The sequence below is a fragment of the Scophthalmus maximus genome, chromosome 14, assembly GCF_022379125.1.
Source record: "Scophthalmus maximus strain ysfricsl-2021 chromosome 14, ASM2237912v1, whole genome shotgun sequence".
NCBI classification, from domain to species: Eukaryota; Metazoa; Chordata; class Actinopteri; order Pleuronectiformes; family Scophthalmidae; genus Scophthalmus; species Scophthalmus maximus.
The window spans coordinates 12801130-12944762 of NC_061528.1; the positions used below are offsets into that span (position 1 = coordinate 12801130).

The 143633-nt window shown below is 42.4% G+C and overlaps 6 protein-coding genes across 9 annotated transcripts in view; 4 read left to right on the plus strand and 2 right to left on the minus strand.

Annotated features, from left to right (window-relative positions):
* The window catches only part of LOC118320359 (tubulin alpha chain-like), a 2047-nt gene extending 969 nt beyond the window's left edge, over positions 1 to 1078 (minus strand). Inside the window, exons 1-4 of the mRNA XM_035651025.2 lie at positions 1061 to 1078; positions 573 to 795; positions 248 to 396; positions 1 to 21 (exon numbers count right to left, since the gene is read on the minus strand). The exon at positions 1 to 21 is cut by the window's left edge and continues 969 nt beyond it. Coding sequence (XP_035506918.2) covers positions 1 to 21; positions 248 to 396; positions 573 to 795; positions 1061 to 1063 — 396 coding nt within the window. The 5' untranslated portion in view covers positions 1064 to 1078. The remainder of the gene's footprint in view (positions 22 to 247; positions 397 to 572; positions 796 to 1060) is intronic.
* Positions 1079 to 2325: 1247 nt separating this feature from the next.
* On the plus strand, positions 2326 to 9890 carry LOC118320357 (tubulin alpha chain). 2 transcript variants are annotated; one of them, XM_035651021.2, is made up of 4 exons: positions 2326 to 2463; positions 7483 to 7705; positions 8313 to 8461; positions 8601 to 9890. In XM_035651021.2, exons 1-4 carry the CDS (start codon positions 2374 to 2376, stop codon positions 9573 to 9575), a joined length of 1437 nt encoding a protein of 478 aa, XP_035506914.1. In that variant the 5' UTR covers positions 2326 to 2373; the 3' UTR covers positions 9576 to 9890. The 2 variants fall into 2 exon arrangements, with proteins under 2 accessions (XP_035506914.1, XP_035506915.1); XM_035651022.2 differs by lacking the exon at positions 2326 to 2463 and adding an exon at positions 4240 to 4398.
* Positions 9891 to 11578: 1688 nt separating this feature from the next.
* pofut2 (protein O-fucosyltransferase 2) lies at positions 11579 to 20764 on the plus strand. Its single transcript, XM_035604404.2, has 9 exons — positions 11579 to 12254; positions 13180 to 13433; positions 13703 to 13847; positions 14348 to 14458; positions 16071 to 16137; positions 16229 to 16354; positions 16794 to 16974; positions 18004 to 18127; positions 18985 to 20764. Exons 1-9 carry the CDS (start codon positions 12079 to 12081, stop codon positions 19136 to 19138), a joined length of 1338 nt encoding a protein of 445 aa, XP_035460297.2. The 5' UTR covers positions 11579 to 12078; the 3' UTR covers positions 19139 to 20764.
* An 853-nt stretch (positions 20765 to 21617) lies between these two features.
* Positions 21618 to 83626, plus strand: abca12 (ATP-binding cassette, sub-family A (ABC1), member 12). 2 transcript variants are annotated; one of them, XM_035604146.2, is made up of 75 exons: positions 21618 to 21911; positions 22326 to 22403; positions 22568 to 22661; positions 24439 to 24574; positions 25438 to 25568; positions 26022 to 26086; positions 27253 to 27423; positions 27553 to 27746; positions 28269 to 28387; positions 28538 to 28638; positions 28972 to 29118; positions 30098 to 30264; positions 30885 to 31018; positions 31625 to 31755; positions 32056 to 32220; positions 32608 to 32816; positions 33257 to 33390; positions 33774 to 33888; positions 34158 to 36785; positions 37365 to 37477; positions 37688 to 38237; positions 38787 to 38899; positions 39110 to 39659; positions 40207 to 40319; positions 40530 to 40597; positions 41033 to 41175; positions 41704 to 41834; positions 42105 to 42247; positions 43885 to 44052; positions 44244 to 44461; positions 45363 to 46310; positions 46496 to 46602; positions 47783 to 47889; positions 48552 to 48751; positions 48958 to 49034; positions 50141 to 50271; positions 51211 to 51381; positions 52549 to 52713; positions 52959 to 53154; positions 53603 to 53742; positions 54496 to 54615; positions 54800 to 54890; positions 55289 to 55468; positions 55861 to 56185; positions 57089 to 57203; positions 57446 to 57775; positions 58332 to 58401; positions 58498 to 58632; positions 58860 to 59021; positions 59256 to 59439; positions 60142 to 60360; positions 61120 to 61316; positions 62854 to 63011; positions 63963 to 64196; positions 64399 to 64537; positions 64859 to 65105; positions 66110 to 66199; positions 67435 to 67522; positions 68371 to 68498; positions 68994 to 69081; positions 69422 to 69530; positions 71111 to 71165; positions 72907 to 73084; positions 73384 to 73499; positions 75475 to 75637; positions 75846 to 76099; positions 76498 to 76702; positions 76911 to 77020; positions 77670 to 77820; positions 80076 to 80210; positions 80728 to 80831; positions 81140 to 81232; positions 81438 to 81543; positions 82415 to 82552; positions 83026 to 83626. In XM_035604146.2, exons 2-75 carry the CDS (start codon positions 22338 to 22340, stop codon positions 83131 to 83133), a joined length of 14784 nt encoding a protein of 4927 aa, XP_035460039.2. In that variant the 5' UTR covers positions 21618 to 21911; positions 22326 to 22337; the 3' UTR covers positions 83134 to 83626. The 2 variants fall into 2 exon arrangements, with proteins under 2 accessions (XP_035460039.2, XP_047193227.1); XM_047337271.1 differs by lacking the exons at positions 39110 to 39659; positions 40207 to 40319.
* Positions 83627 to 84332: 706 nt separating this feature from the next.
* On the plus strand, positions 84333 to 105128 carry bard1 (BRCA1 associated RING domain 1). Of its 2 annotated transcripts, XM_035604150.2 has the most exons (12): positions 84402 to 84539; positions 84701 to 84795; positions 85673 to 85729; positions 86767 to 86915; positions 87472 to 88553; positions 89184 to 89264; positions 90418 to 90590; positions 96684 to 96810; positions 96912 to 97044; positions 99002 to 99094; positions 102536 to 102633; positions 104620 to 105128. In XM_035604150.2, exons 2-12 carry the CDS (start codon positions 84773 to 84775, stop codon positions 104965 to 104967), a joined length of 2364 nt encoding a protein of 787 aa, XP_035460043.1. In that variant the 5' UTR covers positions 84402 to 84539; positions 84701 to 84772; the 3' UTR covers positions 104968 to 105128. The 2 variants fall into 2 exon arrangements, with proteins under 2 accessions (XP_035460042.1, XP_035460043.1); XM_035604149.2 differs by lacking the exon at positions 84701 to 84795 and having other exon boundaries at positions 84333 to 84539.
* Positions 105129 to 109466: 4338 nt separating this feature from the next.
* Positions 109467 to 129421, minus strand: vwc2l (von Willebrand factor C domain containing 2 like). The gene is made up of 4 exons (XM_035604158.2): positions 128613 to 129421; positions 127250 to 127988; positions 116620 to 116749; positions 109467 to 111010 (listed from the first exon to the last, which is right to left on the minus strand). Exons 2-4 carry the CDS (start codon positions 127685 to 127687, stop codon positions 110859 to 110861), a joined length of 720 nt encoding a protein of 239 aa, XP_035460051.2. The 5' UTR covers positions 127688 to 127988; positions 128613 to 129421; the 3' UTR covers positions 109467 to 110858.
* Between the last annotated feature and the right edge of the window lie 14212 nt (positions 129422 to 143633).

Here is a 143633-nt window from a genome sequence, read left to right on the forward strand (position 1 = left end):
CAGACCAGTGCATTGATCAGCCTGAGGGGAAGATTGGTGTTGATTAATCAAAAATCCCACTAAAGTTGCACGATAAATCCAAAGACATAAAATCAGTAGTGGAAAATTCACCAATCTATATTTTCCAAAATTTGTATCCCCTTTCTTTCCTTCTATGAAAACAGTTAAGGCATTCATGTTTTAAGAAAGGTCGAAAGTTTGGTAAATGCCAAACATGCCATGGAAACTAACTTCTCTAAGATCTCACCAGTTTACGAGTCCTGTCCAGAACAAGATCAATGATCTCCTTGCCGATGGTGTAGTGTCCTCGGGCATAGTTGTTGGCTGCATCCTCCTTTCCTGTAATCAGCTGCTCAGGGTGAAATAGTTGACGGTAGGTTCCCGTACGCACCTCATCTAGACAACAAAAGAACAACAGCTTTGTATTGAAACGTTTCCACAATGGCCCAGGGAATCTTTGTGGTTGTAATAACGAGATGGTGATCATCTGCATAAATGTTAATGTGTCAAAATAAAAATTACGTAAATGCATCAAATCATCCAATCTATGTAATACATCATCTGCTACTGACCAATGACGGTAGGTTCCAGGTCGACAAAGATCGCTCTGGGAACGTGCTTTCCTGCCCCCGTCTCACTGAAAAAGGTGTTGAAGGAGTCATCCCCTGCTCCAGTCATCTTGTCTGAGGGCATCTGTCCATCCGGCTGGATCCCATGTTCCAGGCAGTACAGCTCCCAGCATGCATTGCCAATCTGAGCCCCAGCTTGGCCCACATGAATTGAGATACATTCACGCTGCAGAGAGTGAGCAATACCGTTCGGTTACAAGAATTTGATGGAACATTTATGTTCCATCAAATTTTTCAAACTACTTGTTTTATCCTTCTCTGTTTGTTATGGACCAATGTAGAATTAAAAACAACAAAACAGATTCACTTTGTCTAAATATTCAATATGTTACGCTTAAAATAAATAAAAACACTTTAATTTTGTCAAATACATTACATCTCACAATAATAAAAGATGCAATACAGCTGTACTATATCAAAGAATATCTTACCATAGTTTATCTTTCTTGTCCAATGTCCAGGTATTGGTAGGAACATGTATTACTAAAGGCAGCTGTGTCGCTCACTGCTTATATACCTGCAGCTTAAGGTGAACAGTGATTTGATCTGAGCTGTAATCAGAGATCCTACTGATGAGACCAGGATAAGATCACCCACTTGACTGACATAGACACAATGCAAAAGGAGGTCACCACCCAATTCATTGTGTGAGTCAGTGAGTGTTTTTGTGCCAGTGTGTATATGTGCACCTCAAATTTCAGAAAGCAGAAGAGGAACCCCACACGAGGGGAAGGTAACCTAACGTTGTTTCACTTGGCACTTTCTGTAGTTTATGATGGGATAGCAAACTCTTATTGTTTTGAGGTTGCCTAACTATGTCCCAGTCAAAGAACTTTGAAACTGAGCTCTGATGAAAACAACACAGCTAATCCCAAATATTGACTTTTCCAATATCTGTTAGGTTGTAATTTTGACATTATCATATGACTTTCTGATATCATTTCTATATGCGAATTTGATGGTAAACGGAATATATTTAAACACATTTGCTGAATCCATCAACTTGTTGCTTCCACTTCTATATGAATCAACTGAGCAATGATCAAACATTAATCTTTAGGCAGATTCATTATTGTTGTGGTTAAAATGTATATATGTTTATTTATACACACAGACACACACACACACACATATATATATATGTGTGTGTGTGTGTGTATGGTGGCATCTTTACCAAGCCAAAACATACTGTTTTATTAAAATACACGACAAGTTTGTCAAGCCTACCACTTTCCCACACTCTTTCTCTAAGTTGAATTATCAGTCCCAACCTCTTGGGAAATGAGAGAAACTCAATACATGCAAACCACCTCATAAGGCGTCAGCTGAGGAAATGGAGCAAAGATCAACAGCCTGTTGGAATGGTTTCACCAAATGAATGCAACAGTCAATCACAGAAACAGTGCTAAAAATATTATAGTTATGTAAGTCCACTCTCAATGTCCTTGTCATTCTATTGAGATTTCTACAACCAGAAATTATTTCAATAGGTTTACAGTTATATTCAAAGAGCAAAAAGTTAGCTGCTCTTACAGTTGGCAGGAACTACCTAAACTGTTGACACAATGACATGGCTCATGGGCAGAACGCTCAGCTCAAACAAGTCAAACCACTTTGACGAAAAGCAGGCATCCGCTTTAACATTTGAGTACAAACCATTCATGTTCATACTGATTCAATGAAATGAGTGAACCATTTGGGGTAAAACATCGAGACAATCCATGGCTTCACACACAAATGGCACATGAATTCCTCCCTGCTATCGACATCTTCATCTACAACAGCATGCCTTTTCTTTTCACCCATCCAAAAAAGCAGCAGACGTCATCCAAGAGTAAGTATTAAGATAAACTCTCTCCTACTCTTAAACTAAAAAAATATGCTTGTGGTAGCCAGGAGGCTTAGCGTGATACCACAGTGTCAGCTGCAGAGCTATTCATTATGAGGTTTGTTTCTCTCCGGAGGCTGTGAGCAAATATGCTTATTGGTGTTAGTTAGTATTCTTAACACGGAGCTCACAAAGCAATGTAGTTTCGATGCTATGCAATGCTTTGTCTAGTTATCTAATTTGCTTTATATTGGTGCTTTTACATCTGTACTTACAATATATTTTACGGCAAAGACAGAGTGATTATAATACAAGCAACCATGAATTCATTTTATAAACTGCACAGGACAAAATATAAATAATGTGAGCACTTAGTTTGGTACATGCTCTGTAAGCTACATTGTCGATGGCAAAGAAAATGCCTAGCTGTTGTTTTCTCCTTTGCACCTTATAGGTGTAGCCTGAGTCACAGAAAGCTCTGACCCACTACCATTGTGTAACAGTTTATGCAGGTCCCCAGTGCCCAATTATGAAGTCTTTTCATAAATGGTTCATAATAATGCCTTTGCTGAGAAAAGAAAGAATGAAAGAAAGAAAGAGTACATCTGAGGTTCCAAGAGACAGAATAAGTTGCAAAACTAAATAAATGTCAGCAAAGTCTTTGCAGTTTTATCAACAAGCCACCAGATATGATTAGTATTATTAGGCATTTAAAAGCTTCAAATCCCAAGCAGGATATTGCTGAAGGTTGATATATAAACAAAAACACTTCTGAGGACCAACTGCAGTGGTGGAAAAAAGTTGACCTCCGCTCTAACATGTCACATGACAGTCACTCACAGTCTTATTCACCCAGGAACTGTGCTAAAGCAACCACGACCTCTAGCTTTAAAATAGTGACAGTGACAGCATACGCAGTGAAATGGTAGTCTGAGTGCGGATTGGTTTGTTGGCTGTCTGTTCCACCCATGGACCCACCCACCCTCAGGAAAATGGACTTCAGATTGGGCGTGACCATGACCATACTGAAACAGTGCTCTGGGACAGGGCACGAATCAAAAAAGAATGTGAACAAAATGGGTGAAATGGGCAGGAAGTGATTTCCCTGGCAGCAAAAGTGAAGGGGTGGTTTAGAAATTAAAACAGGACAATTAAAGTGTGGGACTGATACAAACAGCGAGGATGCATATAGGCTGCTTTCATGAAAGATTAATATAAAAACAAAAAACAAAAATGGATTCAGTATTTCCCTCTTTTGGCCTAGTGACAGTGGAGAAGACTTTAAACAGCAAACCTTTAGTATCATGTTAGGAAACTGTGAGATATACATAGACTTTATGCTGCATGCGTATGAAAAACAATACAATGCTTGGGTATATAATGCAATCGATTAATTTATATTAAATTGGTCTTCAGTGGGGTAGGGCAGGGTGGCTGAAGGCTCAAGCTTTGTATCATCAGTGCAAACATAAACTTGTGAACGGGAGACGGTGTGTGTGTGTGTGTGTGTATCGAATAATCATAGGCCTGTGAGTCAGCCATTTTTCTAACAAGGAGGATAGCAAAGCTGCTCGCTGTGTACGCAGTCTGACATTCTGTGCTTTAAATTAAACGGAACTTCCTCTGCTGTACATTTGGCACCAAACGACAGATGATTTAAAGAGTGGGCTCCCGCACATACTTGCTGTGTGCGCACTGGATGACGACACAGCCGTCCTGCAGCAGGGTGGCCCGCGCGCACGCGGGGCCGCGCGTCCCCGTCACCCGGGACAGGTGGGAGGAGTTAACCAGTCGGATATAGCGTGACAGCTCGTCGCCCACCTGGCATCACGGACTCACTCGGCCCACATTGACGGCAGCTGTGAGACACGAAGCGCTCGGAGCCGAACCTCAAGCAGCTTTTTCCTCTGCTCAAAGAGTCTCAACCAAGAAGACGACATGGTATGTGTAATAATGTGCACGCGTTCGGTTGTAGTTGCTGCGCAGATGGAAAAGAAAGTTCCGTTGGGGTTAGTTTCCCCGCAGCGGCGGGTTTTATGTTTGGTGCGTCAGAGATAGATTCGTCCCTCGGTGACTGTCGGCCCCCTTGCGAAGTCGACACTTTCAACGCGTCGGCAGAGAGGAGCTCGACGACTGCACTGTCAACACTGATCCACACTCGCTTATTGAATGCGTGTCATTGTCGGGTGATGGGCTTGCGGCGCCGCGGACCTACAGGCCACACCGGGGTTAGAGGTGTGTGTGTGTGTGTGTGTGTATAGGAATTTAGGCGTGTCCCGTGATAACTCAACTAGTCCGCTCGGATTGAGGAAGCGGGCCATATAGGTTTTTTTTTTCCCTCCAAATTCAAACGGACAGGATGTGGTTATAAGAGTGACGAGAGTTTTTCAAAATAAATCAAGGTGCTTTTCCCCCTACCATTGAATTGGGGGGGGGGGGCGCCCCGCCCCTCCAACGGGAGCCCCGCCCCCCCCGAAAAGTCAAATTAATTTTAATCTTTTTTTAAAAAAAAAAAAATGTATTTTACATATAATGCAAAGCAGAAGGCATTTAGGGTCACTTTCCTTTTTAAACAACTTTTTTGACAAACAAAATGGTGAGACACACACACACACACACACACACACACACCTTTGTGTTCCGTGTGCACAGTGTAGTGTAAACACAGCCTGTTATCATTATGAGTACTGCTCATGAAAGCAGCATGATGTCATTGTGTACCGAGCACACGACCACAGTATCGCTGCCTTTGTCAAATAGTCTTGGTGCATCAAATCTTCTCTCTATATAGTTGGTCAGTGTTTTTTGTTTTTAGTTTTTTTAGCCTTCGCACTTGATAATTCAATTATTATGAAACAAAAGCAAAGGGTTAAAATAATAATTTAGTGCACCATGGGTCATGCGTGAATTCACATGGTTGTCCCACGTCGTGTGGAAGATTATCATCCTTGTTTTTAAATAATTGACATTTAGTGCTTGTACAGTATAATGGCGTGAAAATCAAGTTTGACTTGAGCATGATACAGGCACTTAATTTCAAAGAGAGGCTCACTGTATACTGTGTGCAACTGTTGTGCTAGTATTACCAACCAATCTACGTGCCCTGACCTGTAGAGAATCACCCAAGGTCACTTCAAGAAATCTGACATTTCAGTTTTGGATTTTCAATGAATTTGCTTCATCTGTCATTGTGGGCTATTAAGTGTAGAATTATTGGCAAGAATGGCAATTTAATACATCTACGACACAAAGTGTGCCAAAAGGTGACTCTCTGACGCAACTGTATAATTATAAACTAGATCTGAGGCAGTTTGCGTCCCGACAAGATTCCATTTAATTATCTTTCCCCACCTTGTCTTTATGGCACATTGTGTCTATTTGCAGAGGCTGAATTATGATGGGCCATTAAGGGATCTCTGTCCCTGTGTTCACGGACCTGGAGAAAAAAAAAGAAGCTTTTGGAAAATTGATAATACCCTTTCTCTACCTAGTTAAGCTTTTGTTCTCTCTTGCTCCATCTCCAACTGGATGTAGAGTATTTATTTGGTAACCGTTTTAGTCACTGGCAAAACTGGAATCTCAAGTCTACGAGATGGAGTCTCGGGCGCACCCTGGCTCTCGTCATACGCTGACGCACCCTGGCAGGTTTCAGCCCTGCATTTACTGTTACAGATTCTTGTAGTGACTTCAAAAAATTAAACATCTCAGCGTTCAAGTGGCAAAATGTTTTTTAACATGAAATATCTGTTGCCTTTTCACTTTTCTTTTTTTTTATTGAATACATTCCACATGAGCGAGCACTTTCAAAGGGGAAAAAATGTGTCCTGGCGGTGACCACTATTTTGGTGGCCTGCCTGTCGGTGTTTACTCCAACAACCTTTACTGCAGTGCCAGGTGTCAGGTTAGCGTGCGCAACCTAAAATAGCTGTGGCAATGGTGCTCCGCTAACCCAGGTCAGTCTTGTTTTAGGGGAGGGGCAAAAGTTGTTCAAAGAAAAGATGAGCTTTTCTTTTAAATGCTGATTAAATCTCAATCTCCTTGTTGAATAGGGGGGATTTAGTGAGATTCAACGTCCTCTAAACCTTTTCCCTCCACTGCTCCCCTGTCCCTCACCCACCGGCGCCTTCCCTCGTCTGTCTGGTCACTGAGAGGGGTAAAAGTAGGGGGAAGAATAAAAATAGCAGCCTGACATGAACCAAGGTGGGACTCTACCACATGATGAAAGGTTGTCACTTTCCACATGGGGTGGGATAAAATGTCAGGGGATTGGGACTGTGGTTGCTCATTTAAACTCCTGATCCAAAACAGAGTTATTGATGAATTTTTAGCCCCTTAATAATTTTAACTAGTTGCCTTTTACGCGCTGGTTTGTAACGCACACAACTTTTTAACATCTGACAATATGGATAAAGTCTTCTAAAGTTTGATTGAATCAGACTAATGGGATAGAAATGTCAGACCGCCAGAGTTATTACTGGGTAAATAAACACCTGTCTGTTTTGTCCAGCAATATCCAAGTAAGAGGAAAATTAATTTACTTTGACTGTATATTTTTTCCCCTCCAATTTAGTTAAGACTAAGAAAGACTATGATACTAGCATTTTAGTAGGTCTTCATTGAGCCACTGGTTTGAGCAAAGCCTGGTGTCTTTCTAGTTAGATCATCTCCATAGCATAAATGTTAAATTCTCAGTTGTTGTCTGAGCTCGAACTCCAGTGACCTCTAGTGACAGCTGCAGCAAATCGGATGATTCCCCCATATGTCTTTACTTCCACCTGGTGGCAGAGTTTTAAGATGTCTCTCTGGATTCCCACAACTGCAGCCTTCATGGGAAAAATCTTATTTATATCTCAAAGGAATTAGTTTTTGGTTTTTTTGTTGCATTTTGCCATTCATAAAAGTCTGCAAAGCAAAAGTAAAAGTATTGGAAAAGAACAACAGGCAGTCGTTTACAATGCTTTCCCCTTCTCTCTCCTATATTTTTCTCCTATTTCCCATTCAACCTCGCCTCTGCTTCTCTTTTAGCGCGAATGCATCTCTATCCACGTGGGTCAAGCCGGTGTCCAGATGGGGAACACCTGCTGGGAGCTCTACTGTCTGGAGCACGGCATCCAGCCGGACGGACAGATGCCCAGCCAGAAGCCGATAGGCGGCCACGACGACTCCTTCACCACCTTCTTCAGTGAGACCGGGGCGAGGAAGTACGTCCCCAGAGCGATCTTTGTCGACCTGGAGCCCACTGTCATCGGTCAGTACTGTCACCAAGTGATGCTTGTTTAAGGAATTAGAAACTTCATAAGATAAGTATCTATTAGGTGCCTGCATTGTATCACCGTTGCAATATGATGATTTTGAGTGGAAGTGGGGAGAAAAAGCCTTCATAATGAAGAGGGGACAATGTTACTTTAACTATTTTTAAAATTTAGTGTTTAAAGACTATATAGTTAAGGCTTTCCTGAACTGTTCTGCCTATATAAACTTAAAATACAATTCCAAGCTGATAATTAGAGAAAAAAAGCATTTATATATTATAGAAGTATTTGTGCTTATACTTATATATGGAAAAAATGTATACAGCAACAGTGAATGTTATCAATTAGGAAAGCAGATGCCACAATCTAAGTGTCAAGTATGTGTTTTTGGAGATGCTGCAGTTAACAGTACTCGTCACCCTAATGCAAACTTAACTGATGGATGATGGTCTATTACCAAACCACACTAGCAGGTCTGTATGGTATAATAATTCTGAGATGGGGTGTCTTAGCAGCCTAGTGAAATGCTTTCTCCACCTATGGCACTTAGCAGTTGAATAATTTTTCCCAACTTTTGCCTTTGTCTTTTTGTCAATTTTCCAGATGAGGTGCGCACAGGGACGTACCGCCAGCTCTTCCACCCTGAGCAGCTGATCTCCGGAAAGGAGGACGCAGCCAATAACTATGCTCGTGGACACTACACCATCGGGAAGGAGATCATTGACTCTGTCCTGGACAGGATTCGCAAACTGGTAAAGGAACAAAAAAAAAGCATATGGAGCCAAAGTGTTTAACACTCAATTATTGAAAGAGCTTGAACATTTACAGAAATTGTGTAAAGCTTTTTACATAAATTTTTTTCTGGTAAATCCTTTGTATGTGTGTCTGTAGGCTGATCAGTGCACCGGTCTCCAAGGCTTCCTGGTCTTCCATTCATTCGGTGGAGGCACTGGCTCAGGTTTCACCTCCCTGCTCATGGAGAGACTCTCTGTTGACTTCGGCAAAAAGTCTAAGCTCGAGTTCGCCATCTACCCAGCCCCCCAGGTCTCCACAGCGGTGGTGGAGCCTTACAACTCCATCCTGACCACCCACACCACCCTGGAGCACTCCGACTGTGCCTTCATGGTGGACAACGAGGCCATCTATGACATCTGCCGCAGGAACCTCGATATTGAACGCCCGTCCTACACCAACCTCAACCGCCTCATCAGCCAGATTGTGTCTTCAATCACAGCCTCACTTCGCTTTGACGGAGCCCTGAATGTTGACCTGACAGAGTTCCAGACCAACTTGGTGCCCTACCCACGTATCCACTTCCCTCTGGCCACCTACGCCCCGGTCATCTCTGCGGAGAAAGCCTACCATGAGCAGCTGTCAGTCTCCGAGATCACCAACGCCTGCTTTGAGCCAGCCAATCAGATGGTGAAGTGCGATCCCCGTCATGGTAAATACATGGCCTGCTGTCTGCTGTATCGTGGTGATGTGGTGCCCAAAGATGTAAACTCTGCCATCGCAGCCATCAAGACCAAACGCACCATCCAGTTTGTGGACTGGTGCCCCACAGGCTTCAAGGTTGGCATCAACTATCAGCCTCCAACTGTGGTTCCTGGTGGAGACCTGGCCAAGGTGCAGAGGGCCGTGTGCATGCTGAGCAACACCACAGCCATCGCTGAGGCCTGGGCCCGTCTTGACCACAAGTTTGACCTCATGTATGCCAAGAGGGCCTTTGTCCACTGGTATGTTGGGGAGGGCATGGAGGAGGGAGAGTTCTCAGAGGCCAGAGAAGACATGGCCGCCCTGGAGAAGGATTATGAAGAGGTGGGCATCGACTCTTTTGAGGAGGATGAGGAAGGAGAGGAATATTAGACGAGCTTAGCTGTCATTTGCCAATTACATTTATGGACATATTTGTTATTTATTAAATAGCAAAAACAACATCATTTTTATGTTTGTTTCAAATTCAGATTCAAATTTTTGGTTGATTATTTACTTTTTTTTTTAATTTAATCATCTACCTTCAGCCTGATTTGATTTGTCATGAAAATTCTTACTTTTGACAGCTTTTGTGTAAATTTGTTCAATTATTTCTTTTATCAAAATGTAGGGGGAAAAATGTTATGCAATAACACAATTTGAAGTTTGAAATGTGTTTTTGCTCAATAAATCTTCCCAACTAAAATATATTGCCTCCTGTTGTTTTTTCTAATCCAAGCATTAAGAATCGGATTTAAAATCGTTTAATTTTGCACTTTGATTCACTTTTACCTTGATTTTGCCTTTATATACCACATTAGGTACTGTGTTTACCATGCCATTATGTGGTATCTGTTTAGTTTTTCAGCACAGCATTGTCTATATGAACAGAGTTAATTTCTCATTTTTCACTTGTTGACAAGGTATAGAAACATATTGGAGACATAAAATGCAATGAAGATAATTGTTTTATTTTTACTTAAAAATAATTCAAACAAAGCATTTTCAAATACAGATTGCAACGGTGAAGATACAAATGTGTATATATGAAAAAAACTTGGGAATAATAATAGGCATTTTTTACTGATTGCCAAGCATTTGAAAAGAGTCATGTTTAAAATAGTTAGATTTTTACTGCTGTCCGGTTAAAAACACTGAGATGATTTGTCACTTAAATTTTCCAACATATTTATCTACCAAAACAGTTGAGTTAAAATAAGATTTAAAAAATTAACCTTAGATAATGTATTAAGATTATAGTATTAAAAAAAATCACAGCAAGGTAAAATATAGAAATGATATTTTCAAATATGAAAAAAGTACATCACGTCACAGCACAACATCCAACCAGTGAAGATTCAGACCATCTGTTCCTTGTCACCATTGGCTCGACTGTGGGTCTCTGGTGGACACAGAGAGGGTCGAGTGACAAGCTCAGCAGCAAGGACCTGGATCTCATCACTGTATGTCCCTTAAAATACAAGATTAAAATAGATTAAAAATGGTTAAAATTAACATTTTCAAGTCTTAAAAAGAACATCATAGCACAACATCAAATCACGTTTCACTGCATGGCCCTTAAAATTAGATAAGAGGAAAATAGATTTTGAAAATACATTTTAAGTAAGGAACGCACGTCACATAACATCACACCAAAAAAAAACAACCCTATAATATCCGACTAAGTATGTCACAAGGCTCTCCTGGGGGGGTAACTTGCTGGCCTTCGAGCGGCTCGATTGGCACAGAAATGAGCACGCTGCCTGTTTCTCTCTCTAAAGGCCCCGCAACTTCTTAATCCACCTTTGCTCAGGGATGGTTATAAACTGATGTGATTTGGTGCGCGCCTGAAAACTTTTGGGGGGCAGGTTGGGTAAACGCTATAATTTTAAAGGAAATGGCTGGTAAAGTTGGTGAAAAGGAATAATTGAAGGAGTGGATGCTGATTCAGGGAGACGGAAACCGTGGATGTCTTAAGCAGAAGTATTTATTATAAGAGCTCAATATTAAAAAAGTCTGTTCCATTATTTGAAGGAGACAGGACTTAGTCAAAGAATTTAATTATTTTATTCATTCATTCAATAATCACATTTTTATTTTTATTTTTTTTTGTTTTGTTTTGTTTTGTTTGTTTTTGGTTCTTTTTTGGTTAGAAAACTCTGGCTCACACTCCAACATAGTAGGTGGCGGTAATGCACCATAACGCTGGTTGCCACCCGCAAAAAAAAAGGAAAAAGAAGAAGAAGAGCTCAATATATAGCAAGGAGATTTCTGGTTCGTTTACACAGATCAACAAGGTGGTCAGTGTATGGCGCCCCCAGACAATCTGCCTGCTTCCGGTCTCTGTAGTGTATTTAGTTCAGGGTAATGTCGTCATCTCCCTGCGACTAAGACACCTCGAGAGAGACTTCAGCTGCACGATGATTGTTGTGGTTTGCCACAGACAGGTTGACCTTGCTTGGTGCCTGAGAAGACTCGTCTTAACAGTTTCTCAGGGGAGGACAGACAAAATTCCACGACAGTTGGAAAACGGGATTTTACTGAAGTTCTCGAACATTCACTTGTTTTCAGTGATATGGAGCTGTAGTAACACAAAGAGGCCGCACGATGGCGCTGTTGGGCAGATAGGTCGTGTTACCTGTGGGCATTGTCGTGTATCCTCCACTCCATGAGCATGCTTTTATTTTGTAACTGTTGTGTTTTTCTCGATAGAGCCCAACTGAAATCATATACATAATACATTTTATGAGATTATATGGCAAATGTTTCTGTTTTAGATATTAAAATCATATTGACGCAATTGGGTAAATTAAAATCGCCCACATAGAATTTCGGTTGCTGGGCAACAGGACAGACGCCTTTGCCGTCCCGGAAGTGCGTGGCTCTGAGGAAAATAATGGCGCAGCGAGCGGTGCGTGAACCAGCGGTGTTCATCGTCTCGACCGCGTCTTTCGCCGCCTTCTGTGTGTCCGCTCTCGTGGCCTTTGCAGCGCTGGAGACGGTGAACGCGGACGATGTGTTCGGTGCGAGCCACACGGCCACTCTGCCCGTCGCTGCCGCAAGGGATCTGCGGTGAGTTGACACACTCACGTTACTGTTAGCTAGTCGTGCTAATGTAATGTTAGTAACGAGTCATTGTTGGTCAACTGTAAACCTTATTTTCACTATAAAAATAGGTTTCCAGTTACCACGTTGTTCCTTCACGACTGTGTTTCTGTCACGTTTGTCATATTTACCCGCTTGTGTTTAGCCCTGCAGCCGCGATGAGACCGAAACGTCGACCTGACTCAATTCAAAAAACTTGCGATTTAATACATTCCTGCACATAAGAACCCATTTCTCTCTGTAGACCGATGCCCAGGCAGGATTTTCTAAACACTATTGAGTTGTACTCAAGTTCGGCGTACAGATGGTTCATTAAGCAGCACATTATAATATCACAGTCTCTTATTACTTAATGCCTCCACCTACTGCGCGGATGTAGCTTCAACGTTATCATTATCTTTACAACTGCAACGGATTTCAAAGCGTAATGGTGCAGATTTTTGTGAAGGGGGGTTTTTAATCTTTTACACCAAATATGGAAGTGATCGTGCAGAAATCACGTTTGACCACAGTGCGTGCATCAAATAATAACATTTTAAGGTCTCTTGACATAATTGTGATTATTTAGTGAGGAGTTTTGATAGTTATGCCTATTTATGGGCGCATATAGGTTCATTGGTAATGCCTCTCCAGTAGTGAGGTCATCAAGCATTTTTTTCCATTGTAGCTTACATCTGGAACAACGGTGCAGCAGCAACTTCTCTGCCTTTGTAATAAAAATAATACTTTAAAATTCACATTTTAAATGGCATCAACGTTTCCTCTCTGCTGAATATAGCAGCTTTGGCGACTATCCTTCATTCCAGTGTTCTTTCACCAAAGAGCTTGCTGCCATTTCACCTTTTTTTGTGTGCATCTATAGCTACTCTAAATCATGTCATGTCATCTTTAGGTACTTGCTGTATGACGTGAACCCGCCAGAGGGTTTCAACCTGCGGAGAGATGTGTACATCCGCATAGCCTCCCTCGTGAAGACCCTGAGGAAGGAGGGGGACGACTGGGTGTTGGTGCTTCCTCCGTGGGGTCGCCTCTACCACTGGCAGAGCCCCAACATCCACCAGGTCCTCATCCCCTGGGCAGAGTTCTTCAGCCTCACCAGCCTGCAGGCCAACGTGCCTGTCATTGAGTACGAGGAGTTTATCGCCGGTGAGCTTTTATATTTGTTCCCCAGACCGGGGTTACATTGGCTGAAAAGATTTGTCTGGCGTGTGAACCTATTGAAGCTTCATTATCTGAATATGATTCTTAAATAAGATGAACTTACTTTTGTTCTTTTTGTTCCTTAATAACAGTGGTTCCATTTCACAATACACAGACACCACTTTTTAATCAGCCTCTTCAAAGACTAAGTTTATCAGGATTGTCATACCCACACGCCCAGCCAATGTGTTTCATTCCTCTCTATCCTGCCCTAGAGAATGGCGGCCCATTCATAGACCGGGTTTTAGTACTGCAAAACTACGCCGAGGGATGGACTGATGGGAAATGGGAGGAAAAAGTTGATGAGCGGCCGTGCATTGAGAAGTTGATGTACTCCAAAGACAAACAGGGCTACTACAGGTAAGTCAGTGCAATGCACAAAACTTACATTATTTAAACAAATACAAAATAAGTCTAAATAGTCAAACCAAGGCTTTGGAGGTCAGTATGATGCATGTTTATATTGTTGGTTCAAATCCAGAGACATGGTTTTCCATCCTGTTTTCGTTTTTGGCCTCTAGTTTTGAAATTCTTCCACCTCCGTTGCCATAGCGCTGATGTTTTCTGAACCCTTTTTTCTGGTTCTCTAATTGTTTTCTTTTGTTTGGAAACACTCACAAAAATACAGTGGATTGTTTTTACATACATACAAAAGATTCATTACATTTTAGTGCCAAAACGTCGAGTTGTTATTATAGTAGAATAACTGAATTGGTTTTTGTCAGACTTTGATGGATCACATTCGCAGTTATTCTGTATTAATGATATCTACCTCCACCATCCTTCTTGCGCAACTCTCTCCTCTCTATTCACCATCAACTCTGTCATTCATCTTGTCTGTATGTGTGTGTGTTTCTAAGGGGCTGGTTTTGGGGCTACGAGGAAACACGTGCCCGGAATGTGACATGCGTGTCAGCCCAAGGTCATGCCTCCATTATGGCTCCAGTTCTTCAGACAAACATCACAGCGACGTGAGTTTACAGAGCAGCATCCTGATATAAAATGAGTATACACATATATACACACATACATAGTGTCTTGATAACACCGAGTAATAGACCGAACTGTTAATCATTTAAAAAGACTTGGCATTCATCAAAAATCATCGTTCATCTCTATCATCTCTTTTCAGCGAGGAAACTTTAAAGATATCAAGAATTCCAAACAGACACTTGGCATGCTTGTTGCAGTTTCAGCAATTTAGGTTTGAAAAGCAAGGGATGATGAGGAATAAACCCCATTTGGCCACTTCAGTGAGTGAGACAACACAGTCAGAGGTCTGATCAAGTGACCGATGTGCTTTTCTGTACATGAAAACTGCCTCACCACTTAGTTTTGGAGAACACCGGAATGAATTACACCTGTGGCTGCCAAGGCCGGTGTTGCTGAGCAAAATCTTCTGATCTTTATTCAAGACCTTGCTCTTTAATTCTAAGAGCAGTATCCACATTTACATTTGCATTTAATCATTTAGCAACTTACAACTGAGGGACAACACCAAGCTTCAGTACAGTGGGACACTGTGAAGTAAGTTCCAAGCGCCAAATCTGTTCAAGAGGACAACGTGTTGGAGATCAGGTAAAGAAAGGGCACTATTAGGTGTTAGTAAGGGTGTTAGGTTTTAGGAGAGGAGGTGCTCTTGGAAGTCTTCAAGAGGATCTTGTATATAGAGAGGGACCGACCCTGTTCCGATAGCATTTAGCATCTAGCCGTTGAAATGTGCAGCTCAGATTCTGTAATGTTTTCCCTCAAAACCCTGCCTTCACCCTCTGAAATCGCCCTGCTCACATGGAGAATTGCTCTGCTCAGACTCAAAACATTTTGTCTGCCCTCAGACATACTGTAGCTGCAATAATGGCCTGTACTTCAGTTTGAGTCCTTCCTCTCACACTCATATTGCTTCTTTACGCTTGTGAAACCTCTGCCCTCTTCTCTCGCTCTCTGATTTTTTTGTGCGAAATGACCCTGACAAAATTGCCCAACCAATCGGAATGCCCGGTATGACATTGACCAATTGAAATGGTCACTGTTCATTGTGTCATTGTGGGCATGTTTGTGTTACTTCTTTCAGCGGAGGGTTATTGTTTAATGAGGCTCAGTGGACCGCTCAGCAGCATTAATGGTGCCATTAATTTCTTCATAATTAATTGGATAAGTCAATGGGAATCCATCCATGATTTGATGCGTGGCTCTCAGCTGGTTAATTACACTTAATTATGGAAACACTGTTGCTGGGCAACAAAACAACTAAATGGATGTGAACTTGTTTCTATGTTGTCTACAAAATAATAGTTTTTATGGGGGACTAGAGGTACATTTATCAGTCTTATGAAAGTGAATGACCTGAAGTTCCTCTCAAAATTCAAAATTGATCATATGTGTCCAACATAATCAGTCTTAAATTAAAGCAGCCTGAGCAGTGAGCAAAAAAATCCTCCACAAAACAGAAATGTCTTTGATCCTACTGTTTATGAGAAGCTGAAAGATCATATGACCTCACTGTAACGGAAGTGTAGTGTTACTGTGTTTGTTGTCTCAGATCTTGGTGACATTGACATGGTTGTGTTGCCCTTGTTTTTGCAGATCGGTAATGCTTGACCGAGCTGAGACACTCCTTCATGATCACTATGCTGGGAAAGATTACTGGGATGTAAGTCAGGCAACCAGCTGCTGTCAAACAGAAATATTGGCAGCATTGCTGCGCTCTCACAGAAAATTTGACTTGTCTGTGTTTGACTCAGACCCGCCGCAGCATGGTTTTTGCCAAGCACCTCAGAGTCATCGGAGACGACTTCAGAGCAAAGTACCTGAACTCTACAGACGACAGAGACCGCACCGTTTACAGTGAGGATTGGACTCGCATGAGAGTAAGTGTGTGTGCGTGTGTGTGCGTGCGTGCGTGTGTGTGTGCGTGTGCGTGATCCATTTGCATTTACTATGTCAATTACTACGTGTTCAACCTATGGATACTCTATAGCGAATAGAATATTCCAGCCAATGCCATTTGCTGAAATTGCAATTTTAAGCTAATCACTTCAATATATCATAATCAGTAAAGTCCTTGAAATAAGCTATTTTGGTTTACAGCGTGTTTGCAGCAAATCTTCAAAAAAGCCCCACAATCGTTTTGAAGTACTGTGAGAAAACTGCAGTAAAACTCCTTGAGTCTGAGTCTGAGTCTGCATTTGTTGAATTTCCAGTTTCAGAGACATTGTGATGACTTTTATTCTGAAAACAACTTGGTGTCAGGTTTTAAGTTTTTAGGAATAATTGAAAATAGTTTTGCCCTTTTCTCGATTTTTTCAGGCCAAGCCTGGTTCAGCTAATGGTGGTCCATATCTGGGGGTTCACCTGCGCAGGAAGGACTTCATCTGGGGTCACAGAGAGGATGTCCCGAGCCTCAAGGGGGCCGTCAAAAAAATGCGCAGCTTGATGAAGAAGCACAAACTTGAAAAAGTGTTTGTCGCGACTGACGCAGATGAAGAAGGTAACAACATTACAGCACAAATCTCACTGGAAAAAGAGGCTTTCAGATCTAAAAACATTTCAAATGCAACTGGCACAATAGAGATAATACGACCTGGTATTAATAATGATATCAGTAAGTAGTAGTTGCGTATTCATAAACTCTGTCACTAAAAATGCTGCTTTCTTTTTAACTTTCTTTATTTATTCCACACGTAATATGACACACATGGAGATGTAAACACAATCATACCTGCTTCAGTTCATAGTTCACTCACATCATGTCACATTACAACTTGTCATCATTCCTATCATATAGATACAGACAACAATCATCAAAATTCACATCCCTCACATTACCAATTATGTAAAAACACTGACTCCATTGTCTTACTGAGCATGCTTCATGACTTACAGTATCCTTGAATAGTCCGGTAGAACAAATAGGTTAATATAAAAGAAAATAAAAACACTAAAATCAAAAAGAAACAAAAGAGAGGTGCTGAGAGCCCTGACATAGCTTCGGCTGTGGTCTCTGTAGTTTTCTCCATAATAAATACCTTTTTTTTTTTTAAATGTTGTGGGGTCTGTAATCAATCATTCCCCTTGCTATTAAGAGCAGGATTTAAGAGCAGTAAGTAGCTCAAATCTCCGTCTATCTGATCCTCAGGGAGTGCTGTGGACCAAAGTCTACAAAGATGCAAAGTGCTTGGTCTAAATTTAAATTGATACCCAAAACCGTTTAGATCTCTTTTTGAACACATTCCAGAAATCCAAGATTTGTGGTCAATCCCAAAGTATATGAGTGAAGTGTCCCACCATCCCAACACTCAGATGCATAACTGTATTTTGAGGGAATAGATGGGGTGTTTAAATACCACAGCTTCACCTTCCCGTCGAACTCCCTTCATGTTGCGCAGTTTGTGTCCTGTTTTGAACGTGGGATTTCTCCCCACTCAACATCTCTCATGATAGTATTTGTCTCCAACTCCCACTTTTCTTTGACATCCATATAAATGCTCTTCCGACCCTGTGCTATGCAATCTTGTAGAATTGAAGGAGTTGAAAAAGTTGTTGCCTGACATGGTGCGGTTTGAGCCACCCACAGCAGACCTGGAGCTCCTCAAAGATGGAGGAGTGGCCATCATTGACCAGTGGATATGTGCTCATGCGAGGTAAGTAAGTTTTCACGGTTTTGTTGTACGTGATTAGCATAGCCATTTATTAGTCAGCTTATTGGTATCAGACAAATGCATGCTTGTGACTAATGTGTTGATTTACAAATATGGGCCTGTGTGTTTTTATTTATTTAATCTCCTGCTCTTTCCGTTTGAACAATTGGGTTGTTTCCTGTGTGGAGAGGAGCTTCTCGTTCTCGTGGCCATCTTTCTTTCTCGGACTTTTGTATAAAGCACCATCATCATTGAAATTTTGAGGGTTTAGTGCTGCTTAGTGCTGATTAAAAAAAAAAGACAACTCAAGACGTTGAAGCCTCTTGGATGAGAGGTGAAACGTCTTCAAGAATCTACAACCACGTCCAGTTGACCCTGATCCAATACCTTTTCGGACACCTCACAAAATATACTAAAGTATGAAGTAGCGCTCAGCCATCATGAACATACTACACAGTACACAGCTTTATTCGGTTTTGATTAAAGGTGCCCTTTGTGTAGACTGATTTACTTCCATTACTTTCATTAAATATAGATGTCACTGTGAAATAGTTTCATTTGTGGGTAGATTTTATCATTTGCACCATTTTTCGCAATTGTCGGAGGACTGATACCATCGATAATTTTGTTTGTCCCTTGACCAACAAGGAAATATAGATTTTCAATTTTGAAAGATTAAGCAGCCTTGTCAGTATCTCATATGGAAAATATTTCAACTTGAAAAACTAGTCAGGGTGGCTGTACGAGCTATTGTCACCGTGTCACATGCTAACATAGCCTTTCAAGGTCCACATGTTTTGAATCAGTCACCTGTAGGTTTGTGTTATTTTGTTCACCTATTCTTTAATTTCTATTTTCAGATTCTTCGTAGGAACATCCGTGTCCACCTTCTCCTTCAGGATCCACGAAGAGAGGGAGATCCTGGGCTTTGACCCCAAAACTACATACAATCGTTTCTGCGGGGACACTGAGAAAGAATGTGAACAGCCCACACACTGGAAAATTGTTTATTAATGTCACCTCTGACTTTACTGACACACAAGTGCCAAAAAGCAGTATTAAACCTGACGTTTTATTTCTATTGATTAGGAGGATATTTTTTGTTTTGTTTTTATGGTTTCAGAGTTGTGCAATCAGGTCTGTAGTGACCACTAAGACTGAACCTAATGCTCAAATGGCCAAGACTGGTCTGCCAAGCATGCATTACTGTGATGTCCAACAATTAAATCCTCATATATTTTTCAGGCTGTATGTGGCCTCTTCATCACACCCTGGTGTTTCACATAACGTCTAGTATTTATTACCAACAGCAGCCCAAAGGTGGAAGCCATACAAATGCATTTTTTTGCCTTTGCACCAGCTCAAAACAAAAAAGGGGATTCTGCTCAAACGAACAATGCCACATAGCACCGCTAGTGGTCGAGAACTCCACAGGGTACCTTTAAAACAGGAGAGCAGACTGAAACTAATGATTGTCAGCTCAGGATTTGTTGAAAGGAATTGCATTTGCCATCCACTGTCACTGTATTTCGGTGTTAGTGTGGGATAACTCTCCTCCCTGATTTCATGTTTTAATGCAGCACCAGTGTTAACATTTGTCACATGTGATTTCATTACAATATTAACTGAAGTTGAAAAAGAAGGAAATGTGACTGAAAAAAACATGTATTTGAATATTTGTGATGCTTAATTCTCTCCACCATACTCTTAACTACAGCCTGTACTGTATATCTGGCATGTTAATATAGTGCCATGTTAATGATGCTGCCAGTAATACAAGTTGAAATGTGTGTCCTTTCAACACTAGCCAGAAATGAAGCTATTATCTTACAACACACCCTTTCTTTTTCCATTCCTGAGGAGGCATCTGATTTGATCAGGAACCATCTGGTCTGAGTATCATATAACTTGGGCTCCATGGGCAAAAGTTGAAATTTGTCTCAGTGCTGGTGATTGCAACACTGAGACATATTTCTCTCTCTCACGTTTGTACCAGGATGGAAAACCGGTGTGACTGCCTTGATGATGGAATTTATTATTTGCTGTTAAACACTATAATTGTGTTGCATGTCACCAATGCCTTTTGTGTGAACCAATCCAGAGGTATGCTACTCTACAGTGATTTTCCTTTGTGTCTGGTAATGGAAAAAATCTTACATGTAATACCCATGGCTCATGCTCAGACAGGAAGTTCATGCTTCACAAGGAAAACTGTCACGTCATTCAGCGTTGTCTTCCTCAGCAGTTATATTAGTGTGTGTGTGTTTATAAGAGTGAGGGGAAATTTGGGTGATTGGTTTCTGTCTGAAATCTTGACCTCTCGCCAAACTTCAAATTATACATTTTTTTTTGTTGTGTTATCATTTTTCTGTATGTACAACTCTGATTTAATTTACCGTTGCCCTCCCAACGCGCTGCAGTCATAAGATCTGTGGCGTCTTTAGAATTCTTAGCATTGTTGTGACCTTTCACTCTGGAAGCCTTACATGATGTAGGTGTGACTCATCCCTGTGTGGAGGCCGGTACCTCGCGAACAACACTTTGCCAACTTGTGTGTTTAAGTGTGTGTTTTGGTGTTACCTCGTCACCTCTAATTCTACGTTCTCCCCTGAAGAACAGTAATGAAAAGATTTCTTTGAACCTTGCAGCCTGCTTTCTTACTTACAGAGTTATCTCCGTGTTACCCTGAATTAGACATTTGAAAATGAATAATAATGATAAAATAATAATACTGCATTCTATTTATTTATCTTTTTTCAAGCTTAAGCACATGCTTTCCAAGTGAAAAAGAGCAGAAATGAAAAACACAATCTTGTAGGATATGCACATTTTGAAACGTGACAGAATATATTACTTATACATTGAAAAGGGATGTACAAGTATAATGTTGTAATAAATAGATAAAATGAAATGAAACAAAAGTGTAGTTATCACGGAAGCAAATGGGATAAAAATGCGTCTATAAGAGAGATGTGAAATTTCAATAAAAGTATTGGCACAATGCAGTTATACAAGATAATCTCATATTTCTATTCTATTTCTATTGAATTATATAAAAGCTAATGTATACGTAAATGGTAAGAGAACAAGTACTTTTTTGGTTTACAAGTAAAATAGAATAGATATGTGAAGGCCCTAGTAAAAACGTAATAATAGTTATATATATTAAGATATGAGACATTTTCAGGTTTAGGCCATTTAGGCCAGTCTTAATATTTCATAAATAAAATCACACATCTCTTCAGGACAACTTTAAAACGCACTGGGTGACCTTGAAAAAACCCCCATTTTGGTTACATCATGAGAATATATTAGAGCGACTGGATTAAAGTGGTTGGATAATTCATGGGAATGATTCGGCACTTTTCACTTCACGCATTAGAATCAAACGCTCTCACGCGCGAGGGGTCACGCGCTCCTCCTCCTTTGGACACGCCCCTCTCAACACACCTGCCCTGTCTCTCTCTCTCTCTCTCTCCCACACACTCAGACAGACACTCAGACAGACAGGTGGAGCTGGATCCGCAGGAGCAGAAAGCGAGTTGTGGCAGACAGGTGAAAGCTATTGATACAGTCAGCTTTTTGCGATCTGAGGGAATATTTTTCAATATTTTTTTTGTATAATATTCCTTCCAATTCCCAAGTTCGACCGTGCGGACTCCCCCCCCCCACAGTTTTTCACTCCAGTTACCGACTGATGGAGAGGACATCCTGCTAGGCATCCACCTGGCGACATGTCCTCCGTCAGAAGCCTGCGCGCTACAGTCAGATAACCAATCGCCTTCAGGTGAGTCCAGGGGCTCTCAGCTACTCGTACATCTTCAGGGTGTAAGTCATCCCTCTGTCATTCACACACAACTTTCTTTCAGTGTGGTTAACTGCAATTGTTAAAAGTGTCAATTTGATTTAAAAAAGAAGAAGAAGAAAAAAAGGTTCTTCATCGTTATATGTCAGATTACACATTCATCATCAGGTGGAGTCAAAGAAGAGTGGACGTTTCTACATCTCTGTTCCTCTTCCTCGCACGTTGGCTTCACAATAATGCACTTCTCATGCGTTGCATCGTGTATGATGGAACCGTGCTCACACATACTGGACCTCAAACTAATCCCCCCCCCCCCCTGTTATAAAAGACAAAGAAATTGAAATTGTCATGAGACTAATTTTTCTATTTTTTTTCCATAATGTGTCTTCTCTCCAGCCTCCTCTACAGATGGCCTTCCTCCAACAGCTGCGACTTCTTCTCTGGAAGAATGGGCTGAGGGTCATCAGACAGCCGGTGAGGGACAGTGGGAGCCGTTATTTCATTTTTTTGACACGAGCACACATATTCTAATGTAATGTCAGCTTCACCAGCTAAGATTGAGGGGGATCTGCTTTAGACAACAGCACCTCTGACAGCCTGAACAGTCCAATTTGTTTTATGATATTTTGTGTTCGTAGGTATGGTCCCTGACTCTCATCGGCTGGCCTCTGGTCATCTTCATCATCGTCGCTGTGACCCGCAACCAGTTTCCCGCGATTGTAAAAGATACATGTAAGTGTAAAAACAGCGGAGGCGCCTCAAAGCACGTCCACGTCTGGTTAAGGATTTGTGTTTCAATGGACATGCATCACATCACAATGGGGACTTGACGTCGGGAGTGCAGTGTTTCTGTTTGTGGAACCAACCGTTTGGAGACTTTCCAATTTCACAATCAAAGTAAATATGAGGAACGCAGTACAAACACGACCAGTCCTTCAGATTTGAGCCTTTCCCTGCTCTGTTGACTCTGGTGTTTGCCCGTCCTTTGTGTTGTTAAACCTTATTAACGTATAGCGCATGTTTATTCATCTGCAATAAAGAGGATAAAGGTGCTCAAGGAGACAGTGTTAGGTAGAGGGAGGTAGGCTTCACATCCAGCACTTTTGTAAGAACATTCCCCAGGTCTGATTTTCCAGTTTCCAGTAATTCTGGTTCTTTGACGGATAAGTTGCATTACTCACAAAACCACAGATTCAAGAGAGCGTCGTCCTCCTATTTCCTTGTCTCTATGTTGGGTATTTCTTTTTGCATTATACACAGCATGAGTAAAATTAATTTACCCAAATTCTGGTTTTAACTGCAACCAGTTAACCCCTCCCCCCTTTAGCCTGTCCAGTCTTTTTTGCTGGGTCAGAGTCGGCGGATGCCTTGATTCACATGTAATTTGACAACCTCAGGGTGCACTAATTTAGAAACTGTCCAGGGAATCTGAACAATAGCACCTTCCCTCCCCATTTGGGTGCTTTGTCATGGGTTTCTTTGTCTCATTTCAAGTCGGCGGTACAGTATTTGGCCACACCTTAGGCAGGCCACAAAACCATCTGTCCTTTCTGAACAGCACTGGCCTTGAATCATGTTGCATTGAGTTGCAAAATACTTTTACAGATTTACTATTTTCCTTAAGATGACTCCTGTTGTATTTGGAGGCATGTGCCAAAGTGTTCATACTTCTTTTTTGTTCTATTTGCCACTGTTGGACAGCAGTAATGCTCTTGAATACAGAATTATATAATTTTAACTGCCACATTTTCGATGTGAATGTGTGGTCACAAAGCATAACAGACCAATTTGTTCCCTTTGTTGAATGACTTTGTTTTAAATACTTTTTCATTCTTCCTGTTAAACCCCTCATGAGTCAATATTTAACATTCTTACCCCCTCAATTCGGTCTGGGAAGGTGTAGAGGTTAACAGCCAGGTGTGATGTAACTCAGGTCCTCAAAGGGAGTTTACGCAATCTGGGATTCAAAATGGCCAAGCCTGCCATAACTCAGCTCAGTCAATTGCTGTTTGCTAGGCCACTATTCTCCTATGTACAATCTGTTGTGCCAAGATGTATGATAATATTAATGATAAATGAATACCACAGTCACCGTCAGTCCGCTCACAGCGGCTTGACTATAACCTGATTCTGCTTTCTTAACTTTCTCTTGTTTCAAAATATTAGAAATGGCTGAGATTGATTTCCGACAGAAGATGGTATGAGTTACTCTCATTGTTGACACAGAGATAAGCTCAGGCCCCCGATGCCGAGTAGCCTGGCGTAGCCAGACCAATTTATGAGGTGTTAATGATATTTGTGTATTACCTGCATTTACTCACTGACATGACTTTTACTTGAGTGTATTTGGACTCAACCATAGCTCATTTAAAGTGGCTCCGCTGAAAGCATTTGACATGCAACATAATAGAGGACATGTTCTCCTGGGATTTTGAAACAATTCTTCATGGAAGTGGTGTTTTCCAGGCGTCCTCACTTGAGTCACGACTTTGTCACGTCTCCTCTCCAGGTTACGTCGGACCCCGCAACCTACCCAGCACAGGCTTCTTCCCTTTCCTGCAGACCCTCATGTGCAACACGGACAGCAATTGCCATAACAAATCGCTTGGATCAAAGTACACTGAGAAAACTCCAGGCAGGGCAAGGTAAACCCATTCATCAGTGCGTATCATATATTATCGTTTATCTGTATACCAAGTACACTGTCATTCAAATTTGAGTCAGAATCATTCATCACGTCTTCATTTTAAACGTGCTGTACATAAAAGGTGTGCGGGCGACCCTTGAGTCACAAAGGAGGGAGACACCTCAGCATAGCAACACCACATGAGATGATTAATCAGTGTGTTCATGGGAATAAACCAACAGCAGGCAACCCCCCTCTGGGCGAAGGGAAGTCTACAAACCTCTTTCCTAATCATCAGCCACCGCCAGTCAGTTAGGAGATATGGTGTAGAATTCCCTTTTCTTTTTTTCCCCTTTGATTAGTTAAGCTGTTGTTCTGTCAGTGAAATCTAAATTCCAGAAGAAGGATAGACAAACCTGTTTTCTCTAACCTTCAACCCACTGATGAAGGATGTTTTGCATGATTCTTTTGCGCAGCTAAGTTTAGTCTTTAGCTTTTGTTTGGTGTTGAAGGGCCAAATACCTGCCTCATACTTTCGAGGGGCCTTTGCTCCGCTTGATTTTGTAACTCAACAGTTACAGTTTGAGTTTTAAGGTGTTTTTTGTGTGAAAAACACTTTTTGGAGTTGTCTGTCTTTATTCCAAGCTAAATACGTAAATATAATTGTAGTATTTTTTCATTTTAACCAAGAAAAACAAACAAAAATAGCATTTATCAGACATAAGTTTTAGCCACTACACATGGTCAAAGCCTCATGGGAGCAAATGCTAACATAAATAATTGCTCCTATAGATATTTTACTATTCAGTTCATCACATTTATATTTAACATAGCCTTCATTTGGTAAAGGTCTTTACTACATCGTCTGACTCTGTATGACAGGTCTTCCCTCCTGTCGGAGGGTTCCCCGCTGGTGAGCCTGATTCAAGGGACAGGTTCTTTCAAGCTCACTTTCCCCAATGACTCCAGCGGTAATCCAGCCGCACTGATCGAGGTCCTCAGCAAGATCCTGGGTATGTCGTCCCTCTTCACAGACCCTTCCTGCTGTGTACAAAGACAAAAACATATCTGCATCTTTTTCCAGCAAAGTTTCACTCCCCTCACTTGCAAATATGGACACCTCACAGAAATCCTTTAAAGCGAGAGTTTGACATTTTTTTTGTTTGCCCTTTCCACCTGTTACCCGTCTTCATGCCGAGCTGAGCTGGCGTCCTCCATATTTAGAGAGGGGTCGTGATGTTTTCATCTAACATCTTGACAAGAAAGCAAATAAACGTGAAATCTTTCCTCAAATGTTAAACTATTACTTTAAGAAACACACTTTAAGGACTCTTTTGACTGTTTGGTCCAAAATAATTGGACTTTGTCCTTCTCATGTTTGCAATATTAGGTGAATATGATATTGGCTGTTGCTGTAACCCTTACAGTTAGGTCATTTTTCAACAATGTATTCTTCTTTTTTTTAGGTCCAATATCCCAAGGAAGCCCGAATAATGTCTCTCTCATCAACACCACTCTTCCGGGAGATCAGGTGGGTGGATATGATGGAAGGCACAAAAGAGCAGAGCATAAGGAAGAGTCTGTTCCCTAGTTGTCGCAGTATTGAAACCTTGTTCTGCCTTGCACAGGTTATTGTTCACAGCAGACTTGGATAAAAGCTTGTAAGGAAGACCTAGAAGTGTCAGGGTTTGCTGACAACAGCGCAGATCAGGAAGACCCAAAATGCAGGCCGATGTAGTGAAGTGGCTTTTAATAAAAGATATGGGGCTTACAGGCAGACCAGTGAGCAAACAGGCATGTACAAACAATAGATTTCCAAAGCGCAGGTTGCGGATAAGCAGGACAAAAACGCGAAGCACTTTTCTGTACACTCAATTGAAAACGTCATGAAGTTAAGGAAATATGTGACGTGGGAATTCATGAAGGCATATAAATGACATTTATTTATGTAGTTATTTGTTATGATGATGATATTATCTACATATTCAATTTCAACATACATAACTTGATAGAAGATATATATTATTATGGATTCGGAGCTCAGTCAAGATAGGTGCTCTGTTGATTCTACCCTGGTAAAAACTACAATGCTGCTTCATTTTAAATGTGGGACGGCATTATCTCCTCTCTCCTTTTGTAAAGGATGATCAAATCGCAGCAAGTATAGCTTAGTGGGTTACACCGCTGACTTTGGTACAAAAGGTTGGTGTTGGATTTCCGGTCAGGCCCTTGAGGCTACCTACCCTACCTCCGATATAAGTCGGAAAATCAATGATTTTTGGCCAAAAGCGTCGGCAAAATAAATGTAATGTAATGTAACAAGTACAGGTCAAGTCTCAAGTCCTGATTCTGGTGGCTTCACGATAGCACATATTAAAATCTCAAGCCTAAGGCACAGCAAGAAATGCGTTTATGTCAAAATTGTAATAAAAACATTCCCTATAACTATTCATTGGCCTAATAATTAAAAATTTGACATTTGTATAATGATCGATGATGAAATAACATCACATATGGGGGTTATGCACATGTGTAGAACTGCTTGGTCCTTGTATACCATTGATAACTGAACTGTACTTTGTGTTCAGAAAATCAAATAATATTTAATGAATTAAATATGTTTTGAATGTACACCTCCACTTGATTGGCTCCTTTAGCTGTAATCACATGAGCTGATATGAATCCTGTCCTTTGCAGGAGAGCATGAACAAAATGCTGGAGTCGGTGAGCCTTGTGAAGAGGGCCATCTGCACCTTGATATTACCGTTGGTGAACACGAGCTCGCCCGGCCCCCTCGTCTACTCTGTGGTCACTTTCTGCAAGAGCAACAACACTGTGTTAGAGGTGTCACTCTACACACTCAACCAGGTACGAGTCCGTGTCTCTCTGTGGCTGCATGAGTCAGCTAAATGTCACCAGCACAGCGCCATGATGCACTCGTCGCACACAACCTCTTCTTTGATTTCACGTTTTTTTTCTCTGGCCTCTGGTTGTCAGATACTAACAGAGCTGATGCAGAAAAAAACGGATGAGATGGTGACGGTGTTCGGGATGGCGGTGATGATGATCGACCAGATGCAAAATCAGACCTCACTGTGGGAAAGTCTCCTGGCTCTTCCTCGGCTTTTCACCCAAGGATCTGTTGACCAAGTGCTGGGCAGCGCAGACGTTCTGCTCGTCAACATACAGGGGTACGTCCACGACGGAGCAGTGCAGAGTGAACGGGCTGCAGCTGCGTGACCTTAGGAAAAGGCAAAATCAGGTGGCGCTCAGCTCCGCAAAACAGTCTTTATATTCTATGTTGAAATTTTGTTTACAATGAATCCAATTAATTCCTTATTTAAATGCCCAATTTAGTGTTTTCCTGATGATGAGTTTCATTGAATAGGTGAGGGGAAACCCCCTGCTTTCAGGTGATGCACGGCCAGCAAAGAAGAGGGATGTTATCCTGTAGCTTAAAATATATTTTGACCTTTCAAAAATGTCTGGGGGATAATTGACTGGTTTGGCGTAAGAGTGGTGCAGTTTGCTGAGCTGAGGTCAAATAAAAACGGACCCCTGGTGACTTAACTATCTACGACTCACTGAAGGACGTAGAGCAGCAGGAGGGCAAAATGTGTGCGTTGGTCTCGTCATTAGTTCTGTCAGGTGTTTGCTGCCTGTCCTGTCTTGTTTTGAGCATTACATGTTTTTTTCCCTCGTGGTTTCTCCAGTGCTATGCGTGTCATCGAGAAAAACTTCCCTGAAGCCGGTGCCTCACTTTCCCCCGTGCATCCACTGCTCGTTGGAGGCATCAACGTGATTCGCTATATTCAAAACTGGCCTGGCAAAGGTAACACCATCAGCTGTAGCACTGCGCATATTCTAAATGTCACCCATGAAGACCGTTTCATTTTGATAGTGCTTTTGAGTAAATGGAATTAATGTATATTAGGCTCACTTTTGTCGAAATCATCTGACCATGTGGTTTGATCCCTCTCAGATGTGTCCATTTCCCTCGGAGAGGTCGTCACCTTGCAGAATGACTCACTTAGTGACATGGTGAAATACGTCCTACGAGAGGTCCAGATACCACTGGACAAGGTACATGTTGCTCAAAGTCGTTATACTATATCCCCATGTAGTACACAGGAGGAAGAGACATCACACAACACACATTGAAATAGAGTTCGTAGCACCCATCTGAATTAGATGCATTTCCAGTGGAAATTTGTGCAATTTCGCATTGGATATTATAAATTTCAAGATTAAAAAACTAGCACAGAAGTCTCTAGTGCCACTTTTGAGTTAGGAAACCAGATCTGCAACAGAAGTGGATTTGAAATGTTTTAATAGCTGTGGTAATACTTATTTCCTGAATGAATTCCTTAAGAGTCTGTTCCAGGATAAATACTCTGACCATCCTCTCTGTCTTAGGCCATCGGCCTGACGATGGACAGGGGCATGGTGCGCTCCTACCTGTGTGACAACAGCACAAACCCGATTTGGCTGAAGGCTGCGTGCAGCACAGGCACTGTGGACATGCTTCTGCGCTGGATCAGCCCTGACAAAGTGGCGAAGCAGGTGGGCTAAACTGATGTGGACGTTATTATCATCATCAGCAGAGAGGATCATAGACAAAAGAGATGCTATTTGATATGTGTGGACGGCCACTGTCCCGTGTATATTTCTGTAGTTCTTTTGCTCCTTTTCTCAGTATCTCACTCTTACTGTCTCTCATGCTGCCTGCTTGTGTTCTACTGCCTTGGCTCTTGATTTGCATCCTCAAGTGCCACCTCCACACGCAACTAGTTTCAGACTGCACCCAATAATTAGTCTGCCGCCTCAAGAAAGCTGCTGGCCATAGCAACAAGCAACTGCAACTCGCAGGTCGCACCAGGGGAACAGAGACCGCAAGGATACCCAATTAGCACTGCCACTATGGTACACATGTTTTGATGAGCTGATTCCCAATCAGAAGATGTTAGCTCACACCGTCATTACTCTGTGTACTCAGTCGGACATCATTTCGTGACATGATGCTGACATGTAACAATGATGTACATGTGTCACTTTATTTAAACACATCACATACAGATTCAGTGTCATGGTGCTGATGTTTAAGTGACGTCCAGTGTTGCGCAAATGATGGCCACTTTATTTAATCACAGCTTTCTGCTTTTTGTACCTAGTGAGCAAATATCCACAGGATAATCTTATGTAAGTCATAACTATAAAAACTTTTACCATGAGAATTTGATGTACACTACGTAGCACAAAATACTACTTAATTAGAAAGTGTACAATGTTTCCTATATATTATTTATAACAACCAGGACAGTGTAGTTCTAAAGTCCTTTTGGCTTTTTGGTAAAAAAAAGAAGACGTGATGGCACTTATTGTGTAGATACTGACAGAAAGAGACAACAGTAGAGCAGGAAAAAACCTCTTGGACTTCTTATGCGTAATTCATAAGCCTGATTGATTTCAATTATGCAGCTCTAATTTTTGGAATCTCTTTTTTCTTTATTTTACCTGCTTATGTTGACCCTGTCATTCCCAGGCTCTCCTGAAATGGAGTAAGCACGTTGCTCCGCATGACGTGTCCTTCGCCAAAGGGCTGCTGCACAGTCTGATTGGAGGTTTATCCCCAGGAGGTCAGGGAGGCTCCAACACCACGAGGACCCGCCGTAGCGTGGATGCACAACCACAAAATATCGAGGAGGAGCTGTAAGTACAGCATCGTCTGTGAACTGCCAGTCCGCTGGAAGTCAAACCCAAAACCCCAGATTAAAGCAAATGAATGTGCTTCCTAAATGTCACACAAAGATTGAATGTGGAAGTTTTTAAAAAATATATCTAAGTGGGTAAACTTATGTTTTTGCACTGTATTAGTAAAAGATGACCAAACAAAATACAAAATCCAATTTCTTATTGTTCCTATGTTGTTTTAGCATGTGAACAACTTTCCATACAATTCTACCACAGCGGACATTTATACACTACACAGGGGAAATCTTGGCTTTAAAATGGCTTAGAAATAACATCCCCAAACGATTCCGAACTAATTCAACTTGATCTTTTTCTTTATTTGGATCAATTTATTCAATGCCCTATTCTTTGTAAGCTTTGACTGGAAACCATCTTGTGATGTGTTTTACCCTTTTGTCTTCCTCCCCCTCTCCTTCCTTCACCTTGAAGTTGACACAACCTAAATAAAAATTTCAAATTAGGTCAAATATAAGACATCTGTATATAAATGGATAGAACAGATCTCCCTTAAGTCTCGTGTCCTTTCTACTGTCAACAGTTTGTGCTTTGTCTTGAGTTTGGCCTTATGTTTACAACAGGTTTTTGAGCGTCGGCCAAGTGGTGATGGAGGTTATAAAACTTGTTCCTGAAGTGGATATGGTTGTCCAGAGCCTCCTCAGAAGTGGCTATCAGTCCATGATGTCAGCAACCACGGCCCTAGACACTGTGGAAGGTGAGACTGCATAACATCCCGCTTACAGCGAGGCCCCTCCTGTGGGAGTAATCACATGATGTATAAAAAGAGCTTCTTATACTCACAAGCATAGAACACATTATTTTCAGGATGCAATTGATTTCGATAGAAAATCTGAGCTAAGACATACTAAGTAAAATACAGGCTCTTAATATCGGCCTTTACAATCACAAAGCAAGAGCAGAGAGACTAAGTCTACAAGTTTTCACATTCACATATATGTCGGTGTAAGCAGCATGGCTTACTTTTCCCCCCACACACTGCCACTGTCATTATTGTGAGCTTTACATAGCGTGCGCGCTGTAGTCTGTGTAACCTCGAGGTTAATGGAACTAGTTCACACCCTTTCTTTGGGGACTGAAAGAGAAGATGGAACACTAGAGAACTAAAGAGCTGCCTCTTGGGATGTATTGTACAACAGAAGTGTTAGTCATGTGGGTGACTTTACAATTGTGTTGAAAGTGGCCTTAAGGTTTTTTGAGCCTAAACCAAATCTTCCAATTTATCTTTATATAGGACACCAATCAGATGAACTGGTTGTTTCTCTGCTGTACATTTGTCGTCAACACTCTTATTGGTTTGCAGAAATGATGACCAATATCTGGAAAGATGCCAATCAACTTAAATCGACTTATACAACGCTGATGACAAACCAGTCTGAGGCAAGCGTTTGGATTGGTCGTGTCCTGGACAGTGTGATGGGACTTGTTATGAAGGTATGTTAGTCTTAATCCGTAGGGGAAAATTATGTTAATTTTATAACCTTGGTCTTATGTAGATTCAGGGAATTTAATTTCAGAGATTGCTGTTTAAATTGATAACAATGAAAATGGGGTGTGGGGTTTTAGATATTTTCACAAGGACATGTTGAGTAAAGCTTCATTTTGAATTAATAAGGTATGATTTATTAAAATGAATTGAGACAATGACATGCTTGAGGATGCTTTGATGATGTTATGAAAAATAATGAAACGGTAGCAAATTCATAAACTGGTGGGGTTTTTTTTTTAAACTAGACTCTGGCATCTGAGAATTTAACTTGTGAGGCTGTCCTGGGTCCCTTCGAGTGGCTCTTGACCTCTGAGAGCATAAAGATTGACGCGTGGAGGTCAGTGATCTGCCAAAACAGCTCTTCTCAGCAGCAAGCTCTACTGAAGGACTGGCTGCCATTGATTCAGAAGGTAAAAGTTATTTAACTCCTTCTCAAGAGTTTCATTGCAAAGTGATTTTTAACCAATTTGTATCAGAGAGTACTGCCTGAAATCCCCTTACTGTGTGAAGAATACATAAATGATGTTATGAATGCTTCTCCAACTCCAGCTAGACTACTCACATCAGACCAGAATCAAACAGTCCTGATGTGATGAAGAAAGGTCGTTCAGTTTTTAGTGATAAAGTCTTGATGATAATAATACAAATATGTTTTTATTTACTTAGATTTTTCACTTTCTTTATTGGACTTGTAAATACAGAAGATATGAATTCAAGTCGTTCGCCGACTTTGTTTCAACAAAGGTGACTTTGGTGTCAGGGTGTCTTTAATCTCATTTCCTATGTTATTGTCACAGTCACAAGAGGTGTACGCCGCAATCACAAGCCAAACGGACGACAACGCAACACTTCCCATGATTCTCTCTGAGTGGCACCAGTTGAACAACAAGAGCATGCGATTTGGAGAGTTTCTGAACAGACTGGCAACAGAGCTGGGTGGAGCATACTGGATGAACTGGATGCCAGACAACAGCACTCATGATGTCACGCAAGCTCTTCAACAAAGGTCTTGGAAAAAAATTGTTGATTAGGATAAGATAAGATAAGATAAAATATTCCTTTATTCATCCCACAATGGGGAAATTTGGTTGTTACAGCAGTGGACAGAATAAAAAAAATTATAAATGTGCAGAGTTCATTCCAAGTGGTTGTTTGCTCTAAGTGCTTTTGATGTGACCAAATGATTGATTACAGGTTGTTATACCCTCTTAGAATCTTAAAATAAAATTTCTCAACCTTAGAGGTTTTAAGGTTCACGCCTATCAACATTTCCCCCAGAAAAAAACTTTAAGTTGAATTTTACACAGCTATGCTGCAAATCTCCCATTTCTGTGCGTTTTGTGAAATGAAAAAAAAAAAAATAGGTGAAAAGGACATGATTTCATGCTGTTGGTTATCAGTTCACTGTCTCAACAGTGTTGTTCTTTTGCTTTGCTTTGCTTTTAGTGTTTTCTTGTTCATGGTGAAACTTGGAGGAATGATTGAGAGAAGTCAACTGTGGCCCGATGTAAAGAACTACTTCCACATGGTTTACTGGGTTTTGAACTACAGGCCTGGTGTCGTAACTCAGCCAGCCAACTGTGAGTCCTCTTCTCTTCTCTTCCCTTCTCTCGTCTCAAATTCTCCTCAAGAGATTTGTTTGTTAGTTAAAAATGCAAATCATGAAAATCAATACATATTCAGTAAACGCTAGCTTACGAAAAAATGTTCTTTGTAAGGTTTTGTGTACAATAATTAATAGGCAATGCCACTGGGCTGTTATAATGAAGGTCTATGAAGAGTGTGCAGGGGGAATATGTGGATGAAATATCAATTAATATCATCCCAAAATGACGCAACATTTATTCACCAAGTATTTAAATGAGTTTACCCAAAACTAAGGAATGATTTATCCAGCCTAGGAAATGCAATACAATGCAAAACAATTAATGCATGTGTGTAATGTGTTTACCGTCCCCTTTAGGCTCCGTCAACAGCTTCACCTTAGCCCTTGAATGTGATACTGGTTTGAACTGGCCACAATTTGTGCAGGCCATGACTCAGGCTCTGCTCTCACCAAGTCAAGACGTCCTGGTGAAGTAAGTGACAAAGCTTGTATAGTTTTAATGAATAACGACAAAAAAACAATCTTAGTTCCCAAAATGTCAAACTACTGTTTGGGTTAAATGATTAACTTGAACTGCTATTGTTAGTTTTTCTGTGAACAGAGCAACTCTGCACAAATGCAGAATTCAGCATAATAGTGATTGAGGAGAAAAAACACCAGAAGTTGTATTATTGTTTTTTCCTGTTTGATACACATGATACTTGTATAAGATTATTTTCCACTCTTCTCTTTTCTCTATAGTGGTCTCAAAGGGACTTTGAATCTTTTGCAGCATTTGTATGGTGACATCTCTAAACATCTGGTAGCATCGTTTTTGAAACAAGAAATCAAGGGAGGAGATGCACTCTCTGCCTACCTGGTTAACCTGATGCACAACCTGGACACGTTTTTGCGTGTTGTCACCACCCTTCCCGACAGCAGCATCTCTAACCCTGATGTCATACTTCCTCAAATAACTGCCCTGTTACAGTCCACAGGTCTGGCACCAATGCTGCCTCTGCTCCTTGGTGACAGCCCCCTGAATGTCTCCACGGTGCTTGATATTGCCTCAAAGCTTGGCAGGCGCAACCAGCACATTTTTACCTTCAACGAGACCGACCCAACAATGCCTGAGTTTGAGAGGCTGATAATGCAGTTCCTTTCCTTGGAGGGTAACCTCACTCTTGCTCTCCCCCACATCATGGGGCACAGTCTGCTTACCTATTCTGACTACTTTCACCCAGATGTTGTGGCCCAGCTCAGAAAAGCAATGCAGCCTTTCACCAACCAAACTTCCTCAGGTATTGTGGAGACCATCCTCAGTACCATTGAGCTACTGAAGACAGTGACCGATTCCCCAAATGGTGACCCTACAAAAATCATTCTTGGGTACATTCGCCAGCTTCAAGAATTGGTGATGTCCATGTACAGACTACGAAGAATCGAACATCTCCTGTTACCAAGTGGGCAGCTGAGCGCAGCACAAGTCACTGATCTCCACCTGCTTTCCAAGGACTTTCTCAATCTCCTCACCCCTGAGAGTCTTCAGAACCTGACACAGGCTGGACCAGATGCTGCCCAGAGCATTGTTTTCCAGAAATTTGTGGCATTCCTACCACAGGAGTACCAACAAGGAGCTGCTCGCTTTCTCCAGGATTTCAAAGCTCTGCAGTATCAGTTGACCAAATGTGCAGCCGGCCAAGACTGTGTTGCTGGAATCTCTGAAATCTTCACCTTCATGCACCAGATATTAGACCTGATATCCTCAGCCAATGGCACAGTCACCATCAAAGTAGCTGCAACCAACTTGGTTCTAGTAGGACGGGAATATGAGGAAATTGCATCCCATTTCTTCACACTCCTTCTTGGCCCAAATGATTCTGCCACTGTGGAGACATTCAAACAGACTCTCAATTTAATCAGATCGCTCTTGGCTACGCCGAATATTTCTGTGTCTGATGTCCAGAATGCTCTAGGACAGTCAAACCTAACCCATGCGGAGCTGAATAACCTGGCTGCACTACTTGGAGCTGCTAACATAAACGACCTGCTGGTTAGCATAATGAAGATTGTCAATACTAGCCAGTGTTTTGAACCTCAGCATGACCTCATGGTGACAGCCCAGTGTGTCATGGGGTTGATAAATGGTGTCAGCGGTTTCCTGCAACACGTACCTGATCTCCGTAATCAGACAGCCATCCTCTCCCTTATCCCGCTGATCGTCAATGCAACTTTGAGAGATGTCATTCAAGCCAACTTCAGCTCCAATCCAAACATGGTTCTTGCACACGCCTTGAACAGCACCATGGCCAATATAAAGACGAGCCTCCAGATGAACCAGCTGAACACTCCAGAGATCATGAAAGAAATCAGAGTGGTGGAGAATCTGATACAACTAATTACCAACATGGAACCATTTAACAATCTTAACTCTCCCTTGATGATGGACCCACTGTACACCCAGAAAGTATATTTGGGGATTGTGGAATGGTACCTGAAAAAGTTGGAAAATATCACCAGAAACAGCTCGATCTCAGAACTTCTCCATCCATTTTTCTACATTGCACAAATGCAAGTGACATTACAGCTGGTACAGACAGATTTATCTTTGTTAGTTACTAACCAGGTTGAATTCCTGATGAACAGCCTCCAGTACCCAATAGATGGTGTAGGGCTTAGTAAAATTGGCCTGGCAACTGTTAAGATTCTGGAGGGCGAATTGAACTTCATAAAGTTGAACCTAGAGTTTCAACAAAACATTGCAGGTTCAGTGATGTTGTTCAATACTACCATGTTAAATGCTATTGAGACTCAGATTGAGCTATACCTCGACCTCATCAAACGGTGGATGAAACAACCCAATGTCCAGTTGATTCTCACCAGTATGCTCCAATGGGGAAACTCCTCCATAAACATGTCCACCCCAGCGACAGACATTCATCAGCTGCTGCAGTCTATGGCTATATTTCTCGATAATGATCAAAGGGCCTATCTCTCTGTAATTGGCAATGTGACCCACTCCCTGAACAAAGCCCTAATGGTGGCAGAGCAACCAGGTGGCCTACAGAGTGACCACTTCTTAGCTGCCATCTTGGAAGCAGTCCAAAGTGCAATGCAGCTCCTGACCGCAGCCACAGGCCCCCTGCCGCCCTCTGTACAGCAGAACATCCTGGAGATTGTGCAGGATTCATTAAAGCTCACTGTCCAGCCAGACATGGGCTTTGCCTCGTCACTCAACATCTCCCTCCGTATCCTCAAGAGAACGGAGAGTGTTGTCCAACAGACAATACCAGACATGTTTGCCATGTACCTGCTTTCTGGAATAAAACTAGCAACCACATATTTTGAGAGCATCTCCACAGCGTCTGGACCAGACACCTTCAATGAGATGTGAGTGGATTTAATCATATTCTTCAAATTACAGAATTGCCCTAATGTTATGTTTGTTATGTTGAAGAAAAGCAATTGAAATAAGCACCCACAGCTAATGTGTATAAATAATTAACTGTGATATAAAATCATATATTCTTATTATTAATAACACATTGTTTTAAAGTGATGAACTAATTTAATTGTTGATGCTGAATAAATATCTGTAACTGGGAGTAGACAACTGAAGGGTAGGGCAGCCTAGGGCAGCTATAATCAATATTCTATCATGACTGGTTGCATATATATATATATATATATATATATATATATATATATATATATATATATATATATATATAGATGTTTATACAATTGTATTCATCACAAATATCAGGAAAGTGGTCCTATTTAGTAAGTGACTATGATTAAAAACTTTACGCATTTCAGTGATCATAATTTTAATTTTAGAGCTAACAGAAACTTTGATTGCATGCTGTTGCACTGTATGCAATCCTTCAAAAATGTTATTAGACATACTTTTTTAATGTTAATGAGACATGTTCAGATGTGAAATATTTATTTGCTTTGTTTCTTAAGAATTTTGAACGAGATGAAGACAGTCGAGAGCCTTCTGCCACCAAACAGCACAGCTCGGGCCTACATTTCTGCGGTCATTAACATCACTCAGTCCATCCTGGAGTCAGGCCAAGGCAAGTTAGCTCCTCGGTGTCACTGAAGGTGGACACGTTGAATCCTGATGAACTCTGATGAAGCGCACTTTATTATTCAAGCTTTGATTCCAGACAGCCTAAGAGATGCCTATCAAATATTTCACAGTGCTGCAACAGGATGATTATGTTTGTGTGTTTGACCCTGAACTTGAAGTTCCAATTCATGAATGGTATTTCTTGTGATTTCAGGCAATATGAGTCTTTGGGCCAATGTCCAGGTGATTTTCACCAGTATAATCCAATGGGGAAACCCCTCCATAAACATGTCCACCACAGCGACAGACATTCATCAGCTGCTGCAGTCTATGGCTATATTTCTCGATAATGATCAAAGGGCCTATCTCTCTGTAATTGGCAATGTGACCCACTCCCTGAACAAAGCCCTAATGGTGGCAGAGCAACCAGGTGGCCTACAGAGTGACCACTTCTTAGCTGCCATCTTGGAAGCAGTCCAAAGTGCAATGCAGCTCCTGACCGCAGCCACAGGCCCCCTGCCGCCCTCTGTACAGCAGAACATCCTGGAGATTGTGCAGGATTCATTAAAGCTCACTGTCCAGCCAGACATGGGCTTTGCCTCGTCACTCAACATCTCCCTCCGTATCCTCAAGAGAACGGAGAGTGTTGTCCAACAGACAATACCAGACATGTTTGCCATGTACCTGCTTTCTGGAATAAAACTAGCAACCACATATTTTGAGAGCATCTCCACAGCGTCTGGACCAGACACCTTCAATGAGATGTGAGTGGATTTAATCATATTCTTCAAATTACAGAATTGCCCTAATGTTATGTTTGTTATGTTGAAGAAAAGCAATTGAAATAAGCACCCTCAGCTAATGTGTATAAATAATTAACTCTGATATAAAATGATATATTCTTATTATTAATAACACATTGTTTTAAAGTGATGAACTAATTTAATTGTTGATGCAGAATAAATATCTGTAACTGGGTGTAGACAACTGAAGAGTAGGGCAGCCTAGGGCAGCTATAATCAATATTCTATCATGACTGGTTGCATATATATATATATATATATATATATATATAGATGTTTATACAATTGTATTCATCACAAATATCAGGAAAGTGGTCATATTTAGTAAGTGACTATGATTAAAAACTTTACGCATTTCAGTGATCATAATTTTAATTTTAGAGCTAACAGAAACTTTGATTGCATGCTGTTGCACTGTATGCAATCCTTCAAAAATGTTATTAGACATACTTTTTTAATGTTAATGAGACATGTTCAGATGTGAAATATTTATTTGCTTTGTTTCTTCAGAATTTTGAACGAGATGAAGACAGTCGAGAGCCTTCTGCCACCAAACAGCACAGCTCGGGCCTACATTTCTGCGGTCATTAACATCACTCAGTCCATCCTGGAGTCAGGCCAAGGCAAGTTAGCTCCTCGGTGTCACTGAAGGTGGACACGTTGAATCCTGATGAACTCTGATGAAGCGCACTTTATTATTCAAGCTTTGATTCCAGACAGCCTAAGAGATGCCTATCAAATATTTCACAGTGCTCCAACAGGATGATTATGTTTGAGTGTTTGACCCTGAACTTGAAGTTCCAATTCATGAATGGTATTTCTTGTGATTTCAGGCAATATGAGTCTTTGGGCCAATGTCCAGATGATTTTCACCAGTATGCTCCAATGGGGAAACTCCTCTATAAACATGTCCACCCCAGCGACAGACATTCATCAGCTGCTGCAGACTATGGCTATATTTCTTGATAATGATCAAAGGGCCTATCTCTCTGTAATTGGCAATGTGACCCACTCCCTGAACAAAGCCCTAATGGTGGCAGAGCAACCAGGTGGCCTACAGAGTGACCACTTCTTAGCTGCCATCTTGGAAGCAGTCCAAAGTGCAATGCAGCTCCTGACCGCAGCCACAGGCCCCCTGCCGCCCTCTGTACAGCAGAACATCCTGGAGATTGTGCAGGATTCATTAAAGCTCACTGTCCAGCCAGACATGGGCTTTGCCTCGTCACTCAACATCTCCCTCCGTATCCTCAAGAGAACGGAGAGTGTTGTCCAACAGACAATACCAGACATGTTTGCCATGTACCTGCTTTCTGGAATAAAACTAGCAACCACATATTTTGAGAGCATCTCCACAGCGTCTGGACCAGACACCTTCAATGAGATGTGAGTGGATTTAATCATATTCTTCAAATTACAGAATTGCCCTAATGTTATGTTTGTTATGTTGAAGAAAAGCAATTGAAATAAGCACCCTCAGCTAATGTGTATAAATAATTAACTCTGATATAAAATGATATATTCTTATTATTAATAACACATTGTTTTAAAGTGATGAACTAATTTAATTGTTGATGCAGAATAAATATCTGTAACTGGGTGTAGACAACTGAAGAGTAGGGCAGCCTAGGGCAGCTATAATCAATATTCTATCATGACTGGTTGCATATATATATATATATATATATATATATAGATGTTTATACAATTGTATTCATCACAAATATCAGGAAAGTGGTCCTATTTAGTAAGTGACTATGATTAAAAACTTTACGCATTCCAGAGATCATAATTTTAATTTTAGAGCTAACAGAAACTTTGATTGCATGCTGTTGCACTGTATGCAATCCTTCAAAAATGTTATTAGACATACTTTTTTAATGTTAATGAGACATGTTCAGATGTGAAATATTTATTTGCTTTGTTTCTTAAGAATTTTGAACGAGATGAAGACAGTCGAGAGCCTTCTGCCACCAAACAGCACAGCTCGGGCCTACATTTCTGCGGTCATTAACATCACTCAGTTCATCCTGGAGTCAGGCCAAGGCAAGTTAGCTCCTCGGTGTCACTGAAGGTGGACAAGTTGAATCCTGATGAACTCTGATGAAGCGCACTTTATTATTCAAGCTTTGACTCCAGACAGCCTAAGAGATGCCTATCAAATATTTCACAGTGCTCCAACAGGATGATTATGTTTGTGTGTTTGACCCTGAACTTGAAGTTCCAATTCATGAATGGTATTTCTTGTGATTTCAGGCAATATGAGTCTTTGGGCAAGTTTTGAGAGTGCATCACTTGAAAATGTGCCCATGATACTGAGCCAGGTAAGGCTTAAAACGTGTGTATGAAAAGTATATCATTTTTGTTTTGTTGGTTTGAGCTCTCTTTCAGTACGTTTAGTATTGGTTTATATGTGGAAAATAAGACTTTTGATGGCTTAGCAAGTCAAACATTACGTTACATTGCCAAAATGCTGATAAAACATCTCAACGATATCTCTGTTGGTACTGGAATTCTTGGCCACCACCCAGTCACAAACCACGCCTTGTATTATAGTTATGGGGGTATTGAAATGGAGGCTTTATAGTCATCACAGACGGAAAAACAAAACAAAAAACTTGCTCTTCATGCTTCTGTCAAAGTTGTGTGTCCTTTGGTCAGTATTGTTATCATATTTGATGGATCAAAGATCACGTGCAACATGTTCCACTAAATCACAAGAAAATCTTTTACAAAATCTAACGTTCTTTCTGTGTCAGGTGGGCAAACTTGTGAGCATGCTTTTCATGGGGAGTACAGGCTTACAGGACACAATTGCTTCATCTCTGGGCGGCTTTGCTCAACTTTCTCCGTTCCTGAGGCAGTTGATGACTGCAGAGACGGTCCAAGACATGTGGGATGCGTAAGTTAAATTGTGCTTAACGCAGACATATTATGCTTTTTCAGTTTTCCCTTTTACTCCAGTGAGTTATAGAAAGGGTTTCTTTGTGGATGTCAAAGATGTGCAAAGTTTAAAAGCCCATCTTGCGGTAGTGCATCTAGCGTGCCTTGCGGCTAGGCACGCCCACAACAAAGCCAGGTAAAGCGAGAGCAAGATAACTTCCTACATGCACTGGAGTTCGGTTGAACAATCACGAAAGAGTGGACCAGCTGGCTAAAAGAAGGAGCTGCAGGAGCAGGCAGTCTGAGGAAACTAAAGTGTTTACAAAACATGAGAGCATCATCTTTCGTAATAACCCAAATTAAAATCATGAACCTGAGTATTAGCATAATATGTCTCCTTTAATTACTTTGTGCTGGTTAATTTGCACGCTTTTCATGTGTGCGTGAGAGAATTGTCAATTTGAATTCTGTATTTATTTATTTCACAATTGAACAGTACTGTTCCATTGCCCCTGTGATTGCCCTAATGCCCTGTATTTGATCACAGGCTTGAAAAGATGCTTGGAGCTCTACTGTCATCCATCGAGGGAACAGAACTATGGCACAATGTCTCATCTGTTGTCCCAGTGTTTGAAAAAATCATTGGGTGTATGGGGAAAAACATGCAAGCAGAGAATGGTAAGAGCACTACCAGACAACAAGCCAACATAAGGATAGACTGTTCAGTGGCTGAAAATGGACAAGACTCCTACTGTGTTTATAGAACATGTCAAAACATAATAACAGCAGTAGAACCGGTCTGGTTTCAAAGCACACCGTTTGCACCTTGAAATATCCGAGACAATTTCCCATTATTTACTTGGATTAAGTTACTGTTTTCCAAACTTATGTAATTTTTTAGTAAAGCCATTCACATTGATCAAACCCTCTGTCTTCTCCTCCTCATAGTGATGATACTAAGCCTTCAGATGCCCGTGGTGACCTTGATGAAAGAAGTTGCTCGCTCTGTGAATTCCAGTCATTTTAACTTGTCGGAGGTCATGGAAAGACTTCAGTTTGCCATTGAGCGCACGGTGCAGCCGGCTGAGCAGGTTAGACTGCAACTGTTTTCTCTGGGATAGCATTTGTACATATTGTACATTTTGCTTTTGTGGACGTGTTTGCGTGTGTATGTCTGTGACAGAGATCTACTGCAGGTGACGCATTAATCCGGATGCATTATTGCATGCAAACAAAACATATCTTTCATCTTGGCGTCACAATTATTTTGTAGATAGAACATGATCGAGAGAAAATTATGAAAGAATGCTGTTCTTTGTAGGTGTGGAATCTCTCTGTTCCACTGGTCGTCATAGGCACGTTCATGCAGATTTACCCCTGAAAAGACATTTGACAGACAACATTCTCGTACCAGGACACACAGATAACATGTGGGCTGGTGAAGCACTTTGAATGACTCACGATGACTCAGCTCAAGATACAGCTGTTGACTAGATGTTGGATGGGATTTGTCAAAAACATTTTTTTAAATGTTCCTTAGTCAGTTCTAAGTGTTGCTTTTTGGCGACACAGATACTGTAGGAGGCTATTTTACGTACATTATAGAGGAAAAATCTAACCGGAGCCATACATTGGCAGGCTGTGATCTGTATCATGGAGTTTTCACAGATATACTGTATCAGTATCAATGTGTATGTTGGTATGCAAAATAGAATAACAAAGAAAAAGGCATAGGTAATACAGAAAAGTATGTGAAGAGGTGCTTCTAATACTTTGTCCACCAATTGTTTCACGGAAGACTTCTTACTGAGGTGCAATTAAATGTATCACCACCTTTAAATATTGCATCACAATTAGGTGGTGTAAATACAGATAATGACTTGGCTGTTGTATTGAATAGCATTTGATTGTGCAATTGAATCTACTAAAGTGGTAACTTTGGAATGTTTTGTCCTTTATTTAAAACAACAGTTTGACATGTTGCTTTCTTGCCAAGTAGGAAGGTAATAAAATTAGCAAAACTTTGTACGAAACAGTTCGAACAGTACAAAAGCTGAAGGGTAAAAACAACAAACTGTGTTGGTCAGCTGACCGTAGCCTATTTACTCTATAGACACTGAGCTTCTTATTTCTTGGCCAGAAAGCTGCTCAAATGTCAAAATATTAAATGAAATTTTACAGTCACTGTCATGTTTATTGTATGTTATTTTTCATATTATCTGGCCTCATTGAATATTTTTTAATGCACTTATGTCATTATCAGCCAGACAAAGCCAGTTTAGATTGGCTGTTTAGTGTAGCAGAACGCTATTTAAGTGTTAGTCTGTATCTGTTTGTATGCCTTAGAGGGAGATTCCTGACTTGGAAATTAACTCTGTGATTAGCCCAATGTATGTGCATGCATACACATTGTGTGCGCATGTACAGTAAAGTCTGTGTGGGTGTGTATCTGGTGTCTGTGAGAAGCAATGATACCTGTGTGAGACTTCTGCCCTTTTCTTTGTTTTGTGTAAACTGCCTGAACTGAGAGATTATGATAGTTCCCTTGTGCCTCTGCCTTTTGTTCCCCATACACTTTGTTCTGTGTCAATCTCTCTCTCTCTTTCTCTCTCTCTCTCTCTCTCTCTCTCTCTCTCTCTCTTGCTTCCGAACTGGTTTTCTCTGAACAATGGATGTGAAACACAATGAGACCCTTTGACGTTTTGTTGTCATTTTCCCCCTCGCTAAGGCTAATGGCACCCTGGATTGCAGTGAAGTTCTCAAAGCATGGGAGCCAGTGGGCGAGGCAGCAGGGTTAAGCCCTGCCACCATGGCGATGTGGTGCAACATCAGCCTGCAGCCTGTTTTGGAGGCCCATGCTGCAGCCCAGACCGTTTACTCCCACACGAACATGACTGTGAGTAGATGCCTGCTAGATCAATTAAGAAATTGCCAAAAACGAATTTGGCAATAGACATTATATTTTGTCAGACTGGACTGAAATTTAGTTACTTCAAGAGCAGTTGACAGTTTCCCCACCTGGTGGCAGTGTTGACACACAGAGAAAGCTGCGCGTTGCTCACGGTTCATTTCTTGTCGCCTGTACAGCACATGGGTGTGGGACCAATGACTGTGAATGCCACAGCTGCCAAGATTGTCACGGCCATGCAGACTCTGTACCACGTCGGTGTCAACCGAACGCTGGTGACGGAGCAGCTCGTCGAGGCTTTCTCCTACCAGATCTCGACGCTGGCGGGCCAGCCTCTGAGCCTCCAGGCACAGCACAACTGGTTCAAGCAGCTCCAGGACGCGCAGTTACAAAACAGGTGACAGCTATCTACCGCTGCAGTCAGATAATGTCATTCCTGGCATGACGTTCAAAAGCTGCAGTGGAAACGCAATCAGAGCATACTTCTGTCCCCGTTTTTCTTTGTTCACCGACAGACGCCTTAGTAGATCAGACAGCACAGGCTACCCTGCAGCCATACAATATGAGGACAGTGTGAGGCAGTCATATGAACATGCCGTGCGGCCGCCAAACAAGACCCACTGAACATCACAGGCTCATCATATTCAACAATGTTTTTAATTAATAGTGGAAATATACAGTTCCATGGAAAGAGTCTGCTGCATGTCTACGCGGAAACCATGGACACAGACTCATCCTTCCATGAACTCGCGCCCTTCATTTGATGTCACAACATCATCCACAACGCACCAGTCAAGCCCATTTGATTCACTTCAAGTGGAGTGACCACATTTGCATTCTGCTTGATTAATTTAACACGAGTCTGGCTGAAAAAAAAAACAGAGAAGCCTGCGCAGATAGTGGCTTAACAATGATTCAGCTAAGTGCAATATCCTTTTAAAATTGATTTCCCTTTATACGCCAGCAGCAATAATGAGCCGGGCATGGTGATAATGATCACATTCTGTGTATCGCAGGGAATCAATCAGGTCTGACCACATGAGTTATAGATCATTTATCACAGTGGAAAGACTACACAATATAGTATTGGGGATGAAAAAGGGAAAAGTAAGTTAAGAGATAAAAAGCTTGAGGATGAAGAAACTTCTGGTCAAATATGAGAAGTTAGAGTAAAGTGGAATCATTGTATTAAGAAACAGTCTCAGTTCATTGTCTGTTAATTGATATTTGATAGTTGATAGTTTTTTCACGAGACAATATCTGAACCTGACGTTCGCTGAATTTCTCCCCTTCTACAGCCTGTCTTCCATCAAAATGCTCTCAGATGAGCTGCTTAATGTGGCCCCATTCCTCCAGCCTTACGTAGAAGCTATGGAAAAAGCAATGCGCCACATCATCCACAACTCCCATCTTCTTCAAAACAGCAGCTCCTCCCAGGACCTCGTCAAACAGGTAGCGATGATCTTCCTGGCCTCTGCGAACATCACCTCGGACGACGTCCTCTCCATGGTGCGGGGGGACTTTTCTGGAGTCAACGAGGCGTCTATTATTAACGCGATGAGAGAAGCTGTCAAACTGATGACGGACCTGAAGATATTCGGTGATGAGCCTATGGTTTACCAAGCCTTGGAGCAATTTCTGGCATCCAATGACACAACTTTGATATTGGAGAAGGTGGCTGAGATGACGGCGTGGTTGGCCTCCACTCAAGCATCTGGACTAGAACTGCTGATGCAGGCGCTGCCCAAAGTGGTCGACATCCTAAGGTCCATCTTGTCTCTCCTGACCAATATGAGCGCGGACATGCCGGCAAACACCGAGCTGTTTGAAGGCCTAGCTGAGAACATAATAGCAATGCTTAGGCAGTTGTTGAGCACCAGTGGTCTTCTGCCTCCCATGAGTCAACATCGGGGAATGTATCTGACCACAATGACTGGCAGTAACCATACGACGAGGAGCCGACACAGACGCGAGGCCCCGTTTATGCCCACAAGGGACCCCATGGATGACTTCATAGACCTGTTCTACATCGATTACCCTGCCATGTTCAAAGCCATCGCTGTCCCGCCTACCACAGGAGAAATTCTGGAGACGGTCCACATGTTCCTTGCCAATCCTGATCTGAGTGTTGTGTTGAAGGGAGCTACCGGTGACATGCCGTGGGGTTTGAATGCCTCTCGGGAGGAGACCATTAACTCTGCCCTTGGGATGCTCTCGCTTCTCACATTGCCCGATGCATTTCAGATGTAAGTACTATTAGCACTGGGCAAGGGATTCAGGGGAAAAAAATGTAATACTTATTGCCTGTTTTGTTTTGTGTAAACTTATTATGTAGCTTGAGGTCTACAGTTCCCCTAGGATCTGTAAATTAGTGCTTTTAATCTTGCCCTTTTCCCTAATTTTTCTCCATTATGTTGTTTAATCTCCCCAGGTCACCACTGGATATCCTGAAGAATGCTGTTGATATGCTTCCCAATGGCCTTCCATTCTCCTCTGTGTTTAAAAATATCACCAGAGCTCTGGCCAGTGATTCTCAAGGTAACGCTACAGTTCTGATCTACTGTCTCTCGGACTCTGGCCGGACATTTAGAGGCCTCCTGGACCAAGGGCAGCTTAGACAAATGTGCACACATTAGTCAGACGGAGGATTCCCCTGCGAATGTTGCTTTTATCCTTTCAGTTTCTCCAAATTAACTTTACCTCTTGAGTCTGTATTGAATTCGATTCCCATTCATGCTTGGTCTAATTGTTGCTGCACTGTAGAGTGCACACTGATGCTGCAGCTTGGGTTTACATACCTGCTGTGACAGTGTGCATGTCTGCATGAGCACACGCTGCCAGTGTGTGCCGTTAAACAGTCACACGGCTTGGAAGAGTGCCACCTCCTTCTACTGACCATCATAGCCACTGTGAGACCATGGGAAGACCATAAAACGTTTTGTTAATGCCGTTGTTATTGTAAACATGATTATAGTGCGGCATAATTCATTCTGGAGATATGAGGAATAAGACTTCACACCAGCTTAGCTTGAGCTCCCAAGGAGCCCAAGGCCGTATGGCCCTGCTCCAGCAGAAAGCCACTCAGCACCTTTTTAAATCTCATTAGCAAAGTAGAATTCAATCACTTACGCCGTCCGCAGTCGCTAAACGTCTCCCCTCGCACTCACACAAGTGGACATCTACGGCCCCCTTTTAATCGGCGCCTGTGTTTGTGTGATAATGTTTTCAGCGCGTGGAAACACTTTGTAAGCAGCAGCAGCTTCGCGTCTTCACAAAGTCGCTCATACACACACACACGCACTCACACACACACACACACACATAGTGAACTGTAACCGCACAGGCCTCCAGGTGTTGAGCCCCCCCGAGATTAAGCATCAACATTGTCTCATTTTGGCCTAATTAAATATTCTGTCATCACATCACGCTACCTTTCTTAGGGCTTGTCAGATGTGTTTTAATGCACAACATCATCTTGTATTGCTGCCCCTTCTGGCCCCATCAATCCCGCACTGGGCTAGAAGATCATTTGCTGTTTGCCTCCTGAAGATGCTTTCCCTTAATGGTGCAAGTCGTAATGAGGCCCAGTGGGACGTCACATCATTCTGTCACCTTACAGACCTTATTGACCTCTTTTTCCCTTTTTTTCGTGCCGTCTTTCTGTCTAACTCTAATAACCTCTCTGACCCTAATTTCCTTTTTGCCCCTCCCTTCACAGAGTCTCTGATCCTCTGGCAGCAGATCTTCCAAAGTGCCGCTGAGCTCTTCCAAATGAACATGACAAGCCAGCAATTCACAGCGCATCTTGCCCTCCTGAGATCCCAGGTCTCTGCATTAACTTTGACACATTTATAATTCATCCAAATGAGGAAGACAAATAGTACTTCGGAATGACTGAAAACACCGACAAGATTAAACCTTTTAATAAGCACATTTTTAATTATAAAAACTTGTAATTTAAATCATTTTTAAAATAGCAGAAGCCCTAATTACATTAGTGTTATGTTGAAGCTCTAAGACCCTCTCATATGCACCAATATGATAAACATGTCAACTGTGTTATTAGGATGTTATCATGCGTGCCTGACCCAAAGTCTTATAGTCATTAGGCAGTCAAATTCTAGCAAAATATGGCTGGGATATGGACATAAAAAATAACACCAACACTGGTTCCTTTTGGTCAGTTGTAACTAAATGTATTTTTTAGTCTGACAGTGATGCTGATGCATTTAAGTATTCGACGTTTTGCTCAGACCTGAATGGTAAGTCATTGACAGTTAAACTTTACAGAAAAAAAAGAGCTTAATCAAATTCTTCAGTTGCAGTAGATTTATTTCAGTCTTTAAAGTCCTAAAATAAACTATCAAGTTAGATATTCCCACACCACAGTGGCATGCAATTTACGACCGACCAACCAATCTTTGTCACATATGTCTGATGAGACTCCAGAAACTCCTTATGGCGCTCACATGACTGGTCTGTTGTAGGTGTGCGCCCTGGAGAATACAGAGTCTGGACGTCTGCTGCAGTGGTACCTCTCCATAGAGCGCGGTCAGCTCTGTCGCACTATTCTGCCCAGCCTGCAGATCCTGATTGAGAGTGTGATGGTTAATACCACCTCACTGACTGATGCCATCTTCCAGACCATCATCGGCAACCCAAGAACCTACGATGTCCAGGCAAACTGGTATTGGCATTGGCTTCATCCTACCTAAAAGTTTTTTACAGCAGTTTGTTCCCAGAAAGCTGCCCTCACCTTTGTGAGGCAAAGTTTCCTTGTGTTTGCTTAACTCTTGAAGGACAGTTTTTAATATTTCTTGTTGAAACTGCATTTAACTGTGTCTGTTTCAATTCTGTGTGTGTGTGTGTGTGTGTGTGTTTGTGTGATTACAGGACCTCCGTGTTGGGTCAAGGTTTTGACTTTAACACCAGCAGCCTGAGCTCTCTCAACATTAACGTCACCTCCCCAGGTGAGAGACATTTGTCTGCGTCATAACAATTTCTGTATTTAACATTATGATATCACGGATGTAACAGTTAACCACCAGCTAGTCACGACAGTATATGCAAACTGATCCAGTGCAGGATCAGAAAAATCAGCGAACATCTAAAAAATAAAAAAAATAAAAACTTACTGTCAATGTGTTGTAACATGGCCTGTCCAAGTCCCATTCTGCTGCAGCCAGCTCAATGCCTTCTGCGACATAATTCCCATGTGGGATTTAAACAGAGGGCGTGGTTGCAAGATGTAGTGATCCATCTCCCATTTCTCCCAGCGAGGGCGCTCTCTTGTAAAATGCAGTTAGCCTCTTTTCAGCTGTCCATAAAATGTCTAATTTCTCTGTTTAGAGATTCGGTATGACCTTTTCAATTACAGAAAAGGGCTGTATGTTGGTTGCAGAGACATTGACAGTTGCTTTAGTTATGTCTTTAGATCGCACACTGGACTGTGGAGGAGTGGCAGTATTTCTGCAGTTGTTGTTTTTTTCTGCGACATAGTATTAATGTGCAAAAGGTTTGTGTCCTAAATTATATCCACATTATTTACTATACTGTTTTTTTTTGTATTAAAAGTGTGCTGCCTTATTTGTAAGGAGCAGAGGGAAAAAAAGCAGGTCACAAACCTTGTTTCCATAACAACCGACTGCCCATTTCATCTAACCTGTTGCGCGCATGTGTCTTTTGTTACCACTTTGCTTGTTTCTTGTTATTATCCAGCAGACTATTACAGCAGCCCATTTTTCCACTGTCACTTTGCCCACGATCGTTGCTCTAGTAAGCGTGTTTGAAGATCTACCTCCGCCAGCCTCCATTGTTGTGACTGGCTGGCTGTCTTCTTTTTTTTTAAAGAGCGGTTTCTGTATAAAAACAGTTTTGGTACCAATTTGCAATAAAAACTAAATAAAAGCTGTTCGGGAACACACTTCAGGCAGCTGGAGCGTCCAATCTGTGGTCGGCAATGCAATTGGGGAACTGTACTGCATTATAAATTATGAGATTCTATGTAACGGGGTTTAGGTTATATATAAGAATAAAACTTCTTTTTGGCTCACACTTATATCACTTTTCTTCCCAGGAGTGGTGACGGTCGGGGAGTTGCTGAGAAATAAAACTGCCTTTGTGCTGGATGTTCAGCGACACATGGATTTCGATCCAGCAGCTCTGTATCTGCTGATGGGAACCGTTGTACCAAACAACAATTTAGAGGTGAGCCCACTGCATCCTCATCCTTTATCCACATAATAACAGCAGATTGCGTAAGTGTGCCAGCAAACATGAAGTCCCTGCCTCAGTGAACCTGAAGACACACTATATTGCCGTCATTCCCTATTTGAATTAGCATGTTTTAGTGTTAGTATTGCATCAGAGTATTGTTTTTTCATGAGGCTTATGTAGCCTGTGCACTTTGCTGCAGTCTGGTGCTACATGGTGCATTTTACATCAAATGTAACTTCACTTTCATTCAAGATAACCCTGCAACCTTCAGCTAATGGCACCGAAGGTGCATTTTGTATCACAAGCTTGTTTTTACTACACTATCAATCAGGCTATAAAAATAAATAAAAATAAATAAAAATAAACGTTCGATGTTATAGTACAATGGATACGGAATTACTGGCTTAATCAAAATCACTCCATGGACCATTTCTCTAGAGCAGACAAGACTTAGTGGAATAAAAGGCTGTCGTCTGAAATGTCTTTGCCAGTTCGCCGTCGTGAAAACTACATGGGGTTATAGCGGACCTGTGTGACTCATGAACGTCCTATCAATCGGAATAAACACATTTCAACTATTGCCGGCAAGATTAGCAATTGGATATGGTTGACACTTGACACCTGTTAGATTACCCACCATTCTAGTGTTCTGAGAGGTCAAATTGACCAGTCCCCCATTTTAAATTTTTTTTCACTTAATGGAGGAGAACTTAGATTCCCCAGATTCCAAAATTTCAGATTAGTACAGAGACCTGGAAAGCCTGTTTACCATGTAAAGACAACCATGAAAGAAGGAGCCTTGTATCAGTGCTATGAACGCTCTATTAGAGTATATACCTGTCTGTAGCTAAGCACATGATCCACCATCTCCTGTGCTCCTGTTGCCAGTATTACCTGATTTCCATAACTGTCTTGATGCTTTTGGAACAGATCCTGTTCTGGCTGGTGAACCTGCATGACTGCAACGCCACAGCAGCCATGAACATGAAGGCGTCAGATGTGGTCATCTTCAAGACCTTCTGCTCCATGTCTGTTGAACAGTGGTACAGCTTTTCACTGCTGATGGCCCGCCACCTCAACATGGAAAAACTCATCTACAGAGTAAGGCTCGGTCTTTTGTCAACCCCCCCCCCAAAAAAACATGGTTTATTTTCCTCAGTGGTGGACTGTCCTCACTTTGTAGAGAAGGTGTGGATTTGATGATTGCAAATATTGTTCTATAGCAGCCGAATAGACAAAGAAATTGTCTCTGTGGCTCATGTTTGATGGTGCAGTCTGTTTGTTGGAGGAAAAGATGAGAGAGAGAGAAATGCTTTTATGCAACAAAATGTTTGCTCACCAGACAAAGCTCTCTGTCACACAATAAAAACATGTATTTCATACTGTGACAAACTTCGTAGACCATCCATGTTTGAATGTGAACCTTATCAAGGTGTAGAACATTTCTACAGTAGTTACCTAGATGCAGTAATTAAAATGCGTCAAAGGTTGTCAAAGGGGTTTCTTTGTTGGGTCTCTTCTCTACTTGAAGTGCAACATTTTCTCTGTTAAAACCATAAGAATGATTTCCCCCCCCCCCCCCCTCATTTTTAGTTTTGACCTACATTTTCATTCCAATCAAGATTCCATCACTTATGCAACATTACTCTACGTAGCTGGGGACACTGTTGAGTGTAATTTTAATGGTGACATGTTGCCCTGAAAAAAATCGGTATGAAATGAGCTCAAAAGTTGCACCGCACGTACCAAAACCCCCTGCATGTTTGCAGTGTCCTTTTAACACAGTTACAGTCATGCTGCAATCGGAACTTAAAAAGCTCTATCCATTTATTCTTTACTTTTAAATTTAACTCACCTTTCAGTCCTGATTGGTTGATTCTCAGTTGAATTTTATTTATATATTTTATTTAGAAACCAGAAAAGTAAAGACGAGGTCAGAGAGGAAAGAGTGACAAATGCAAATGACATAGTATGACTTAGTGGTGGTATGACACTTGTGAGATATGTTCTTAGTAGAGAATTTTTCATTTTGAAGATAGGCCTTCACTATTTAATCACGTCCATTCAAATGACTTTTAGTTTGAGAGCTCTCTGCTGCTGTCCTCCATGACATGCAACCTATCAAGCTTTACAGAAGCATCTGCAAGATGAAGTGTAATACATGACAAACGAAACATGAGAAATGACACTGTATCGATGAGTGTAAAGGCAGCAGAGGGAAAAGACAAGAGAAGTAGAAATGTTTGAATGTGGATCCTTTTCTTTCAGGTGGTGTTGTCCGAAGAAATGCAGACCCTGGTGGTCATTATGCTCAAGATGGCGGAGGCCTTAACAGACATGATGGACACGATTCTTCCAACCATAAAAACACTGCAAAGCTACCTGCTCTCCATCAGAGACCTCAACCTGGTGGCCAACAACGAATTCAATCAGGTATGTACTCTTTACTTCTTTGTAGGACTTTACACAGACCGTATTCACGTCCGTGTTTATGTTTGTGTGATCACCCAACTTACACCGACAAAAAAACAGGGGATCCGAATATCCCTGTGACGGCAGCAGTGTTTCCGGCAACACCTAATCGGTTTGCTGAGGCCGAGCTTTGAAGTGGTATTATCCTTTACATGACAAACAAGGAAATCCGTATGTATTTAAAGTCTTTTATTTCCCCCCCTCAGATGACCAGAGGACAGAAATCCCCCATCTCTAGCCGTGCTACGTTCGTCACCCTCTCTCGAGCGTTGTGCAGTAATGGTATCCTGGCTCTGTTTGGACTCTCCAATCTGCCCGCCGCATCGGAGTCAAAACCCTCCTTCCCAAGTGGACAGCAGCGGGAGGAGATGATTGACAGGTTCAAGATTCCACGGAATGCCAGTATGTAGGGAGAGAAAGGCAGATTTTGGGGCTTTTGGAAACGTTTTTTTTTTTTTTTATCGTCACTGCAGTCAATACTCTTAACACGTGTATATGTGGTCTTTGCATTCAATGTTTCATTTAAGGGATTCCTTTGCTATCAGAAGCATTCGGGATTAATCTATTAATAATATGTTTTTAAAATAGTAAAAGTAGCAATCAGATATGCACAGTTAAAAAGAAATAACACGCCGTATGCAAACCAAAGGAATGTTTTCACATATTTGTGAGGTAGTGCTTCTCTTTCCTAGTCTAAGTAACAAAGTTGGCCATAATATAGTAGAGTACTATAATATGTGTGGACACTTCTCTATCCACAGGGAGCGGGAATTCAAATCTCGTATTAGACAGTATAAAAATGTTAACAAAAAAAACAGATTCTTCCCTCTTCTCGCCTGGTGTACTGTAGCTCCCTTCTGTATGAACATGTACCTGGACATGGTCAACACCACAGGAGGAGCCATCGCCTGGGCTTTCCTCAAACCAATGCTGATGGGGCAAATCCTGTACACGCCTGACACACCGGTCACAAGGGGCATCATGGAGAAGGTATGCAGCACATCCGGTACAAATTCACACATACAGTACGCAAGTGACCTCATCTGTCCTTTAATGCAACCACACGCCAGTTGATATTCCATCTGACAGCCACAATATGTTTGATATAGAAACAAATTTCTGCTTTTTTTTGGTTTTTACATATTATGGACACTAACTATATTACAAAGTTTTGCTGCCCCCCCAAAACAAATGATTTATTAACCAGTCTGCAGTTTATGGAAATGATTGCGATCACTCTATCGTCAGAGCATCTCCACTTTCTTTTCTTTTTCGTCACGTATCCTACATGCCTGATCGGATTGGGAATCTGGGGAGTTGGAGGCTGGCTCAAAGTTTTGGCCTCTTGGTCTTCTTCTACCAGCTATTACTGAGCAGTGTTCGCTGTGTGGCGGCACATTGTCCTGCTGGGTGCGGTTGCTGCCGGCGGGGAGCGCCATGGGGGGGGGTCTGCTTGGCATCTGGTCTGCAGCAATGTTGAGGTGGGGCGAGTTTTGTGAAAGAAACACCCAGATGAACACTAGAACCCAAGGTTTGCCCACAGAACATTGCGTTATCGGCTGATCGATGTATACCTAGGTTTTATTTCGTCCTAGCTTTTTTAGTATACTGCTGCATTCACAGATTCAAACAGCCACACACACACACACACACACACACACACACACACACACACCGGGTCATGGTTTCTTGCCAATCCGCCGCTGTCTCACGTTCTCTTGTCCTTGTGCTAACCTTTCGCAGGCCAATGCCACCTTGCAGGAGTTTGCAAATCTGAGGAAGCACTCAGAAGACTGGATGGGATCCTCCAACTACATCCTTCAGTCTGCTGAACTACTTGGCCACACTTTGCCAATGCTGCAGGTACAAAAAAAACTCAGAGGTGTCTTCTGCATATCTGATTATTGTAGCCGACTCGCTGCCGTCGGAAAGTCTACTGATAAAGTCGGCAGCGGCCCCTCAACATGTTTCAGCATCTGAATCTTGACGTTGTGCATCATCTCTTCCCCCCTCTCTCTCTCTCTCTCTCTCTCCTTCCTCCCGTCAGAATTCCCTCAGCAATTCCTTTGTTAAGAATTTCATTGAGATGCAGACAGACATCGATGTCGGCAGAATGAAAGAGACACTCAGCAACTTCTGTGAGTCAAAGTCTTACTTTTGTAAGCTGCAGATGCCAGGCTTACCTTTACATTCCTCCCTCATCCATTGTCTGTTAAAATATCCACACTGTCAGAAAATAGGTTTATAGGGAGCATTACACTTGTTTCAACATGGTTTTTCTTAAGGCGTCTCTCCTTGATATGATTATACATGTCAGTCATTTATTTTTTTCTCCACGAGGTCTGGCTTTGACATACAGGCACTTTATTAGATTACCTTGTATTGTCAGACTGTATTCCTATCCTAGTAGAGATGTATATCAACAGGACCGGGCACAGCAAACATCATTATTTTAATTTGGATTGAAAGCAATCAAAGATCAACATTTTTTACTTTGAACTCTTTTGTTAAATGCCTACTTTGTTTTTTTCTTAAGCAAACATGACAGTGATGCTGGAGAAGAACAAGCACTTACTGACCCAGATCACCACCTTGTCCACGCTGATGGTGGACCTGTCCTCCTGCATCAAGTTTGACCGTTACCGTGGCTACGACTCTGCCGAGCAGCTCAACACTGAAGCTCAGGAACTTGCGAAAAAACGCAATCTCTACGCAAGTGAGTACATATTGTGAACAACGGACAATAAAACACACACCCTAATGGGGATGTCCACGTTGATACAGGACTAGAGCCCAGTTGAACATTTAGCCAGGTTGTTTGTTTGCTTTTCACTGTGCAGTACTTTACTACATTTTCTTGACTGTGTGTTATATGTGGTTGAAATAAGACCAGGGTTGTACCTGTAATGTGTACCCATTTACATTGTCTATGACACTTCGTCTACATGGGTCTTCTCTCTTGGTAATGAAAGTGAGTTGAGGACATTTTTTGGGAGATCTGACTCAGGACAACAGTAACAAGGACAAGACACTAAGAAGGAGTTTGATATTCAGTGTTTTCCTAGAGCATAAGTTGTATGCACTGAGATGGTGCGATCTGTCTTTAAGGTGTCGTCTTCAAGCTTCCCAAAGATGAAGACCCGTCGAGGAAGCGCCAGGCCAGGTCGTCCTCCACATCTTCCCTGCCTCCCAAAGTCAGCTACACGATCCGCATGCATATGGACAACGTCATGCGTACTGACCGAGTGCGGGACCCCTTCTTTGTGAAGGACACGCACATCTTGGCCAGGCAGACGATGCGCTACAACCGGGGATTTATCTACCTCCAGGAAAACATCGACCGGGCCATCATTGAAACCCAGACCGGGAAGAGAGTCACAGAGCCGGCCGTCCAGCTGCAGCCCTTCCCCTATCCGTGCCATCTCCGTGATGAGTGAGTCCCCTTAATCCGTGGAATACACACACATAAATGTACATACAAACAAGCACAGGTAGATAAAGTGTGCGCATACTCCCATATGAATGCAGGCGTAGAAACGTAATGAAACAAATGATACGCAGTGTTCTTCAGCGGACGTACAGGCAATGATGTGGAATAATGCATGTCCTCTCATTATTCATTTACCACTTGGTTCATTCACAAAGACATTTCACTCGATAATTGGCTCCCCTCCATGGGAAAGAATATTCACTATTGTTGTGCATTCACCATACATGTGTACTGTACCCTCAGACAGGCCTTATCTAATGTCCCCTCATAAAGAACACCACTCATCTCTGCGGTACAATATATATATATATTTCCTGTCCGAATTAACTTGTGCATCGATACACAACATTGTGTCCAATAAATCACGCTTGCTTTTAACGCGTGTGTTTGTGCTTGCCCTCGAGTTTGACTTAAGACACTGCTGATATCTCATCTAAGGAGCACGAGCAGGCCACTTTCTTTGGCTGGCTGCCTTCTGTACAACTGTAAGATATGATGATGTTTGCCTCTCTGTCATTCTGATTTATGGCTCAGCTCAGTTTCTAACACGGTTCCCCCTGAAATATGGGTGTGTAGTATTAAAAAGTCCAAGCGCGAAATTCCCATGAATTGGGTCCCAAGAATCTAAAGTAGAGAGGCATTTTATTTTGCGTAGATAACACAAGGATCCGAAACGTGGCTGTCAAAGAATCCTCAGAACCCTTCGTCAGTGTTGCGCCTGCATCTCTCTGTCTCTGTCAAACCAGTGACTGAATGATAGACCGTTTTATCTCCCGTTGTTGACATCGATTGGATGTTTAGTTTTCCAGAAATCTGACGAACACTTGGCATCTCTGTATTCCCCAGGTACCTGGAGGCCATCTCTTTTGTCTTCCCACTCATGCTGATGTTAGCCTGGTTGCTGTTCGTGGCTGATTTTGTGAAGAAGCTCGTGCACGAGAGAGAACTGCGGCTGCATGAGGTGAGGCCAAAGATGTTGGAAACCCGCCGCTGTATTTTTTGGCACTGAGCACAGACTTGTTGGGTTTCCATGACTTCCTGTTGTAATGATAATAACTCATTTCTGGTGAACAGTTGATAGTGTGAAATGCAAGACAAGCACAGCTGCAAATGTTAAATTAGAAGTTCCCCTCCTTCTACTTCACTGCAGGAAAATTGTCAATGTTTTCACAACCATTTTTTTTCTTCTTCCTTGACGCACAGTACATGAAGATGATGGGAGTCAACCCACTCAGCCACTTCTTTGCCTGGTTCCTGGAGTGCGCCTCCTACCTGGTGTTGACCATCTTCATCCTCACTCTGGTGCTGAAGTTCGGCAGAATCCTTCCCAACAGCGACGGCTTCCTCCTGTTCTTGTACCTCTGCGACTATGGCCTGAGCATTCTCGCCTTCAGCTACCTGGTCAGCTCCTTCTTTGACAAGACCTACATCGCCGGCCTGAGTGGCAGCCTCCTTTACATCCTCTGCTTCTTACCTTTCATCGTGGTCAAGGCCCTGGAGGCGAATCTCACCTTTTCCCAGAAGAGCGCTCTGGTGAGGAACCTGTGAACCCTCTTCATCATCAGTCATTTACATAATAAACTACTGCGATATGTGTATGAGACTTGAAACACCAAATTATGTAATTTGCTCTAGAAGACAGTGAGAATTGAATAAAGCAATATTGGCTGTATAAGCAGATGTAATACCATTTCACTTCATTTCAAAATGTTATTTAGTCCATCCGTCTCTTGACTAATATCATGATTGAAAGTTTTACAAGCACAGCCTCAAAAATGCAAGTACTGCTGTGAGAAATTCTAGACAAACAGTGGCTTCTTTCTTCAGTTAGTTCTAATTGTGAGGTTTCATTGTTATTTTTCATTCAACTTATGATCATAGCACACATCTGAAGTATTGTTTGCCTTGGACAAAATGTCTTGTGTGTTGAGAAATGCTTTTGAAGCAGCTCACTTCATACTACTTCATAGAGTTGTCAGGAGGAAAGATGAGTGGAATTACAGAAAGGCATTGTGGGATAAAGATGTGTTTTTGGTAATTCTTTTATTTTACTTCTTCTCTTTCTGCTTTTTCTCTCATTTTCCTACAGAGCCTGTTTTCCCCAACCTGCTTCAGTTACGCCAGTCAATATGTGTCTCGCTATGAGACCCAGGGAGAAGGTATGAACATACTGTATATGCCTCTGACCGCCATCAAACAAACCAATTGAGTCAGCGGAGGGCTACTTAAACCTCTTCTACTATTCACTTCTCCAGGAATTCAATGGAGCAACTCGTACACATCACCCATGGCTGGCGACACAACCTCGTTCGGCTGGCTGTGCTGGCTGATGCTCATCGACTCCATCCTCTACTTCGTCATTGGGGCTTACATCCGCATGGTCTTACCAGGTAAACTAACAGCGCCAAAAATCATATAAACCTTTACTAATAAAATCCAGGAGTTATGATGCTAAAATGACTGAATATCAATGATAATATTAACATGTCAAGTGTATATTGCTCAACCTCTGGTAGAAGTAAATGCAGCAGTTAAACAAACTGCTTCGTAAACTTCTTTCGTGTTCATGTTTCATGCATTGATTTCATGCATTGATTAATTTGTTTTTATCCTTCAGGAAAATATGGCATCCCAGCTCCGTGGTACTTCCCCTTCAAAGCCTCCTTCTGGGCTGAACTGTGCTGCTGCATGAAGTCCAAGATTAAGGCGGGCAAAGGACTCCTCTTCAGCAACATCATGGAGAAAAACCAGCCTGTCTTCTCCGACGACAAGGGAAAAGGTACGGGGGGGGGAAATGACACTGTACGCTCCTGCGGCAGATAAAAAATAAGTTGTGCTGTCTCCTCCGGTGTAGCGTTTTGAAGCAAGAACATGATGTCTTCCTTTTCATGGCCTGTCATTTTTTTCCCAACCCTGATTCCTTGTTTGTGTTTCTCCCCGCACTCTCCATTTAATACCTGTCCCCTGTTAGTTTGATTTACAGGCTGTCTCTGTCTCTATTTGTTTCTCTCAGGCCCGAGCACGCTTTCGTTCCAGGCCGGCGAGGATTTCTCAGAGCTCCCTGTGGGAGTTGCCCTCCATGGTCTCAGCAAGATGTATGGCGACCGTGTAGCCATCCAAAACCTTAATGTTTCCTTCTACGAGGGCCACGTAACCGCGTTGCTTGGCCACAACGGAGCTGGCAAGACCACCACCATGTACGTGTGGCACAATTCTTTCAGCGTGTCCTTACATGAATACGAATCCGCTTTGACCATTTATATAATGCATGCAGTGTCTTTTAAATTTGATTTGTGCATCCCTTTAATCATCTCAAGTGCCTGCTGCTGACGGGGAGATTGCTTTGTCCAAATCTGGCACATCAAATGAACTATGATAGAGCTTTGCCTGACGTGTCTTTATCAACCGGAGCACTTACATTTACATTTTGATTGTGACTCGCTTTGCTTACGCACGGAGCAACACACAAGTGCAGTAGCAGTGTAAGATTCAACGGTGTTGAAAACAAGGGAAACCTGGAGGGGATTTCATGTCCTCTCATATTCTTGGGACGCGCAAATCATCACATAAGAGGAAAAAGGCTGGTGAGAAAGTACTAAAAATGATGACTAAAAAAACTAAAAATTTGACAATTAAACAAAAAGAAAGGGCATTTTCAACCCTTTGTGTCCCAGGTTGCAAATTTGAGCAAAGATTATTTACAAAAAAAGGCTCAATATCCAGCAAATTGGATTTATATTTTAACTAACTTAAAATACTCCCCAAACACCCCTGCTCAGACATGATCATATATAATTCCTCATAGAATGTTACAGCAGACTCAACCCTGGTGATATTTCCTTTAAATCTGTCAATCCGCTATTGTGCCTCTCATAATAAATCATCACACTTATGCTTAGGTCTCTCCTGACTGGCCTGTTCGCCCCATCGTCCGGCGCAATAGACGTGTACGGCAGAGACATGCAGACCAACATCGACGACATCCGCAAAGAGCTGGGCGTCTGCATGCAATACGATGTCCTCTTCGACCACATGACGGCCAAGGAGCACCTGCTGCTCTACGGCCAGATCAAGGCCCCGCACTGGTCCCGCGGGGAACTGCGCGAGCAAGTCCGAACGTAAGCGGTCAATCGTCTCGGGCAGAGAGAGCGTTCTCAACATATCAAAGTCGCTGTGTCTTTAAGATGATATCAGGGTTTGTGTATGATGCAGCCGTGCCGTTTTATCTGTCATGCCGACTTGGTTTACACCCTGACATCAAATAAACGGTGTCCTTAGGCCGGTCGATGGCATGTTCCTCTCGTAAAAAGGAAATATGGACAGAGGCCACAAGAGTTTAACAGTGGACATTAGCCAGTGCTCAACACCAGTAACCGGTTACACGAGGGAAATTTAAAAAAATGTTCAAGTAATGTTCAGATATGGTCAACGTCAGATTTTATGGCCATACTTGCCGTAATTTACAGGTGCCTCAAGGCCTTGGTGCCAGAATTCTAATCCGTGGTAAGAGCACAGTAATTGTTCACTTAAGCATCCCAAGAGCTGCGAAATGATTCAAGCTCAAAATTTCCCACAAGAATATTGTAATATTTTATGTCTTTATATTGCTTTGCATCATTTTTCAGGTAAATTTATGGGAGCAAAAATCTTTTTTCTTTCTGTGGCAACATTAAGCGGCAGTTGCATCATGAGACTATTTCTGGAGGGTTTGTGCGCAACAAGGGGTAATAAGCAATAATAAGCCTGGACTTAAAGACAAGGAGCTGTACCTCTCCTCCGGTCCCTGCAGTTCAGAGAAGCCTGATGGAATGGATGGAGCTATAGCTCAGAAACTGGGTTTCAATGCATAGAAACAAATCTATGTGCTCCCCCACCAGGATCTTGGAGGAGACGGGCATGTACGCTCACAGACACAAGCGGGTGGGCACCCTGTCGGGCGGCATGAAGCGCAAGCTGTCAATCTCCATCGCCTTCATTGGAGGCTCTCGCTTGGTGGTTCTGGATGAACCCACTACAGGAGTCGATCCTTGCTCAAGGCGCAACATCTGGGACATTGTTATCCAGCACAAGAAACGTGAGTGTCACACACACACACACACACACACAATGGACACTTGTATCCTGTTGATTTGAGATCACAAACTCTCCATTGAATCCCAAGCTGCAGCTGCTTGGCTGCAATTGTTGCCATTAACTCTTACTGATCTTTACCGATCCCATTAAACATTATGACAGTAACAGTGAGAAGAAGAACAGGATGAAATAATAGCAGAAGAAAAAATAGAACAGAACAAAATAAGAAAAGTAATCTCTCCTTTTATGTAGTCCTTTTGTCCCGCAAGGCTCCATACTTTGGCCTGATTTTATTCACTTTGTATCTTGCTACCCCTTGGCCATATTATTTGCCACTTCAACACATTCTTTCATTGTTTCCCTGAGGAGTCCCAGTCGCACGTCTTGTTTATTCCTAAAATTTTTAACAGTCTGCATTCTCTGCACTGTACCCTCTCCGACATCAAAGAGCAGATGCCTCTAATGTCTCACTACTGAATACTGATAAATGGATGTTCCAGTAATTGGAGCTTATTGTATTTCTAAGAGTGGCACCCCCTATATCGGACCACTGACGGCTGACTTAAAGCACCAAGTGAGAAATATAGAAATACTCGAATAAATCTGAGATATTGCTGCTGCACGAAAACATAGTTGAGCAACTTATTCACACCCTCATTTCCTTGTGTCTTGAAAACAATCTTTTACTTGCCTCAACGATGCAGCAGTGCTGACAAAAAGTCGACATAGAGGACGGACCTTACCAGTCCTGGCTGAATCACATTGGCTGAATTGTAAAGCTTCTAAAGTTCCATCTGTACTGGCTGGAATTTTACAATATTATTATGTTGTTCTTTTTTTGTGTTTTTTAATTCGAAAAATATAGTTTACCTGCCTACTTAGAGTCTTCATAAACAGTCAGTAGGTAAGATGAAAATATATAATTAATTCTTTAGTTATTGTCAGCCTATTCCAAAAAGCCTAATCAAATGCATGTTGCTGCACACACTCACATGACAGAGATGATAAGAATTCTTTTTACCCTGAATCCACTGAATCGACCCTGTGGGGCAGCCCCCTGCTCGGGCTTCCTACTTCCCCGTCCAGCATATCATTAATCTCACATCAATCCAGAAGGACGTTTTCTGTAGGTTCTCTCAGGGGAGCAGCAGCGGACTGATGAGTGCCTGCAACATGTCATACGCTGTAAATTGTAGATGTGAGAAAATATCCTGTTTAATTGGCCCTGTTTCTTATGTTAGTGAGAGTTTGGTGCCAGGGGAATCGACTTCAAAACTTTGTGCATCACTTGTTGTTTGTGCGCTGTTACTCTGATGTTGTGTGTGTGTGTCTGTGTGCTTTGTGTGTGTGTGTGTGTGTGTGTGTGTGATGCAGCTTGCTGTTGCTAGCTGGGTCTTTGTAATGCCTGGTTTCTGGTTTGCTTATTTGGATGTGTGCTGCATGCGCATGTTTGTGTGTCGGCAGCCACATTTTCCAAATTCCAAATGTACTCACTAGGAGAGGGAAATGAGGGTAAAACACTTTCTGTGTCTTCTCAGAGCGCACCATCATCATGTCCACCCACCACCTGGACGAGGCTGAAGTGCTCAGCGACCGCATCGCCTTCCTGGAGAGAGGGGGCCTAAAATGCTGCGGGACCCCCTTCCACCTGAAAGACAAGCTGGGACAAGGCTACAAACTCACCCTCACCAAGAAGGTATCCGTCCTCAAAAAGGCATCTAAGTGCTGTAGACTAGTTTTACACTTTACAAGGAACGAGTTGTTATATATTCTCTTAAATGGGAGAATGCAATTGCACATCTCTGATTCATTTTCATCCAGATGTAAGAAGGACACATTATGGACAATGCACATCCAGCATAAACCTTTCACAGTGTGTTGTAATGGCAGAGCTTACTTACTCATATGTAAATAAATTCTAGTTTTTTTTTCTCCCCAACATATTGCAACAGAATTGTATCACGTACATACCTAAGAAATGCTAGATGGACTAAATCCCCAAACAATGAAGCTGTGCTGACTGCTGCAGACTTTCTCATACTTTTGGGTCAGCTGTTTTTTTTAATTTTAGTCTGCCTGTTGGATGGCTTCTTTGTTCATCTTGATGAATATATGTAGAGTTAGATGTGCGCAGTGTCCGAGAGGCAGCAAGATGCATCCGGGATCCCCCTAATAATTATGTCGGCCATATGTTTTGGTCAAACCCTGAGTTTCTTTTAGAATCTTGTAACTGATACTGTGCCTTACATCTGCTTCAGGCACGTTGTGCTCAGTGTACATCTGCTTCAGGTATCAACAGTATTTTAGTGCTCAGTCATTTGAGCAAGCTCATGAAAAGTATCAAACAAAATGCCAGTGTCCTAAGTCGGTTTCATCCTTGAAACCTAAGTCAGATGACTGACGTGGACAAGGCATCAATGAAATTAATTCCAAAATGGATAAGCCTTATTGTGAACTTCTGTAACTAATGTACACCACAAGAGTCAGTACTGGATGATGTTTTCTGGGGGATAAAGGTGAACGGTAGAGCATACACATCCCAAAACAAACAGAAACACAAAATGTGAAAATGAAGAATAAAAATAAAACCACTGGCATCTGATCGTGACTTGCTTGTCATTATCTGTTGCACCTTCTCTACTTGCAGTTGCAGAACCTAGAATCTGAAGGAATTGACGACTCCGAGCTGAAGGGGTTCATCCAAGCCCATGTACCCGAAGCACGATTGAAGGAGACCCAAGGGGGCGACGTGATCTACTCACTACCCCCCTTCACCTCATCCAACGCCGCCTCATACCGCTCCCTCCTGACCGCGCTGGACTCCAACCTGGACGCCCTGCAGCTTGGGTGCTATGGCATCTCTGACACCACCCTAGAGGAGGTACGCTCATACGCACCCTCACACGAAAACAGTGGTTTAAAGTGCAGTCAAACTGAGCGGCACATGTTTATTTTTTATTTCTAAATGTACAGCGCCCCTGAACTTCACTATACAGAAATGTGAACATGTCAGAAGCCAGGAAATTCTATCAGTCTACATCTGTAACAAACACAAATTCACATTTAGTTTTTTATCTCTGTAGGTGTTCCTCCAGTTGACTCGTGGAAGCACAGAGGCTGGGGATGAGAGCGTCCCCCTGTCGATCTCAGAGACCATTTCTGAATCGGGATCTATGGACAGTTTCTCTTCAGTATCCAGTGAAAACGTTGGTGACACGATGAGTGAGTTTTCTCCTTTCCTCCTCCCCTTTGCCCCGTCCATCCCTCCTTTTCTACTTTCTGTCAACTCTCTTCGCTTTTTTTCGTTGCTCAGTATTTAAGTTTTTTTCAATTTTCAGACTTCTACAGCTTCTACAATTGCGACACCCATCTTGATGGATTGGGCTGCCGTCTTTTGTGATAATATCTCTCTATTAGCCTTTAGCTCAGTGGGCCTTAGAGGGGGAAAAAACAGGCACCATGACGCCAGTAAGACAGGAAAAAAAAGTGAATCCATTTGAACCAAAATGATAAACTCCATTTTCCTCCTCCCATGTGTTTTAGAGCTAACCAGCTCATCCATAGAGGGCGGCATGGCTCTGGCCTGGCAGCAAATATCAGCCATGCTGGTCAAGAGGTTCCACCACAGCCGCCGAGACTGGAAGGGCCTGATCGCCCAGATCCTGCTTCCTGTTCTGTTTGTGGTGTTTGCCATGGGCCTGGGCGCCATAAAGAAGGATCTGCAGCACTATCGCGAGCTGGAGCTGAGCCCTGCGCTCTACAACATCGGACCAAGCTACTCCTTCTTCAGGTCGGTTCCCATGGCAGGAGAAATACAGGGGAGCAATGGCAGGGGAGAACATACAGTTAGGCTACTCAGTTTTGTTTTTTTTGATCATTTGAGAAGCCCGGAGGAATACCCTAGGTGATATCTCATACATACCTGATCATCTGAAGCTGCACTGAGTTGAAGGGCAGGTTGACCTTAAGGACAGGGAGATGTGAGAGAGAACGTGAGCCAGAGAAGTGATTGTGATGGAGACGGCTGAGACGCAAGATTAAAGTGTGAGAGATTAAGGAGGAAGCTTGAGAGATGTCTTCATTCTTGAAACGGTCGGTTGTTTGATCAAGGGAATGTGTAGCAAGAGAGAAAAGGCCGAGGTGCCCATCCTTATCAAAGACTGTATCGATGCTGGGCCCAGTTCTTTTCAGCCCGATGTACAAAAGAGATTGAATTGTGATATTATTTATTTATTTTGGATGAGATCAGTGTTGGAGCTGAGGGGATGGCGCTGACCAATAAGGTTATAGGTAGTCGAGGGTTGAATATGCTTCAGTCTTTGCGATGCTAGAGTCTGTTTTGATGCTTGCCCACGTGAACAATGGAAAGGAAATGATCTGTCTCTTTATTTATGAGTCTCGTTTCCGGTGGAGAATGCAAATGAAAGAAATCCACTTAAATGTAAATCTGCGAATCAAATGTCCCGACTCTCCTTTTGTCCGTCCAGCTCCTCGCAGTGAAGATGTTGTAGCATAATCACTAACAGCCTCGCCACGGTCGTGTTATTGACAATGTTGTGAGCTAGTAATTTGCCCCCTAAGCCAGATCTCTACAGAGAAAACCCTGCTAAATTCTGACTTTCAACTCTAATTCTTGATAAAACCCCAGCTCCCAAGACTGATTTGAATAAAATCACTAATATCTAAAACAAAATCTATCTCTCTGCGGATGCTGTCAGAGCCTTGTGAAGCAATATTTTCCTTTTTATACCCAATAATTAACCAATGCTAACATGTTGTGTTCTGGCTCCACAGAAACCAAAATCCCAGCTCCGGGGAGCTGGTGGACGCCATGATGTCATTCCCTGGGATCGATAACGCCTGTCTTGACAAGCCTGAAAACCCGTACGTAATCACTTCTCAAATGCCATCTGGGTTGGGTTTTGTTTTTCTTTTTTATTTCTTCACCTAGTGAGAGATTTTTCAGGTGCCTGTGCTCAGTTTCTCTTTGTCACCAGCCTTTTCCACACATGCAGTGTTTTCATATCTCACTCATTGTCATTCTCTTCGTGCCTCCTCACTCACCTTGTTTCATTTTACTAGTCTGTCTCCCTCCTATTCCTGCTGCCCTCTCTCTGTCTCTCTCTCGGCTCTCTCTCATGTCACTCCCCTCTCTATTTTTCTGCCGCTCGGCTCGGTGCACGTATGTGGCTAAAAAGCCTGCAGCAGGACGATGTGAGAGCATCATTTGTATTCCATAAACACCCAGTGTTTATAGGGCAGATTTTCCCTTTACAGGCACTGAAATCAATGTTGGCACTCAAACCAAACCTCAGAGGCATTTTAAAATCATCTGCCTCCCCCCACAAAAAAGAAAACAAGTCATGCGGTGCAAAAGAGCCTGCATGTTTTGATCATGATGTCCTAGAATCGCAGCATGACAGTGACTGACGGTGTTTACTGGAATATACTTTATTGTCTCCCTGACTTTCCTCCATGAGTCTTCCTGCTGATTAATTTATATCTTAGGTAAGAAGATGTGCGTTGCTGCAAGTTCTTTGAGTGTCTCATTTTAACAAAGTGTCACTGAAAACATTTGGCAAAAAAACATGATGTGGGGGAGTTGAGCATCAGACCACACAAACACAAATTCCACATGTAAAACCACTTTGTTTGTGAAAATATGTTTGAAGTGAAATCAGAGAAATATTTGTCCTCATTTCATAAAAATCATGCAAGTATGCTCTTTGAAAGGATGGGGCAATGCAATGCAATTTCTGTCATGAGCAGCAATTTTATTCCCATAAATGAGAGTTGAAAAGCCATAATTAACTGTCCTATTCCTCTGCTTTCATTTGTCTTTAGACAAGAAATGAAGAGAGATTTGACATTTACTATGATAATTATCGTTATCGACTGACATTTTTATCCTGATAACATTTTTGGCTGTAGTTGCTTGCAGATTTGACCCGTTCCTTTCTTTTTGCTGCGGTGTGCACACTGGGTTTTAGACTTGGTCCAGGCCATCATCAACTCAGTTTCAAGATGTGTTCTTGGGTGTTGTCTGGGGAAAAGGCCTGTGGCATTATCACGCTCTGTAAAATCCCACCATTTCACTCTGTGAATGTTTCTTCTTGAAGGGTCTGCACAAGGAACACAAACAACTGGGGTTCCAGGGGGAACGGCTCAAAAGGATTTAGTATCTGTAAATGCACCCGTCAGGAACAGGTGAGCCTGGGTCACTGAGAAAACTAGACATGTGTGTGTGTGTGTGTGTGTGTGTGTGTGTGTGTGTGTGTGTGTGTGTGTGTGTGTGTGTAAGTGTGTCTGTGTGTGCGTGTGTGTTGGAGCCCGCAGCAAGATGTCAGATTGATTTAGAGCACATTTTGCTCAAAATATAACAAATAAAATATGATGTATTAGTAATAAATAAACTATCAAACATTGTCTAAGGATTATAAAAGCTCCACCTTGAACAGATGTTAGTACAATAGGCTACATTGCGCTGATAATAGCCAACCCCTCTAATTTTTTTTTACTTTGAAGGAAATAATTGAATGCAGGCCTTTTTCTTTGACTGCAACCTGCCCCTGCATTGATCTCAACCTGAAACTATGAATTTTGAAACAATTCAGAATGAATTTATGAACAGACCAATAACAGTCATGTTGGTATTAGTTAATACACCATCAAGTGTTGTCAGCTTCGACTTAACTGAAGTCTAAACACACTTTTGAACATTTACTTTCTCTCTGCCTTGAAATTTGTAACCTAGAGCATGATGTCCATGGATATACTCATTCATACAGGTCATAGTTATCCAACGGCATCGAAATCAGGAGCAACTGGACCAAGAGGCTTCTTCAGTTCAGCTCATTAAAACTGTGTGTCATTACCCATCCCTAATGCCCCCCTGGCATTTTTCGCCCTTGGCAACCGCCTAAGTGCCCTATGCCATTGGCCGCCCCCGTGTGTGTGTGTGTGTGTGTATGTGACAAAGTGAGTGAGTGACTTCTTGCGCGTACTTTTTTGAAAAAGGACAAGTGTGATGCTTTTGTCTTTTCCATATACTGCAGATTTGCGATGGGGACAACTACCAGCCGCCACATAAGAAGATCCCTTCATCTCAGATTGTTTATAACCTCAGTGGCATCAATGTGGAGAACTACCTTGTGGCCACAGCCAATGACTTCATCAGGAACAGGTGAATGTAAATCTGTGTTTCCAACTTAAAGTATAAATTTATGTCCTGGGTGGTCATAGGCATACTTAATTCTGATGAAATGAACTAAACTAATCTCAGATCATTTGAAAATAACATTTCTGGGCTCATTATTTGTTTTAGTCGAGCATTGACCCAAATTAAAAATGTAAAACTTTTTTTACATTGGTCTTTTTATTGCATACATAAAAGCATACAATTTGCAATGTTATATTTATAAGAAAGCACTGACGTGCAGAAATCGATTGGCCTAAAATTGTTGAGTCCTAAAATCTGAGTCTCTCTGGATTTGAATCAGCTTGATTTGAATGACATCTGTTAACTTATTGGTCATGTTAGTCATACTTTCAATGTGAGGATCAGATGATTTTACCCCAAAGAGCTCATCTGAAGGTTGCACATTTTCTTTTATTAAAAGCGAAAAAAACACAGCGTGGCGCCCTTTGCTTTGACCGATCTATCCAATTTGTTTTTCAGGTACGGCGGCTTTGATTTTGGCATGCAGCTTCCTCCTGACTTACAGATGGACCTTCGAGTGGTGCCCAAAAACCGCACTCTGTCTAAGGTAACTTTCTCTCCTGCTTCCCCGCTGCCTGTCTCATTATCACTTTAATTGCTGCGCTGATGAGCTGTTGAGAGTTGAAACCTGACATCCTATTTAAAATGATTTGGCTCCAACATCAAGGCTCCCAGGCGGAGCTGCATTGTTACACCATCAGTGGCGTCATAAATATGCTTTACTGCAGCAATGTTGCCTCTGCTTTACTGTGTAAATTTCCACCGACGATGACGCCTACTTTTTGTAGAGACAAAGTCGACCTTCATACACTGATCTTTAGCAACGTGAGTGATGGTTTTTATGCTTGTTTGTGTGTGTGTGTGTGTTTGTGCGTGCATGGATGTAGGTCTGGTTCAACCCTGAGGGTCACCACACAATGCCAGCGTACTTGAACAGCCTCAGCAACTTCATCCTACGCTCCAATCTTCCAGCAGACAAGGATCCACGTCAATATGGTGAGCTGAAATCAGGAAAGAAATCTAAACATTTGAAGGCAATTGTGTGTTGCTGATTGCCGATTGTTTTCGGGGCATGCAATTTTTGGCGGGATCATATTGTGTTCATGCAGACACTCCCTGGTAATTGTTAAACGGTTTAAAAAGACATGGCTGGGACTGTGCAAAAGGGAAACACATTAGTATTGGGAAGGTGCTACTGATTTTACATCCAGTGCATTTCGTACCTTAATTGTAAGGAGAGAGGTAAACAGTGTGTTTACTCATGGTTCATTTCACTGGATTAAAGCCAGGGGGTGCTGTGTATCCTTAGACTCACATCACTCCACATGGTGAATACTGATGAGCTGCTCACTGGGGAGCTATGCTAAAGAGAACGAGGCTGGCCCACGTTTCCAGAACTCTTTCAGCTCTGAGCATCGCCCTGACCATCTGCCTGCGGGCAGTAGTACACACCCACGCACACAAACACACACATAAAGAAAGGCTCATTAAAACACTGTGTGCATGCACAGAGCTATACGTGCACGGACACATTTCTTTCCCAATGGACGACAAAAGTGCTCGAGGGTAGAGTGTAATCATTTAAATGTTACCCGCAAACTCCCAGCTGTGTCAGGCGGTGTCAGGGGTGGAGATTCAGGGAGATTACTTTTCAAGGTGATCATTTCTCTGTCATGTGGAGCCCTGGCCCTCACATTGTGCTCTGTAGTATCAGCTCTGGGTTTGGCCCTCAATAGAGGCTCTGTAACAAATGCACCTGGCGCAGGGTTGAAGAAAAACTAACAACTGACTTTACTTCTATTAAAAATAAAGAAAATGAAAAACAGCCTCAGTCTGATGCAGTGGGAAATAAAAAGCTCTGAAAATGCTATGACCCATTTTTTTCTCATTTAGTAAATTAATTGAATCAATAGAAACAAATCTTAATGTTCGATTCATTCCTGAGCGAAAAGTTTTTCCTTGCCCTCTATGATAGCATAAATAATAACATTGGGTTTTTGACTGTAGACCAGAAAAAATTAACAATTTAGATCCATCATTTGGGGCTCTGAGTAACAGTGTTTTTTTCTTTCTTTTTGAAACTCGTTTTTTTTATTTTTGATTCATCAAGAATTCTGTATATAGTGACCGTAACTGTTAGTTGTAGCTGTGGCTGTTTCCCACTGAACATGATACAAAGCAGATTAGGGATCATTTAACTTCTGATGAGTCGACAGAGCTCATCAGTTCCACCTAAAGTGCAGAGCACTGAACCTGCAATCTGCCCAGCGGCTGCTGTACTCTTGGTGAACTCATGCTCTCTTATATCCGGAAATGTACGCAGAGACATGTAGGGGGGCAGTTCGTGTCTGTAAGCATCTACTGTAGAAGACCCTGAAAAAAAAGGAAAAAGAAAATTCAATTTCCTTTGTGTGCACTGGCAAATTAAATCATCTCGCACTATATTTTTCAACTGACTGTGTCCCAGGCTAAGAGAATATCATTGCTCGTTTGGTTCCTGTGCTGAAAAATGGCCCATATGCTGTTGTTTTCTATTACTATAATAATTTTCAATTTTTTTCCCCTTTCTATTATAGCCATTTCAGTTTCCAGTCACCCATATTTTGGTCGGACAGATGATGAAGACGCAATGTAAGGACTCTGCTTAAGATTCTTTTTTCTGCTGAACTAACTGTCCATATGCGACATTATCAATCACTGCTCTTGCTGAAAAAATATCCAAATTAGTATTTGTATTGGTTCAAATATTCCAAAAGGAGTCACATAATCATGAATATTATTGACTGCTTTTTGCTGAGCTTGAGATAAACACATTTTTTTCAGGACATTAAAGTGGGGGTGGACTCGGGGCAGGGGAAACACGTGGCAGCAGTATTTACCCATATTTGATTTTCTAACTGGATTTCTCTGAGCTTGCACTATTGATTAGAGCCCCAATATAATGAGCGTTTACCCTGAAGGTGGCACAGACGGGGATTGATTCCAACCCCCTTCCCAAAATAGGCTTTTTTTTAAATACTCCACATTCGGCTTTAGAGAATCCAGACGGAGTGTTTGTCTGTGTTGTGGGCGCATGTATGTATGCGTAATTTGATCCACGTCGTGCTTCTGTGGATCAAATTAAATAAATCATTGCAAAAAAAGTGGCTGTAGCAACGAGAAGGTCCTGCCTCTCCAGAGTCCTATTAGAATTAACAATCTCACCGGCCATTTCGCTGTTTAATCCTCCCCTTTCTCCACATATACCCTATTTATTTCTGCGCATGGCTTTTTTCTTTTTCTTTCTTTATTTTTTCTTTTTCCAGCTGTTAGGCGCTACACTACTGCCGCGGCTGCAAGTGCACAATTACCCCTCCATCCCGGGTGATTCTGCTTCCTCGCTGGATGTATTGATTTGACTTGAGCGGTGTTAAAGATACAGCGGGCTTATTACTCCAAATGTCTTGATTCTCACAGTGCGGTTGCTGTGCTCACGGGGAAAATTCTACGGCTATCTCGGCCATACTGATAACAAGACTGCTCAGTAGCTGCTGCTGCTGGCTATCCGCTGTAGTTAGTGCTGCCCTAAAACGCCCATGTCCCAGTCTACTATTCTCTCTCCTTCCCACTCGGTCACTCTGCCAGCTTCATCTTCATCCTCTTTTCTTTCTTTTTTTTTTGCCTCATGCAGCTTATTTTGCTTGGTTGGTGGCGTTGTGCGCCGGTCAAAAGAGAGAGGTGAAAGTACTAGGCAGGGAAGGCAAGAGAGCCTGGGAGACCGACAGGTAGATGCATGAAGACAGTTTGAATGAGCGCACTGGGTTTAAGGGGAACTGAAGGATCAAAGCCTCAGCCTGCTCTCTGGGGTCTAGTCTGGAGAAAATGCTCTGCAGCCTCGCAGCAGTGCCACTGTGCATACTGACGATACAGCAGCGTGGAGTTGTTCTCGACTCAGAGCCATCTGTTTGTTTTGCAGCCATTGTCTTGTCAGGGGTGAAGCACGGGCATCTCTTTTTAACAGAGCCGCTTGTTATTAATGGCATTCGGTTCATTGTGAGCCACTTAAATAGTTCAAATGAGTCAGGTCCCAGCAGGCAACGATATGATAGTTTGCAGGAGGACTTTTAAAATGGGGCCATTGTTCTCTGAGAAGAATTACACCAGGTTGCCTCATTCAAAGTGAATCAAAGCAAACCAGAGCATATTGATTTGCTCACTTCTCCTTGGATCTAAACCTGTAGCTGCTGAACCACTGTAGCAAAACAGAAGTTTGAGTTAAAGAAGCACGACGCAATGTATTATAAGGATAAAGATAATACGCTAATGGCGGACTCCTGACAATTAATAACATGCTCTCATAGTCATTTGTATGATCATACGTTGTTCTTCGCAGTATTCAGGGAGTACTCCAGATCTTTGTGGCCATGTGTGTGCTGACGGGCTACTCAATCACAACAGCCAGCTTCGCCATCTACGAAGTCGGCGAGCATCACAGTGGCTCCAAGAGGCTCCAGCACATTGCCGGCATCAGCGAGCCCTTATACTGGGCTGTGAACTTCTTCTATGACATGGTAACATCTTCTTATCGCCTAACGGCAAACAAACCTAACAAACACCTCACTAGCTTGATTAAATGTAGTCAAACCCTTTAGCCTCAAATCCATGCCCTGCACAGTATAAAATTAATTTAGATTGTAAAAACATTGCATACTCAAAATATCTTTTCATAAAAAAAGGTGTTATTACAAATGTATTTATTATCTGTGATGTACAGAGTTTTTAATATATTTTTAACAGATTGATTATTTTTTCCCTCCAATTAAACGTGAAGCCTTTGTGTTCATACATCATGTGTCATGTTTCCTGACAGGTCGTGTATCTGATCCCGGTGACTTTGACTGTTGGTGTGATCGCAGCCTTTCAGGTCCCAGCGTTCACAGATCGGCAGAATCTGGCTGCCGTCACCCTCCTCCTGGTTCTCTTTGGGTCAGTAAAATTGGGAGTTTGATGATTTACTAATTATTCCTTTCAATTTATTTTTGGCTTGTCCTTTCCCCTGAGCTGTTTGTGACATTGTTGACCAACTTTATTGGTTTGATTAAATGATCAAGTCAGGCCTTCATGAGGCTGAAACATATTTTACATTTCTATTGGGAAACTACATTTTAAACTGGATTGTATTACAACGTAGTGGCTTAGTTATGATAACATTGTAGTCGCTGAAGTATTTGCTAAGATCTCAGAGCATGGCAGCGTTGCCAAAAAATCAGTCCAAAGGGAATGGCAAACTCAACGGTGACACAATCATCATGAAAACAAACAGCTTGGTGGTGGGAACACTGAAACACAATTGTGACGAGGACAGTGCAGCAGGTCAATATTGAACCAATATTGCTGTTGCTGATGTGGAACGGACAGTTTGTGTATTAATTTTACTTAATTTGCCTTTTGCTCTTCTAATTACGTTTATGAGACTAGCCTGGGGGTTATATATGATGTATATGTGGAGAATATAGTTTTGGTATGATTGGCCGCCACTTGGACTAGTGTTCGATGGAAAAGTGGTTGCTGAGGGCAACAGCCAGATGAATGCAAAGTTGCAAACCAAGCGGAGGCTTCTATACTGCTCAGATTCAAGCAAACTCATTGAAAGGCGATTAATTCTGTCCTCCTCTCGATGCGCCCAAAGCATCTGATGAATTTTAATAGAAGAACAATGAAATGCTCTGGCCAGGTTGAGTCAATCATCTGACCTCAGTGGGACTAACCATGTGTCTCTTGCAAAGGATTCATCCAAATCATTTGATCAAACAAAGGTTTCAACATTTTCAAAACTGCAAGTGGTAGTTTGTGTACCACCAGGTTGGATTTTCAGCGGGGGGGCATGACGACGCCGCTGTTTTTCTTGCAAAGACAGATGGTGGTAGGATTGAAAGATGGCTCGGCAATTCACTGCCAATATGGTAATGCCACTGAAGCCAAAGACACAAAGGAGAGGGAGGAGGGATCGGGAAGCAACAGGACTTGAGGCAAAAGTTGTGTGACTTGATGTAAGGTAGAGTCGAACTATCATCAAGGTTTTTATCGATCAAGCTGATCGAGAGATGTGGACTTTGGAAAGGTGTAAAACCGATGATGTGCCATGATTCCCACATCTGGCTCAGCGGGATGATTTACATCATTCCCCAGCTGGAGCAGAGGTTTAGGCTCCTGCGTTTGCCGTTGCTGTCGCAGGCCGCGTCTCAAGGCCGAGATCTCAGGGCTCCAAGTCAACACTCTGCTCCTCATTTATCAGACAGATGTCTCCCTCCCAAGCAATGAGTAATCACAGCGCTCCATCTGTCAGGTCGCACCCACCTGGTCTGGTCTGCAGCCTTCTCGCTTCTGTTCCCTGTCATGGCTTGGCACCCGCAGTCTGCCTACCAAGCACCTTTTTTCAGGGGGGGGGGGAAGCATGGCACGCAGATGCTTTGTCTCTGTCTGGCTCTATCTGCTTGTGCCTGTCGCTTTCTTTTTCCGACCCCCTTATTGGGATTTTTTCCACTCTTCCTCTCTGTCTCGCTGACCCAGACACCCCAATCAAAAGAACAAGCAGATTATGTGAGAGAAAAGAGAAAGTGGATGATCTGCGAGCAGGGGAATAAGGAAAGAGGTCATTTATCTTCCTCTCCTTTTGCATCATGACTGAATGTTTACCCTTGTCATGGTGTCATATTTTTCCTCCTTCTCCCTTCTACTATTCTTTGGTGCCAATTTTAAAGGCCTGCACCACTTCAGTTAAACAGTGTAAGGTCCTTTCATTGTAGAACGGTTATTTATGAGAATACATTTGCACGTATAAACTGTTCATATCCACTTTGTGTTTGTCTTTCTCTGTATTCTGCATTTGAAACCAGTAGCATTACATTACATTTCTTCTTGATGTTGTGTTTCAAATGTCCTCTCTTTGCTAATTCCTCAGGTTCGCTACCTTCCCCTGGATGTATCTGTTATCGGGAGTTTTCAAGGATGCAGAAATGGCCTTCATCGCCTATGTGTGCCTCAACCTTTTCATCAGTGTGAACACAATCATGTCCACCTCCATCCTTTACTCTCTGGGACAAATTTCAATGCGCGACACTGAGGTCAGCATAAACCACCACCAGATACAGTTTGTTAGAAACTAAATAGCTCTGAATTTAAATCTGTGACTGTTCATTAACTTCTGGATTAAACCTTGATAGTCTCTGTAGCTGTGGTGATATTGAGTTGCAGTGGAGTGTAAAGGGCAAACACGCCTCGTATTACCACACAATTTCTCACTGCCGCCTCACCTTTCCTTTCCTCCTGCAGTTCGTCCAGGACATCTACGAAAGGATGAGCCATGCCTTCCTAATCTTCCCCCAGTTTAGCTTTGGGAATGGGCTGACGGAGCTGGCCAGGATGAACATAAAGGTCCAGATCCTCAGTGGCTATGACATTGACGCCTATCAGAACCCATTCTCCACAGATGCCTTGGGCTGGATGTTCATGTCCTCCATCATCCAAGGCCTGGTCTTTTTCACCCTGCGCCTCTTGCTCAACAAGTCCCTTATGCGAAAAGTCAGGTAAGGCCAAGACTTCATGATTTTCAAACCCTAACAATTTTTTCTTTACAAGTTGCAAAATTTGCGAGTGGAAAATCAGGCTAAACATCGTGCAGTCAGAACGAGGCTTAAGGAAAACTGAAGCCAAAGACTGAAGCCGTAAACGATCATGAATTTTAAAAGGTTAGATGTGCATCAGAGCCACTGTAATAGCGATAAGAACTTAAAACTTTACAATGAACGAAAAATAAATCGTCTTTCTTTGAAAAAAAGCAACACATTTTGAGTCCCAAAGATATCCTGAAAGCCTGTACTACTTATATTTACAAAAATAAAACATGTTTCAGTTAAAGACAGGTCACAGGAGGGGTTTTCTGTGTCCCTGCCATTTAACCCACATTACTTCTCCACCTTCCCAGGCATTTGATTTGTGGCAGAAAGACAGTGCCATGGGAGGCTTGTGAGGACGAGGATGAGGATGTGGTAGCTGAGCACCTACGGGTGTCCAGTGGAGCGGCCAGCTCAGACATACTGCAGGTCAACCAGCTCACGAAGATCTATCAACACCTTAAGAAGAAGGTCCATGCTGTCAAGAGGCTCTCTGTGGGCATCCCTGCAGGAGAGGTGAGCAACAGGATTGTGAACTGCTAATAAGGCAGTAGGATAACGAAAGGGAAATTGTATAATTAATGACCAGTCATCCTGTTGTAACAATCATCCAGCCATAATATCAGTGGTATATTGACATGAACGTCTCTCCAATAATTGTGTCATTGTGCTGAATAGAGATCGAATGCTTCAGGGTAACTAAGAAGTGAGTAATTGTTTACAGTGCTTCGGTCTGCTGGGAGTGAACGGAGCAGGAAAAACTACCACCTTCAAGATGCTGACTGGAGATGTGAGCCCCACAGACGGCACAGCACAGACCAGGGACAGGGACGGGTAAGCTGTGCATCCGTGTGTCAGTTCACAAAACCTGCAAATGTGACGCAAAGCCTGTTTTTTCAGTTGATCTTTGTTTACTGCTTTCAAAAATAAATGTGTAGGGATACTGGTGTTATGCGCTTAGATTCAAATAGATCGTATCTGCACACTGGAGACGTGGCGGTGTCGGGTTAATGTAAAAATATTACATTACTTTAAAAAATACTGACACTTCAGGCTAATTCCTTCAAAGTAAAGGCGAGCTATGAAAATCTCTGTAGCGAACCCCACTTTGCTTAGATTTAATCTTTACAGGTGCCCATGCAGCTCTGCTTAATGAATTTGAACTTGATTTAATTTGCGTAACACAAATATCCACAAATGGGGGATGTTAATGGTTTGCATTAGCCAAAATTTGAACATAATGGTTAGGGGATTTATCAAAACGTAGCTGTATCTTACCCCATGCATCTGAAGCGCTCCTATAAAAGTATAAAGCGCCAACATACTCATGAGCCTTGCACCTGATTCCCGCTCTGTTGTTAAATGGTGGACATTCCACTAGAGACCACAGGTTCTCTCAAACACCCGATGTGTCCATCTATCCTGCAGAAAGTGGTGGATGTAAGAAAATATGTCTTTACTTTGTTTTTTTGTTTTTTCTCAGGCACTTAGTAGACATCATGGAGTGCCGCAACAAGGGGATTAACATTGGCTACTGCCCCCAGGAGGACGCACTGGACGATCTGCTCACCGGCGAAGAGCACTTGTACTTCTATGCTCGCATTCGAGGCGTCCCGAAGAGGGAGATAAAAGGGGTAAGGAGACGCTACCTGCTGTCAGGTAGTGACAGCAGCATGCACAGAATGACACAGGATCAGATATAAATTCAAAGATGCACTCCCACAGCAGGACCGGCAACTGTTGATGCTTCCGTGCACACTCAGTCCAAGCTGAAACCTGTACTTTCTGGGGCAAAATGGAGGATCTTTTGTTGCCAGCTCGTGCAATCCAAACTGATGCTGTACACTTCAGTGCAGACAAATTTACATTTAAATGATACTTTGATGATGAGAGGATCTCATTTGACATGTCACTTTGCGGCATTCTTCCCATTTATCTTCCTCAGAGCTAATCAATCTTGTTCCTGTGGTGATTACTGAATGTGCTTTCGCTGCTGCTGCTGACATGAGGGGAAATATGCACGGGCGACCAATCATAGGATGATGCGATATCAGATTTTCTGTCTTGATATTTTGTTGTACAAAAGACAAAAAGAGAAAGAAAGAAACGGCTCTGAGGTGGAGGGAGATTTGTAGGAAACACAACAAATCTAAATTGTAGGCGGAGAAGAATTTATCTACCGTCGGTTTCTCTCTGTATTTAATTTTTACAATTCTGGATGCAGAAGCATACAAAATATTGATTGTCTCTGACAGGCATGGTCATGTTACAAACAACAAAGAACTGTGCACACACTTTAGCACACATACTGTATGCACGCACGTACTTACATAGACAGTGAGGCACCAAAATGGCTCGGCCGGGTTCTAATCATCATCGTTGCTATTGTTACAGCTCCTCCTCGCTGGTCAGGGAAATGACAACAATGGTTATAATGGTCAAAGCATCGGTGTGGGGCTAATTCACAAAGATGAGGCTACATATAGAGTGCCTCTTATGTTGTCTCCCACTGACAGTCCCCTAGCTGTGGATAATGAGACAAGGCTTAATGGGGTCATTTGGTATTGACACGGTTTTGTCGAGCTTAATGAGCTGTTACATCAAAGGTGATAGAAAGGGGCTTTTATGAGGGACCATTTTGATGTGAACCAGTCGGGACTTTGCCATGTTTCACGTGCCGTATTTGCTGTTTTCGTTCAAAGCATCGAAAATCCTACACAGTGTCTCGATAACCTGGATTAATGAACTTAGAATCATATAAAACAAAAAATCAACGCTTAAGGCAAATCCTCCTCGAGTGGGAAAGCAAAGAATTAAAGTGAACTAAGCCATCTATTGCATTGGCTTGCTTCATTGATCTGGACTCCAAACTTGCCAGCTGACAGGGGGGGGGGGGGGGGGGGCTAAAGCTTACCGATGGGAAATCACCTCAAGCGGTTGGAAAATGAACTGGTGTCTGCAGCACACTCTTTTCGTTTGATTAATCGGCAAGTTAAAGTGACTGAAATGGTTATGGGCCATTAAGGGCTTTTCATTCTCACTTTAAATGTGGTTTAACACAAAGGATAAACTGAGAGGCACCAAATGATGCCGTGTCAGTCCCTGTTCTCTGAAGTCGCAGCCTCAGGACAGGATGGAGTTTGGACAAAGTTGCCCAGTAAACTCATCATTATTGAACAAGCAACATTAAAATTAGCATGGGAGTGAGACAGATAGAAGTTATTTTCTGCGCCGCTGTACAGGACAGAATAGGAAGAGGCAGTCACAGCAATCAACTTGGATATCAAATTGCCAATAAGGAGTAGGGCCACCATCAAAAAGAACAAAAGCTCTCTGTACTGTATATCCACCTTTTCCTGCCGTGATCAGTGTCTGGACTGTGTGTGTATTGGCATACGGGCCTTGTCCTCCAGAGAGAGGCGTACCACTTGATGGATTAAAGTTGATGGAGTATCAACTCAATGTGAAGGTCCAGTGTTGTTCGGAGCTGCTGGAGCCACAGATGGGCGATTGACTCCATCCTCGTGTTCATGAAACCAGGGAACGGCTCACAGCCATGCAGAGCGATCATTAAACCTATTGATGCGCTGTCGATGACAGCTAATCCATCACACATCTACATTGATTATCAGTTTTTGCTGCAGAATCAAGGTGGTGGTGTTTACTTTTGGCTTTCACCAGAAATATACCTGTTTGGAACAAGAAAAATTTGACGTTATTCCCTTCACTATCCTATTGTATTATGTGTTTTGATAATCCGTTTTATATCAGATCATGGGTCTTTGCATATTAGCCTTGTGTACAAGTGGTTTTAACATAGCAGATGGTGTTTTCTTTGTTTTCCATTTTGTTTATTTCCTGTATAATCCGTTCAACGTCTTCCTTGAAGGTGGTGAACTACCTACTGAGGAGGCTGGAGCTCAACTACCACAGAGACATCGTTACTGATGGTTACAGTTGCGGCACCCGCAGGAAGCTCTCTACAGCGCTGGCTCTCATTGGACACCCACAAATCCTGCTCCTGGTGAGGACACGTCTGCTCATGCTGCTGTAGCTGCCCATTTAATTGCCTAACTGGCCACCAGACAACAAACACTAAACAAACTGTACACAACTGTTCCTCCCTTGACGTAACAGACTAGACCTGACAGATAATGATGTTGTTGTAGTTAATGAGTCTGCTTGCTCATGCTTACACAGGGCTAGTCTTCCACGTAGCTTTCCACTTTGTTGTCTACCCTATATGTCTATAAAATTCTCCCCTGTTGTCTTTGTATTTTTCTTTCTTCCCTTGGCGTTATGTCTGTAACTCCAGGCTCCCCATCTCCCGTCCTATTTTGCAATTACGCATTCGTGCTTTGGTCTTTCTTGTTCACTCTCTGTCCTTGGTTTTCCCTTTTCTTAATTTATGTGCTGCACGCCGTCTTCAACACAGCCCCTTCCTCCTCACCCCCTAATCTCTTAAACTCGATTTCAACCTGCTTCTCCTCCTTTCTCGCACACACCCTGCCATCCTCTTATCATTCCTGCTCTCTCCACAGGATGAGCCGAGCTCTGGCATGGACCCACGCACGAAGCGTCACCTGTGGAAAATCATCTCCGAAGAAGTGAAAGGAAAATGCGCTGTGGTCCTCACCTCTCACAGGTCAGACGGGTGTAACATGCATACACCTGCCTAAGTGTATCTTGAAACATTTGATATATTACTAAATACAGTTTTACACAAACTGCTTGGGACAGAGCTATAATTGGGTAAAAAGTAAGGTGACATTCAGCATTCAAGATGTATGTTTTTTGCAGTCCCCCCCCCCACAGTATAATGTAGATAATAATAATTAGGGTGGCAACTAAATGTATATTTATTCATGTGTGAAAGCAAGCATCACTAATTACTGTATGCTCAAAGGGTCCTGGTATGACCTTTATCTTTCTGTCCTTGCCGCTGTCTCTCAGCATGGAGGAGTGTGAGGCACTGTGCAGCCGTCTTGCCATCATGGTGAAAGGTCAGTTCCGATGCCTGGGCTCTCTGCAGCACATCAAGAACAGGTTAGTGACCCTTGCTCATCCTCCCATTCAGCTATAACTGCTCTCCCGAGTCTGCCTTCAATGCCCCCCACCCACCGTGGTCCTTTGTGATACTAAATGCTCAGTTTTACTTGTAAGAATACCCCCCTGCCTCTTCACCGCTTCAACCCCACCCCTCAGACATGTTATAATACTGTTCTTTGTTCGAAAAATGTCCTTTGTGCAGGTTTGGCAGCGGGTTCACTGTGAAGATGTACTTGGCCAATGCCTCCTGTGATGCAGAGGCAATCACTTACTTCATGCAGCGCAGATTCCCCAGCACTTACCTCAAGGTGAGTTTTGTCAGCTCTCGAAGTAGCCAAAAGTATTTGGTATAGAAGCCTGAAAAGATGACGAAGTTGCAATACATTTAGTAAGATTTGTTGAGCATGAATGTGTAAATATTTCTAGCCAAAGGGTCTAGGACGCATTCGTTTGTGATATTTTATAGCAAAAATGATTCTAAAATAAGCTTTTGGTTGCCTTTAATAACAATGGGCTTGACTGATTTGTGTAAAAAAATCAACAGTCCTAGGTGTACTGTCAAATCCCACCAATGTGCCCTTACATGAGCTGGCTTTAAAGAAGCAATAAGAGTTGTTTTGGCTACTTAGGGGCAATGAAACAAGCTGTAAATTATTATTATCATCTTGTTAAATTTGTACGGTCAACTTGTTAGCAAACAGTTGCTTATTTACACATTCAGCAGACAATGATGAACGTGATCATTAATTTGCAGGCATTTCTGTCCATCTGACAAATGGAAGTCCAATTTTCTCTCTTCCATTTGCTCTGTTTTTTTCTACATCAGCCCCTGAGAGAAATATCTGTCTCTGAAAAGCTGCAAAATGCTCCACTGTGTTTAAAACCAAGTCACTAACTGTTTTTATCAGTTTGGCTTTGTTTAGCAGGGTGTGTGCCGTGGGTTTATTGGCGGTTTGTTTGCTGAAAGCAGCTTCCTGCTGCAGCTGAAAATGCTTTGATCCATTGTTAATATGACAATTCTGTGTAGGGCAGCTTTAAATCCATTCGAACTATGTGTAACAGGTTCTATCTTAGCCAACCCAGAAAGTATAAATCTAAATATGTACAGCTTTTCACTGTATTTTTGCAGTATTTCATGTTTTTAAGAATATTTAACCGTCTTTCTATCCCAACAAATAGGACCAGCATTCCACTATGGTGGAGTACCATGTAGCAGTTGCTCCAGGTGGGGTGGCTGACATCTTTGACCAGCTGGAGTCAAACAAGACTGCTCTGCAGATCAAACACTTCTCTGTGAGCCAGACCACACTGGATGAGGTGAGGAAAGAGAGAGACAGGACACAAACAGAGAGAGAAGGAGAACCAGGCGGAGTTTTTGTAGTGGTGGGTAGATGGTAGCGAGGGAAAGAAAAAAGGGACAGGAGATGAGAGGAGACGAGTGAGGCTGGGAGTGGAGGCAGGGACAGAATAAAGCTGAGTGAGGGTGAAAGACTGAGTAGAGAAAGTTTAAAAGAGGCAGAGGGAAACTGACGGAGGGTATGCCTGGGGGAAAATAAATGGAATATGAGTTAGGGAGAGAATCCGTGAGCTTTATATGCAGCCAGTGCTGGTATTCTTCAACAACTCTGCCCTTTTGGGGCTATGGGACTGGAAGATACCATGGGCAGGAGAAAGAGAGGGGTGGTTGTGGAGGAAACGCTCCAGGAGATTAGCTCAAATTCATGGCACTCAGACAGAATGAATGTCTGTGACACTGGCATGGGTCTCACACAATCACTGTATCTCCACAGGTCTTCATCAACTTTGCCATGGAAAAGATCGGCATGGAAACCATACCACTTCACAGTGAAGAGGAAGCGTGTGATGATCTGGGCTTCAATAAGGCTGTGCAAACATAGAACTGAGTGCTGACTGCTATAGCTTGAGAGAAATGATATGATAAAATAATAAAGAGAAGTTATATTATTAGATATTTTTCTTGGGAGTCTCCTGACTAATGATGTGAAGGATAACCTAACCAACGTGACTGAATCTATATACATGCACACATGGAAAAGGTTGATAAATGAAGTTTCTTTTTTTCTATCTTGCAGGTCACATGATATCACTAGTTTGTTAACCTTTTTTGAGGGATAAAACTAATCACGTAAACTATTAATTTCTCTCTGTGCTTTATGTACTGTTTACTATATAATATGCCATAGCAAATCAATGCATTATGCCTTGTATGTACTTTTAGGTACTTTTACCCTACTCATCAACGCTTCCTTTAAGGGCATTCCTAACTTTTGGAATTGATCAACTGAATATTTGATGTACTCTTTCCTAGTTATTAAATGCATCACTCCTATTTCTTTTTATCATTCTAATAAAGATATTTTTCCAATGCAACAGCTGCTCATTTGCCTTATTGCATGCTTTGCTTATCGAGCATACGTATCTTTGATTTTGCTGTTACGACAGACCAAGACCACTAAGATTAAAGTTGATTTCAGTCTTATTACACAATCATTGTTTAAGTGTTGGACTTTTGAGAGCTTAACGGATGATAGACATGGGTTAAGATAAAACAGAAATTGTGCAAAAACAAACGGTTGAACGCTAATATGCTCAGAAAGTTTTTTTTTTAAAGTATTGCCAGGGCACATATGGTACCCGGATGACTCAAGCAATGTTAATATTGTTTAGATAGGATAAAAAATAGCCTGCTATTTAATCTGAGAGCTGGTTTAGTTTTTTGCACACTTTTCAATTAAAGCTCATCTGTTTGCACATGTGCATCTTCAATTGTTTACAGTGGCATTTGATCAATGCATGAATGCATCTTTACAATGCCCACTTTGGACTGATAAGTTGTTGTAGAAGCAGAAACACACAACACTGGTGATTGTACACACGTCAGATGTTAAATTCCAATGACCCATAATACGTAGAAGAAATAGATGCTAAATAAACAAATGGTATCAATGGACACATTTTGTGTTCCATAAATAAATCAGTAAACGTATGATTATAGGCATTTTGATATTGGGTTTGACGGAAACGCACGCGCTGGAGTTTGAGGGGGCAGGGCCGGAACTTACGTCATCACCGTGGCCCAGGAAGCCGTTTCGGCGGGAGATGCAACAGCAACAAGGAAGTGAGTCCGGCTCGTTTGGTAATCTGACGTTCGTGAACAAAGTCACTGCCGACGGACACAACCTGTCCTCGGCATGGACGGCGACGTCCCCGCGCGGACAGACGACTGGAGGAACACTAAGGAGGCGGTCGACAACTTTCGCCGCCTGCTGCTTTGCTCCAAATGGTGAGTAGTTGACAGTGGCACTGGCTCTGTGGTGGCGGGGGAGCGGCCGTTGCTGTGCACGACTACTGCCAGTTACATGTCGGTCAAACGGAACCGGGCTTGTGCAGCAACTTGTTTTTCAAACAACGTGCTTGTTGATAACCTGGTTGTGACGACGACAGGCGAGTCGGTTCTCCGGCGTCAGGGTGCAGAGACGTGATCGAGCACCTGGACAATCACATGGCTGATTACTGATGAACTCGTTCATTCATTCGAGGTGGGTTGAACATGTACAGAATCACCGTGCAACGATAACACAGTGCACATTAAAAAAGTGAAGTACAGTAGTCTGTCATAAAAACATAACCGTGAATGCATCCTAGATGAATAATCAGTGTGTTTTGGGGAACATCAGAACTCTGCAGCAGAGGACAGTGCACAGCTGGATATGCCTGGGGAATAAACACGCTGATGTGATTGTGTGGTAAAAGAGAAACTGCAGTTAAAAATCTGAACGTGGATGTAAACGTAATCCTATGCAGACTTGAGGTATTGGGAGCTGCATAATGGGCCCTGTGTCTTAGGTGCAGTCCAGATGTGGCTGCTCTGCGCCGCTTGCACACGATGGCGTGATTGTGTATGTGTTGATTTGTTTAAGTTGAGAGTTTTGGAACTGGCAAGATGTGGAGGTACCGTACTGCACCGATGAAGAGGCTGTTACACAATCTGCCAAGGGGCGGGTGAAGAGTCTGCATGACGTGTAGGAAGGGGGCCTTCACAGTGTTAAAGGATTCGGATGCAGAGGTTATGGTAAATGTACTCCACGCGGGGTCTGAGATCCCACCAATGATGATCGCCGTCCACCGTCCGATGCGGACCAGACTGCAACGCAGCTGCTCGGCATGTCCTCTTCCAGCAGGTTGTGTGGAGAGGTTTACTCTGCTCCCTCTCTCTCTCTCTTCCGGCTCTGCAGTGACTGCTGATGCTACCGGGCTCTTTGTTTTGTAGGTCATTAATGTTTCAGATGAGGGCTTCTCTTCTCCCAGCAATGTGCGCTCTGATGAAACTGCAGCTCCTCCCAACTAGTCCTTCAGATGGACCTTGCCGACCAATTTCTGATGTTTTGTCTGTTGTTGTTTTTGATTTTTTTCCAGTTCAAATTTGATGAAGGAACCTGTGTGTCTAGGAACGTGTGAGCATATGGTGTGCAGGTAAAGTAGCTTCAGTCAAACATATTTCACTCTGACATTAACAACACACACTACTGCCAGGGTTCTGGCATTGTGCTGGTTCACTGGCGCACCTCAAAGGGGCAGTGAGCGATTCTAAAGCGATACACGGTTTCTAAAAATCAGCGAATATTTCCTCACTGTCCGTTAGGTGTCGCTTTTGTGTGTGCTCAGCCCAGGCTCTGTAAAAGAAAAACAAATAATTCCCATACCGGAGATCGCATGTTCGCTGCCTGGCCGGAGCAGTAAAATCACAACATCAACAAAGAGAGAGACAAGCTTTCTCCAAAATCACTTACTGTCCCTTTAATGAAATGGCGCCATTATAATATTAAGAATTATTATTATTAATATCTGTTGTTTTAAACACTCAGCATGTTTTTCCTGCTATGACAAATCAAAATAACCACAACGCGAAGGGTCCTTTGGTGAATTTTACTCTACATTACTTTTTTTTTTACATTACTTTATTTAAAAAAAATTGATTAATCAAGTGAATATATAATTAAAAGTATATGAGATTGACAGATTCATATTCTGTTAGATCACTCAGTCAGTCCGTTATTATAAGCAATCATTTATTGCTCTTAGCATTTATGTTACGTATTTATCATGAGTAACAACTTAAGCAGCATCACTATAATAGTAGGTTTTTCATAAAGTACGACAGACATGGAAAATTAAAACAATTTTATGGCAGACTTTGTATAAATGATTATACATCAGGAACATTTTTTTTTGTCGATTGTAATTTTTATTTTATGGGGCATCTTTTATTGTGAGAGTGAAATACTGCACAACCATGGCAATTGCATGGTTTCCTTGCAATACACAGTTAACTGTGCTAAAAGTGTCCACAAAGTCGGGGGTAATTAATGTGTCTATGGGCATAAACTGCAGCGTTAATATATGCCGTCTCTTCTTGACTGAATGGTCTTAAAAAGTAAATCAATACCATATATATTTCTTCTTTTTTTTCCTAACTGTGACTTCTAATCCAGAGAGTGTTTATTGCTCAGGTCCTGTGCTGGCCCCCAGGCAGGAGATGGCTGCGTGGTGTGTCACAGCCCTGCATGGGTGAAGGACATCCAGATCAACAGGCAGCTGAGCAGCATTATACAGCTCTTCTGTGGCTTGGACTCCCTGATCAATCCCATGGACCCACCAGGTAGGTGGTGGCTGTTAATAAAGCAAGTTGAAGGCATAAATAAGAATTTTATTCTCAAATCCCAACTTGTCTTACTCATTATCTTTCCCCCCGCGGTCATGTGGCCACACCTACTTCTGTTGGTTTCCACCCATCTAATCCCTGAACGGCAGCATAAGTGTGTTGTTCCCGTGGGTTATTTTCTTTATTGCCCATCCAGTCTCCTGGTAATGACAGTAATTGCAATGCAGGTAACCATGGTAGTGTTTACTTTGCAAGTAGATTGCAGCTTTGACAAAGAATTGAAAGGGAACTTTCTATGCCCTGTTGTTAAAATGTGAACGGATCTGCAGGTTGTTGTGTCTAAATTTGCACAGTAATAACTAAGGGCTCGGTAGTTGATCGGATGCTTCTCTACCTCTGTCAGATGTCAATGTTATTGGCTGGCATAATTTAAAGTTTGGTGTTATCCTTTTGTCAATCAGTAGTGGAAGGTTATTATCATTCACAATGGATACATTACAGGACGTGGGGAGGTTGTTTTGTGAAATGTGTTTTTTACATTGATGCATCGCAGACTCCTCTGTTCCGGAGATTCAGACACAGCCTGCGAGCCCTGTCTCAAAACACAAGAAGAACTTCAAGATCTGGTTCAGCCCCCGCAGCCGCAAGGTACGGTGCACAGTGGAGAGGCCCTCAGAGGTCACCGCGCCGGACAACAGGTCCACTGGAGAAACAGCTGCAGCACAGCCAGACACGATTACTGCTCAACACCAGGACTTGTCAGTTTTCAATTTCACCTCGTCCTCCCAAGACTCCGGCTCCTCTTCTCAAAGACGCAACACCGAAAACGTTAACAGGAAGAAGAGGTCAACCAAGACAAATGCCGCCAGCAGGAAGGCATTGGCACGGGGAGCCACCAGGACCACACGAAAGCATACCGGGCAGAAAATGAAGAAGACGAGACTGGAGGCCATCAATAAACAATGGGGGGTCACCGAGGAGGTAGATACCCCAGAGGAAAAGGAGGAGCACTGTGCTGAAGGGACAAGGAGATCCAGTAAAAGGGTTTCCTTCCTAAGCCCTGCGGTCATCTCTGACGAGCCTCAGCCTGAAGTGCCACAGGGGAGTTCTGCTGACCTCAGCCCTGGAAAGAGCAACGCGAGGGAGAGACACTCAGGAGGCAGCACCACTGAAATGATTTACCATGCCTCGGCTGATCAAAACACGTCTGACAGTGTTATCCAGCAAAACACACCGTCCTCCATTGACCTCGAGCCAAATGATGATCCTGAAAAACAGGTGAACGTTTCTACTCCAAAGAATTCCTCAAAAAGAACCAGATTGGTGGAGAAAATTGGCCCATTGGAGACCACGCCAAAAAGGCCCAGGGTCTCACCAGGCCGGAGGAGAAAATCGCCGGGTCAGATATCGCCAGTCGTCCTCATCCGTCCATTTTTGACTAGCCCCAGGAATGAAAAGAGCAACAACAACATCTGCAGAGAAGAGCGAGGACAGAGCCCGTCTGATTTAGCTGCTGTGGGCCGAAAATCTCCCGGTACTCCAGGTGCAGCTCTTGGGCGGCCGAGCTCAGGAAGCCCTGCAGTCATGAAGAGGAACCACAAAGGGGAGACCCTGCTACATCTCGCTGCTATCAAGGTAGGGAGGTTTTTTTTGACACGCGTTCAATGATTTAACTTATTTGTTTCACTCCATTTTCTGTAGCATTCAGCAAGTGTGGTCTGCAGCGTTTTATGCACTACATCCTAAATGAATCAGGCATTTGAATAATAAACAAAATTATATATATATATATATATATATATATATATATATATATATATATATATTTTCGTTGAATTTAAATTAAATTAGATTTTGCTGTCCCTCAAAATTATTATTGGTCAAAATTTAAAATGATGAGATTGTAAAGTTGACCTTTCACGTTCCATAATTTTCTTATAGTTTCTTTCAAATGGCATTTAGCACAGATCTGCTGGTTTAAATATCCCCTCTTTACTGAGCCTCCCCAGTGGAACGTGTTTGTCTTCAGATGATCAGACAGCCATATTCCGGTCCGCTGAGAATAAACCATTTTACTGTAATCCGTGTAAACACAGCTGTAATCCCCCTCTGGATCCCAGACAAGGTAATCAATGGGCCACTGTGGAGTGTGATTGATAAACACTGGGGCTCCGGAACACTGGGATCAGCGGCCGCGTTTGAAGGGTTACGTTTACAAGTTTGCAATTCTGACCTCAGGTTTGTTGTTCTCTCCGGGCGCTTCAGGGAGATGTAGAAGCTGTCAAGGAGCTGCTGGACCAGGGGGCCGACCCTAACCTGAAGGATAACGCTGGGTGGACACCCCTGGTAAGACTAATAAGACCAGTCATACATCTGAGAGATTTATTTGTTGTGCGGACAGAATGTTTCATCAACAAAAACAACAATATTTAGATTAAAACAGTTTTTCTACACTGTCAGGGTTTTTCTCTTTGGTTTCCTTTTATAAAAGAGAACTGTGGTGTTTCTTATTGATAACCTGAGGTATTGTCGTTTTGTTACACACAATTAATCTATGTTTTTTTTATTCCTCTGGCCTACTCTTGCATCATTTGCATCTTGCTATTTACTGTTCTTGGCTTCTAAACCAACATGCACAGCCGGTGTGTGTTATGTTGCTGTTGTGAGTATTCATGCAAGTTTAGTTTTCTCGTCTTATAAGCTGTTGCTGTTGCATTTTTCTGCAAATTTACACCGATTTCTGCTGTGTGAGAGGTGGTTTGTGCTGTCTTCAACTGCCACCAAAAAACATGTTTATGTCAGTCTGTTGAATCATTAAAAGAAAAAATTGTGAAATATACTATCTCTACTTTTAACGTAATTCTAAAACATGCCCACAAGACAGAAATGAATCCTGAGTGAGTCAATTACTGCAGGTACAGCCATTTTTATGAATCCTGTCCCACCCCACAACACAGTCTGAGCTGTTTGAATAGTGTAGCTCAAAGTCTCCATATGACGCACTGTAACATCTTAAAATGCTGCCTGAACAACCTTTTCACTTGCCCAGTTTAATCTCGCGTCTTAATCTCATTCCCAAATTAACATATTGGATTTGTGAAGATGTGAGGAAAACATTCACTTTTATCAAACCACAAACTCGGTATGAATTATTCTCTACATAACTAACGGAATGTGATTAAGCAGTAAAATCTGTTTGTCAGTTACCAAGTTGACTACCTTTATGTATTATACACAAGGAGAAAATGCATGTTGGATCTATACCTACAGAAAATCAAAATCGCTTTGAAGCATCATCCCCCACTGACAGCTTCATGTGGAAAAAAATATGTATTTTACAGTGATTGAATATAGATGTGCGTTTAGAATCCAAAGTAAGAATACGGAGTTGTTGTTGTTGTTGTTGTTTTTTTAGTTTTTCTTTTTAGTGAGCGTGAGAGAGAAAAAACAGATCAAAGCAGATCAGGATAACTTCTGAACGTTGTGCTTTTCGCTCCAGCACGAAGCATGTAACCTGGGTCACGTGGAAGTTGTGGAGGCGCTGATCTCGAGGGGAGCTCTACTGAACACACCTGGCTATGAAAACGATTCTCCACTGCATGACGCCGTGAGGAACGGGCATCCAGCCATTGTCAAACTGCTGCTGCAGCATGGAGCCTCACAGAACGTACTGTAAGTTGTATAAGTTTTTTATTTATTTTTATAATTGCTGTATCTTGGTTTTCCAGGTGATATGCACAAAGTCAACCACCACAAGAGTGGTTGAGCTGCACATGAGGTTGTACAAGAGCTGTACATGATGTGGGTCATTCTGTGAAAAAGGTCTGGCGCAGAACAAGTGATTAACTGCGTCGAGGGGGTGTTTGGCCTTCTGTGAGAATCCTCTAGAAGCTCTGACCTGAAAACAAGATTTTCTAATAGCTGTGGTCCAAAGACAATCTTTTCACCTTGTACTAAAAAACAATTATGGTCCCTGCCACTCGAGATCATATTGAACTAAATGAATTTGAAAAACATTACCCATGGCTAAAATTACTACTGTATCATTTTGATTCAGCCTGGAAAGCAAACCAATAATTTAGCTCAGGTTTATTTGATCTCCCAGATTGGTCTTGGCTCCCTCCCATTCAGACAGATGTCCATCTGTCCGGAGATGGATGACCTTTTATTTAATATATTTATATATCTGAATCCACTAAAGTGACAGTATTTAACAAACTGCAGGGTCTATTTTCTCTGAAAGAGGAACAACCCCCTCACTTACACTCTCTGTTGATACAGTAAGTCACACGTCTTGTTGTTTTAATTGGTTGAAGGTCTATCAAAATGCCTCCAGAGACATTGTGGTCAAAAATGAACTGCGGTATTCCAGGCAATGCAAGGTTACGTTTGAAAAAAATGCAGCATCCACCAGTCAGAGTATAACACAAGAGATTATTTTTTAAAGTCTGCTGCATATTTCTCCTATATTTAAAAAAATATTTCTTCTGTGTAATCTTGGAAAAAAAAAATAGATTTCATTATAAATTTGTTTTCCGTGATATTCTTTGCCCCAGTTATCAAAGCAAGAAAAATTTGATTCTGGCACATTCCTATGCTTATTACACCTAGTAAAAACAACATCCCTGAATCCAGAATGGGTTATTTCCACTCTTCAGTGTAGAAGAGGTTGACAAAATGCTTCCCAAATGCCTTTCAACCGCAACGCAACATTTTTGCTAAGTTATTGTGTATAACGCAGTTACCTTGTATTAAATCGTAGAGGGGCTTCTGCTATTGTGCTCTGGTGCTTATTTTCCAGTTATTTGATTAATCGTTGAGTTCCTGTTTTCCAGTCATTGCACCAGGCATCCAGCCCTTGATAATTAAGGACAGGGCGTGTGTTAGTGTACTGCGTAGGTGCACCAATGTAAGGAGATCGATTGATGCTGATTATTTGTTGGGCAATCAGTTGATGCTGTATCAGCGTTTCTGGCCTGCGGAGGCAGGATAGCTCTGTAGCACGACGTCCATAATGAGGGAGAGAATGCTGGTCTATCAGTGGGATCAATAGAGTGGTTGATCAGGGTCAGCGTGTTGGTCAGTAAATGCTCTCTCTGCGACCGTTTATCCTTCATTTCATTAAAGATAAACGATCACAAAGAGTTGCAAATGTTCATTTCCATCCTTTGTCTTCATTTGATTTTATTTGCCGCTTTGCTTTGATGAATCCTGATTTCAGAGTCTTACTTTTTCCTTCTCTTTACCTTTATTACGTGTCTGCTAGGCAAAAAAGTTTCCAGCGATTGGGCCACTCTGTCAGGACTCTGCAAGATAAATGCAATCCTTGCCCCAGGCTCCTTTCTCACACACTTGCAGATCTTCATTGCTCCTCTGTGTTTTTGTGTGTGCACGTGTGTGGCAAATTCTAAAGTGAATACGAATATGTTTTAAACAGTGGGCCAGCTGAACCTCATGCAGAATTTGTTGCCGCCATAGAACTTCTCAGACCAGACACAGAAAATTGGTTCCAAAGTGTAAGTTTGTGCTGATTTGGCATTGAAGAATGAACACTGATGCAAAATGCAAGAACATTTCTCTCTTGCCTAAGATTAAAAAATACAGCCAAAACAAGCCTTTCTTTTTTTGTTATCCCTTTTCATGTGGAATCAGCTGATCTGCCTGATAAACTACAACACAAAACCATTGAGCTGCAAACCAACAAGCTCCAAGCTCGGTTCATCAACCTCCCTCGGCCCGAGCTCTATAAATTGCATTTACGAATTCTTGATTCTAGAAATTGTATCTACCTGATTTTTCCATTTCGGGGAGACTTGCATTTAAGTCATTTCTTCGGAGAACTTATTGCTGTGAGCAGTTTTTTTTTATTCCTCACAAAGACTCCGTTCCACTTGTGACTGACTTATATAAACCGGAAAAACCAGCTGTGAGTATCATCATCATGACTATCAACTATTATAGAGGTGCAGTTCCACCCATCACATTAGAGATGTGTTCAATAATTTAGTATGACCCTTCAAAGGATGTTACAACAATTGAAATGGCCCTTGAAAGGAATAATGTTCCCCATCCATATCATTAGGGCTCTTAGATGTCACCTCTTATGTTCATGTCAGTGCACTTTGAAAATGGATCTGTATTTATGAGATGTGGGGAAACAAGATGCCCAATGCATTTCAATTGGCTGGTGGTTCACTGCTGATGAACACCTTAAACCTGAAGCACTGGATCCATACAGATGTTATTTATCATCACCTGCCTCACATACACAGTATCCAGACAGAGCCATAATACAAAAAGAAATGACAATCACCAAATGTTAGCAGCTGGTTATTACGTCCAACACTGACTACAGTACTTTATTTAGTAATACAAATACTGTCCCCAACTAACATCAGCAAATGCATAGATTCAACATTTGATCCTGACATTGCGTTAGATATTTTATAGAACAAAGTTTTGTTTGAGTGGGTGCCAACTCCCGATTTGGTTTGTTACCGCGCAATTGACATGATAAACATTTATTAGCAATTTTTGACACTATCACAATGATCTACAATAAGTGGCAAAATACTGAAAAACACAGCAATGTGCCAACAAAGGCAGTGAAGAAAAGGTGAGCAAATAAGATGGGCGAAAACGGTTTATGTTTGAGTGCAAACAAAGTCGGGTTTGCAAATGTTTTATGAGGAAAGAAACTCAAGTTTTTTTAGACCTCAATGATACACACAGTGTGTTTTTTTTAAAGAGAATCTGTGATTTTTTTGGAGGGGGTTTAGCAGAAAACTCCACCGGGAGCCTTTAAGACAAAATGGATATGACAATACTTTCACCTTCCAGAGAGTGGATGTCATTTTCTCTTTTCTTCCTGTCTTGGAGATATACTCCGTGAACTGTCTAATGTTAGTGTTAAAAGTTTCATCATCACGTTGAAACATAGCGCACAGCTCTGATGATATTTGACTCTTGTTCACTATTTTCTTTGTTCATTCATGACATTTGTAATATTATTATTTGCCTCGAAATTGGCTATTTTTAGGAGCATCAAGCAAAGTTATTAATTGTGATGATATAAACAGTTTGCCGTCAAGAGAAGGGGACCTGCATAACAATTACAGTGCAATACAAAATACTTCTATAGAGTTTAATGGGGGCGTTGGCTGGGTAACGTGCTCTATCATCAATCGAAGCTGTATCACCCACACGATCCAACCATCGGGACAAATTCAGAGTGGATTGTTTTAGAGGGAAATTAACTAATGAACCTTTTGATTAAAAATGCATCCAGGCCCTCGCCCGATGCCTCATCACTTGCTTCTATCATTAGACTCCTGTTCAGACTTACTGCTGAGCTGACATAGTTTAAAAGCTCCATTACATGTTCAGTGATCTTAAGCTCAGTTCGAATTGTGATCGACTTCCCAATATGTTTGCGTTTGGTTTTACAGCAGAGATCTAATTACTTATAGATTTAAATTTTCTTCTAATGCATTCAGTTTTACATAACAGGTAAGCTAGTGGTTCTTTGTCAGTATTAAGGCCAGATTTTGAGGATAAATATTCCAAGAATAAAGTCATAATTTTAGGCTACATGTCATTTCAGATCATTTAAAATGAGGAACGTGGAGCATCTTGTTAAGTTTTACATATAACAAAATACTTAATTCTCCAGCATCAGATTATCATATGTGTCAGGACTTTGAAAACATTGCACAAGGTTCTGTACATATTCTTTGAATATTGCGAATATAGTCGCAATTGCGACTTTATTCTTATTATGTTACAACCGTCTTAGTACTGTGTGTGGTTTATTGATGAAAAAGGGATGTTGTGTAGAAAGCCAATAGATGGTGTTAGGGGTGATCTGATTGTGCCATGCAACACTTCTCTGTATTTGTTTGGACCTTGAAATTAATATTTGAATCTCCTCCCCCTGGTCAGAGTAAGAGTCACGGTGGCAGTGGGTACCCACTCGAACCACCACTGCCGTCCTCCCACTCGTGTGCTGAAGCAGAGGCTTGTGGGAGAGTGTTTGTGACTTTACCTCCCGCACATTCTTCCACGCGTTATTATTTTTCTCGAGCTAGTCTTCTCACGTGCGACTGCATAAACCAGCTTGTGTGTGTCTGCATATGTATAAGTGTCAGGGACACTTATGTTTGTTTGTATTTGCTTGGCTGTATGTGGCTCCGGGTATGAATCCAAATGAATTATTTTATGGACCAGTGGACCTATTAATTGTCCCCCAGGTGTTATCTTTGCTGACGCCTAATCTTTCAGAGACGACCTGCCGGGGCTTGGTTCCCTCTCTCCGTCTCGTCTCCTCCTCCTCCTTCTGTGCTTTCCTTAATATTTTCTCCTCTCCCTCTTTTCTCAAGGTGACCACAGTCTTTTTTGTCTTTTAACTCTCTCAAACTTAAGGACACATAGTTTGAAGCTGTCTCTTCAGTGTCCAGAATGGTAGCTTGGGGGTGGTTGCAGTTTCATCTCTGTGAGTCTATATGCATAATGCATCTTTTGAGATTATGCTGAGTCTCCTTTGCACATACTGTGTTCTAAGGGGGTGTAGTGTATCACAGTTAAATTGTAAAAAATAAATGTATGTTATTGAGAGAAAAAAGTTAGTTTTTGTCAGTGAAGCTATGCAACCCTTTGATATCTGATGTAGGTTTTGCATTAGTGAGTCTGGTGGGCTGTATAAGGACATGATGACCTATGAATGAAGTAGAGTATATATTTCAACTCAACCTCATCAAACAATTATGCTCCAACAAGTGAATGACACACATGCGTGACCAGTTTCACAGAACAAGCGGGGTGTGATATTGTCAAATAGGTTTTTTTTCTCTGAGCTCTGGACTGGCAAATGTTGATTTTTAATGTCCTGCTTGGCCAGACATAAAACAACAACCAAAATTTGCTGAGAATGATGAACTGATATGACAGATTGACTACCTTGTCGAAGACTTCACTTTGGATTTATGAGCTGCCTTATCTTTTTAAAGCTTTTTCAGATGCGCAGTTGGTCAGGACATAAACAAGGACATTTGGTTACAAAATGTAGTTTAATTAACTCATTAGATTTAAAGGTTTTATAAGTCTCGCTAGTCGCAGCAGACAAGAACGAGAGTGTACGATTGCTCATGGGCCAGAAGAGTATAGGTTATCAGATCACTGTGCTTTACTTCAAATCATGTTCCTTAAAACCACAGCGCTTAGAGGCTTTGCAGTCAGGGCCCCAAGACTCTGGAAAGATCAAGGAAATAAGCATTGCAGAGTCAAGATGATCTTTAAAATCTCCTCATACTATATGCTTTGCTCACCCTGAATCTTACTTGAGTTTTTAATCTGATATGAAGACTTTTGGTTTGGCGTTTGGAAACATTTAATCAGTTTGTCACCTTATTTGCAGCAATTTGTATTATTCTTGTTGTTGTCATTCTGTACACACAATGCCCAAGTTGAACTAGTATAAGGTAAATTAAAATTGTTTTCATATTTTAACATTATTACACAACTTAATACTAGCTCATAGATGCTGTGGATAATTACTGTCACACAATATACTGTATATACAACTACAGAACTCAAAATTTTGTTGCATGTTTTAACCTAAGGACATTTAGATTGAGTTGATGTTTTTATTTTTTTGTATCCGTGACCAAATGTACATAATAACCTCTGTTGTTTTTGTCCTTGTGCTCAGAGATGCCGCGAATGTATTTTGAGACTGACACACTTTATCTTTTTGAATGTTCTCCACAGAAATCTGTATGGAAAACGTCCTGCAGATTATGCGGTGAGTCTGGAGATGCGGGAGATTTTCCAGGAAGCCTCCGAAGGAACCCAGTGTGCTAATCCGTCTGTTAGCCCCTCAGCCAGCCTCTCTGTGGTGCGTCTGCATGTGCCTTGGAATTGTTGAGGCCAGAGTACTCATATTCTTGCATTTTAGCCAGAGACATTTCTGAACTTTGTGCCTCTGTCTTTTCTCAGACGAGTAACTGTGCGAGGAGGGATGAAATGGTGATGTTTGTGGCCAGCAAGCTGTGTCATCCGGCCCAGCTTCAACTGGCCAACCTGGGACAGCTACTGGGAGGGAGGATGGCTGACACCTTTTCTGGCTCAGGTAATGTTGGTACGATTAAGACACAACTTCCTCAGTGGGCTTAAAACCACCTCAGTGTTCCAAGCGAAGCCCCTTAGATTATGTTTGCATATGATTGCTTTTTAATGTTCTTATTTGTGACACATGGGCTCACAGCAACACTGCAAATTAACAGCAGCCAACAGCCAATTACCGGTATATTGGGACCATGGCTAGTAAACTTGTTTACTGCCAAACACTCTGAAAGGTAATCAACCATCATTTGAATGTCCCGTTCAACTGAGAGATGTATTAAATAGGCACATTTCAGGCTCAATCGCCCAACAGGTTCTGCGGTCGTGGAATTCTCTCGCCCTGATCGTTATGTTTGTTATGACGATTATTTACTGTGCAGTTAGACCACCACCTAAGAGATATTTTTTTTTTATCTGAATGGTCCTTTACAATACCTGCAGAGCCCAGCTTTTATAGGCTTTACCATCTAACACAGACCCACTTGTATTGTAAAAGTCAACAGTAGGTGCTTGAGCATTATCACTCCTGAAAGTTCAACAGTAACTAACAAGTGCTTTTAGAGCTGTATACATCATTGTGATACAGGAGCTCCTTCACTGTTGCATAGTAATGGCTGGGAGAATACCAGAGAGCTAAAGTAATTGAAATCATTCCTCATAAAATGTTTGGGGGTGCTGTCAGGGTGATGAATAAGCCCTCGTGAAAAACAGAAGTGTTTTTCATGACTCCCCTTCCTCTGACCGCAGGGCCGAAAGTTGATGCTTTCAGAGAACGTTTTTTACATTTTGAATTCAAAGCAACAAATTTCACACAAATCCACCATTAGTGCACAATGTAAGACGGGTTTTGCCCCCGAGATATAATTATGTTCATTTTGCGCTTGTCATCTGTGCTCACTTGTTGAATGAAGAGGCAGTCAGCCCGTATTTAATTTTTAATGAACTTATAATTATGTGTCTTTGTCTGACGCATTTTATTAAATCAGCTGTTGCTCGACCTTTTGATGTGTTGCAATTAACTGTTTGGCGGGTTTACAGAAAGCTAACTTATTTACCCCAGTGAAGTAGTGGACATCAGTAAATTATTAACAGTGAGGAAATGCACTACATTAACGGAATAAAATATATAAGAATATAATATATAATATGAAATAATATATAAATATTGATAAATCGAAGATTTTGGGAATACTGTTGTAATATAAGAAAAAAAATGTAAATTAGAAGATCATAATAATGATAAATCCGTTTCATCAATCGATATCTACTTAAAGTAGAACTATGTTGTGTTATTTTGTTGCATAAATCGAATATCTTAATTCAATACGAATGAGCTATTGAAGCTTATTATTATTTATGTATAGTACACTGAATGAGACAAACATTCCTGTTCCTTAAGGATCAGTTGTAATATTTATTATTTTCACATCAAAATTTGCCACTGGCTTTTAACCACTACCAACAAAACTACACTTGGATACAATGAGCAAATGTAATCATGCTGAAAAATTAAACTAAAATGATGACACGGTGACATTACACCTGCTAAACAGCAGCATGTTAGCAATGTAACATTACCATTTACCTACGAGCAATCTTATGAATACTTAATCTTGTTTTATGAAGTTTTAATATTTTTTCAATCTTGATAATAAGGTTCCCCATATCACCCAGTGAATCCTCTCAATTGGTGAATGATTCAATTGTTTAGTTAAAATACAGCTTGTGGAATAAAGAGTTTTAAGTTATATTGTGATGTCATATTTTATCCTGCACTTGAGAGCATCTTTTACATCACATTACATTACATTCGGTCCTGGTGCGCACCACTAACACCGTGTAGCTGCAGAATGTGACAGACATGCGAGGGGACAGCTGCAGCTACCCATGCATGTGTCGCACAGCTCATTTGTGCCTCTTCAATTTGACTTTGATGCATGTGTGTGTCTGTCTTCACCCTCCAGTAAGCCACGTCGTGGTGCCAGAAGGACACATGCCCACCACTTTCTCTACCCTCCTGGGTCTTCTCGCTGGCTGCTGGGTTGTCAGATTCAGCTGTAAGTATGGAGTGAACCGTCGGCTGTAGCAGTCGTCTGCGGATGCTATTTTTGATGTCGCATTAGGCAGTGTTGCTGTTGGAATGGAGGGAAACTTCGGACTCAACTGACACCGAAGCAGATTATATCCAAAATATCCTGAAGTTCACCAAGACAATGAATGACATGAGTTATGTTTGGAAGTTGTGGTGTTTTGTGCTTCGATCATTTCACTCCTGATAGTCATCAAATCAGTGTGGATTCCTTAAATACTCGCTTCCATCACTGCACCTCTGGATAACATGAGCCATATTTGTGAATTAATATATTTGTAGACTCAATGTCGTCTGTGGATGTAAATGTTTCCCACAGTAACCATTTTAACCACATGCTAGATATGATCTTATAGTTTGACCAGATACACAGATGTTTGATTTTCATTAGACAAAGGAGCACAAGGGACTGTTATTGATTTATCTTCCATAGTCTCTCCAGACTACTAAATCAGAATCAGAATTGACTTTATTATCATTGTAAGTACATACAACAAAATTCAAAATGCTACTCTATGGTGCTCACATAAAAACACACACTGACTAAAAACATAGAGCAGAGAACGTGAAGATGGTAAAAACTTGAATAAATAGGAAAATAATTTATCTGAATAACATTGCTTTAATAAGGTGCATGTTTGCAGCAGCACCCATCCTATAAAATCAGGCTGTATTCCCGCTTATGTTTAACCTTAAAGGAACTCTTCAAACTTTTGAGTACTTTGTATATTTGGTTTCTTCTGGATTGTTAGATGAGAACATCAATTATACCCCCATCAGCTGGTTAGCTTAGCTCCTCATAGACTCCAACATTACATTTGAACTTGGTAAATTCAATTCATCATGGATACTAGCTACTAAAACAAATACCTTTGGTGAACATTTTCAAAACCAAGTGATAGAGAACTTGTGCATAAGTAACGATTTGCAGCATGGTTTTTAAAGGGATATGCATCTTTCTTTCAGGGTTAAGGTATTGTTCATCTGCTACCCCTACATGACATATTGGACTCTTGGAACCACAGTGCAGAACAGATGCTGCACAAACTATTTTGGTATAACTTCATGGATTTTATGTCCTTCCCAAATCCCAGATAATGTTAAACTCGCTCACCACCTCCGTCTCAGAAAAAGCTACCACAAAGTTATCTGCAGATCATTACTTCAACATCCAACCTTTATTAAAAACACGACAACACTTTTATTGAATGAGTGTTACCAGGCTGCAATGTGGGATATGGAAAATGCCTCTTTGATGTGGATTAAAGGCCTTGTGAGGCTTTGGTGTTAATTCCTCTTTAATACCAAATTCATTTAAATTCATTTGAAATGCAGTTTTTCAGATGAAATCAGCTGCTACGTCTGGAAAAACAAACATACACATTATTTGTTATTTTCCTCACCACATGGAATATCTTCAAAAAAACATTTTGCAACAGCTAATTTTCAGGTAATTTGTTCGTTCCTGCTGCCGCTGTGTGCGCACACACCCGTTTACATGTCTGACTGCCAAATGGAGCAGGTGGGTGACCAGGGGAGGGAATCTGGGAATCTATGTGCGGCAAGGCTTCAATATGAAGAGCGATGAAAAGATGGCTAGCTCTTATTTCCCCGTTTGATTTAGAAGATAAAAATGTAATAAAACATCTCCCTTGCAATGTTGAAAGCAAGTCAACAGGGACATATTGGGAGAAAGTCGGCTGCAGGGGAAGTAAAACGAGACGTGTTGTCAAAGAGATTTTTGGTACCTGGGTTAGGGTGCCCTGCACACTTGTCTCATCAACTTTGAATTTGTGTGTCCTCTTCTTTTTCTTTTTTTTTCTTTCACCACCCAGTTTGTTGAGCTGTGTTTCCCTGCCCGTCGGTGCTTTTCATAGCCACTACCACTGTTCTGCAACCAAGTGCAACCTCTTCCTCGCTGTTTTTCCAGCTCTCAGCGGAAAGCCACAGGGACGTTCAGGGCCCTGCGGCAGAAGCTACTACTTGAGACTGAACCCAGGTCTCCACTGTGGCCGGTGTTTTTGCCGCTGAGCATCCCTCGACGCTTGTTCTCGTTTTTCTCGTGTAGCATGGCGGTGGTTTACAGGACACCGACTATCAAGAAAGAATGAGCAATTTCCCCCTGCCTCGGTTGAGGGGGGTCAGCGTTGGCCTCCAGAATTTCATATCGGTCAAACCCTAGTCTCCGGTGGCTGCCTTCATAATCAAATCACAGTTCCAGTTCTCCTGGTTAGTCAAGGAAGCGGTTGCACCGGGCTGTTCGCTTATTCACTGACTTAGAAAGGAAAGGATTAAAGATGTGTTCTGCTTTCAGCCTATATGATTGTAATTAGCAAACATGCTAATGACTCCTAAGCACCGTCGTCCGGAGCGATTAACCCCAATATCGCCCGTCTTCTCTGCCCGAGTCTGTAGTCCCTGTAAATGAAGGCTGTAATTAAGGGGGATGAAGAAATGTAATTGCACTCCACCCCTCCCTTCCTAAGACTGTATATATGTGTGTAATTTGCTATTTCACGACAGGAGCTGCATGGTGACAGCGTGCGTGTACGCACACACTTACCCTAATTTGTTCATGTCACCATATCTTGCCGCTGGAAGCAACAGTGTTGAACACTAAACTGCAACTGAAAGTGTAATGAATTACAAGGTTGTGTGAGTGTGGTAAAATGTAGATATGTAGATACCTTGCAGACGAGTATTAGGCCCGTGGATATGTTTGTTTCCGTCACGGTCGGAAACGTTGCGAGAAGTCTGCACTGCAAGTCTCCTTTCAAGCCAGGCGTCTACTCGACATCCTTTACACATTTATTTTGTTCCCAAACCAAATCTAATCCTACTTTTAAAATGTTTAGATTTGCACCTTTCAATACACCCCCAGCATATGATACTTAGTAATAGAACTCTTACTGAATGAAAAATAATCTTTGTCATGTTCAGAAGCATTTTTTTTTTTAATCTGTAAGGGTGACAAGGTGACTAAAATGTGTGATCCACCCCTCCACATCTCTCAAAAGAACTTTTCTCTTTAGAGATGCTTTCCTTTAGAATTTAGAACAAACGGTTCTTTCTAACTCTGGAGAAAGCCAGGATGCTGACTGTCACACAGTTCCAGTGTGACTCTTTAAAACCTCCAGAGACAAAAAGAGATGATGCTTGAATTCTGCTTAAGTGCAAGCTACTTAAAACGAGGGTTGCATCATTAACTCCATCTTGCTGTGGGCATCTTTCGCTGTCAACAACTGCAGCTTTACCAATACTTGAAATCCTCCAACTCGTTGTGATAAAAGCAGACAGAAGCTTTGTCATCCTCCATTCACAATTACCTTGTCACACTCTTTCAAATCAACATAATTAGCTGTGGCTTTACTCTCTCTGTCTCTCTGTCTCTCTCTCTCTCGGATGCCAGGGGTGGAGGCATGTCTGCAGGCAGGCAAGTGGATGCCCGAAACTGAGCATGAGGCAGGAGAAGGCCCCCAGCGCAGTCGCATCAACAGATGTAGCCTGGTAAATGACACACAAACAAACACATTTAGCATATGAAAATGATATGTATTGATTTTCTAGAGCATCAATCCCCGAAAACCATTGTTTTTCCGAGCAGTGGTGCATGGTCGTTATTCAACAGCACATCTGCCGTTAATTGTACCAGCTTGGACTCTTTAAATGTACGAACTTGGACTGTCTTGATTTAGCTTTGCTATGTTACAGATATATCTTTGTGCCGTCAACCTTTATACATAGATGGAAACAAACAGATGCAGAATGACAGACGGAAAAGTACCAGTAAGGGAAGGCGGGGATGTTTGACCATATAAAATATAAAAAAGGCCACGCTTGTTGTTATCCAAACAACATACATCAGCAGAAACGCCCCATCGTCACCTTGAAGCCGGGCAGTATGATGTTGTGGCGATGTAAGGAGGAAAACCTGCTGCAGACGGCAGCAGAACTGTGATTTCAGACGACTTATTTTCCAGAAAGACTACAACTCCAAATGAAACCAAAACTACACACGCTTCAACAACAACCTCAATTCCCTGCAGTTGCCAAGTCAGAGTCTCGACTTCAATCTAAACAATAAGTTGTGGCAGATTTAGAAAATTGCTCACTCATCAGTAGCCGTGACTCTTGACAGAGCTTGTTTTCCTTTTTTTTACAAAGAAGAATTGGGACACTGCTTTGTCTAGATGGAAGAGCTGATACAGACACACACTGGAGGCTCTGCTTGCTGCTAACGGTGCCTCTGCTAAATATTGATGAGAAGGGGCGAATACTTATGCTGTTGGTATTTTTATACATCGTTTGGATAAAATTGTATAAATAAAAAAAAGTATTTTTCTGCTGATTTGTGCCAGAATAATCTGATTAAATCCACCTATTCGATGTGGTTAAAACAAGTCCAACAGTAGCCTATATGTTAGACTCATTCTACTGTATTTATACATAATAATGCGAATTACTGTTTGATGCCTGAGGAGGTGAATGACCTTGAGAGGCTTAAGAAGCAGAGTATAATACAGAGTTATAGTTTTAATTCTGGCCAGTCAGACATGATTATTACCACTCTTTCTTTTGGTAAGCGGTTTCCACACATGCACTGCAACCCTGAACTTCTCTAGACACTACCCGGAGGAGCTGTATGTGAGAACTCTTAATGTCTGCATCAGTTGGACCGGACATTGAAGTGAGCTGCTCTGCCACCTCCCAGCGACAACGTCTGTGTAATGTACGATTGAGCCCGTGTGTGAACAGAGTAGGTCAATGTCCAGTGATTTCACTGAATGTTGATGACATTTAATTCCAGCATGCTATGTGCTGTAAACAAAATGCTGAGAATTCTGCAAAGTGCAGTGGGCTCCAAAAGGTCTGACACCAGGTTTGTACCCCTCTGTACATTTATCTATAATTTATAAATTTAAGCCACTGTTTAAACCCACTGCTGGTTTCTTCCTTATTCATCTGAATCAAATATTGAAGAAAAACAACAAATCACATCAATCTTAATCACAAAAAAAGAGAAAACAAAAAAAAGTGTGGAAACCATAGAGAGCCAGTTTAAAGCCCAAAAATTGGGAGTTCATTGATGCTGTGAATGAAGACGAAAAGCAGCAATTCTTTAGTGGTTCTGAGAACGGCACGATAAAAAATGTCTTTGTCTCTGCAGTTAAGAAGTAAATACAAAGCTTCCAAACTGACTCTTGGTAATATGAGAGCTTAGATTCAGTGACATTGAAAATGATTCAGTGTTGGACTTCATCATACACAAAAGGGGAGACTTTAATCCTTCTGCCTCTGTTCTCACAAAGACTGAGGTTTAATCTTTTTGTATTACGATTTAATGGAAGACGATAATAGAGACCGGTCTTTTCTCCTCTCAGCCATGTTTTCGATTCACAAGGAAGTAATAGTTTCGACGAAGGTATGGGGGGAAAAAACAACATTTTTCCACGAATACTTGAATTTCCTCTTTCTAAACATCATCTTTTATAGCTGCCACCACTCTTCGATGGCTGCTTCTTCTTCCTGCTGGGCTCCTTCAAGGCGCCGGCCAAAGACAAGCTCACCAAGCTGCTGCGGGAGGGAGGAGGTCAACTCCTAAGCCGACAGCCCAAGCCCGATAGCGATGTGACACAAACCCTGAGCGCCGCCGCCTACCACGCCCTGCCCGGCTCTGACCAGGCCCTCTGCACCCAGTACATCATCTTCGACCCCCTGGGCCCTCACAAGCCCACAGTGGTCAGACGAGGCAAGGTATGGTCAGCTCCCTCCACCTGGATCATCGACTGCATCGCAGCCTTCCGGCTCCTCCCTGTGTCAGAACCTCAGGCATTGCTCTAGACACATTTTCTTTTGTACATATTAAATAATGTTTTTTCACGGTCACTTATCATTTAGCATGGTAATAATGTGTGTTTATCCTTTTTTAAATACAAAGTGATCAAGTTGACGTAAATCACGAAAACAAGACATTAAAACTTTTATGAAGATGCTGAAATACATACTTTGAGTTGGGGTTTTTTTTTGTTTTTTTTTTGAGCTAAGAGTGTGATACTGTCAATATAAACCAGTTGTTCCTACCTAGGGATCCGGAGTCTCCCATGGGTCTGATTTTGTTATAAGTTGTGACAAGGAGTCTGACCAAAACTGAATCAAGCAAAACAACAAAACAATATATAAACCAAACCTATTACTCTGTAAAAAAGAGGCTTTGATTATAGTTGATGCATCTCATTGCTTGATACTGTTGAGCAATAGTGAAAGTTTCCTCCCTTCATTGCAGGTTAAAGAACACCAGTTACAAAATGTCTCTGATGCTAATGAGAATCCTCAAACCACCTTAGTTGACGCCGTTTAATGTGAAGGAACAGCAATCTGCTCCAGACTTCTCGCCCCGTCCGTCTCTGAGGGTGAGCCCAGCCTAACCCGTGACCCAGGTAATGGTTAGAAATTAGATTGACTGGAAAACCGCTCCCTCTTCACCGTAGCAACATCCACGTCACTGCCGATGCAGCGACAATCCGTCTGTCCGTCATTTACACATGTAAAACACTTTGCTCTTTTCGGTTGCACGAAATATCAAGTTAATTCAGCTTTTCGTCGGTGTCGAACTCGAATCAATTTCTTGTCCGCTGCAATATTTAAAAAGGGCCTTCGGAGTATTCCATAATCAGCATGGGTTTAACCTGGAAGAGATACTTAGCTTATTATCTAATTGAAAAGGCCGGTTTGATACAAACGGAGGGAGTATGCCCCCCCCCCCTAAAAAAAGATCAATGGGCATTCGATATAAAGTGTAGAGTGGGGAAAACAAAGAAATTAAATCTTCTGTCACAGCTCTGGCACTCGCTGTGAATAAAAAGGAAAACTTTGTGTGCGTTTACATTCCCCACAGCCAACGCTGGTCCGCAGGTACAGTGTGTGTGTGCGCACTGAGAGGTCTTCTGCTGGCCATCTCCCAAGATGAAATTCAATGGGATGAGTCAGGGATGCACCTAATTGCTATTGATTGCTATGTGCTGCATAAAATTGCTTCCCTTTTCTTGTGCACGGCGGGAGGTGGGAGAAGGCAATTAGCAGCGTGGATGAGATAGGAAGCCCAGACTGACTTGTAATGAAATAGAATGGAGGGAATAGATCTGTGAGTGATGCCCTTGAACTCGCTGAGCATTACAAAAAAACACATTAACCGCTGGTATGTTCTCTCAGAAGTGTGAGCCAGGAAAACGCTGTAACCCTTTTTCTTTATTCAGAAATGTTCTGTTTATGGTAAAGATTACCTGGAGTTTGTTGTGGCCCAGGTCAGCTGTAAGGTTTGCCGTTTCTTGTGGTGGGTTTGATGAATGTGGTTGCATGGAAAGGGATTTGCTCAGCAGAAATCCTCTAAGTTTCAAATGATTTTCACCTCACGCTGGCCCTGTCGTACATTTAGGCGCCATTAGTTCACAGTAAAGAATTGCACATTTTGTTTTTAAGCAGTCGCAAACTGTGTTTTCAGGCAGTCTGTGCTGATCCAGAAGCATCAGCATAATCCCGAGTGAGCCAAAAAATGATGGAACATAAATAAGAAACTCACACTCACTGTTGCCGAATCACACTTCTTTTTAGGTCTATTTAACAAAATAGTTTTTGTATCGATGAATAATCACATTTCTTTTATCTTATGTCTTTTTTTTCTCTTTTTTCTTTTTTTTACTCCACGTCAGATGTCATAATACACATTATACGTTTGAAGATATTTACATATGAACAATATGGGGAACACCAGGGGTCGTTTACTTTTTGAAAATTGCACCCTTTGTGTCTGGTACAGTTTAGGGAGAACCTGTTTGAGCATGGATTCATACAATCAAAGGATGCTTTTTGATTTTAAACATGAATTTCAAATTTGTTGTAGAAATGATACTGTAAGACATTTCAGTGCCACATGAACGAACCCCTGGGGCCCCACAAATGAATACAATTGATTGTATAATAACAGTGTTTCTCTCTTCCTATACCAGATAGTACTCTGTGTTGTTCAGGCACACTTTTATGTAACAGTTCTGTTGCTGAAAAAAAAAAAGAAATCATAAAGGAGGAAAAAAAAACAATCTTTCATAGTTTCCAGCTACAGTAAGTCGGTGTCTCGTGGAAATGGTGAATGGTTCATCTTTACAAAATGCCCATGTACAAGCCTGCAGTTGCAACGATGAGAGGACACGTGGGGTCATCTGAATAGATATTCCCAGACAAACAAATACTCGGGTTTCTTGGCAGAAAAAATGAACAAAGACAAGAGTACCGCTCATTTGTCCATAAAACAGTGCAGCGTCACGTATTCGCAAGGAGAAACTTGATTTCCCCTGGTTTGCCCTAGGAGATGCCCTCTGTGAAATGCATGTAGTGCGTGCGTGCGTGCGTGAGCACCTCTTTTTTTTTTTTTTTTTTAAATGCAGCAGCTCCTCTCAAGCGACACATCCTGGCATCTACTCTACATTAATCTACATCCAGACTGATCTTCTCAAGTTCTCAGTGGCAGCATCAAAGTCATTTTCATTACAACTGTGTAAAGAATGCACCAGTGTAGTCCCGCTGCATGCCTGTCTCTCATTCGCTTGACTGAAAAGAAAGAATCTTCAGGGTTTTGTTTGACTGAACTACCCGCTCTGACTGTACGATTTGATCTTTTGTCCTCTCGCTACATAGCAGCTGGAATCACAACTCAGCTCTTGTTGAGCATGATCTTGGTCTGGTTGTTTTGAACCACTAACTCACCATGTACACTTCCTGCCTTCCTACATCCAGTTGATGAAAGCAGCTGACAAAATTGAGGAGGCGAGCAGCAGCAATGGCTCTGCAAAGTTAGCTGTACCTCAGACGCCTGGCGGGAAGCCGTGTCCGAACAATTACACAGCATGATCTCACAAGGATCAAGTAGCCTGTTTACCTGTATCTGTCATCTTTGCTGTTTCTTCATTTTACTTTTATCGAAACACCGTCTTGATAAAGCTTTGTCCCTACTCAGGGGCCGTCTCTTTATGAGGTCGCAAAGGCTGAAATTGAAATGAGAAGGTGTGGTCTACGGCGGATTTCCTATTCGCAGTCACTAGCCTGTTCTGCCCTTACCGCTGTCGCTTTGCAACGGAGCTGCAGTTGCCCACGGTACGACAAAGTTCGTCAACAGCGCGCAATGTATCCTTGGATAGGTTGGGCTTGGAAGGATCCTCCCTTTGGATCCTCCGTTACTCAGGGATGGAAGGGTACATTCGTTGAGTTGCGCCACTGCGACCCAAGTGGTCTTCAAATGTTGCGTCCGAAGGAGGCGACCCCTGAATTGGGACACAGCTTGTGTCTCTTTCGAGCCATCTGTAAATTGGACTCCATATTCTTAGCCGTGATTGAACCGATTGTGTCCTTACAGTTATCCACACTGCTGGCTGTTACTGCAATGTCAAATAAAGTAAAGACTAGTTTTAGCACAAACATTACAGTAAACAATTGCACAGAGGAGTGCAATCAAAGTAGCAATTCCAGAAGTCTGGGCTGCCCATGAAGCCAAAGGCCATGCTTTGTGATGTTTATCTGCAACAGCAGTAATAAGACATCGGTGGTGGCAGCGATGCCTCTGAGCCTCGTCAACCGGCGCGCTCATTTCGGTTTCCCTCTGCTGCTGACCAGTAAAGCAATTCCAATATATATTTTTGGGGAGGGGCCAATGTATAGGCTGAATAATTATGTGACATTTAAAGTAATTAAGATTAACGAAACACCTTGATTAATCCTAAAATGTCCGGAGTGGTGAGGCTGTGATTGATAAACCGCCGGTGTCAGTTCTGTTTGTATGAGTCTGCAGACCTCAAGTCAGATAGATGAGGTCTGTCTTTTCCCCCTCAAAGACACTAAATCACTGTCGCCTAATGATGACAACGACTCCGGCTCCACTGTTGCACCTAAGATTGGACTCCGCCCACACGCTTTCAACTCTAATCCCCCCTCCGCCGTGCGCTGCAGTTTAAGACCGCGCAGTGGACTTTGCGGGCTTTGAGATTCTTCCAAAATTAGTTTTTAGTACCTTTTAGGGTAATGTAGCTCTTTAGTCATCGCCCTTTCTCCTATGTTCATTTCTGTCTCATTACAGAGTGCTGGGAGCCGCTATTAAGCAGCCCATCCATCACTGCCCAGAAAGAGGGTCTAAAAGGTTAACGGGAACGGATTTTCTGGAAATGGAACAAACTCCTTTGATGAATGGAACGGGCCTTGTGGATTCCACCTTTGAATTAACGACTCGTATTTATCATCTCAAAAACAAAGAAATTTGGCCATTGGTTGGGTGCTTTTCTTTTTTGGGACAGGGGGATGAAATCAAAACGACATATTAACTAAGCCCTGGCCGTGGCCGCACCACACTGGAGGAGCTGGTCTATTTTATATATCGGGGAGGAACTGAAAATTGATTAGGTGATCTACAGCAGTGGGATAATGTAACTGCGTTGTATCTTAACAAGCCTTATAGGTTTAAGTGCTTCACTGGGTGCAGATCAACATACTGTGCCTGTGTGAAGGTGGATGAATTGGGTGCCTGTGTGCGCCCGCACAGACAATGCGAACGCTACTTAAAAGCGTTTAGACAAATTCAGATTCCCCCCTTTTGTCTGGCTGCTGCACGTCGAGAGTTACCCAGCCTGCGAGGCTGCGGCAGCGCCAGGCACCCAGCTGGATGATTTATCGCAGAATACTCCTTGATTAAGGGAAATTGAAGCGGGCCGCTCTCGGCTCGCTAATTGCTTTGATAACAAGTTCAAGCAGTTAGTTAGTGGGAATATTTTGGAGAATATGGGCCTCTGAGAGAAAACAATAACCACAATTAAGCTGGAAGGGGGCTGCCCAGAGTTGATGTATCGATTCAGCGTTGCAGGATTTTGCATCTGCCCCTCTTCAGTATTTTCAGAACTGCTTTTCATCCTCGCCGGCTGCCCTCTCCCCACGTCCTTCAGCTGACTCTACAGTGCCAACTCACTTCGCCTGCGCTGCTGCTATAGAGAGACAGGACTCAAAGCCGCGGTGTGACGATCAATAAAATCACTGGTGGTTTTATAAGTCGTATATAAAAATGAGAGTACCATCAACTTAACTGAGTCTCTAAGGTGACTTACTGCCATAGTGATAAAACGTCATGACGACGAACATTAGTGTGACGTGCATTTTGTAAACAAGCTCTTAAGAGTGAAATTGTGGACTCAAACACGTGGTTGTAGTGCTTTCCCCGATGTCGAACCTCATCACGAAAATAGAAAGAAAGAAAAGAAAGCGCAGTTAAGTGTGCTTACGGTTGGTTTTTCCAGCTGTTGGAATTTTACAACACCTGCATGATTGTGACAGACAGACAGACAGACAGACAGACAGACAAGCAGATGACGTACACACCGGAATCAGCATGAGCAATTCAACATTGCCACTGGTTAGGAAAGAGTTCCAAGAACAATTTCTTGTGTGAGAGCAGCAAGTCAAGCGAGTCAACTTCTGAAAATATATAGGACGATTAAAACTGGAGGGTGGAGGGGCCACGAGACGAGTTCCAAGTCTTTTTTTTCCCCCCTCAGTGGCCGATTTTGTTATTTGTGTGAAGCCTGTGATAGAATGCTGTCTCAGGTGACTGGGGAATTGTGCTCCTGCCCTGTCAATCATACAAAACGGTGCAGTAGTAGGCAGGGCCTTGCCTGAGCTTTTCCACCGTCCCCGGTGGGGTCTCTCTATGACAACGACTGGCCGTTGAGGCACTCCCGCCTCAAGCACTGCGCCGGCTTCCACCAGTCCCCGTTGTGGCAGCGGCAGATGGTGCACTCGTCCACCTTCACTTCAATTCCGGCTGGGATGATCGTAGTTCCAGCAAAGCAATTTGGACCTGCCGCGTGGGAAGGGAGAGAAAGACAGGAGAGAAGGACTGAGAAAGACAAGAAATGGACGTGGCTCTCCTGAGAGCGTGTCTTTTTTTTTTTTTTTCAGGAGGGGGCTGGTGGAGTGATGCAGGGAGCTGCGGGGAGTTTGGGGAGTCAGAGCAGACGTACAGATCCTTTCACGGGCATGCACCGATGGGCTTGTTTTTGCAACACTAAAGCGCTTTTGTTAGTCTCCCCTTCTCCCTCGACATGGAGCGCTTTGCATCCTAATGCACCACGAGCAGAGAAGCCTGCCAGGCGCTGGCTTGGCAGTACAGAGAGGCTGGAGTACAGAGGAAGAGAGAGAAAGCTGCTTTGAGAGGCAGTGGGGAGGACGGTGTTAATCACTTCAGTCTGTATGAAAGGGCCACAGAACTCCTTAGTGCAACCCCACCCCCCTTCTCTCACACACACACACACACACACACACATAGAACTGACTTCCAAGACAACGACCAATGATAAATTTTGATCTGATTTATCTTTAAAACATTGTAGGTTTTACTTCCACGGATGGATTACTTCCCTTTTCTCGATAAGATTCCTTTAATTCAAAAAAGGTATTGCTTGTGTACCGCTGGAACACCTCATACCCATGCATCTGGATATGATAGAGACACAGCAGATAGAGACACATTAGCCTGGGTACATTCGAGGATCTGTACTCGAAGGAAGCCGAAAAAGGCTGTTACCTTTGAGAGAGAGAGAGAGAGACAGATATGGGCTTGTGTATCTTTTCCTCTGCCTCCTCAGAGTGAAGAGCCAGGAGGTGCCAGGAATTCGCCCCAGTTTTAATCATTTAAATGAAGCAATCAGCGCCTCAATTGGTGTGACGGTGACTTTGGATTGCTCTCAGTATAGTCGCCTCTGAAAGCCCTGCCAGATTCGAGACTCCTCTACGAGTAGTCATAAAAAACTCATATGTCTCATAACTCTTGGAGACACAGAAGCTTTCACGGCTAATATTCATCGACATCTTAGTGGCCCAGTGAATTTGATTTAGTGGGAGCCAGCTTTATGCTAGCAATGTAAATGTGAAGTACGGTGGTTAGTCGACCCGAGGAGCCCAGGATTGCGGGGCAGACGTGGGCCAGCTGACTGCAAATCTGCTCGACTGCTCTACATGGACACAGTACATGCCTTTTTCACTGAGCACTTTTTGACACAGCGGGGAGAGCAAAGCAGCAATTAATGAAATGAAATAGATGATGGCCGGATTCCAATTTAGCGGTTTCAAGGTACAGGTTTTGTGCAAACTCTCTCAATATAATGGCTTGCAGAGACGCTTGAATAGTACAGGGCCATTATCAATGTTTCCTTTTCCTGCTAAGTCATCAAATTGTCTGCTGTGAAATAGGTTCGCTAATGGCTTTTTATGGGAATGTTTAGGCAACTCAAAGCGCTTGATTAAGGTTAAGTGAGCATATTGGTCTTGGTTAAATATTGGAAAAAGTCACACTGTCTCCAGCTTTGACAATATTTAACCAAAACCATGACTTTTATGTGACCTAACCAAGTGTTTTAAAAGCTTGAATATTGGCCAGCAGCGTTGGCAATAACTCCCAATATTGCCAGAGTGAAAATGAGGCGAAGGGGGCTATAAACATCTTTGCGATACTGACAAAGGAAGCTGCTGCCTCCCTAGTAACCCCCCATTCCTCTACCCCAGCTTAGCTGAGCCCCATTCTTTATTCGGACCTGATAAAGGCCCTTTGACCCGAGCGTAGAGGAGAGATTCAGAGTGATGCAAAGACTGAACTCTTCATTGATCGGCCTCTGGACAGCTGGCACAGGTTGCAGGACAATCTCAGTAGAGGTTGATGAGGGTGGATGGGGACTGGTGCTGCTACCAAGCGTGATTGCTTATGGCCGAGATAGATTTGGAGCCACAAGGACACACTTTCATCTGCATGTCACCACTCGAAGGTTACACGTTGATGCTGTGTGAGCAGGTGATCGATTCATGGCCAATAGAAGTTAGTGAAGACAAGAAATCTTTTGTCTTGCGTCAAAAATGTCTCAATAGATATATGTCTATATATAGATATACAGCCCTGAGATTACTCTGAGTTAATACATATTCGGACTAATTGCAGACTATTTTGACTCAAATATGAGGGTAAGAAATCTTTTCATACAAATGCACCTGCTAAAAACCTGCAGCTTGTCCACAGAATATATGTCAATCTGAATATGTTACCCAATCGATGGGACGTGGCAAATGGTTTCATCCGATTGTTCTGTGAAGACACTGTCCATATTCAGACTACTACTTATCATTTCCATCATGAAATTGTACAGTTGTACATGTATCCCCTGATGCATTTACAGTATAAAATTCAGGAAACGATCAGAGCTGAATCAGTTGGACTCATTGGACATGAAGCTCAGACATACTGGCCAACTATTTCTTTGTTCTGCCTTCTGTTCTTTGTTGCTGTTGTTTTCAGGGAGAAATGCCAAGAAGCAGAACAAATAAAAATTGGAAGCCATTTTGGCAATTAATACACAGAGATTATGAGCAGGCTACATTTACTTTACAAAGTACTAAAAAAAAATATTTGTTGAAATGATCTTGAAGGACCTCACCTACCTGCCTGACATATAAAGCACATTTTACCTACAAGAGCTAATTACTCAAAACTTTCCTGAGTAAGATTTCACCCTTTAGCAATTAAGCTTGAAAATTCTGATTGGTTTTGAAATGTGAACAACCCACAAGCTGTTCTTTAACTATCTCACAACGAGTGGGTTCCGTCAGACCTTTCACCTGGGCTGGAACAGTGAACAACACAGTGTGGAGATATTGTGGCTGAACTTCCCACGCTGTCGAGTTTGTCAGCGAATGCAACAGCTGTGTAACCCAGCAGACGTACACTAATTCATACAGAATATGTTTCTTCGCCTCTGAAATTAGACCGTCATACATAACTTTTGGAAATTGGCATCTCGGGAAACACTCATTTTGGATTTTTAACTCATGTCCCTCCACCCTAAGAGGATGATGTAACAACAAAGCAATAAACTATGAATAAAACATTAATCTTAAAACTTGCTAATGCTAATTGTTAGTCATGAGCTATCTGTTAGCTGTTGACTATTTTAACCTACATTTGTCCAATAGTTTGGTTCTTGACCTATGTATTGACAACACATGCGCAGCATTTAGAAATAGCGCTGCAAATAGACCGCAATGAAACAGAAGTGTTTCCAGAGGACACTTAAAAGTGATGCACATGTCAGGACACTCTTGTTGCTGCAGATTTTTTTTAATCAAATCAAAATCACTTACTTTAATCTAATTTTCCAACAACACTGACGGAAAGAAAAACCTTGATAGCGCTGTGAGTCAAAATCCGCTGCAACATCAAGCATGTCCAGACGTGCATCACTTTTAAGTGTCCTCTGGAAACAACTTATGTTTTGGCGTGGCCTAAATGCAGCGCTGTTTCTCAGTGTGTTGTGTTGCGCTGTTTGCAGCGCAGTTTCTAAATGCTGCGCGTGTGTTGTCAAATTGATGATGTTTTCTTAATTTGCAGTGCTGTGAGCTCTCAGGGCCACCGTAGACTACAGGTATAACTTTATTTTTGTTTCTAAGTAGTCTTACAAAAGGAAACATCTCCCACAAAAAATAATCATAAAAGTAAAATAAGCACGGACAGATCGACATCCTTCCAGTGCTACAAATACCATTTCAACACCAAGTGACATATTCTTTCTGCCTCTTTCTCTGTCTGTATCTTGTCCGCTCCCTTTCTGTTCTATGCCCTTGCATACACCTATGCAAATAGCCTCAAATGATGGCAAAGTAATTCTCCCAAACGCCAAAGCGGCATAATTCTTGCAAAAATATCTCTTTGTTGAACTTTCCCTTTTTTTTAAATGCCAGTTGGATCAAACGTGCTTTTCTCAGATGCAGCATGTTTGGTTTGTGCCGACTGAAGATGTTGCAGAGGGTGCCCCCGAAAATCAGTCCGTGTTTCAGGGCAGTAAGCGCGGTTGACATGGCGGTGAGAGGCCCAGAGAAGCGCTGCAGGATGGCGGCGGGGGTCCACTTATCCCTGCTCTGCCGTGGATAAGTGGACAACAGCCAAACAACAGTCTCATGTATGTCAGCCAATATCCTTTATTGTTTTTGCGGTTTTTCTATAGATATACATAGAGATTACACAGAGGGGCCAAAAAGTACAACTGAGGGAGCTACGGCCCCTTAAGACCCCTTCTGGTGCTGGCCTGTGTCGGTACCATGTCAAATGAGAAATCCCGGCCCCTTCTGTCATGAGTGAAATGACTCGTTGCTTGCAGCAGGTTACCTAAAAGACAATCGCCTTCCACTGATTGCACATCTAACTGGAGCACATAAGTAAATGTCTTCCTCTCACGGTCCTCTGTCCCTCGGCCAAAAATGAGAACTAAAGAGCATTCCTTCATCGTCCTCTCCTCATAGTCCTCAGCCATCCACCCCCATAGAGACTTATCTGGCTGCCAGAGCCTGACCAGGCGCCCTTGGGGAGCCTAGGAACGGCAGGCATACCCCGAAATGCCAAGGGTGTCACTGTGTCCTGTCAGCCTGGATTAGCGCTCTCCTAGCAGCTTATGCAGCAGCCTTGTTAGTGTGGGTGTTTGTATGTGTGCGTGTATTGAAATAAAATAAAGAAAGCAAGGGGGATGAAAAGGAAATGAGGGGGGAAAAGAACACGGTGGTAAATTGTGGTGAAATAGCTGCTGTAATATTTGTCTCGAAATTCCTAGATTTTGCTCTTCACATTTATAGGTCAACCGTTGCTGGAAGAAAAGAAACATATTCCGCAACATTTCATGAATTATATTTCTTCATACTGTAAATAGTTGCGAAGACTGAGCGCCATAAGCAAGGCGTATAATCTTGAGGGTACATCTTGTTGTTTATCAGGTTCTCATTTGAGTTCAAGAAAACTTTCTTTCATTTTTTGGGGCTCTTCCAGCTCTCAAACTATCTGATGCTTAGATGTGAGTTTTACAAAATGACAAATTCCAAATCTTTCACCAAACAATGCAACGTTCTGATTGGCCTGTGTTGACATCACCAACACGTTTTGCTCTCCGTCGTCCCTTCCGGGTTCACACTGCAGATGATCGGCTACTGTACTTTTGTCGTAAAGCTGCATATGTCCCTTAGGATTGGTGCTGGCAAAGGGAAATCTCCCACCTCGCCTTGTAAATAGCCAATGAACCCATCGGAATCCTATAATTCTAATTTAGTGATTGGCTGTGTGTGACAAGGGCACCGGGGCACTGGGAGATAAAAAGGCTCTCTGAAGGCCCATTAGTCCCTCCTACCATGCCTTTAATCAATGGGCTAATGTTTGCTCTGCTCAGTGTGTCATTTATAATTAAAACTAGTACTGCTCATTATAGTACAACGGGCCCAGGGTAATAATTTTAATTCATAAAACATCCATTACATCCTCATCCCTGCAAAGGTGCGGCCATCAAGTGGCGATTGTGCAGATAAACTTGCCATCGTTTGGTTTCAATGAAAATTGAATGACTTCGTAGGAATGTGCGTTGGATTCCAGTGCAGATGAGTGTTTACCGTTTTTACAGATGGGGCAGCATTGCTCCGGCTCGTACACGGGGTTGACGCACTCTGGGACGGCGCAGTCGGACACCACACAGTGCACCTCGTTATTTGGTTCGCAGCGGCACCATTCGCAGGGTGACGGCTGTGGGCAGAGGGGTCAAGAAAAAACAACCATTCTAGGTTAGAGGATTCAGTAGATTTCACCCTTATGTGTATGTGTGCGCGCACCACACACGACTTATGCCTACTTCTGGTCAGCTGCAGAAACTGTCTGCTACTTTATGCATATATTTGCTAGATATCGTCCAATTAAAAATATTAAAAATACTTATTTGCACCTCATACTGTCCTGACAAGCAGAGATACAAGTCAATAAATAATTCACAAAGCCAACAAATAGAGCCTGTAGCTGACTTTGCATAAAGTCGCTAGAAAACACTATTAGCAAGTCTATAAAGCAGTGCTCGTGATATTTAGAGTTTTGCTCTGTTCTGCTGCAGCCCGCCTCAGGAAACGGTTCAGAGGCTTATCCTACCACCTCTGCATCATGTAAATCAGTGCTGTGAGGCTTCCTTCGCTGCTGCCTCTTTCTCTGCTCTGTTGTCGCAAAGTCTTTTGGCCGGAAAATGAACCGTACTGCAAGTACATGGAGTGGAAAAATACGAACTGTTTCCAAATCGCCAAAGGTCACCTGAAACAGATTTCCTCTCTGCTCATCACTGTAAACAGTCTTGTGAGGGCCTCTTTGCACTGGGTCTCCTCACTCAGCGACCAGGTGATCCACCAACCTCAAATGTTCCATGATAAAATATTGACTTTTTATTTATTTTTCATTTCTGGGTTAGATTTTGGTCAATTAATGTTAAGAGCACCAACTGCAACCAACTAAAAATGTTTAAAAAGTGTGGGCGAGTTATCAATTTCAATGGCCGCAGCAGTTCATATTTAATGCATATCAACTTTTTTGGGGACATTTTTGAGAATTACTTGAATGTCATCAAAGTGACTAATAATGTGGTTCACTTTCAGCCACAGTTTATAGTTTTGACATTAATTGTATACATTTTTTCAAAGGAATAGTTGGCATTTTGTGAAATACACTTAAAATTTCACTTTCTTGCAGAGAATTCAGTGAGAAGATTAACTCTCCCGCATGTACGCTCAATATGTAGCTGTAGTTTTTCACACTTTGTTTTTCGAATGCTTATAACGAACAAGATTCCGTATGATATGTTTATAACAGAGCTGTAGATGTGCCGGTGGGTGGATTTTGTTACTAAGGAGCCGGGCTAGCTGTCTCCTTGTGTTTCATCTTGTCTTGTCTTGGCTGCTGGCTACAGCTACACATCTACCATATAAGTATGAAAGCAGTATTAATCTCCTCATATAACTCCTAGCCACTAAGCCTCGTTTTTCCCCATTATGCCATCAACAATCCAAAATGCATTGTTTTGAGGAAGTTCGCTATATTTCCATCTATTAGTGACAAACTGAGTTATTGTAATGACAAGAACATCAACACGTTTACTGTCCATAATCCAGTTGTTTTTCCGAGACGAGGGAAATAACTGTGGTATTACTGGACGCTTCAATGCTACTGTTATCAACTACTTTTGCCAGAATGCATTAAGTGGCACAAAATGGCAAGAGTCAGTCTTTTATTTTTTATTAGAATTAATGTCAGTCTGGATGCACTGCAGCCACAAAATTGGATGAGAGCAATGTTTAGACTCGGAGATGGGTAAACAGTACAAAGGAAAATGAGTAGATGAGCTGTTTTCTGATTGTGGCCACACTTACTAAAAAACAGTTTCCTGTACACGTAGAATGAATCTCTAGAAGGATCAGATCAGAAAAAATTCAGACGTGAACCTAATATCCTTAATCTGATATGTCAGACAACTGTCCAGTCAGGTTTTTTGTAAAGGTCAACAAAAAGTTATCTGTCTTCTTTTTCTTTAAGGGCAGGCCCCTTACAAGGAAATGATTAAGTGCAGGAACAGCGACTGCATTTGTGTACGGAAACGTCTTGGCCTTGTTTCTGCGTAGATTTAAAAAGCAGTGTTGTGTGTCTCTGCCTTAAAAGATTCACACTCTCAGTGATGCTAATGCAGATAGATTTCTTCTCGTTATTCACTGTGTCTAGTGCATATTTTTAGAGTTACCAGTTTTTGAAGTTGAAGTGGCGCTTACAGGCTTCGGAGAAAATACCCGTGTATATACGGTGGAGGATAACGTCTGAACTTCTATGACTTCACCGTCCTCTCATCAGAAATTCCTCTCATATCTTACCCACACAAGCAGTTGACAGCAGGCTGCTGCACATAAACAAACAGCAGCAATGCATCTCTACCGCAGAGTCAAACACCCCACGCACCTGTCCACCCTCCTGTCAATTTGAGGGCTCCTGCGGAAAATGTACCAATTAAACAGAAAAATGGGGTCTCGTACATAAAGAAGATGGACTACATTTTGTCAACCTGACGGGCTTAACCTGTAGGGGCGGGCAGGTTGGGATTCAGTGTTGGCATAGTGCAGCATATAAGGCTCCATCTGACACATATGATCTGGTTTCATGATGCTGTCACTGCATTTCAGGTTTATGACTGTGCAAGTACATCCAACAGGGATGTTTGGCTTGGTCTTATAGGATCAGAACCTCTGTATGTAAAGCCGAGTTCTGTCGTCCGCGAGCTTTCAGGGTGAAGAATGAGGCCTTGGGCAACATATTGCACTGTACCGCTGACTTTGCTTTGGCATCACCAGCAGCAGAAACCCAGGTTCAGTCAATTATGTTTGGTCTCAATATGTCTCATCCATAGACTGTATTTAAAAAATGGACGTCGTCCACGGGTCAGGAGGATGAAGCCAATTTGGAAGTGCCTGTATTCCCTGGAATCACCAGCAGAGGGCGACTCGGGGGGGGGTCAGTTTCTGTAGAAGTCTATTTGAAAATGAATCTGATTCATACTTGATTTATTACATCAGTAAACTTTTCCGGAGGAGTTTATGGTCTCAATCTCTACTTTTAAGTCTTCTCTGATACAGCATGGTGTTCATTTGGTAAATGATGGTCTCATTTAGAGTCAAATAGATGATAAAGCACAGAATACATTGGAGCGTGGATACAGCTAGTGCTGTCCAATCAGTGCATGGTTGCAGGTGTAGGTGGGCGCCCAGTGGACGGGTGACGTCATGGTGGGTTGCCACTCGGACTCATCAGGGAACTGAGGCGACATTAGTTTACAGCAATGAGATGCATACCGTGTGTTTAATACAGTGTTTAAATATAGTTTTAAAACTCAAGGTTAATGGGGAGAATCTCAAATGTGGGTATGGCCATTCAAACATAATATCCTGGTCTCAAAACCCAAAAATAAGCACCTGTTGTTTTTTTTTTCAAAATTAGAATAGTAGCTGGAGTACTGAAATAGAAGCAGCGATATGAGGACACCTTGTCCACCCTCCTGATCATAGTACACCAAACGTGAAATTGTATCGTCAACTCTCGTTTGTTTAAAGTTGTTATTCAGTGAAACCAAAAATTTCCGATGATGTGCTCAATTGAAAATAGAAGTCTAGCGAGAAAGTCTGAACGAGGAGGATGAATTGCGTGGTTTGTCCTTCATTACTGCTGATAAGATGGAGAAACTGAAACCAGAATGCGGTAGAGTCCCGGCAGCCAGAAATAAAAGAGCGAGCTCACTCAGAAATGAGCGCGGCTGCGTGTGGAGGAGTTCCACAGACCTGCACTGACGCAGACGATCAGAAAGCAACCAGCATATTGTTTGAATACAAGGTAAGAACAACCTTGGTTCTCTGTGTAGATGTTATATCCACTGTATAGTCAAAACAAGATGAGACTTAAAACCAAAAAACTATATGAAAATGATCTAATTGCATCTCTCGGACAATTGTAAGTCCAAAAAAGAGTTAAGAGCAGAACTGTCAGAGAAAACTGTCATCCCTTGTTTTGTGAAAGCAATAATAATAATTGCGATGACAAATGCAACAGGCTAACATTAACACTCCATTCCTTCCTTCCACAGAGCATTTAGTTAGCGGTAGATAGAGGGAGCAGGACAATTATGTGAATGGTAAAGATCCAGCTAGCACCAATTCTGATTCATATTTGATCAGCTGCCAAATATTCAGCAAAGGGAAATTAGTCTAAAACATAAAAATGGGGACAATTAGACACAGTTAGTTTGGCACAGACACAGTTTCCCTTCTCCCCCATAAGGCATATTACTATCTTTATAAGATGGCGAGGGAGATGATTAAACATTATACAGCGGTCCTTAAAGTGCACGCCAGTGAGGCGTGACAACATCTGCTAGACCTTGCATTGGTTTTTTCTCAGCGAATGCATTGGAATTAAATGTGGCATATGTTATTCATTTGGTCTGAGGCGATGCAGTCAATACAACAAAACTGAGACCGAGTTTTTGTTGTTTCTGGCTCGCATACATTTTTTATTACTGTAGAATTTACGAGAAATGGGAGGTAGCTGGTTCCTTGACATGTTTTATGCAGCGTTGAGAGTAACCCAGCTGTGTTTCTGTGATCCTACCGGAACCGCTTCCTCTTCGTGCTATGAATCTGCATACAAGAGGACGGGCTATGAGAGACACCGGTGTTTGTTCACAGCACACGTTGGCCTTTTAAAAATTGATCGATCCAAAGCTGAGGTGGCATTTCTCTGTTGGTTAATCTGCTGCATCGTCCAGTAGAGCAGGCATAAGCCTCCCATTCCCAGATGCTTCACACATCTATATTAAAAATGTAATATGAATGAGAAAACACCTCCAAATCCCTTCAACGTATTCACGGGCGCTTGATGCTTTCAGTGCTTCCTTTTGTGTGAGGTCTACCGTGAAGAGGATCAGTCATGCCTTAGCCCTGACTCACAAAAGAAAATGGAGCACATGCTGCCAGATGTTTTGCGTGAAGAAAAGTCTCCTGCTGTCCCCCATCTCATCGGCTGCCGTGCCTTTTATTCCCACCCCGAGACAAATGGAGACGGGGCACGGAAGCAATGAATAGTCAAATAAGCTTCGGCTGGGGCAAATGGTAATGTAAAAATACTGGGAGGCTGGACAACAGGGTCACGGGAAACTCGCTCATGCAGATAATAGGAGTGACGGGAATGGATTGACAGTCAGACTGCATGCTGCTGTTTGAGCCCAAACAATATGTTACCGGTGGTCCGGGATTACAGAGCGAGAGGAGGTGAGACTGAGAGGAGCTGGACACTACGACGTTCACGTGCGAGTTTAAACCAGGAGAAAAAACGAATTCTTTGTGGCCTCACTGTGTGCACGTAACCATTTCTTATAATTTGGACTCCTGGTAGTTCTGGTAAATTGGAAAGGGAGAAAAAAAATCAATTTGAGCAATCATCGCTCTCCTACTGTACATGTCAGTGCTGATAAGCAGAGGCACTAATTACTGTTGTGTGCGTACGCATGCTGTTCTTAAATCGATTGTTGTGATTGTCTGCTCGTGTGCTTTCGCCGAACATTGTTATAATCAATGTTCAATCCAAGTTCTGCAAAGACATTTGTTGAATTGCAGTTACTAAAAAAAACAGAAAATACAAACAAACAGCATGTTTAATCATTTGTCTGGTGCATAGAAGTAAAAAAAGATCAATGTTTATCTCTGAAAATCCCTCGTCCTTAACTACACTGCTTTGGATAGATTAGTACCTGTCGCGAAGGGATTAAAGGAATGGGAAGTAAAAAAAAAACTTGCAAATCAATCAGTTAAAATCACAGGCTTCTAAATGGGAAAGATAGCCGGGTGGCTGAAATCTGTGTTCCTATGTTTCTCTCTCCCTCTCAAGTCTGCATCCCTTCCTGAGGGCGGGGAGGAGGGGGGGGGGGGGGGGGGGGGGGGGGGGGGGCGGGGATCGCAGAAAGCACGGACGGGATAGTTCACATTTGAGTTCACATCCCAGCCCTAGCCTGACGATCTGGGATCTGAACTCACCCTAAATCTCCTGGTTCTTGATTGCAGCTGCCCTGAGGCCAGAGGCGCGCCAGCAGCCTTGCCGGGCGGGTTGGTCCCTCCCTCACCTGACGGGGAACCCTGTAGGTGAAACACCTACTGAGGTTGAGTGGCAAGACTCTCTTATAAGAAAATAAATCCACTAGAAAATACATCCAGTGCCAGTGAATTACAATCTACATCAGTATTTAACAGAAGAAGAAATTCTTAGAAGTAAATACTTAAGTGGACTTATTGGTCCTGGGAAACGCGTGGATTGTTTGTCAGGCTGCTGGTGTATGAGTGAAACCAGCGTTGGATTCCAACAAATGAAAAAAAAGCTGACGCTGCATTGCAGTCAGCTGCTTTGAGTTGAGCGAACGTTTCCCCCGTTACCACTTGCATTGGCAATGACCGCATACTCTTCTCACACAGGACTTCATGTGTGATAACTATTTCATCCGGCAAAATGAAACTTGGGGACAAATTTGGAAATGAGGTGGTGACTGACGTCTAACTATGAATAGCAGATTTACACTGCCCATCCTGCCAGAAACTGTAGGCCGACCACATCTCTTTTGTAACCTTTCCCGAGATGCTGTGTCTCTGCCCCGGTGCTCCGTCATCTGCCGCTGAATGTATATGCAAACATTTGCACAATGCAGCACGATTACAGCCGAGGAAATGCCAATGAGGCCCACACCAAAGGTTAACCTGTCGGCATCTCTAAACAGGGCTCCGTATCCCGGCTACTGACAGCCTTTGATTGCCTTGAACGCAGCGGGGCTCCAGGGCTTTCATGTCCTCACCGAAGAGACTCGAGCTCCACGCTGGATGGGGACTAAGACATTGCAGTTACTTGTGTGGCTGCAGGTGGCAGAGGGAGGGAGATCATCCTGCGCCAAAGATTTCCTCTCTCCTCATTTCTGTCATGTCACTATAATGAGTATAGGAGAAAATTAACCTTTTATTTCTTTCCTCTATGAAGAGATGTCTGTCCCTCTCCAGGGTCTATAGTCAAGGTTACGTGAGGGTGAGGTGCACTATTGATGGACTTGATCTCACATTAAACTGCATGGCGTATGCACACGCAGCAGCTCTGACAAAAACCCGTGGCCCTGCATCTCAATGCAGGATCAAGTTTGATGCTGTCTAACATGCAAACACTGATTACTACAAATTACATTGGCTGATCTCGCACAGTGCACACCCATTAGAAACAGCAGCACTACGTCACGTTCATGCTGATGCGCTAATATATAATGTGGGACTGCAACTAATAATGATTTGTCAGTATCAATGTTTTGATTATTATTTTTGATTAATCAAAAAATGTATTGTAATTAAAAAATGCCCTTCACAAGTTTTAAAAGCCTAAGATTACATCATATGTACAATTGACAGTTGATTCCAAATACATTCAATTTACAATCTGACTGGTTGGAATCAGTAATATATGACAGTTTTGCTTGATTCGTGACAAATTATTAATTACATATTTAAATCGGTGATTCACTATTATGTTGAAACATCTAAGCAGTTAATCAACCACTTGGTTCTGTACTAGTATAATGACCTCGACAGGCAAAATACTTGAACACTGAATAACCAGATTGTTATCACTCTCCCCCCATAGCCGGATCTATAGAGGTTTTTATTTTCATGTCATGGTTCTTTTGGTTTGATCTAATTTCCTCAAAAATGCATTTCAACTGATAAATTATAGTAGAATGGTTAATAATGATGCTTGCCTGCATCTTATTCGGCTTAGCTCACTGTGAAGCCCTCCTGCCTGCTTCAATTTGCTTCAGTGACATGACATGATAATATTCACAGGTGTGACATCATGTTCCAACATCTCCCAAAAGAGGGCCTCACCTCGAAGTCATTATCCAAACAGAGCAAACATACTACAAACGACATGACATTCTGACATACAGCGTTATCTCGCACCCACGGCTGACATAATCAGGCTGTGGTGCACTTGGGATGGTTAAACCCAAAATTAAACATATTCGCGTCTGTCGGGGCTGCATTGAGATCTGAGATTTTACAAAAGGAGCGTGTGCTGGCAGTTCGTCTAGATTGCCTGTCAGATTATGACGCAGTTTGTTTAGTGAAATTTGTAAAACAGGCAGCATTCCCTAGAGCAGAGGCAGCCCAGGTTAACTTCCCTGTTTAACTTTCATAATCAGCCTTCATATTTGAAAAAAAATACAAAGAAAATATATTTTTTTTATATTTCTTTAACTTTAAAGCTACACTTATCAATAATTCCTAGAAATTATGTTTCCAGTAACAGATTATAGCAAAACTATAGAGGTTTCCCTGCTCCATGGCACATTTCTTTTAGCATCTGTCAGGTAATTGTTTTGGTTTTACAGTCTGCAATTTTACCCACTGTCTGGTGTAGTTTGTTGAGGTTGGTGGAGACCAAAAACAGAGCCAAAAGGAATGGATATTGTACTTATAGCTGACATACTGACAGAAACATGACTACAAACGAGTGATGATGTTGCTCTGAGGCTACTGGATGTGTTTATAGGGAACTGTTCGCCGACGCATTTGCCACGATGACTTTGTAAGGTGTTAATATGTCATTGTTGAGTGACTTTACAACTTGTTCTGTTTACAGCTTGTTCACAGGCCTGAGACCAAGTGGTCTTTTTAGTATTTTAGTGCTTGTCAGTTGCAGTGCCGTGCCGTGCCTTCAGTCCTGCATCATTGGAAGGCTCATATATAACGTGTCAATGTTTTAATAGCTCAGATGAAGACTTGGTATAGATGAAATAACAGACACAAACTCAGACATTTTCTGGGTTTTGTCCACTTTCTTTTTATTTTAACTTTTAGGCAAGTCTCTAAAATGGTTGTGAGTGAATGACGGGTCTGCAGAATAACAATGCATATCTGTTTAATCGTTTACACACTGTCTGATGTGTGGCAGTTGGCAGTAATGCTCAACACTTTGCTTGTCTGCTATATAACTAGTTAATCTTGGAAAATCTTTTGAGATTACGTACTGCTGAGTGTCTGCCACTGCTTTAAAACAGTAGCTATCAATTGCTGCTTCCCGTTGTCTGGCAACAATGAGCGGGTGTTTCGTTAGAACAGGTGTCATTTCGAGCTGGCTGCACAACAATGAAACTGACATATCAACATAAATCTATACAGCTAATTGGAAGAACCCATTGCTCACAGAGCTGCGCTGCTACTTTGCTTCCATTTTTGACTGACTGGGACTGTGAAAATTATGTGTCCACATAAAACTGTTCCTGAAAGAATCTGTGGTGATAAATAATCCCGGTGGTTTTAGAATAAGGCTTTGTTTTGTACCTGCAACATGGTTGTGTTTTTGTCATTATATAACTAGTTTGCTGGCTTGTCTCTCCCAGCAAAAACTGGGCTCACTAGATGTACAGTAGGTGTTCTAAGAGGCCCTGAGTATTCAAATCACTACAGTAGAACCAAAACAACAGAGGTTTATTGCAATTGGATGACGCAACTACAATGGATACTATTCCTAAACCGGTTACGGTTGTACTTGCACAGACACAAACAAATGCCATTAACCACAGAGCTATACTGTTGTTCAGGCCACGTTGTGTCACGTTATATTTCAATCATTTTGCAGCCTCAATCCACTCGTGGGGAATGTAGATGAGGTTTCCTCGTGGGCAGCGGCAGTTTAAACACAGACTGTAGTTGTCATGCTCGTAGTGTCATTTCTAATCAGGCAGTACTGTCATGCTCCACAACAGCCGCTGAGACACTGGTCTGATGGGTCGACACTGGTCTGACGGGTCGACACGGTGCTCCCTTTGCAGGAGACACGGGGAAAAACAGATCTGCCATCGATGACTCGGTGTCCACACATCAAAGCAACGAAACTCTGTTGTAGTCTAGTTCAGTTTAGGGATGCAGGGGGAATGCTCTGTTGCTGGCGTAGGGAGTTGGGGTTCGACTGCTCGGGCAGGCAGCCATCTTTATGCCCTTGGCCAATAAAACACAGTTTCATGATGTTTTTTCGCCGTAACTCTCACAACCTGCCAACCGCTCAATGCTCCCGCGAAGCTGTATCTTGTAATTTTTTCAACATTGCATATCACCAATACGACTGTTGTCAAACAAAAGACCAAAAGCAGTGAAGGTGTTTGATCTACTTCAATGATCGCGTCCATTGTTCTGTGTAAGACACAGTGCTGCCATCGCGATATTAGATATTCCACTGATGTAAATCCATTCATCTGTAGCACTTGAAATGATTCATAGTCATCGTTATTGGATATGAAAGGGCCAGACAGAGAGCTGGTAGGATGGTTGCTTGTGTGGCATCCAGACTCAAATCAGAAGGATTAATTGATCGTGACTGACTGAATCTACCTGGCAGAATGAAACCAGCTCATTAGCATCAGATAGACTGCAGAGGAGCTAAAATGTCCTGTTTTATGAGCATTGTGCAATTAAAAGGTCACAACTGCTTGTCTCCGTTCCAATTGGAGATGTTGATGGCATATTTTGTTATTTGCTAGAATAATTTTGCCATGATTTAGTTGTTGGATCCAGCTGTACCATTTGCTTTAAATGAGAAATGCAGGTCGTCTTAGAACAATGACTGGCGTTGGACCTCGTGTCACAAGTCAGCTCTTACCTTGAATTCTTGCAGTATTTTATACGCTTTCCCCCGGTACTCGCAAAAGTTTTTGACCTCCTTGCACTCGGGGCAGCATCCGTTGTGCTCCACTTTGGTGCACTTGGGATGGAGCTTGGGGCACTCGGGCTGGTCGCACACGGGCCCGTCCTCCGTGCACTCGCACGGGCAGTTCGAGTGTCCCGGGTAGAAGCGCTCCCCGAGCTTGTACACGAAGCCGCTGTCGTCCACGCAGCCCTTCCCCCGGTAGTCGTCGAACACGACGCCGTCGCCGGCCGTCCGCTCCGCCTCGTCCGCCGCGTAATCCTCGGGGTGCGCCACCGCGGCCGGCGCCGCGCCGCTCAGGGCCAGCAGCAGGACGAGGGCGGCCGGGGGCAGGGGGGCGCCCATCCTCCTCCTCCGCCGCGGCGGCGGCTTCGACGTCGTCGTCGTCCACATTCAGCGGGACAGTGGGGCCGTCGTCCTCCGGGCCGCCGGTGTCCGCTCCGCGCGCGTCCTGCGGCTCGTCGCCGCCATCGTCGTCACCGCCCGGGGAGAAGGGGGGGGGGCTGCAGCGGGGCAGAGGGAGAGAGAAGGTGTGATGGAACCTCACCAACTATTACGCGTCACCGGCACAAGTACTTTTTCCCCCGGGCCGTGTCTTTTATTCCCTGTGTCCTGTGCTGCTGCAACCGAGGGGTCGTTCGGGTTCATTATCCATCTCCAGAGGCAGGACGGGCAGGGCGGCTTGTTCAACAGGCTATTGGAAATGGAATAATAATCATAATCATAATAATAATAATAATAATAATGAAATAACATTTGTTGACATAAGACGCGTGTACTGTCACAAGACACACATGCTCGATACAATGTGTCGTCCTCGGGAACTGCTGAACATCTCCAGCAACACGGGAGGATGTTAATGACGCGAGGAGGATGGAGTGTCGCCTGTTCTCTACAGCATCACGAGCAACATTCCTTCAAACCGAACATTTCTTTTTCTTTTCCTTTTTCTTTTCTTTTTTTTTACAATTTCAGAACTCTGTGTGGGAGCGACCGGAGACAACAGGTAGCCATTAGTCTGTAGACCGCGTTCCCCTGATGCCGGCGATTATCCAAATCACTGCTTTAACATTAGATGTGCAGGAGCCGGTCCTTTACCAAACCGACCGTCGGCGAAATGCCCCCAAATCATTGTCAGATTGCGCAACGCGTTAACCCGTCGGACGGGAGAGGGGGACACGCACGGACGGTTATGACTCAGGACAGCTAAGCCACATCGCGGTGCCTGCAGATGTGAACCCGCCTGGCTCCGGAGTGCTGCGCGTCTGGACAGAGCCGCTGCAGCGGGCGACCTGTGACAACAAGGAGGCAAACTCACCGCGTGGGAATCGCTCGATATCCGCCGAGTGCCGAAGCCAGAGAGCCCAGCACGGAGGGGCTAGAGCAGGTCACACACAGTCTTTAGCTTGGTGGAAACTTCACTTTATCCACTGGGTAAATTCACCACGGGCTCCACACACACAGAAATTCTCTAATCCTCCCCCTCGGCCGTGACGACGGGTTTGAAAGCGATCAGACGCCAGCCTTTTGGAGATATGCACCCCCCACCTCCAGTGCAAAGGAAACGGTATCCGTGTAAAAGTGGCTCTGCTTCATGATTGTCCTCATCGGACTCACCTTTTTCGAGACAATATCACAGTCCACGTAAAAAGGCACGCGGGTGCGCAGAGAGAGAGAGGGAGGGAGAGAGAGGGAGAGAGGGAGAGAGAGAGAGAGAGAGAGAGAGAGAGTGGAAGAAGAAGAAAACCGGCAAGAAAAATCCTCTGTGGTTTTTCCCTGAGAATCCGGAGTCAATTCAAATATTTCCCAACGATGCAGGTGGATGTTGGACAGCGGCGGGCAGTGTCGGTGCGCATGGCGTGCGCGCGGAGCCAATACATCCAGCGGTTGCGTGAAAAATGAAGGTTGCGTGCTTCTTCTTTTTTCTGTATTTTTTTTTTTTGTTGTTGTTTAGATCCCGACGGGTAGAAGTTGAGGAGTATATAACATCAGACCATCAGGCGCCGGAGCCGCTCACCGCGCGTTCGTCGTCAGCAGACGAGACCGAGGAGGGTTGAGCTCTGACTTTCAGCACCTTGGAGAGCGACTGTCTCCTGCGTCCTGCAACCGAGCACGGCAGAGCGCCCCTCCTCCTCCTCCTCCTCCTCCTCCTCCTCCTCCTCCTCCTCATTCACTCACAGACAAAACAATGCCCACATCCCACGATCCGAGGGACAACTCCGACTGCGCATTCTAGAACTGGTCTGGCAGGAGATAAAGGGACAAAAAACAAAAACAAAGGCAAACGTCGAGATAAGTGGTTCAGCGGCCAGGGGACGTAGGTCAGACCCGTCAGACGCCTGTGTGGATGAGGGCCTTTGTGTTTTTTTGCGTCTGCAAACTGTGTGTTCGTGTCATCTTCCTACCGTGCACCCGTGTCTGCCTAAACGTCCTGGCATGTGTGTGTGTGTGTGTGTGTGTGCCCTGCCTGCCATGGGTGTGTTCACACACGACCCCGCAGCGTGATCCCTCTGAGTCACCCATTAATTGCAGCACAGTTTACGCAGAAAGCCATTTGTATTCTGCGGTGCAACGCAAACGGGGAGTCTGACTTCTCAGTCCCTGCAACAACAGGAAGAGGAAGAAACAATTCACAGTGTATGGCTTTTGCAGAGCAGCATCAGCTTTCTTGTTTTACAGATGACAGCCCGTAGGGGCCACTGCCTGACTGCATTCAGTCTGCGCACAGATGACTGAGTGGGACCCACAAGACCTCTGCTCAATTAGTAATTCCCATTTGGGATCATAGACATTTTATCAACGGCAACCGTATGGCCCAACTTGTTCACGTGTGTTCATGCCCTTGATCTGAGTAATGATTAAAACCTGCTATTTCAGACAGGGGCCCCTTCACTGGAAACACCTGTCAGCCCCCAGGGAAACTTACCTCCATACACAAAATGATTCATCTTCTGCACATCTGCTGCACGCTTGACCCGCCATGGAAGGTCAAACCCAGCACGTGTATATACTCCACTTGACTGAGGACTATCTTCATGACAATGTGAAGTGGCGAGCTGATGACAGAGTCCCATACAAAGATCAGTCTTCAGAACATCTGTGCAGCGCGTGTATGGTCCCGAGCATAAACATTTACAAGCATTAAAAAAAAGAAAAGCGTATGAGAAATAATGAGAAACTGTCCAATTAGAGAAGTACTTTAAATGTTGGAGACAGTTGAGATGTGACGTGTTCAAGGAGAGCTGCCACTAAGCATCTAGACGTTGTCCCGAGTACATTAAGTGTGTGATGCTCATTAATGCAACGGGCACATTCTGGACCTCTTCCCCCCCGAACACGATCCTGGGCTGTAAACAGCCAACCGGCTCCCTGGTGACATCCGTCAAGTACATTCGGGATCGAGCTCGATGACGTTCGTATACCTCCACAGCTTCGCTCTACGGCAAGCCAGCTCCCGTCGGCTACACTCCACCAATTACTTCCCCCAATGGCAACAAAATGTAAAGGCTGGACGGGAAAAAAAAAAAACCCTGATTCATAATCTGTGTGTGATCCGTATCATTAGACTAAATGACATGTAGCGTCTGAGTGCAGGTGGGGAGACAGTAAAGCCAGTGTCACCGACGGGGGATGGCGTTCGGGGGTTCGTTATCTCTGAAAAGACGGTGTTTGAAATGCAGATGCTGGCAAAGCTGCAATAACAACAAAACCTGTGGCAATCACGGGTTTGTCGAACTCCTGCTAACACTCGCAAAGTGCATAATTACCGCGTGAGCCGAAAACATTTAGCAGGCGAACACGGGGCCAGGCGGAGGTTACACTGTTAACTTTCCTCCTCGACTGACTGCAGAACTGAGGAAGGCACATATTTTAGTTTGCTTTCATGCGGCGCTCGCATTTCTTGTTAATCTCCTCTCACGTCGACTGCTTTCCTCTCGTATAATTTCAAATATTCACGACTTTTATGCGTGGGCTGTGTTTTTCCCCCCACCGTCACTTCTCTTTCTGCCTTTGTTTCCTCTTCAAACTGAGCCTCCTCCACATACAAATGCATTTTGTGTCAAACGAGGAGATTCTTCATAAAACCAAAGCATTTCTTCTTCAAGACTTTGTCCAAACATGCACCTTTATCCAGGATTAAAAACTCTGCCTTTCCCCTGCTGCACTAGCTAGTATCCTTAACTATGCACTGCATACTCCCCCTTCTCTGTAGAGAAACATCTTGTCCGTTGACCTGGTTACAAAGAAAAGGAACACGCACTTATAGTTCGAAAAGCCTCTCATCTTCCTCCCTCCCTTCACACCACCCTCTGCAACGGAGCCAGAACAAGTATATCATTTATTAAATCTGACATTGCACTTGAGTAAATGTTGGATCCTCATGTGAGATGTGTTGTCTAAGACAGCCGGCCAGCTACGACAACACGCCATGGTCCATTAGGCCTTCACTCTGGCTCACGAAAAACACGGGGTGGAAGATACAAAACAACACGGGAACAGAGAAATGTACCGGAGCCACCACTTCTATTAACAGACTGTGCGCTTTGTATTGACAGGTGGTGAAGTAGTCTTGTTGGTGGGACAATACACTCATATGACATTTTCCTGAGCCCAAGCAGTAAAAAGATGTTTCCATTTCCAGTTGTGTTTGATGTGAGAAAAAACAGCCTAACGGGGCTGGGTTCCAATTCAATCCGCTAATGGAGAGGGAGGGCCCCCCCGCCCCCCCGCCTCCCACCACCCCTGTCTTCCTGCAGCAATACATTCAAAACAGTGTAGTCTGCACCAAACGTTCTAATGGTTCTAATGGTTTAGCCATTAGGGGCTGCACTTATAGCCTGCCAGCAGGTCTTGGGCATTATATTTGGTCCCAGCCATTCATGTGAACGTATTAACCTGGATGCCAGAGAGGGAGAACACAGAGAGAGCTGAAGCTAGTGGGAGAGATGAGAGAGAGAAGAAACTGGTTGTCAGAAGGAAAGGGAGGGGAGGGGAGGGGGGAGGCGGCCTCAGGTGAATCAAGACTTTTGTGTAGGCGAAGCATACATTTTTCCCTTTTCCATGGAAATTTGGGTTATGCTTAATAAAAGCTTTGTGCTAATGTCTTTGGCAGAGATTTTCGCATTTAACAGCGCCCAGCACTTGCAGAGTATTCCGTTCTTGCCTTTAAATTAACACTAGCAGTACAATTTTACTGTCACCAATTTAATCCTTGGCTTGAGCTCCTGCATCCCCCCGCTGATTTGACCCTGTAATAACGAGAATTCGCGTCTCTCCGGCTGATCCGCTCACGACTTAAAGCAAAATCTGCAACAAAATATAATTTTTTTTTCGAGTCAGTAAGATCATTCATCACAATTAATTTATTGGCACTCATATCAACTTGTCTTTATAGGGAGATTACATGAAGTATGGCGTCAGTATCAGAGGCTGCACAATGGAGCATTAGATCTTTGTGAAGTTCTTCAGGGAATGAAAAGAGAGCCTCGGGATTGTATGATCCCTGAATGTCTAATTTCTTTACCACCTTTAAGCTACGCACTGGGAAACAAAGGGAGGGGCGGTGTAAAATTGTTAAGGAAAGTATGAAACAGTATATCTACTTCAAACTGGAAGCTTTTTTTTGTGTAGCCTGTGCGATGTGTGGTGTTGTGTGCCCGAGTGTTTCACTTCAAGCCGGCCTTCAACAGAGTGCGTCTCTGAGCCCCACACTGTTTCACCCCATCCACTTTCCCCCTGTGGTCCTATAAACCACATCCTGTATTACATGGCACACTAAGTCAGACTTTCAAATAGCCCCTCTAAAGCAAAGGGGAAGGAGATTCATTGGCTTTTTGCGGGATGAGTCAGCTCGGTGGCGACGGCGGAGAGCGAAGAAATCCGTACACTGGTCTCAGTCTGCCGCTGGATCGCCGGTCTCCCGGTGATACTTATTATCCCAGCTGTGCGTAACGGTGCCCCTGTGGGTGCCCGGCTCTCCACCGAGTTAGAATGAGAGCTCTCTTCTCCTCCCACAGGGAACCTGTAGAGACTTGTTCATTCGCCTTCTCCAAAGGCTGACGATGCTCCAGCAGCTCCCGGGAGGTACTGAGCTCCGAGACCGCGTTGCTGTGGTCGGTTGCGTCTTAATGACTTCTCTGCTTCAGACATGCAAACAGAGTTGAAGTGGAAAGAGAGGCCCTGGAGGGACAATTTGGCATATGAACCAAATGCAATACACTTAGGTGTAGTCTTACGGACAATAAGTGAAAGGATGAACTAAATACCCAACAAAACCAGTGAGTATCATGAATAATATTATGATGAGAGATATTAAATTGTCTACAAACAGTATTCAGCTCCCTGAATAAAATAAAAAATGTCTTGTTACAATATTAATTGTCGGAACAGGACATTTTATATATATACACATTTTCTACATGGTGGTGGTGAACTCTCACCAAAATTTCAAATACAATTTGTAACAACATTAATGACTAAAAATCCAGCCCAGGAACAGACACTTTCACAAAAGTGCATTGTAACAAATACATTCAATTCATTTTACATATTGTCATTTATTTTGTTATTTGTATTATTATTATTTTCAAACCCTGTACTTTTGCAGGCTGGCTTGACCAAAGAGGTTGGTCCATGTGGGCGACTTGAGGGGCTGCATTCAGCTCAGATACCGAAGGATAATGTCTGTAACAGCAGGACGGAAGCAAATGTTCCACAACAGATTACGACTTCAAATTTGGAAGAAAATGACGATGGAAGATCTTTGAGAGCTTTGTTGAACTTTGACAAAACCAGGTTTTGATGACATAAATACCCATGCTGCCACGCTCGTACATTTTAACCGAAGCTGCAGTTGTTTCTGTGCTTCCAAAGTGATTCTTGTTTTGCTGTAATACAAGACAAAACAAGAATGGCACACCAGAAGGATTCTTAAAGGTAAACAAGTCAAACATTACCTTTAGGTAACAGCATTGACATCACAATGTAGTTGTTGTGAGGTCTTTTGTTTGGAGCAATTTGCTGGAAAGAACTGAAATCCCCATGGTTGGGACACAAACGACTGACTGGGGTCATTACTGATTGTTGCTTGTTTGTTTTGTGTAAATGAAATGAGAACAATAAAAAGCGTCACCTGTGTCCTCGTTCTCCTTGACAGGTTGCTGTTTCTGTATTTGTGACAAAGTCCTCGCAGAACAGTTGGCCACTTAACAATATGAGCCGTTGGTTTTTTATTTGTCTTTCTGTCTCGTCAGTTTGAGGAGAAATGTAAAAAGTTGTCTGGAGGTGTACACTCATCCTAGTTTGATATTTCAGCTAATTAAAAATTGGTTAACGGCTCAACACAATGTACGATTATTCATTTTAAATTAACTCAGTTGTGGTCTTATAATAAAATTAACTTCCTGGACTTATATCGCTCCTGTGATGCACTGGACTTACGAGAATTGCTGTAAAATGTTAATACGTATCCTGTAGAGTTGATGTGACAAAACCTTTGGCTGGCTCATAGTTTTATCACTTGAGTTTTACAATGAGCCCTGTTTCACTTTGTGCATCTGCCTGACTTGGGCGTCGCATCCTTCTAATCGTGTGAGACGATAATTTAAATAGCTTTGCACGTATGACACCATGTACACTTGGTGTGCAGTCTTTTAGTTGGCTTTTACACACTGGCCCGGCGTCTTTCGGCATGAACTTCCTCAGATTTACAGACGCTCATAAGGCGCCGGGGAGGTGTCGTGTTTCCCAGTGTTTGGTAGATAATTAGATTGATTGACACGACATGCAAAGGCTGTCAAAGGGTGTCTGCCACGAGCAGAACGTATTCAGTGGTAATCATCCACAATTACCCCAACCCCCCGCGGATGTTCACTTTGCTGTCTAAGACAGAAATGTCACTGTTGTTGTTATAGAAACTTTTAACGCCTGTAATGACGAAACAAAACATTCTATCATCTGCCAGGAGTATTATCCACAAATGTTGGTGCCTCCAAATGACAGCTTTCTTGGGCACATCATATTTCACACCGAAATGTATGTATGCTCATTCTCAGTGGGTGTGACACAGCAAACATAACCATAATGCCTTGGGTTGATAATGATCGGGGGCCGCCACCTCATGACTGGTGACATACTGTTGCCATTAGAATGTTAGAGAAATTTGAACTAACGAAATAGACTTAAACTTGTCATTAGGGTGTTAAAAGTGATTGCACAGTGTAATGACGATAGACAAATAGATCAGTAAGTAATTACAGTGACCAAACAATAATACCACCTGGAACCACTAGGGGCACGAAAGTTGTCTGCGGCCTCTTTAAGATATAAACCACAGCAAATGTGGCCTAAGCCGAGGAGAAGTACAGAACATATTGAATGCAACAATTTAATATGTTAACTGTGAAATCTACACTTATTTGTTCCATGTATATGGCATTTATTCAGTCTAAATAAAAAACGAACACCTTAAGGCTTCATTATCTTGGTCTTAAGGTACCCACATTAAGGCGTTTTTTTTGATTGCTGTGTATATTAAAGTATAACTAAAAGAAAGAGTAAGTCATTCTGTGTATTGCTTAGTTTTTTATCCTATACGTACCATATACAACTGTCAGTAAACTCCCAGTGAACTGACATCTGATCAATCTGCAGGTCCATATTTGTCCTCAAATGAGATGGCGTCATTGTGGTTTCTGTAAGTGGTCCAATTTTGCACAAACAACAGTTAGTGGTCGGCCACAGTGGCTTATATGGACTATTGCCCAGCAATGTAAATACAAAAATCAATCTAATGGGATGCATCAATTTATGGCTGAAAAGCCATCTGCATCGATTGGAAAAGCAGGGGCTTATTATAATCAATGGATTTTGCATTGAAAATGCACTGGTTACTCAATTTTCATAGCAATAGCTCCAACTTCTGTTGGGTTTGTTGATTGATAACATATGTAAATTCCCTACTTTAGACTTAATACTAGTAGGTGAACATAATTTGAGTACTTCTTGGTTTTGGGGCCATGAGCCATAAGAGTTGTCGTATATTTGATCAGAAGTAGTTCTTAAGATGTGACACATTGTAAATCAAAAATGTATGTGATCCAAATGGCTCACCTCGAAAGCATCTAATAAGATATAATTTAAATATGAGAATAATGGTGCACATTTTTGGCAAATCTTTCCTGAGGGACATTCAGTGTTTTGCACTCAGTTGGTGTGCGTGTCAGATCTCTGGTATTTGGAAAGTCACAAAGGTTGGACACAGACACCCCCCCCCTCACTTCAAGATATGTAATATCAATTCAGTTACAGCCAGTTGACATGACTGCTTCCCTTTCCAAGACGACGGGCAAATATTCCGCTAATGGTGTGATATTAGCCTAATGGTGTGTGGTAGATGCGAACAGCTGGCTGCTCCTTGTTGGGTTTATAATTATCCAGTAGCACACAGAAGAGTCAATGCCGCTCTCCACACTCCCCGTCTCCGCTGCTCAGAGAACGTTTCCTCGTGGGAACACTGGCCTCTAGCAGAATCAAACCCCTTCCCACCACAGGGATTTTCATCTCCTCTATTTATCAATCTGCTCAGTCCCTTCGTCCTCAGCTGTCTTACTTCTATCAAACATCGCAGATTCTGGGGGGAATGCAGAAGTGGGAATAGTTAAACCCACGAGGTGCTGACATCACTGCTGCAGATGGCAGAGTGTGGATTTGTGCGCTAAACTAATAAGACCAGGTGTTCCACCGCAAGAGACACACTGCATTTTAAATGTTCCTGCAAATGAAATGCAAATGCATTTAACTGTTGAGTGCATGTACTGTAAGTTGCAGAAAGCCTTGGCATCTGGAACGCTATTAATATTCATGCCCTTATCCACTCATGAAAGTACTTCCCAAACATACACGCCCATTGATTCCCAACTAGTTGACTAATTGTTTTGCGAGTCGAACGATGTTAAGAGCTTGACAGCAAACGGCGATAAATATATTTTTTTTCCAGACACAGCATACTCTATTTACATGAGATTGATCTCTTATTAAAGAAGAAAAGTTTATGGTGGACTGGTATTTAATACACATATTATACAGCGACCTGCTGCTGTCATTGTGGCACAGTGTCAAGATAAACACAGTATGTATGTAAAGATGTTAATTATATTATAGCAAATTCTATAGATTAGGGGCGGCACGGTGATTTGGTGGTTAACACTTTTGCCTCACAGCAAGAATGTTCTTGGTTCGAATCCAAGTTCAGACCATCCGGGGCCTTTCTGTGTGGAGTTTGCATGTTCTCCCCGTGTTTGCGTGGGTTTTTTTCCGGGTACTCTGGCTTCCTCCCACAGTCCAAGGACATGCAGATTGGGGTTAGGTTAACAAATTCACCATAGGTGTGAATGTGAGAGTAAATGTATGTTTATATCTGTATGGTGGCCACCTGTCCAGGGTGTACCCTGCCTCTCGCCCAACGTAAGCAGTATAGAATGGATGGATGGATGATGGATACTATAGATTCATTATTTTTTGATATACCCCACAGAGAGCTCTACTCTATGTCTGTGATTACTGAAATGAGGTGTTTTGTTTGAGGTGTATTTTCCCCTTGTCTGCAGTTGGTATCAGTTAGAATATACTGTAAGACTTCTATTTAAAAAAATCCTGTCTTCTTTCCACACAACACATCAATTAGTTGGGTGTGCACCTATTAATATAAAAGCCAATGAAGTGGACATGGAATGAGATCTTTCACTTGGCTGTACAATGTTCTCTTAATGCAGTCTCCCGTGGTGTATCTTTTATGCATGACACAGAAACTTATGATGTGAGAAAGACTCTGTCCTTAATCTTAAATTCTCTTAAATCAAGAATATTAATTGCGGAGTCAACCTAGACATACATTTGATCTTTGGATCTGTGGTTCTCTGAGAGGAATCACTTACACTGTTCCTCTGTCTCAGTTACTTTCCCTAGTCTGGAATATATTCAACACAAAATGCTTACAAATATGCCCAATAACCACCCCTGGTACTTTCAGAGAGTCTGTTATGTTTCTCTCAGTCATAAACTTTTATCACTCTGGGCAAATGGGATAAGCCCTAACATCACAAGAATGGAAAATGTGAATTTCGATCTGCCTTCATTTGCATCACAATTACCCTACAATTAATTCTTAATTTGTATTTTGGCATTCCCCAGCTCTCGTGTTTGTTCTGAATAATTTGATGCAGGACCATTAACAGCATCCTAATATGAGGTCTGCCTGTGAATAGTGCCAAACTAATGTTTCGAAGATGGCTGAAATGAACCTGCATGTTATAAAAGCCAGACTGGCTGCTTAATTATTCACAGCTATATTACTCTAATGAAATAAAGCGCACGATGCTCCTTCTGTATGGTAGTAATGAAACAAAATAAATCAGTCTTCTCAGTTTCTCTGATTTTGTCAAGAGTGTCCATACAACAACTACAACTTACATAAGTAAAAAAAAATATGCATAAACACGAATAAATAAATAAGTGAATCGTAATATGTTTGTTACAGGAGCTGATATTAAATTAAATGCAATGAATCATTTTTTAGCAATGACATGCTGATGTAACCAGTGACCAGGTCCTTAAATGAGGTGGGATTGGGCAACACATCTTGGACCAGAAGAGAATTATGTTTCCACAACACGCACATGTATCTACAATATGGTGTGACATATTATTTGACACTGATTTAAGGTCTCTGTTCCATACATTCACAAGACCTGGTTGATGGATGGACACCATCTATATGAATAGCTGATAATAAACTATTTGACTTTTGTGTTTAATAATAAATGCTTATAGACCATTTGACCCGATAGGATACCAAAAGGTGTGATATCACATTTGTAAATAATTGGGGGGTTGCTCTAAGAAGATCATATGATTTTGAACCTGTGTATCCATGACAATTGAAAGATTAAAGGTGATATATTTTCCTCATGGGGACTTGTCAGGTATGCCAAATTCACTTCCCGCTGGCGTATTCTTGCTCTGTTTTCATTGACAAACAAATCAAATGTACAGTTCAAACATATGGGGATGACAACAATGAGCGTGATTTGACGGAAGCCGATCTGCAGTCGAGCAACAGGCTCATCAAGAAAACAGACAAAGAGGATATTGGTTCTTCTTCTGCTCACAATCCCTTAATGACAGCCTGGCGGGTTTATAGCTGCTTTTATACTCAACAGCCCCCTTTGGGAGGTGGCCCATTCTGCAAGTAAATGCAGTTCAGCTGAAGGGGCTATTCATTATATAAATTTGATGATCAACCAAGGCCTCATAGGGAGTACAGACACAATAGTGGACTGGCTAACGGTATTGGAGCTACTCTAATTCAATTGTGGGAAAACCTGCTGAGTGGAAATTTTCCACGTCACGTCAGGTTGCAAAGATGCTGGAAGGATTTCAGCAATTTTTTTATTGATGGGAGGCAACTGAGGGACAGACGATTGAGAAATATGCAGATGTTTCATATTAATATGAAGAAGCTCCTTGGCAATGATCTCATCCGTGACATCAATTTTGTGGTATGTTTGAGGAATTTCAGGGGTATTAATGTCAATTGTATAGTGGAAGGGCAAACCAGTGCAAGGGCAGCAAATAGGGTTTAACATATGGTTTAAACATCAGAAAACCCTGTGGAGTATGCAGAGACCAAGTGTAAGTAGAAAATCCGATAGATGATTTTTCCCCCTTACCCTGCATTGAGAAAAAAAAGAAAATAAACGATTTATAAATGTATGCACCGGCCTGAATTTCTATAGGCCATTGGTTTAACTCAAGGAAAAGTCACAATTATTTTTATTAACAAAATGAATAGGAAAAGATCACAAACTCCAGAAAAACAAGCAAATGAACTTCATAGTGAAAATATCCTCAAATGAAATCTAGAAAGGGAAATTTGTTTCATGTCTCCCCCTGTCCCACCTCATGTTTTCTGTATTGCCTCACTGTTAAGTGTCAAAGCAAATATGTAATTGTCTGAGCAAAGTATGACATGTAATGTATCAACTTGTATGCAATGACAGTAAAAGTTCAATAAGGGGCTGAGTTCAACCTTGCACTCCTCTTGTCCACATGTCTGAGTGTCCTCCGTCTTGCCAGCACTTTGCACAGACTCTCACTGTGTGTGTGTGTGTGTGTGTGTGTGTGTGTTGGTGGTGGTGGTGACATTAGAAAGACTTGTTTATTTTCCTCCTGAAATTCAATTTTTCCATGTGGAAAGTGTTGTGTCTTTGAAGAAAGACAAAGGAGCAGTAAGTGATCCTGTCCCTTTAAAACCTTCTGTCTTAAACGACGAATGCATGACTCAGCTGTCATGAGCTGCTTTAATTGGAATTCCTTGTCATAATTATTGATGATCTTTGTATAATATGTTTGTTGAAAATTTTGAAAACCAATACTTTTTTTTTCAGTGTTCCTTGCGTCTGATCTCGACCTGCAGCAGTCCAATCTCTATTTGTAAAGAGAGAGGACAGTCCGATGTGCCGCCCTGTGAAAGTGACTTGGCTTGTTAGTGCAGATGGCTGCCTCCTCTGCATTCACATGCATTATACATCTCAGCCCCATCTTTCATTCCCTTGTCTAGATAGGAGGCTTGGCCTCGTGACACACAGAGCAGCATGGAAGCAGGTTGAGCTGGCAGGCCTTGGCAGCCGACACCGTGAACTCATCTCATATCTGCCTGAACTGTGATCCTGTCAACTTCACTAAGTCTCCCAGGTAGGAGAGACAACACATCAAGAAACTGACACTCACCCCTGTAAGCCTACAGCGCATATGGACAGCATCCAGGATAGATTTTATGACAATGTACATAGGGGCATTTGTTATAAATCCTCCATGTTAATGCACGTAATGTCTACAATTATGATAACAATGATTATATTCCTAGCATAGCTGTGACGCTATCTATGTCTCTCATGGTGGCAACAACAGTTTCTGCCATGACACAAAGACAGACTTGGGTGGTATCACAATATCAGTTCAAGCTGACAGTGGAGGAGCCCATAGTGGACTGTTAGCCGCCAAGCTACACACTTTTGAAATAACTCAGCCCAAGCATTAAGCTATTAAGGAAGCACGGTCCTTAATTAGATGAAGACATAAACTCTTTAGATGAGTCGATAAGAGGGAGCCGCCTAATGTGATCGCCAGCAGATTGAAAAGCATTTAAGGCAAAGTACCAGCGACTGCTCAAATGGGATTGTGGCCACTGCTTTGGTCCCATCAGCATTTACCCCTGCTCTAACCCCAAGAATCTGGCTGACCCAGGGGAAAAAAAGAGGACAGAGTAATTACTAATGCATAATAAACGGGTAGGTATGTCTTAGGACGGCAGCACACTCGTCCCATCTGAGAATCTCACCACCATCTTTATCTAAAAGGCAACACATTTATGCCTCACACTGTGACTTGTGGTGTTTTCGTGTGTGACTCATTGAGCTTTCTGGATACATTTGTCTTCCTGAGGTAAATTTCAAAGGATCTGCTCAACCGCTTGCCCGTGTCACTGTGTATATAAATAAGCAGCCATAGTTATCGCGGGGATTAATTTATGCTATTTAAAATAGTACTAAGTAGACGTATGGCATGTTGAATTACTGTGATTACTGTGAAATGTTACTTAACCTGCCAGCGAAGAAAACAAGACCAGGAGCTTACAGCCACCCTAACAGCTCTGCCAGGATGTACTTGGGTGTTAAACGCTAACAATGACAAGGCAAACAAGCTGTAGGTGTAATGTCCACAGTGTTCGTGATCTGAGTGTAGCATGTTGACATGCCAGTGGATGCTAATAAGCACTAAACACAAAGTGCTGCTGAGACTGGAGGGTGATAAACCAAAGTATTGGATAGCATAAAATGTTGAACTAATGATGTTGCCAGATGAAAAGTCAGAAGATCACCAAAGTGATCTTAATTCTTCCAAAGGAGGACATGGATGTTTGCACCAAATTACACTCTAATCCTAAAGTTCTCAAGGCATTTTACTGAAAGATAATAATGTCTCCCTTGTGGTGGCCCTGGAGGAAAACTTGAGAAGAAGGATCACCAAAGTCAATTGGAATCATGCTCTGGGGACCATGAATATCAGTGCAAAAATGCATGGTATTTCAAAGTGGCAGACCACGTCAGAGCCAAGCATAAATTCAAACATTCAACAAGTAAATCACAAGACATGACGTAGAAATCAAAATGTTTACAAGACACCCACCTGAAATCGTTACAGTACATCACGGGTCAAACACTATGATGTCTCAGTGAAATTAAATGACAAAGCCGGGAGAGAAATCTCATCAGTGGTATTTATCAGCATGACAGATTGATTGATTTGCACGCTAGTTGATCCACTTACAGGAAACCCACACTTCAAGAGCGTCTCTGTCTGACAGTTTTGTGGCCTGTCATGCAGACCCTCTGCAGATATACAGTTGTAGCCTAATCCACTTACAGTTCAAGCAACAGAGCTGAAGCTGTGAGACCACAGAGCTGAATACACCTCAGCATTAATCAAAAAATGCCACACTTATCTCACAGCAGATAAATGTTTCCGGGAGCACGGAATCATTATTTTTGCCAGTTTCTATTGAACCTGTGCAGCAATTTCACAAAAAACGTTTTTTTTTTTTCAGAATTGATGGAGAGTCACCAGCGTACAATGTTAGGTGTAACCAAGTCATGGTGGAAAGTAAGGGAATGTAATGTTATTCTCTCTATAGGCTACACCCTTATCTTATCTGTAGCGTTTCCTAAATTGGAATATAAATAATGGGCCATCTGTGTAATCTCCATTTGAGCTCATGAATTAGAAATAAAAAAAAGAGATATAAAGAAAATATATTATTATCAAACAGCACAGCTGGTGTAGAGTGTTGTGAGGGCTGCTGACTTGTTTTGATAAAACTGAGTGGCAGCTCACAATATTACAGACTTTCTTTATCATTTTTAGCAGTGCCAGAGATAAAACTGAGACACAGCATATCATGTAGATCCGGTGCATTAGAAACCAAGGCATATTCCCTCTACTTAAAGCACAATGGTTGGTTATAAAATACTTCATAAAATACAGATGGAAGGACAGAGAGAAGTGAGAGAAGGACATTTTAAAGACTGCAGTTGTATTCATGAGGCGTACAGCTGAGGCTGTTCTTCTGAGTTAAGACCAGCACTTATACTGCACTGGGCTAAATTGCAAGTGGAACATAATGGACTATGCAAAATAATCACTTTTCAGATTCCTTTCTAGTGCAAATATGGACAGTGAGTAAATGTATTTATAACAGCATTCATTCTCATTCCCAGGCCTG

What these genes read in the sequence shown, in the direction of transcription:
- LOC118320357 (XM_035651021.2), top strand. Translation starts at nt 2,374, where the DNA reads ATGAATTCCTCCCTGCTATCGACATCTTCATCTACAACAGCATGCCTT. An exon ending in GCAGCAGACGTCATCCAAGA is followed by an intron (nt 2,464 to 7,482) that starts GTAAGTATTAAG and finishes CTTCTCTTTTAG; the next exon opens with CGCGAATGCATCTCTATCCA. An exon ending in TGGACAGGATTCGCAAACTG is followed by an intron (nt 8,462 to 8,600) that starts GTAAAGGAACAA and finishes GTGTGTCTGTAG; the next exon opens with GCTGATCAGTGCACCGGTCT.
- pofut2 (XM_035604404.2), top strand. Translation starts at nt 12,079, where the DNA reads ATGGCGCAGCGAGCGGTGCGTGAACCAGCGGTGTTCATCGTCTCGACC. An exon ending in GTACGAGGAGTTTATCGCCG is followed by an intron (nt 13,434 to 13,702) that starts GTGAGCTTTTAT and finishes ATCCTGCCCTAG; the next exon opens with AGAATGGCGGCCCATTCATA. An exon ending in TGGATATGTGCTCATGCGAG is followed by an intron (nt 18,128 to 18,984) that starts GTAAGTAAGTTT and finishes TTCTATTTTCAG; the next exon opens with ATTCTTCGTAGGAACATCCG.
- abca12 (XM_035604146.2), top strand. Translation starts at nt 22,338, where the DNA reads ATGGCCTTCCTCCAACAGCTGCGACTTCTTCTCTGGAAGAATGGGCTG. An exon ending in CACTCTACACACTCAACCAG is followed by an intron (nt 27,424 to 27,552) that starts GTACGAGTCCGT and finishes TCTGGTTGTCAG; the next exon opens with ATACTAACAGAGCTGATGCA. An exon ending in AATGACTTCATCAGGAACAG is followed by an intron (nt 68,499 to 68,993) that starts GTGAATGTAAAT and finishes TTTGTTTTTCAG; the next exon opens with GTACGGCGGCTTTGATTTTG.
- bard1 (XM_035604149.2), top strand. Translation starts at nt 84,448, where the DNA reads ATGGACGGCGACGTCCCCGCGCGGACAGACGACTGGAGGAACACTAAG. An exon ending in GGAGCCTCACAGAACGTACT is followed by an intron (nt 90,591 to 96,683) that starts GTAAGTTGTATA and finishes TGTTCTCCACAG; the next exon opens with AAATCTGTATGGAAAACGTC. An exon ending in CCTCAGCCAGCCTCTCTGTG is followed by an intron (nt 96,811 to 96,911) that starts GTGCGTCTGCAT and finishes GTCTTTTCTCAG; the next exon opens with ACGAGTAACTGTGCGAGGAG.
- vwc2l (XM_035604158.2), bottom strand. Translation starts at nt 127,687, where the DNA reads ATGTGGACGACGACGACGTCGAAGCCGCCGCCGCGGCGGAGGAGGAGG. An exon ending in AAATACTGCAAGAATTCAAG is followed by an intron (nt 116,750 to 127,249) that starts GTAAGAGCTGAC and finishes CTCTGCCCACAG; the next exon opens with CCGTCACCCTGCGAATGGTG. An exon ending in CTGCCCCATCTGTAAAAACG is followed by an intron (nt 111,011 to 116,619) that starts GTAAACACTCAT and finishes CCCACGCGGCAG; the next exon opens with GTCCAAATTGCTTTGCTGGA.